Source organism: Primulina tabacum, chromosome 6 (genome assembly GCF_025594145.1).
Source record: "Primulina tabacum isolate GXHZ01 chromosome 6, ASM2559414v2, whole genome shotgun sequence".
Lineage (NCBI taxonomy): Eukaryota > Viridiplantae > Streptophyta > Magnoliopsida > Lamiales > Gesneriaceae > Primulina > Primulina tabacum.
In genome coordinates this window covers 8,054,323-8,198,501 of record NC_134555.1, presented here as the reverse complement: position 1 = coordinate 8,198,501, position 144,179 = coordinate 8,054,323, and the positions used below count along the sequence as shown (strand labels likewise).

Below are 144,179 nucleotides of genomic sequence, written 5' to 3'. Positions count from 1 at the left end.
GATGTGATCCCACTGAAATGTATGAGCCGGGTAAGGAGCTCCAACTGATCAAATCAACAATTTATAGTGATTGGGAAGTTTGAGTGAGAATAATGGCTTCAACAACACCTGAAAATAAGAAAGTAACCTCGTGAATGGGCGCCGGAGGGGCGTCCGGCGTTCCCACTCCGATTCTTAAGTCAGCAGGTTTTTCAGGTGAACACAAGCAATATTTGAGAGAAAATATGTGTAATGCTTGAGAATTAAAAGATTTCCCCCTCTCTGTAAATGACATTAATACCTGCTATTTATAGAAGAAAAGGTAGTAGGTACCTCGATTCCAGTGCCACCTACTAAGTATGGCAAGTCTGTTGCCCATACTCTATCTTCTGATGGCTTCTAGGACACTCCAAGCCCAAGTTGTTCTGACAGATTAGACGACCTGTATCAATCATACTCGAGTGTGGTTCAATTCTCGAGGTAACCCGGGTAGTAGAGTTCCCGGCTCATTGATAGAGAGCCCGGGCTATGATGACTGCCCGGGGAGAGGAGAAGTGCCTGAGATGAGGCTATTGGCCCGGGTCCTCGGGAAAATGACTAGCATATTGGTTCTGTTTTGGGCTATCCAAATAACAAACCGGGTTGATGAGGACCCGGATCCTTATGGGGGTATCACCACCCATCCCTAAAATAGTCGGCCTAGAGCTTGACTCGCTGTCCCGATCAGTCGTACTTGTTCTTCTGTTGAAACACAACTCGGAATGTGTAAGAGCATCGGGGGCTTTAAATATCCCATATAAGAAATGGGATACCGGGGTCTGATACAACCCGGGCTTTATATTATTGTGTCGTTTAGTATTCTCGAGAAGTCCAAGAGGTGTCATAATGACGCATGCGTTAGTATTGATACCGCCGAAAATCGTTCGTATTCCGAGGTAATAATGAGCATGTTTCCTCGATATCCGTACATGTCTTTTCACCTGCATGAACAATTTCCTAGACTACTTCTGATCGTCCGATTAGATTCGGATCCACGGTGGAGATTAATTCCTTTCCCTATATATAGTAACCCACCTACCTATTTTTCTTCACTCGAGCAATTTATTATCCGAGAAGTGCAATGGCAGGTTCAAGTAATTCAAAGGCTCCCGATGTGGCAGAATAGTTCATGAATGCAGCTTTCGAGAAGCGAAAAGCTGAACTGGAAGATGAAGTCTTCCAAAAGATCCTTAATTACTGGGAGGAGCTGCAAGGACTGCAGTTCCTTTACGAATGTGGAGAAGCTACCACTCCTCGGCTGGTGGCGAAGCTTGAGAAATATGGGGAACGTTTGCACATTTCTGATACGGTAAATCTTTTTGAGGACGACTATGTCCTCCAGCTAATGCTTTATAAGGAAAGAAGACGCTGCAGAACATTGCCAATTCTGCCAGCTTTATCAAGGCGTTCACTGGCAGCTCTGTGAAGAGCTTGATGATCAAGTGGATGGCCTCTTTAGAGGAAGAGTATTTTAATGTAATCCGAAAAAATTCATTCAAATGAATAAAAAGTTATTTTGGTTTATTTATGTCTTTTTATTTCTTGATAAATGACCCGATGAAATCATTTGAAGATGAATAACCGATGACTAATCAACTGAAATGCCATGATTTAATGTTCCCCGAGCTCAAAATAAAGTAATGGGGACTTAAATCTCCCGGGATTTCGATAAGATGCCAGGGCCTCAAATCTCCCGGGCTATAAAATACGATGCCGGGGCTTCAAATCACACGGGCTATAAAATAAGATGCCGGGACCTAAAATCTCCCGGGCTATGATGTGGTATCATAATTATGCACGAATCAACATTAAATTCCCGTCGAAAAACGTTTCATATTCCGAGGTAGTAATGATCTTGTCTCATCGATATTTGTGCACGTCCTTTCGATTGCCCAGTACAATTCATCCTAAACGTTCGCGTATTTATAGATTAACGGCTACGATTGGCTTCCTTCTCCTAAACAAATGAGAAGGCGTTTCACATGATTTGTGACCTTCCAACTTCCTCCGCATTAAATGCCACTTGTCTATAAATAAGAGGATAGACATGGAATGTGAGTATCAGTTTAATATGTCTTCAAGTGATTCCATTGCTTGCAGCAGTACACACGTCCTAGTAACCAACGAAATGCATCCTCATCTGGAAGAACTAAAGAAGACGATTGAAGAGTACATCTGGGTGAAGGTCATGTCTACCTGGTACAAGATTCAGGATCTCAACAACGCGCACCAACATGGTTTGGCTCTTAATTGTGCTCAAAGAGCAAGGGCGAGGAAATATAAGCGAGAGTTTGAAGTAGATCGAGTTGCAGATCTTGCTACTGATCAAGTTCTGCTGCATGCGATGCTCTGGAAGGAATGACATCAGCTAGACAAGATCTTGACTGCCGAGTCCTTTACCAAACTTCGGATTCATGAATTGACCGATTGGATAGCTAGGTGGAAAAACTCTGTATCTTCGATAATGGATCTCCTAACATGGCATCGAATATTTTCTTAATAAAACTTCAATTATCGTACTTTCTTTCTTTAATCTTCTGCAAAAGAATCAATGCAAATTGGGTAATATATAATCGGCAAGTAAAATTAACATGCCCAGACTTAATGCTTCCCGAGCTTAAAATAAAGTGCCGGGGACTTGTATCTCCCGTGCTCAAAATAAGATATCGGGTTCTCACACCATCCGAGCTCATAGATAAGATGCCGGGCTCTCGCACCACCCAGGCTTATAGATAAGATGCCGGGCTCTCCCACCACCCAGGCTTATAGTACTTTGTCGTTTAGTTTCTTTGGGCAATTAATGTGATGTCAGAATGATGCGCCCCGTAATGACAAGTTGTCAGAATCTGTACGTATTCCGAGTAGATGAATGATCATGACACATTGACTTATGCACCTGTCTTTTCAAATATCCCGCCTAATCATGCCGATCAATTTTCGAGGCTAATTTAGTCCGTCCGATTCGTTTTAGATCAACGGTGAGGAACACTCTTCTCCTCCTATATATAGTAGATAACCGATTTCTGAAAAATCATTTGCAAATTCACAATCTCGGCGAAGCCTTTGTAATTTTTTTTTTTGAAGCTCTTCCGCGCAAGCTCTTCCATCTTCGGTGAATCTCTGCCGTTGCCACCACCCATCTTTTATCTGAAAATCGTACGTTCTCTCTCTTAACTATGTCTAATTCTACTTCTTCTACCTCTGGAGCTAATGCGCGAGGATCTCCTAGCGATGAGTCCGCCGCACTGTGCTCTGACTCCCCTCCGTCTCCCCCCCATCGTTCTATTACCCAAACCTTAAAATCCCTCCCAACCAAACCCTCTTCTTCAAAACCCTCATCTTCGGGCACTTCCCGAGCTCCTGGAAAGGACAAAGATAAGGGAAAAGCTCGGGACTCTGACCATCCTTCCACTGAGGTCCCGGGGGCTCCTTGGTTTTCCTCAATGAGCAGCACTTTGCGCTCGGGGGCGGACGAGGAACTCCGATCTTTGGGGTCTATTCCTTCTTCTTTCTCCATTTTAATACCCGGTCCTTCTGATAGGGCTAATAACCCTCCTACCAGGTATACTACCTTCTTTCGGGACCAAGTCCGGAATGGTCTCCGATTTCCCGCCCACCCTTTTTATATTGAGTCGCCAAGTTCTTCGGCGTCCCAGTTAATCAATTCCATCCTAATTCCTTCAGGATTATGGCCTCGGCCTATGTCTTTTTCAAGATGAATAATTATCTCATCACTCCCCTTATTCTCCACTATTTCTTTTCTTGCCGGCTTGGGGACAATGCATTTTCCCTGACTGCCCGACTAAATGCCCGATTCCTTGATGACATCCCTTCCTCTCAAAAGAGATGGAAAGGAAAATTTTTCTATATTCAACTCCCGGGTCCTCTTCCCTGCCCGACCGGGTTTCTACCTTCCCTTCCCCAACAACCTACCCTTCCCCAGTCCTACAAACTCAAGGAGCCTTTCCTTTTCAGTAAAAACTTGGTGGAGGGGCAGAAGTACTCCTCTTCTGTTCTTATTTCAGATGAGAACCTAATTACCTACGGGTTGAGTGCACGTGCTGAGGACCCTTTGGACAGGGTGATTGACGAGGTTGCAGTCTTGTTTAGAAAGTTTTATATTTACTATTCGTGCTGAAATTTCTTCTTACTCTTGTGCAGATAACTCAAAAATGCAGGAAGCCTTCGCCAAAAAATGGGCGACTGAAAAGGCGGTCAAAGAGAAGAAAATGGCAGCTCGGAAAGCTGCCCTTGAGAAGAAACTAGCCAAGGAGGCGGTAGCCCGGCGTGCTGAGTTAGACCGGGTTGAGACCCAACAAGAGGAGGTGGCCCAGGAAGCACCCCAAGAGGACCTTGAGGACCACGTCCCTCTGACCCAAAGGAAGCGAAAGGCTATCACAAGCCCGGAGCAAACTTTGGCCGAGGACAGCTGGGAGGTGGGTCAAAACTCCTCTCCTATGACCCGGTCAACCACCCCTCCCCTCCAACGATCTTACCAACAACCTCCTCTCCTCGGGTTGGAGCAACAAACCACTCAACAACCTCCTCTCCTCGAGCATCCTCCCCGAATAAATATTCTTGAGGAGGGGCCTTCACCACGGGGGATGAAGATTTTCAAACAGTTTCTCACGCCTGACGAGGAGGCTCGTTTGAAGAATGTTAGTGCTTCAGCCAAAATTTTTGAGGGCTCGAACAAGCTCTTGTCGGTAAGTTTTTGTTAGTCCCCATATCCTTTTCTTGCTCCGATCACTGTTGATTCTTATCGACCTTGCTTTTGGATAGGCCGCTCACTTGCTGATTTCGGCTTTTGAGGAGGTTGGAAAGGCTGCTACTATCTCTGGCAAGCGAGCCCGATCTTTCCAAGATGCCCAGGAGAGGCTGCAAGAGGAGCTAGCCCGGGCTCGAGCCACCCATGAGGAAGAATTGGCTAGGCTACGCTCAGCTCTGGACAAGGCTCAAGAGGACATTACTGAAGGCCTTGTCCGAGAGGAGCGTCTGCAGGGCTCTCTATCTGTCTCGGAGTCGAGTCTCTGTGCCGTTTCCGAACAGGCAGAGTTGCAGTTGCATCGGGCTGAGAGAGCTGAGAGTGCCCTGGCCCGGGCTGAATACAATAAAGACAAGTGGCAGGCTTCCTTCCTCCAATCTCCTGAGTTCAAGAAAGCCGTGGTGGACAAGGCCTACCCTCTTTTTCAGACCAGTTTTGAAAAATGCCGGGAACAATTTGAGGAAGCCGGACTCTTGGCCCAAGATAAGAAAAATTTTTCTCGTTTTGGTCTGGCCATTGCATCCCTTCCCCAGGATGGTGAGGAGGAAAAGAAGGCGGCCCAAGAAGAGCAGCCCGGGCCTGAACACGTAGACATAGACTAGTATTTGTATTTTCTTATCTTTTCCTGTCTTGTAACTTTTCGGCCCTCGGGCTCTTATTAATGCAAATTTCATTTTCCCTTTATCTTCTCTGCAGTCATATCTTGATAAGTCTTTCAATAACTAGGGTGATATAACTGCTTGCATGAAAATAACCAGAAATTTTTCTAAGTGTTGCGAATTAACCGGAAACTTCAAATAAGTACCCAGGATCTTGATCCTCGTAATGCATAGAATGCCTCATACTCCGCAAGTGACTCAGATATAAGCAACCTAAAACCCGAATATAAAACTTGGCGCGTATACCAACTAGAAAATTTGGTCAAGAGAGCATATTTCGGGGTGTAGACTGGTCGAGGTGCGGTGTCCCGAGTCAGGGTGTAGTGCCCTGGGCTTTTAAGAACCAAGGTACGGAGCCTTGGGCTGGGGAACATGTCCCAGGACTTGGGAATGGTCGAGGTGTGGTACCCCGAGCCAGGGTGTAGTGCCCTGGGCTTTTTTAGAACCAAGGTACGGAGCCTTGGGCCGGGGAACATGTCCCGGGACTTGGGAATGGTCGAGGTGTGGTGCCCCGAGCCAGGGTGTAGTGCCCTGGGCTTTTTTAGAACCAAGGTACGGAGCCTTGGGCCAAGGAACATGTGCCGGGACTTGGGAATGGTCAAGGTGTGGTGCCCCAAGCCAGGTTGTAGTGCCCTGGGCTTTTTTAGAACCAAGGTACGGAGCCTTGGGCTGGGGAACATGTCCCGGGACTTGGAAATGGTCGAGGTGTGGTGCCCCGAGCCAGGGTGTAGTGCCCTGGGCTTTTTTAGAACCAAGGTACGGAGCCTTGGGTCGGGGAACATGTCCTGGGACTTGGGAATGGTCGAGGTGTGGTGCCTCGAGCCAGGGTGTAGTGCCCTAGGCGAACCAAGATACGGAGCCTTGGGCTGGGGAACATGTCCGGGGACTTGGGAATGGTCGAGGTGTGGTGCCCCGAGCCAGGGTGTAGTGCCCTGGGCTTTTAAGAACCAAGGTACGGAGCCTTGGGCTGGGGAACATGTCCCAGGACTTGGGAATGGAAGAAGTGTGGTACCCCGAGCCAGGGTGTAGTGCCCTGGGCTTTTTTAGAACCAAGGTACGGAGCCTTGGGCCGGGGAACATGTCCCGGGACTTGGGAATGGTCGAGGTGTGGTGCCCCGAGCCATGGTGTAGTGCCCTGGGCTTTTTTAGAACCAAGGTACGGAGCCTTGGGCCAAGGAACATGTGCCGGGACTTGGGAATGGTCAAGGTGTGGTGCCCCAAGCCAGGTTGTAGTGCCCTGGGCTTTTTTAGAACCAAGGTACGGAGCCTTGGGCTGGGGAACATGTCCCGGGACTTGGAAATGGTCGAGGTGTGGTGCCCCGAGCCAGGGTGTAGTGCCCTGGGCTTTTTTAGAACCAAGGTACGGAGCCTTGGGTCGGGGAACATGTCCTGGGACTTGGGAATGGTCGAGGTGTGGTGCCTCGAGCCAGGGTGTAGTGCCCTAGGCTTTTTTAGAACCAAGGTACGGAGCCTTGGGCTGGGGAACATGTCCGGGGACTTGGGAATGGTCGAGGTGTGGTGCCCCGAGCCAGGGTGTAGTGCCCTGGGCTTTTTTAGAACCAAGGTATAGAGCCTTGGGCTGGGGAACATGTCCCGGGACTTGGGAATGGTCGAGGTGTGGTGCCCCGAGCCAGGGTGTAGTGCCCTGGGCTTTTTTAGAACCAAGGTACGGAGCCTTGGGCCGGGGAACATGTCCCGGGACTTGGGAATGGTCGAGGTGTGGTGCCCCGAGCCAGGGTGTAGTGCCCTGGGCTTTTTTAGAACCAAGGTACGGAGCCTTGGGCCGGGAAACATGTCCCGAGACTTGATAACAGAAGTATTTAGAGCTCTGGGAAAATATTCCTTTCATTTATTTCATCCATCAAATAATTACATCCGTCATGTATAGTACTGGTTTAAATTAAATACATTCCAAGGTCTTTTGAGAGAGCGCCCCTGCGCATCTTCTAGATAAAAAGATCCCGAGCTGACTCTCCGAGTGATTTTATAAGGTCCTTCCCACTGAGCTTCCAGCTTCCCAACTTCCCCAGCAGGGTTGACTTTTTTCATGACTAGATCCCCGACTTGGAAGTCTCGGATGCGGACCTTTTTGTTATATGATTTCATAACCCGGCTCCTGTATGCCTTCATTCGAATGAATGCCCGGTCTCTTTTTTCTTCTATTAAATCCAATTCCATGGCCCTGCTCTGGTCATTGCCATCCGGGTAAGATTCTACCCGGGAAGAAGTCTGCCCGATTTCTACTGGAAGGACCGCTTCGGAACCATATACCAAGTTGAAAGGAGTTTCTTGAGTAGGTGCCCGAGGAGTAGTTCTGTAAGCCCAGAGAACACTGGGTAATTCTTCCACCCAGTCCTTTCCTTTGCCCTGAAGCCGGGTTTTCAATGCTTGTACAATGAATCTGTTGACTACCTCTGTTTGGCCATTTGCTCGAGGATAGGCAACAGAGGTGAAAGACTGAGTGATCTTCATCTCTTGGCACCATGATGTGATTTCTCTGCCCTGAAATTGTCTCCCATTATCTGAGATTAGTCTCCTGGGCACTCCAAATCGGCACACGATGCTTTTCCACAAAAACTTCAGTACTTCCTGCTCAGTAATTTTTGCCAAAGGCTCAGCTTCTACCCATTTGGAGAAGTAGTCAACAGCTACTAACAAGAATTTTTTCCGAGCCCGGGCAATGGAGAAAGGGCCTACAATATCCATGCCCCATTGAACAAAGGGGCAAGATGCCCAGATAGGCTTCATGAGGGTAGCCGGGCTGTGCTTAAAATTTGAATGATGTTGACAGCCTTCACAAGCTCGGACCACCCTAGCAGCATCTTGACTTAAAGTTGGCCACCAGAAACCAGCAAGCATTTTTTTTCGGGCCAAAGACATTCCCCCAAGGTGCTCGGCACAACAACCTTCATGAATTTCTCGGAGTACATAATCCACCTCTTTCTCAGATAAGCATTTCAAAAGAGGTCCCTGGAATGATCTCCTGTACAAAATATTATTTAAGAGAACAAACTTGGGAGCTTGTCTCTTAGTTTTCTGAGCTCGGGCCCTGTCTTCGGGCAACTCATTGTTTACCATAAACTTGATCAGAGGTGTCATCCAGGAGTCCTCTGGCTCTGGTAACATTTCTTCCTCAGTAGAAAGGATCAAACGGGAAACACGCAAGACCTCCCGGGTATTTACCTCTGACAAAGAAGCAGCCATTTTTGCCAGAGTATCTGCCTCACTATTCTCTTCCCGGGGTATTTGTTCAATACCCCAATCCGCAAAAACTTCTGCTCGGACTTTAATGAGCTGTAAATATTTTAGCATCATGTCATTCTTAGCCTCATACACGCCCTTTATTTGTTGAGTGATGAGTTGCGAATCGGAATATAGAATAATCCGGGAAGCCCCGACTTCCCGGGCAGCTTGAATACCAGCCAGGACAGCCTCATACTCAGCCTCATTGTTGGTTATCCGGGAGTCAATTCTAAGTGCCAGTTTAATCTTTTCTCCCGGGGGAGATATTATCACAACCCCTACTCCACATCCGGCAAGGCTAGACGCCCCATCCACAAATACTCTCCATACTTCCTCTTCATTGGGTTGGACCATCTCGGATAAAAAATCTGACAGAGCTTGTGCTTTGATGGCTACCCGAGGTTTGTATTCATTGTCATACTCCCCCAACTCTACTGTCCACTTGACCATATGCCCGGACACCTCAGAGTGAGTCATGATCCTGCTAAGAGGGCTATTGGTAAGAACAACTTTTTGATGTGACAGGAAGTAAGGCCTTAGCTTCCGGGCAGTTATGACCAAGGCAAGAGCAATCTTCTCTACTTCACTGTACCAGAGCTCGGGTCCTCTTAGAGCATGACTGATATAATAAACAGGCTTTTGATCGGAGCTCTCTTCTTTTATTAAAACCGAGCTGACAGAATACTCCGAGGTAGATAAATAGACATATAATTTATCTCCGGGCTCCGGCTTCACCAATACAGGGAGTTCTGCCAGATGAATTTTCAAGTCCTGGAAGGCCTGTTCACATTTATCATCCCATCCAAATTGCTGGGCCTTCCTCAAGACTTTAAAGAAAGGATAACTTCTATGCGCTGACCGGGAAATAAATCGGGACAGGGAAGCAATCCTCCCGATCAACTTCTGTACTTCCTTGACGGATCAGAGAGATGACATGCACAACACAGACTTGACTTTCTCCTGATTCACCTCGATCCCTTGATCGGTCACTATGAATCCCAAGAATTTGCCACTCTTTACGCCAAAAATACACTTGGCAGGGTTAAGCTTGATCCCGTATTGCATGAGAGTGGCAAAAGTTTCTTCAAGATCACCAATAAAGCTTGCAACCTCCCGGGTTTTGCCCAGAATATCATCCACATAGACTTCCACATTTCGCCCCAACTGCTTCTCGAAGACTCTGTTCATCAAACGCTGGTAAGTAGCCCCTGCATTCTTCAACCCGAAAGGCATTACAATATAACAAAATGTGCTTCCCAAGGTGATGAAGCTGGCTTTATCTTGATCACTCCTGGCCAGGGGGATTTGATGATACCCCTGGTACGCGTCCATGAAGCTTAGCAATTCGAATCCCGATGTGGAATCCACCAACTGATCAATGCGGGGCAGGGGATAATGATCCTTGGGACAAGCTTTATTAAGATCACGGAAATCTACACACATGCGCCACTTTCCGGTAGACTTGGGCACCAAGACCACATTCGAGAGCCATGAATGGAATTGAATCTCTCGAATATGGCCAGCTTTCAGGAGCTCTTTTACTTGCTCATCAATAACTTTGTCCTTTTCAGGACCAAAGTGTCTCTTTTTTTGCTTCACTGGGTGAGATCCCGGGAGGATGTTCAATTAGTGCTCCGTTACCAGGGGAGAAATCCCTGTCAACTCCTGTTGGGACCAGGCAAACACATGAATATTAGCTTTTAAACAGTTAATCAGACTAACCCGGGTGGATATGCTGAGATCCCGAGCAACCCGGATTTGTTGGCCTGGTCCGATTTCTACCACTTCCTGCTCCTCTTCTGCTACAAAGTGCACCTCTCCTCTTTCCATTACTCTCCCTTCTACTCCATCCACCTTTGCCTTTTTCCCTTCCCTCCTGGTCTTGCTCTGATCAGCCCGGACTGCCTCCACATAGCATTTTCGGGAGGATGGCTGATCTTCTCGGACTTCTCCCACCCGGGCTCCCACTGGAAACTTTATCTTTTGGTGGTATGTGGATGCTACGGCTCTCAGCTCGTTCATAGTCGGCCTCCCCAGAATGATATTATATGATGATGGGGAGTCCACCACGGTAAATGAAGTCATCACCGTCTTTTTAAGATCCTGAGAACCCAGGGTTAATGGCAAAACAATCTCCCCTTCCGGGTAAACCACATGGCCAGCAAAACCAAATAGGGCAGTTTCCACAGCCTCCGAGTGATAGCCCTGCAAATCCATCTGCATAAAGGCATCTTTAAAAATTACATTAACAGAGCTGCCCGAGTCCACGAAGAATCGTAGAATATCATAATTTGCCACTCGGGCTTGGATCACCAGGGCATCGTTGTGGGGCAGATTCACCCCCTCCAAATCTTCCGGGCCAAAACTGATGACCGCCTCACTCCTTCTCGCTTTCTCCAGCTCCAAACACTCCCTCCTACTTCTCGACTTACTTGCTCGGTTGGAGTCTCCATCAGTAGAGCCTCTTAATATCATTTTAATCAATCCCGTAGCAGGGGGCGAATTCCTTTTCCTCTCGGGTTCAGGCTCCCTTCTTCTACTGTGCTCAATCCTCGGGATTTTCCTCATACTTTCTCCTCGGGCGCTGAATCCTGGTTGCCGAGACGTCCAGGGTGGCACTCTCGGCCTCTGGCTATTGTTGCTGGGTCCCGGGATGGAAGGTGAGACATAATTCCCCTTCAGTGTTTTGCAATCTTCAGTGTTATGGTGGCACACTTTGTGAAGAGAGCAAAATCCTTTCGGCTCTAGCCGGGATAACTGATGATCCGGGGCCAAATCTCTGCTGCATTCCTGCACTTCCCTTTCCCGGGCAATTTTCAGAGGCACGTGATGAGAAAAGTGCCCTGTATTGCCCCAATTCTATCCCCTCTCATCGGGCTTAGACACCCGGTCTCCTCTCTCCTTTCTCACAGCTGCCCTCTTCTGTTTTTGGGCCTCCTCCATATTGATGTACTTTTCTGCTCGTGACAACAGATCCTCGAAATCCCTAGGCACCTTCTTGTTCAGTGACTTGAAGAATTCACCCTCTCTCAAACCCTGGGTGAATGCAGTAGTCTTTGTTTCAGTGGCACAAGTGGGGACGTCCAAGGCCACTCTGTTGAACCTTCTGATATAGGCCCTTAAACTCTCTTCTGGGCTCTGTTTAACTTCAAAAAGACTAAAAACAGTCTTTTTGTACTTTTTACTGTTGCTAAAATGGTGTAAAAACACTTTCTGGAAGTCTTCAAAAGAGCTGATGCTTTGGGAAGTCAAGCCCTCGAACCACCTCTGAGCGGAATCCACCAGTGTTGTAAGGAACACCTTACACTTGATTCGATCAGTGTAACAGTGCAACATGGCCATATTTTCAAACCTAGCCAGGGGCTCCTCCGGGTCTGCGTTGCCATCATAGTCTTTCACCTTTGCAGACTTGAAATTTCCGGGAAGTGGTTCCCAGACAATGTTCTCAGCAAACGGGCATCCCCTAATGACAGCCCGGGAAGTACCGTGATTCTCCAACTGTCTTTCCAACAACTTCATCTTCTGTCTCAACTCCAACAACTCCTCTGCCACGGTAGAAGATTTGGACCCGGCGCTGGATTCCTCGTCTTCTCCTGCCCCCTCATCCTCCCTCCTCTCCTGCTCCTGCTCCTGCTCATGTCCCTGTCTATCCCCGGGTGGTGTAACAGGATGAGAGACATCTTTCCTGGCCATAGCTTGTTTTATGGCATCGGATACAATCTTTTGTAATGCCTCCGGGGTTAATGTAATGAGATTTGGTCCGGTATTATTAACCTGACCACCCTGTCTTGAAGTCTGCCCTCTGTCATCCTGGACGCGAGAATTATCTTGGTTGGTTCTTCTCGTACGGGCCATATCAACGTCTTGAACTCAAGTTTCTCACAGACGGCGCCAATGATGTGATCCCACTGAAATGGATGAGCCGGGTAAGGAGCTCCAACGGATCAAATCAACAATTTATAGTGATTGGGAAGTTTGAGTGAGAATAATGGCTTCAACAACACCTGCAAATAAGAAAGTAACCTCGTGAATGGGCGCCGGAGGGGCGTCCGGCGTACCCACTCCGATTCTTAAGTCAGCAGGTTTTTCAGGTGAATACAAGCAATATTTGAGAGAAAATATGTGTAATGCTTGAGAATTAAAAGATTTCCCCCTCTCTGTAAATGACATTAATACCTGCTATTTATAGAAGAAAAGGTAGTAGGTACCTCGATTCCAGTGCCACCTACTAAGTATGGCAAGTCTGTTGCCCATACTCTATCTTCTGATGGCTTCTAGGAAACTCCAAGCCCAAGTTGTTCTGACAGATTAGACGGCCTGTATCAATCATACTCGAGTGTGGTTCAATTCTCGAGGTAACCCGGGTAGTAGAGTTCCCGGCTCATTGGTAGAGAGCCCGGGCTATGATGACTGCCTGGGGAGAGGAGAAGTGCCTGAGATGAGGCTATTTGCCCGGGTCCTCGGGAAAATGACTAGCATATTGGTTCTGTTTTGGGCTATCCAAATAACAAACCGGTTTGATGAGGACCCAGATCCTTATGGGGGTATCACACATCATTCAGAATTGTTTATTAGAAATGAGTTCATTGAAATACTCGAGATATTTGGAAAAGTTGCCCAGGCAATTTATTCAGAAAGAGTTGAGTTTCTTTTAATACAGGAAACAGATATTCAAATACAAGACAAACTGATTTTACAAAGGAATCAAAGTGTTTGATTGGAATCAAGGAAACTATCTTTTCAGGAAGATAGAATTACATGTTACAGGTGGGGAAAAGCGTCTGTCCAAGAAACCCAACATGAGCCAAAAAGCTTTTCTACCATAGGAAAGCTTAGATGTCCAGAAGGGTGGAAGGAAGTAGAAACAGTATTTGATATTACGAAACAAATGAATCAATTTTCTTTTAATACCATATACTATTTGGAACAATCTATAATAGGAATTTACCAAGGAATGATCAATATCGGAGAATTGGAAGTTCATATAAAAGGAATTTCAGGGAAAGAACCATATCGACTGGTTCTTGGACTAGAGTTTCTCGAGAAACACAAATCTTTGAAACGTCTAGAGTATGAAATGAAGTTTATAGCAGATGATAGGATGTGGAAAATCCAATGACCACAAGCCCATTCTCGATATAATTCCAGTAGGAATGTTATATGAACAATATAAGGCAACATATTTTGCTGCGTATATTGATTCAGGTGCTGAAATCTGTACAGCAAAACGAGGAGTTTTTTCGAATAATTTGGAAGAAAAATTACCAAAGATTGCTGGAAAATATTTTTTCAGAAGAATCTTAATCTTATGCAAATGGATTAAGATTACGGAAATCGTAATTGGAGGTGCTGGACAAACACATTGGTACAAGGTAAAAACATCACAAATTTATTTTCATGATACATGAGCTGACATTTTGCTAGGAAACAATTTCTACAAATGTTTAAGTCCTATACGCAAGAAAATGAGACTACAAGATTAGTGTTCACAACACCTTGTGATCACAAAATTATAGTCCAGAGACTAAGAGAGGCATTTTATCGAAAATTGTCAATTCAGTTTCGCAGCAAGCGTGTGATGAAGTAAAACTTCTGAACCTTAAAATAAAGGATTATAGATGGTTTGGACAAACAATGCTTCAACTAAGAGCAGATAAAGAGCTCCAACTAGAAGAAATAGAATGTCATAAGATAGCTATACATAAGAATGAGGTAGAGTTTGAATCTAAGGTATCATTGAAAGATGTCAAGAAAAGGATTAAAGAAAATTACAATGAAGATCCCTTAGTATGGTGGGACAAAAATCAACTCAAAGCTTGCCTTAAAATCAAGGAAAGAAAATAATATGAATTTGTCTGTTGCAAGCCTATCCCAATGAATATAATTGTTAAAAGAGATATGCAGATTATAATCAAAGAACATTTAGACCTTGGTTTGATCAAAGCAGGAATTTCACCATACAGCAGCCCATTTTTCCTGGTAAGAAATTATGGTAAAATAAAAAAGAACAAACCCATATTAGTTATTAATTATCAATAAATTAATAACATTCTGGAGTTTGATGGGTATTTTATACCTAGAATAGAACATCCAATTAGTTGCATACGCAACACAAATATATTCTCAAAATTCAATTGTAAGTCTGGGTTTTACCAGATTCGAATGCAGGAAGAAAGCAAGAAATTCACAGCTTTCTCTACACCACAAGGACACTATATTTGGGAAGTATTACCAATGAGATTGGCTAATTCACCCCAGATATTTCAAAGAAAAACGGATAATCTATTTAAAGATTATTTTAAGTTTATGTTTGTCTATATTAACGATGTGTTAATTGCATCTAAGGTCTGCCAAAATGGATCCAGGAAGCTGTTCATGAAACTTGGGCAAATAACGATTATTTGTCCAGATGAGACATTCTGGAACTATATTTTTTTAGTACAATACCAGAACCAGCAGGAAAAGGCTCTCACAAAGCCTTTTATTTTATCAATTTAAGGAGGTCAGATACGAATGTTCAGAAATTTATCAAAGATCCTCTGTCAGAAGAAACACCCCTTGTTGCTTCAATTACTGAAGACGATATTTCTACCAGAAGAGCATAAGGTTTATGGGTCTGTCTAACTGAGATGGACAAAGTCAAGTTTTCGTTTAAATTTTATCATAATTCGGTAAACGGATCATTCATGTTAAATACTATGACAGGAAAAACCACAAGTTTTTCAGAAGATCTATTCGGAAAAAAAGAAATTTTCTGTGGAATAGCAAGCCGTCGGTGAGCAAAGAGACTCGTCGGAAATTCTGCAATATGGCTCATGTGAGAAGATGGTCAGTGTCCAGAGTGCTCGAATCAAAAGAAGCCAGAATTTGCAAAGGTTTCAGACCTCGGTCAGACAATAAGCATCTTGCTGAGACAGGACCAAGTGGTGAAGGGCCACAATCACGTTTTTCTCGGGGAAATCAAAAGTTTAAGATTCCTCGACAAAAATAAGTGGACATGTGAACCTAATCACCTTTCCTCGGGAATAAAAAAAGTAAAAGATTCCCGACAAGAGATAGTGGGCATGCAAATTACCCACTAAATGAACAGGAAAACTGGGACTCAAATTCACCTATAAATAACAGACAAATGAGAACAAGTAAAATACACCAGTTGGAACCTAAAGAAAAATGTATTTCAATTATCATAAGGTTGGAAGAATAAACATCAAGGCAACAAGAAGAGAGCTGAAAAATTTCAAAGAATTCCACAAAAGGTTGAAGGAATCAGGAACTGAAATATCAACTGATATAATACAAACGCATATCTACTGGATATGCCAGAAGATAAAATCACAAGAAAGAGTCATTTCTAGATTAATAATCTAGAAAAAAGATAAATCAAGAAAGTGGATGGACCATTCAACCACTCAACTAGATAGTGTCAACCACAGCTGGAAGGCATAAAATTATAGCAAGAGTTTGAAGTTCGAGATAAAAATCTGCCAGAGACTTCTATATTTAAATAGGTAGAAGGAAGATGAATACATCACTCAACCTCTTCGTTTTCCTTCAAAATATTTTTAATATTTTATATTTTCAGTTTATGTGTGCTGTAAGTTCGGCTACTATAAGTAGCTAAACAAGTTTCTCATCCTCTGCAGAAGGTTAATATGTAATAATAGTTTGTATGTTTGAATAAAAGAAATAAAGCTTTTGCCCCTCTCATGTATTAGTTTCAAATTAAACTATTTTACTATACACCCTGAGGTATGAAACGAAACATGGTTGTTCTAGGTACTGTTGAAGAAATCTACGTCAGGAACCATCTGTTGCGACTGTGTGGTTAGACTGTGAGAAGCAGTCTGTAAAATCCGATGGATATAACGGCATTCAGGTCAAAGAGGTAAATAGTTCAATTTATTATATGGAAGCATGATACGCCTTTTATATATATAAAAAATAATCGATCATTTAAGAATGATATATAGGCTGGAAACCTTACGTAGCTGCATGTCTTGAGGCTATATGCCGTCAAGAACATACTCGATAGGTATAACAATACCACGTACCAAAATCAAAAGAAAAATGATGTTTTTGAAAATTTTAGAAAATTGGGGAGTTAAAACAAAAAAATAAATGGATGTGAAGTAAGGAGAAAATTGAGAATGAAAATGGAGAGTGAATACAAGTTTGTCCGTTTTTTAACGTCATTTTACTATATAGATATCTTTTATTCAAATCATAGTATAACATATTAAATCTATATATTTTATAAAATATAATGCTTATTTATTGTGTTTATTTTTATGATTATCGTGAAGTGATATTCATTTAATAGATTTGATGATATCAAAATTATATATTTATTATGTAAGTATCAAATTAGCGATGGACACACATGTGAATACGATTCAGGGATATTTTAGGACCAATCGCTTATCACTTTACCAAGAGTTATAGCCAGTGATCAAAGTACAACTGAAATCTTTTAAACCGCATAGCAGCAGCCCAAGCGTCATGGTTCGACCGCTTTACTAGCAGAGACAATTATTGCACGTCAACGATCTTTCTCCCAATAATGGCACACCTTGCAGTCAATGTGAATCGAACACATGACATTAGCTCTGATATAAATTGTAAGACCGATCATTTGTTGCTTTACCAAAAGCTATACCTAATGATAATGATGCAACTCAAATATTTTAAAACACATAATAATCATGATTCGATCGCTCTATCCAAAAAGTACAATATATTAAACTTCAAGAGTTTCACGCTGAAAATTCGAATGTCTTGAAGGGAAGGGTATATACTAAAAATCAAAATTAACTGAAGAATGTTAAAATTGGCATTATATATCAAAATTAAATCTAAAATAGGAACTTGAGGGGAAAAAACAATAAGAAAAATGATAAAATGGGAGTGAGACAAATGGTGGGACCCACCGAATATAGGTGTAATAATACACTCTAATGGTACGTTCAGATAAGGTCGCCACCTGCCTCCGCTCGAGTGTAACTCTTCTCTCTACGTGTTTTACTTTAATCATTTAAATGCAAAGCAAATTTAATAAAATAAATATTATTACATAATTCTATTTCTTACTATCTACACTAAATCGGGAAAAAAAATATTAAAAAGTAAATTATTTTTAAATAATTATTAATTTTTTATTCTTATATTTTAGGTAAAGAAAAATAAGTTTCACTATTTACACCAAAATAAAGAGTGGAGTCTGAATTTTAAAAAATAAAAATTATTATGCTTTAATGTCTTTTACCAAAATCAAATTAATTATTCAAGCACAAGTTTGAATAAATTTTGATTAGGCTTGATTTTAATTATATAAAATATTTGGGGTTTAATGTACTTCTTACAAGTAATTTATCGTCTATATTGTATTATTTAAATTAGATTGAGAAAATACTAATGACGATGGATATCCTATAAGTAGCTATCAAATGCTTGTAATAAGCAACTTTGTTACATATTTTATGAAAAAATCTATCAATTTAATTACAATTAATATTGAAGTAAGAGATAATAAATAATTTATGCAATAATCCATTTGTGGTTTGTCAGATCAAAATGCACAATTTGAAATTTGTTTTTGGCCAAAAACTTGTGTGAGAAGGTCTCACGGGTCGTATTTTGTGAGACATATATCTTATTTGAGTCATCTATGAAATAATATTAATTTTTATGCTAAGAGTATTACTTTTTATTGTGAATATTGGTAGGATTGATCCGTCTCACAGATAAAAATTCGTGAAACCGTCTCACAAAAAATCTACTTTTTGTTTTTTAACATTTAAAAAAGACAAAAAGAAATAGTTTTCATAATAAATTTTAAAACATACGGAATATCTTCATTATTATATTATAAAATTTAACTATATTATATAAATTATTTTCTTCTGACTTGACTACATCAATGTGAATTTCATATATAACCCTAAAAATAAATATTTCTAACTAATAATTTATGAACAAAAATGTCAAAAAAAAATATTTGTTAAAAATTTTACTCCACTAACATATGTAACTTTTATTGACATCAAAATTTCTCAACTTCTATTCCGTACAATATCTATTTATTTTCATTCTTAATTTTTTTCGAATTGATTAATGCTATGCTATAAACTATAATATTTTTCATTTGTCTATTTTTTTTTCTGTCTAAAAACGACATTAATTTATGTATTATATACCACACACGCCCGCCCTCGTGTGTGCTTGGTTACAAATATTTATAAACTCCGGTTCATTAACCACAGTTCCCCTATCTCTAACCGCGGTTAGATTTCATATCTACCCCCTAACCGCTCTATAAATACACATCTCTATCCCATGTGCCATACCAGTCATCAGCTGAGCGACACGAACCAGAGTAAGAAATCAAAGAAAAGCATACATAGAAACTGAATCATTCAACGGTCTCGATGGTAGTTACCGTAGCGGCGGTGAACACCCACTCCGATCAGGCTCAGAAGCTGAGATGCGGCCTCAACTCCCTCAACCACGCCAAAAACCGCTTCCTTTGCGGCGGATCGGAAGCGGAAGCGGCCGACATCCGGCCGTTGGAGGAGATGGCGAAATCTGAGTTAGGAGGGTTACTATACGGCGAGGAAGAGAAGAGGAGGCAGAAGGATGAGTCTTTTCGAGAAGTCATGTACCTGAACTGCTGGGTTCAGAGCTGAGTGGATGCATACGATAGTCCCCCGGAAGGGTGTAATTAAGGCGGGTTGCAGGAGAATGGTCGTCCGGCGAACTGCCACCGGAGAAATAAGGCACGAGCTGATTTGCAAATATCAAGAGTTGGAGGACTTGAATGTTAATTTCGTAGAATTGAACAATTTACGCTGACACTTACCCTTAACCTCAAAGGGACTGGGGTTTGATGGCCTTGGCTATTATTTTATTTAATTTTAAATTTGTGGTGGTGCCATTGTTGTGTTCGTTCATCTATTTTATTTTCCGAGGGATTTTTATTTTAATCGAAATTAGCTATCCAAATCCAGAAGGAAGAAGAATTCTTATTAATATTAAGAGAAGGTTTGTTGTGAAATGATTTTATAAATTTTTATATAAGTCAATTTTATTTATTTTTATTATAAAAAATATTATTTTTAATGAATAATATAAATAAAATATCGTAGAAATTTTTTGCTTAATATTAATGAAATTAAATAAAAGGTCACTCGGTATATTTTTTTTCCTAGTCAGTACGTTTTACGATTTTAAATAATAGTGTACACGTTTACGTAAAACGAATGGTGTGTTGTGAAATATCCATAATTTATGACAAATCATTAAAGAAATATATTACGTAGATTTTTTATAAAATCGTTTTTACAAGCGATGTGATTTTAGTTTAGTTTAATTTAATTTAAATAATATTTTTTATATAAAAATATTATTTTTATGGTAAATATAAGTTAGGTTTAAATATTTAATAATAATTTTATGATGAATCTTAACCCCGATTTATATTATAATTTTTTTTAATGATATATCATATGGGTGGCTATCGATACACACTTTTTTTTTTTATAATCAATTTTCATTGTTTAATTACTTCAAATAATTTTTTAAGACAGGAAAGCAGAGCCGCTAAAAATATCAGACAAGTGAATAATACCAAAAAATTTAAAAAAAAAAAAACAAAAATTGTAATACGTGCCTTTATGAAAGAGGCAGGACAATTATGATAATTTGGATGAGGTCAAGGAGATGGAAGGTGGTTGAATAATACAAAAGAGATGGGCCCAGCCCGAGCAACAACGTTTATCTTCCATCCCGCGAGTATGCTCGATTGATATTTATCGTCGTTCTTGGTTATGAAAAGTTATATATATATTTTTTCTTTTTTAAAAAAATGATTTGACTATGTGTTCCATGTTTATGCTTACTACTCGATATTATCTATTTAACACAAAATTAATATAAAATCATCTTACGAGTCAATTTTTGTGAGATGAATATCGATATAATTCTGCTCATAAAAACATAATGTTTTTTGATAATCGATATGTCTCACGACAAACATACTCAATATAATTAGTTAGTTTTCTAACCGCTATTTTCTTGATGCAGCTCTGTAGATACATAATTCAAAGAACAAGCCAATTAATTGAAGCCCAGAGAGCTGCTAACCCAAGAAAATTGGGTTTTTTTTAAAAAATATTATAAATTAAAAAAATTATTATAAAAATGTTGCAAAATGAAAGGATTTACAAAACTAATACAATCCGCATTCCACTGCCACGGATTGGATTCACGGATTCTGAATCCGTGGCAGGAGGTCATGGATTCTGAATCCGTGACCCCTACCCGTGAACTCTTCCCCTTTATTTATTTGTTGCACCCTCCCATTCCATTCGGTATTCCTTCGGCAATTTATTTGCACCTTCCCTGATCATTCCATTCGGTATTTTCATTCGGCGATTTATTGGTAGTCCTCAACATTTCAATTTGTTGGATCATCGGTGACATATTCTTCCATCTTCGGTATTTTTATTTTGCGCAACGTCAATATTTTCATTTGTAGGGAATATTTCTCGTCGGTTTGTTAGGCTCATATTTTTTTGTTATCGAGACTTGTCAAGTATTATTTTATTTTATTATTGTTGAATTAATATTGTTTTATGTTGTATTTTTTGTAAGAATGTTTAACATGACATGTTATTATATTGTTCGTTGATTAATCATTTATTTCATACGAGCAAATATTAAGAGGTAACGTTGTTATTTTTGTTCATTATATTTATTATTGAACTGTTTTAAACTCGTGAATCTTATATTAAACTTAAAAAAAAATACAAGTGAAAATTAAATATGATATGTTCGGCAATGTAAGTTCTTTTTAATATCATAACTGCCAATAAAATTTGTAAGTATTTTTTTTTACATATTTTTATATAAAATATAAAAAGGAAAAATTATCTCTCCATAATTTTCGTACAATTTCAGCATGATACATATTAGAAAATTTAGTATTAATTCCATGGTTTGACTAAGAGTTCGTTTGGTTGGAGAAGCCAACAGACTATAAATATTTTTTTTAAAAAAAAGAATGTGCTTTTGCTCAAGTGAATTTTTAATACATGCAATTCAAATTAAAACATTACTGTATAAGCCATACAGTCATGGATGTTTCGAGTACTAATGGAGTGAAGCATACACATTGTGTACGAGTAATATAATATATGAATAATATAAATTTTCCTATGTCCAATATATTTTACTTTTTAAAATATTTAATTTACTTATTTATGTAAAATATTTTTGTGTTATTAATGTTTTTCTGCGATGATGTGAGGGCTTTTTTTAAAAAAATATTATAAATTAATAAAATCATTATAAAAATATTGCAAATTAAAAACGTTTATAAAACTAGTATATTCCGTCATTCACTGCATCGGAAATCACGTTTTATCTTGTAAAATTTTCATTTGTTTATGTTTATTATGTTTATTTTTTTTAAATTTATTGATACTCTTAATTGTTAAAATTGTTAATATAAAAAATTGATATATTTGAAAATTTTAATAACACATGTTTAAAAACTTAAATTTTTAATATAACTCGTAACAAATTTTTTATTATTATGAAAACAAACTTTGGTATTAATAAATATAAATTTTAATAAAAATAATTTGATGATATAAATTTTAATAATAATAATAAAAAATTTGTAAGTGATTCTTGAAATTTTATTATGATTGTATACATTATGTCATAGTTTTAATATATGTGTGAGAAACTCATAATTAAATTTTGTTATGATTGTATAGATTATGTCATAGTTTTTGGTTGCAGACATGGATATTGTCAGAGCCTTACTTTACGTAGGTGGCTATGTCATTATTGAAGATGGTAGGGTTGGATATAGTATCTCCGCGACCATGCCCATTTAAATCTCTCGCTCTACTATATTTTCCCAACTGGTGAATTATGTGCGTCGCAAGCTGGAGATCGACCCATCAAAATTCTGCATCAAATTGTCAACGAAATATTGTTATAGCTCGTTGTCTCGTTACATTGAAGAGCATGTCTATATCACAGATGATGATAGTCTACAATTTATGTTTGAGTTGCCGACACTGGATTGCATGTACTTGTATGTTGATTCATCGCCACTGTTACAGAACGTAAGTGATTACGATTTTGATGCAGTCATGCCGGTAATAACGCAAGGTTTGGGAACAGTAGGTTTAAATGAAGCGGGACCTTCTATGTATCACATCGATGAACAGTCAGTTCAGATCTACTCTGGGATCGACACTGGTCCTTCGGATCATCATATCACGACTCACACTGAAGAACACTATGCATGGGGGATGAATAGAACACGAGAATTGGATTTTACCTCAGGGGATTGGGATCATCATATCACGGTTCCATCAGGAGTTGATGTTGCATGGGGTTCTAGTAGAACATGCCAATTGGATTTAAATTCATGGGCTCCTGAAGAAAATACCACAAATTTCAGACATTTTGATAGTTCTGCTGAGGCTGCAAATATTCCCGCCCCAATTACAGAACACATGGATGAGCAAGATGATTTATTTGGGGACAGTTCGCATCATGTCATGAATAGCGATTATGATTTTTATGCTACATCAAGTGACGGAGAAGATGATCATCATATTGACAATGCAAATGAAGGGACATCGGCGCGTGTGTTAATGTCTGGAGCAACAATGACAGAGAACATTCCTATTGCACCAGAGCAACATTTACGTGAAATTCCTCAATTTTTCAATGAAGTCTACGACGACCAAATTCCAGATTTATTTGGTATTCCTTCTTCTTCACGAACAAACTTTTACAATCCTGAAAGGCCAGAGCTCGGTGTAAAGATGGTTTTTAAGAGCAAAAGTGATTTAATAGCTTCAGTGAAGGATTTTTCTGTTCGGGTTTTGAGACATGAATATATCGTTGTCCAAAGTTCTCCGACGATTTGGAAGGTCAAATGCAAGAACTAGTCCGAAGGTGGCAACTGTGGGTGGGGACTTCGAGCATCGTTCAAAAAAAGTTTAGGCTACTTCAGGATCACAAAATGTGGTGATGATCACACATGCATGCCTACCCAAGTCGGTATAGATCACCACAACCTTGACGTAAACATGATAGCCAGTACTCTTTTGGGAATCGTGCGTTGTGATCCTGCATACGAGATCAAATATGTGCGAGAAAGTATTAAAGGAAAATATGGGTATGATATATCGTATGCTAAGGCATGACAGAGTTCGAAATGCGTGGTGGAGGTAATCTATGGCACATGGGAAAGCTCTGTAACTTTGGTTCCTAAATACATGAGAGCTTTGTCGAAGTACAATCCAGGAACTATTGTAGAATGGAAGCATCTTCGACCGTATGACCATCCACATAAAATTTTGAACTTTGTGTTTTGGGCCTTCAAACCATGTGTAGATGGTTTTCGACATTGTCGCAACATAATCAGCGTAGACGGTACCCATATGTACACCAAATATAAGCACAAACTACTCATAGCAGTAACTTTGGATGCCAATAACCAGGTTTTGCGGCTAGCATTTGCGCTTGTTGACGAAGAGAATTATGAGTCTTGGCATTGGTTCCTCTTTAATGTTGCACGACATGTTACCAGAGGGTGTAATGGTGTGTGCCTTATATCTGATAGACATGCGGGTATAACAAGTGCAGTGCAAGATCTCCCTGACTTCAAGCCTCCTCGTGGTGTTCATCGTTTTTGTTTGAGGCATGTTTGCTAATTTCAACAGTAAGTTCAAAAATATTCGCTTGAAAGACTTATGTTGGGAATCAGGGATACAACACCAAGTGGCAAAATTTAATGCGACAATGGAGGCAATTAGAACAAATGATGCAGCAGCTTTCATCTATTTGTCAAACATTCCAAAAGAAAAATGGTCATTGGCTCATGATGGGGGATGGAGACGAGGGATAATGACGACGAACATGTCTGAGTGTATTAATGGTGTATTGAAAGGGGTTCGATGTCTTCCAATAACTGCAATAGTGGAGCTAACATTACAGCGATGCGTGCACTATTTCATTCAACGACGAGCGCGAAGTGATAAGATGCTGGAAAAAAATCAACCATGGACCGACTATGCGTACTCTAAATTTGAAATGTGGTCAAAAAAGTCAATTGAACATCGAGTTGTAAGATTTGACCAAAGGGATAAAATAGCATCCGTTGCGATAAGAGGAAGATCAGGTCGTCAACATCACGTACAAGCTGTCAACATTTCTACGCGTGATTGCACAAGTGGTAAATTCACAATATTTGGAATTCCTTGTTCACATGTTATATGTGCTGCAAAATGGTTTGGTTTGAATCCCACACAGCTTGTACAACCATGGTTTACACTGAGCGAATACGTGAACACATACGATGGAAGATTCTACCTTATTCATGATGAACAATATTGGGATGAACTTACATTCCAATTACAACACAATAGTGTTCGTCGACAAAGGAAGCAGGCTGGTAGAGATCGCAGGACACGCATAAGAAACGAGATGGATCAGCCATCATCGAGGGAGAGACAACGTGGGAGGTAAAAGATCTACAATAACGTATTGTACCTTATTTTTATATTTGTGTATTAAAATTTTATATTTATTAATAATTCATGTTAATTTCAGGTAGATGCAGGTGAGAAGATTGAGTTATGGTGCCTAATACTTATGTTTGTGACGCAGCTTTTACAAAACATAATTGTATTGTTATGACAATTTAGTGTTGTATTGTTATAAAGTTGTTTTAATATCAAGAATTCTGCCAATCTCAGGGGACTCCATATCATAAACTGTCCATAGAAACTGAAGTAAATAAAATGAAAAAAAAATTATCAAGTTGATAATATATAATTCAGACTGAATTTTTAAAAAATTTCAAACTCTAAACAACTAATTTATATATCTACCTGCCCTTCAACCATCCTGTCAAGCATATCTCTCATTATACGGACCTAATGATGGGCCGTGTGTGTCCAAGAGAATCTGCGTCTCCACCTGCAATTTATAACAGTACACAATACAGTCATTAAAACTAAATAACAAAATTAAAATAATAAAGGTTAATTATTTTTTATTAGTACCGTGCGCCGTATGGTGGGAATGGTAGACCCTGAAGAACATCTGCAGCCTGCTTTTCTGAAATAGATACTTGTTGCGCTCTATCAAGGCAAAGAAGAATAATTCTAGATCATACCCAAATCTGCAATAACATACAACAGAAATAGTCAAATCATAAGAAAAATTCAGTACAATAAATATAATGACCGTAGAAGTGTAAAAATACCTGCAATATCTGAACAGGGCCGCACAAATCGATCTTTAATCTCATTGATATGTTGCACAACTCTCTATAAAGATATGCCAACACAGCAGAATCCCAGCTAAACGTATTCACCATTTCTATGTCCTCAAGAAACTGCAAATACATAAGTTTCACAGCAGCACCTTCCGAGTCCGGAAACATACTGTGAGAACCGATTTTTTTGGATCTTAGATTATGGTATGAAGTGGGAAAATATATTGGAAATCCTTGTATTTGAAATGTTATTATTGAAGGCCTTAATTATCAAGTCAATAAAATTTGTGCCAAGACATGCAAATTTCGAAATTTGGGGAAGGAAATTTTGCAAGATTTGAATATCATACAATTAAAAGAATTAAGGCATGAATATTGCTAGTTATTTTCGAAATCCTCCTAAAATATATGCCTAGATATTGTGATGCATGGATGCATGGAAACTTGCAAGGAAAAGTGGAGGCAAATCATCAAACTTGTGCACAAAATCCTTGACTTAGCTAGCATATTTTCGAAAATAATCAAGGGCAAGGGATTAAGGAATGTATCTCACAAATTGGTAGCAAAATAAACTCATCATGGAATATATTTTTTTGGCAAAAATCGTGTGGATCTTGAGTGCAATATGTGGGATTTTGATGCCATGTTTAGCTCCATTCCCCCTCACCTATAAATACCACACCATCCCTAGTCATTCCCCCACACCAAATTTCGAAAATCCTTGCTGAAACTCTCGAAAACCCAGCAGCCATCCTAGCCGAAACTCTGCCCGAAAATCGTCCCAAAGTCGTCCAAGAATTCAAGCCGAAGTGCTGCCCGATCGAAGAACAAGAAGTGATCCAAGTCTAGCATCGTGCACTCCACGTTTTTAGTGATAAAAAATATGGTCAGTGGGCTGTTTTAAATGGTAAAATTTCGATTTTTGCATGTGTTCGTTTTTTTAAAAAATTCGGTTGAACACCGTCTCCCGTCTATACATTTTTATGAAATTTTGGTACGTTATGTGTTGACACTGTGAGGATTCCCTGAAAATGGGTGGAATTCCAACATATGGCCCTTCACGGTGGGATAGAACCGTTTTATGGCCTCGTCCCCTTAGAGGATTAAAACATAGGGACTGACGTCAATAAACCGTTGAAGGTGAAAAATCGCAGTGTTGTTACGATATGAGTACGATGTTACGATTATGAAAAATCATGATGTATTTATATGTTATTTTCGAAAATGTTGTAAAATTTTTATGTTGTGTTCGATATCCCCCGCTTGCTGAATATTTCCCAAAATACTCACCCCCCTTACAACCTGTCCCAGAGAAATCCGAGGAGGAAATCGAGGAGGAGGAATCGGACCAGTTTTGGGGTTGGTGAATGCGAGACTTCAAGATTTTAGATTAAGCGTTACTTTTAATTTAGTTTTAGGTTTCCGCAATCAAACTCTGTCGTTTTTTTGAGATTTCGTTATTGCAAAGACAATGATTATTTCTTTGAGATTATGATTTATAAACTGGTTTCGATTTACACTATACTACAAAGGCTTGTTGTTTCGATTGTGTGATTGTTAAACAACATCGGTGTCAATCCCGAATCTCGGGGCGTGACATTTAAGTGGTATAAGAGCCGTCAGGTTCATAATCCGGTTGGAAAAAATGAGAAAAATTTGTACAAAAAAAAAAATTTCGGTGGGATTTTTGAGTAAGGCCGATGCTATCCCCTCCGAAACGGCCCAACGAGCGATTTTCACCACTTTGTTGTGAGGTAGGGTTCGAAATCGCGAAATTCCTTCGTTTAGGCCTCCAAAACATCGTTTTTGCCGTTTTAAGAAATATTCGTAGACCCTACAACTTCTCATAGGAAATTCCAAATTCGATTCCGTCGATTGTTCTGGAATCCTCTCGACATATGCTTCGAACCTATATGTCTAATTCCAAACTTTTCATTTTTGAAAAAAAATATTTACGTAATTTTCGAAAATTTCATATATATTGCATACTGTCCATTGTTCTATATTGTCTCTTTCTGATTCTGAGCATTTCCATTTTTGATTTCAGAAAATGGCTCCATCTACTCCCACGCGACCCCATACCCGTGCCCAAGCTGCCATTCGTTTGAAGGAGCTTGCCCTTCACTGTCAGTCTCATTAGATTCAGCGACTTATAGCCAGACTGAGTGAGAGGAAGAGGGAGGTCGAGACTTTAGCAGCCGAGAAAGAAGAGATTTGTGCCCGCCTTAACCAGTCTATCTATTAGGGTGAGCTAGTTAGAGGTGATAACATGGACCTAAGAGATGTCATAGAACAGTGCAAGTCTCAACATGGAAAGTTACGAGAAGATACGGAGCGTTATCGCAAGGAGCTGGAGGAAGAGAAACAACAGAACGCCAAAGGTAAGAGGAGACTGGAGAATTCAGGTGAGGCCATGAACAGCCTTGCGTATGTGAACCAACGTATGACTCAGAAAGTAGAAGCACTGAAGGACCAAATCAAGAAGAATAAACAGTACCATCTGCAGTATCAGCAGCATTGGAATGACGAGATGGACGTGGCTGATGCGGAGATACAGGGACTTAAGGCACAGGTGGCGTAGCTCATGGAAGAGAACGCCCAGCTCACCCATATGGTGAAGATACTGCAAGAGGAAGAGCCAGAGGAGGAACCGGAAGAGGAGAAGCCGATAGAGATAGATGAACCTATAGCAGCAGTTGGGGATGGAGAGATAGAGGACTATGCTATATTAGGAGTTTATTTTTACCATTATCATTATATTACTTCAGTCAGTACGATTTGTTTCATTCAGTACTATCTGTTTTCATTTGGTTGTTCCTTTATATTCAAAAATTAATAAAGTTATGTTTATTTATTAATGTCAGTTGTTCCAGCATAACTTATTCATTCAAACATATTGTCATGAACAACCAATTCTTAGAAACGTTTAAAATTAAGGGAATGGTCGGTAGACCACTGAGGCAAAACCGCAACCCCTGTTACGCTAACAACAACAATACCAACGAAGGAGATAACGGACCTCCACCTGGGTTCAGCCTTAACCAAGTAGACCTGATGGCTATAGCTATAGCCACGATCGTGGTGACGACACTGCAATGGTTAGTAAACCCAGACGCCAATCAACCACCACCACCTCCACCACAGCACGGAATTAAGTTCCACTACGAATCACTCCGCAAGAATAGGTGCCCAACCTTCAGTGGAGCTGCCGACTCTGAAGTTAGCTAGAGCTGGCTGAAAAGCGTGGAGACTCAGCTACGACTGTTGGAAGTCCCGGAGGCACTGAAAGCGGACGTGATAGTGCCTTTCTTGGAGGATAAAGCATGCAAGTGGAGGGAAGGAATCTCTCCAGCCATGACAGCTGCAGGACCAATCACGTGGCAGCGTTTCAGAGAGGCTTTTCTGAAACAATATTATCCGGCCGAGGTCAGACTGCAAAAACTGAGTGAGTTTGAAAACTTCATTCAAGCTCCGAATATATCAGTTGTGGAATACACCTCCCAGTTCAATGCCCTTGGATCTTATGCTCCGACAATCATGGCGGATAAAACTTTGAAATTGCATCGCTTCAAGAAGGGATTGAACAGCAGAATCCAGTCGTCTTTGGCAGTCTATCAGCCGACGAATTTTTCAGACCTGATGGGCGCAGCTATCCGAGGTGAAACTGATATCCAGCACCGGGAGAAGGAATTTAAGAACAAAAGGCCTATGAGTAGTCAATCCACACATAACGGTCAGACTTTCAAGAGGCCTAACTAGTCTAGTGGACCATCAAAAGGGCCTTCGCCTGCCACAAACTACCAAGCTATTAAGCCTTGCCCAGCGTGCCACTTACGACACCTGGGAGAGTGTCGTAGAGCGAGCGGTGTCTGCTTTGGATGCGGGAAACCAGGACACCGTATGGCAGAATGTCCAGATGCCACCAACAGAACAACTAGACCGTGTAAAGGAGACGGGTCAAACTCAGGAGTGAATACCAATAAGCCACGGGAGAACAAACCGAATGCCAGGGTGTTTGCCATAACGCAAGAGGAGGCAGACGACACGAACGATGTCGTGTCAGATACCATATTTATTCAGCAAGTGTCTGCTTATGTGTTATTTGACTGTGGTGCTACACATTCTTTTATGTCTAAGAGATTTGCTAAAAAGTTAGGATGTAAGCCCCAAAAACTAAATGAGCCCTTTCGAATAGCCACACCTACAAGTTGGGCCATTGAAACTCACGAAATTTACAGAGATTGTAAGATTAGTATCAGTACTCAGACTTTTAGCGCCGACTTGATACAGTTGATCATGGTCGATTTCGACATCATCTTAGGGATGGATTGGTTAGCCAAGAACAATGCAATAGTAGATTGTAAAGGGAAGAAAGTCAAACTCATCACTCCGAATCAGGAGGAAGTCGTGTACCAAGGTAGATCCAAGGAACGGAAATCACTGCTTTCCGCATCTCAAGCTTGGAGAGCCATGAAATCCGGAGAAGACATCTACCTAGCAATGGTTAGTGAAATAAAAGAAGAAGTCGAGCTGAAACTAGAGGACATCCCGATAGTGAGAGAGTTCCCAGATGTTTTTCCAGAAGAACTCTCGGGGACGATCCCGAAACCACGAAGTGGAGTTCGAGATCAATCTGGTTCCAGCTGCTGCATCAATCTCTAAAGCACCTTACAGAATGGCACCAGCCGAACTCAAGGGGCTAAAAGAACAACTCCAAGAATTGCTAGATAAGAGGCAAATTCGACCGAGTGTGTCCCCATGGGGAGCTCTAGTACTCTTGCAATAGTAGATTGTAAAGGGAAGAAAGTCAAACTCATCACTCCGAATCAGGAGGAAGTCGTGTACCAAGGTAGATCCAAGGAACGGAAATCACTGCTTTCCGCATCTCAAGCTTGGAGAGCCATGAAATCCGGAGAAGACATCTACCTAGCAATGGTTAGTGAAATAAAAGAAGAAGTCGAGCTGAAACTAGAGGACATCCCGATAGTGAGAGAGTTCCCAGATGTTTTTCCAGAAGAACTCTCGGGGACGATCCCGAAACCACGAAGTGGAGTTCGAGATCAATCTGGTTCCAGCTGCTGCATCAATCTCTAAAGCACCTTACAGAATGGCACCAGCCGAACTCAAGGGGCTAAAAGAACAACTCCAAGAATTGCTAGATAAGAGGCAAATTCGACCGAGTGTGTCCCCATGGGGAGCTCTAGTACTCTTCGTTAAGAAGAAAGACGGAAGTATGAGATTGTGCATCGATTATAGAGAACTGAACAAGATCACAATCAAGAACAAATACCCTCTGTGATACCCTTGTCCCACATCTTAAAAATGAAAGATTTAAAATGAGTTTATAATGGCTTACAATAGACTTTTATAGCAACTTGGGTTAATCATTTTCGTAAAGCGATGACGAATACGAAGTAGTTGCTATAGGGGCCCATTGTGCAGTCACGCAGCCGCGGGCCCGGGCTCGGGGCATGACAAAAATGGTATCAGAGCCGGTCACCGGCATGGAACACCGAGAAATAAGTGCTATACGGAGCAAAGTGCTACGTGCATGAGAGCCACCTCTTGAACCTATGGGGCAAAGTGCTACATGAGGGGAGCCACCTCTTGGACCTGTAGGAGCCATCTCTAGATTCTCGGCGCTGGTGGATCGAGGGGTCAGGCTGCGACGAGGACGTCGCGTTCTGAAGGAGGGGTGATTGTGATACCCTTTTTCCACATCTTAAAAATGAAAGATTTAAAATAAGTTTATAATGGCTTACAATGGACTTCTATAGCAACTTGAGTTAATCATTTTCGTAAAGCGAGGACGAATACGAAGTAGTTGCTATAGGGGCCCATTGTGCAGTCACGCAGCCGCGGGTCTGGGCTCGGGACGTAACACATACATCCATCAATGATCATTAATGCAACACAACGGGAATATTGTGCTACGTCCTCTTCAGTGCTTTGATCGTTAATCATATTATGTAAGCAATGGTCTAGCAAAGCGGTCAGATAAAGATGTGAACCTTTAATCTGAGAAGATGTAGGCGTAAAACCCAACCAAGTAGCGCAGTGCTGTTGTAAAGTATGTTTGTTGTACGCGGTATATACACCATTGATTGGCATGCCATCAATATTCAACCCCCAAATAAGGGCAACGTTCTGTAGGGTGATTGTTGCCTCGCCCACTGTAAGGTGAAATGTGTGTGTCTCACGTCGCCATCTCTCAACAATGGCTGTAAGCAAAAGATTATCATAATTTTTAATAGGACCATACTGAATGACACCATAGAAGCCTATGCGTGTAAGACATAGGCGGACACGGAGGTGAACCCCACATTAAGCAATCTCTAAAGACATTTGTCAGATCGGCGTGGCGGAATTAGTGCATCCATGTTCTCAGCGTTGATATTATTTGATATGTGTCTACCCCGCAAATACAATACATTATCCGTATTTTCAGCCATCTTGCAAACAAAAAATCATTAGTTAACAAATATTATATTTTTTATCAACAAATTTAACTACCTATTTTAAATTACACGAAATTTATTTGAAATTTCAGGCTCGAAAAAATAAAACGTATTTATTGATGACAAATTGATAATAAAACTAATTACTGTAGATTAAATAATTTCTTTTAAAAATCAATAATACTTCATAATACGAAACATTTAATTATAATAAATACATTAGTATCTATTTATACTTATAATAAATACATTATTAATAAGAAAAAGGACAATTCTATCCTAATCCAGGAGATTTAATACATGTTATTAAATAATATATACGTGTCAATTTTTTTATTTTAATATTAATTTTAGTTTGGTTATTAGCTAATTCATGTCACTAATAATTATTTTTGCCACTAGATCATTTTTCTTAAAATATATAACTCATTAACATAAATCAAAAAATATATAAAAAAACAAATTGAGAATAAGTTTTAAAATTTCACGTAATTTTAACATCCGTAATTTATAATACAATTAATATTATAATTATACATATAATATGCATATTATAATTATACATATAATATACATAAAATTTCACGTAAATATAAAATCCGTAATTTATATACATATTCTAATTCCAATAATAAAAATTAATATTATAATTATTGTAATAAAATTAAGTAAAAATTTATTAGTTAATTCTAAAATCACGTAAATATTCTAAAATCATGTAATTATTCTAAAATCACGTAAATAATAGTTATTATTATTATTTAAAACTACTAGGATACGTTCATAAAGTGCTCGGAGATGCAAAAATTCTAAATTACAGTATTATAATTCAAATAATACAATTAATATTATAACTATTGTTATTACTTAAAACTTGTATAATGAACAAACAATAATAAATATAATAAACATAAAAAAATAATTACCTCTTAATATTCTGAAAAAAGACTTACGCTAATAAATAAATGGAAAATTCTGAAGACCGGTGCTGAAAAGAGTGCTCGATGCTCGGTGATCGAAAGAAATTTGCTCCTAACGCTTTGCTCGGCTTTGGTGACAATGAAGAACAAACACCACATTTAAATAAGCGGAAAGAAGTCACGGGTGAGCAGGTCACGGATATTGAATCCGTGACCTACTGCCACGGATTCAGAATCCGTGACAGGTGGTCACAGATTCAATGAATCTGTGACCTGCTTATTTTATTTTTTTTTAATTTTTTTTAAAAAATAAATATGAATCCACGACAGTCTTCAGCGGAATGTACTAGTTTTATAAAAATTTTAAATTTGTAACATTTTTATAAAATTTTTATTAAATTATAATATTTTAAAAAAAAACCCAAGAAAATTGTGAGCTAAGAGCAATTATTATTTATTAGATCTTTATATCACAGAAGTAAGAGAAGTATGAAAATATAATAGAGATAAGCTTAAAATTAGTCACATGTCAAAACAAAATAGATTTTGCCTTTTCTATCAAACAGTTTGAATTGTGATAATGCCTTTGATTTTGTACATATTGATATTTGGGATCTTTTTACTCCCATTACTGTCGAGTGGTATTTTCTGAAGGCAAAAACTTGTATGAGACGGTCTCACGATCAGTATTTTGTGAGACAGATCTTTTATTTGAGTCATCTATGAAAAGAGTATTATTTTTTATGCTAAGAGTATTAATTTTTATTGTGAATATCAATAGGGTTGACTCATCTCAAAGAGAAAGATTCGTGAGATCGTCTCACAAAAGACCCACTCTTTTCTGAAAAGCAAATCAGATGTCACAACTATTTTTCCTGATTTCTACCGAATGATCCTCACTCAGTTTGAAACCAAAATAAAATCTGTTCGAGCCGACAATGCCTGGGAATTAAATTTTTTTAGATTATTTTTTTTAAAAAAATATTATTTCCCACCGATCTTGTGTGGAACGGCCTGAACAAAATTCTGTCATTGAGAGAGAACACAACATATCTAGAATGATACACGAGCAGTGCTTTTTCAATCACATCCTCCCTTAGTCTATTGGAGTGATCACATCCTCGCATCATTTTATCTCATTAATAGAACACCTTCTCCTCCTTTCATCATAAGATTCCATCTTACACTCATATTAAGGCGGTGAGTACAACTTTTGCAATTAAATTATCCTAGGGTTTGGTATATATTCACCACTCCGGAGAGGGAAAAAAAGGGATTTATTGTTCTTTGTTAATAATTGATTTTGTTCTTACAGTGTAATCGTAGTAATAATTTAATATAATAAAGAACAAATGAAATCATGTCTCTAGATTCATTTTCTATCGAATTTTTTCATGTGAGTGCTTGAATTTGTTTTTTAATTCGGTAATCATTGAGATCCTTATTGAATTTTTTAAATAAAGTTTAACTACTTAATTAGGTACTTAATATAAATTTAATTATACACACTCTCTGAGAATGATATCCTTGCTTATTCATGTACTAAAACTTGATATCATATACTTGCAAGAATCAGAAGTTCCAACAAGTTTTTGGTGCCGTTGTCGGGAAGTGGATTTATTTGATTTATATTAATATTGTTATCAATTAGTCATAACTTCAATTTAGAATTATTTTAATGTATTAGTTTCAAAATTTCCATTGTGAGTTATGGTTTTATATGTTCTACAGTTTATTTGCAAAATCCAAATCCTCGATTCACTAGGTTTTGGTCCAGAGATTGAAAAGACCGTGAAAGCCTTGAGAAAATCTCGAAGAGAGGAAGTCAAGGCAATGACTGAAAATATAGAGAATAATGCGGATCCACAGTGTGCTATAGTACTTATCAGAGATCATTTTAGACCAATGAATCAGCACAAACTAATTTTGTATAGCTTGTGGAACAATGTCAACAATTTTGAGCTTAAGCCTGCACTGATCAACATGGTTCACCAGAACCAATTAGTGAGAGCAACAACAACAGATCCACATCTTTATTTAAGAACATTCTTGGAGATCACATAAACGGTAAAGGTTAATAATGTTTATGATGATATTATAAGATTGCAGTTGTCTCCATTCTCCCTAAGGGAACAAGGAAGAGTTTGGCTCCAATTATTGCCCTTGGAAAGGATAACTACATGGCAGGATCTGACAACATAATTCCTTGCAAAATATCCATCTGCAAAGTCTGCCTAGCTGAAAATCGAGATAAGAACCTTCAAGCATAATGAATTTGAACAGCTTTACGAAGCTTGGGAATGTTACAAAGAACATGTTAGAAGATGATCGAATCATGGTTTCGAAGATTAGGTGTAGATCGAGTTATTCTATAATGATTTAAATGGGCAAACTAGAACAACCATTGACGCAGCCGCGGGTGGCACAATTTTTGTTAAGTCTCATGACCAAGCCTATGAATTGCTTGAGAAGATGACCATCAACAGCTATCAGTGGCACTCCGAATGATCTGGAGAAAAGAGATATAATGGAGTCTATGTGGTGGATCCTATTACATCGCTCTTCGCCCAAATGTTTGCACTAACCACACAGATTGCAGCCATGAACAAAGGAGGCCAGTCTATTTCTGAAGTAGATACGATTGCCCTTGAAGAAGAGCCCAGTATGGAAGAAGCAAAATACATCAACAATAATAACCGTGGCTATGGAGGCTACCAAGGTAACCCTGTTTCTAATCAATATCATCCTACTTTGCGTAACCATGAAAATTTCTCTTATTCGAACGAAAAGAATGTGTTGAATCCTCTTTCAGGGTTTAATAATCAAAAGAGTGAGAGTGAGGGTGAGGGTGAGAAGTAGCGTGAGCGTGAGCCATATTTTGAAGACTTGATGGGTACATTTGTAGCATAATCAAGTAAAAGGATGGGAAAGACTGAATCTCGTATTGAAAACAATGAGACGTATGTGGGTAACATTGGTGCTACGGTGAAGTCCCCAGAAACGCAGATAGGTCAGCTTGCTAATGATTTTAAGGACCAAAATAAAGTTCAATTTCCTAGTAATACTGAGATGAATCCCAATGATCAATGCAAGACTATTATACCGAGAAGTGGCAAGGAAGTTGGAGTCAAAGAGGTGATGACTGAAGAAGGTGGTGAAGTGAAGGGGATGAAGTACTGGATGACCAGTTTGCAAAGTTACCTGAAATCTTCAATAAAATTCACATCTACATCCCATTTGCTGAAGATTTGGAGCAAATGCCTAAATATGCAAAATTCATGAAGGACGTGATGTCAAAGAAGAGAAGACTGCACGAGTATGAAACATTGAAACTGACAGAAGAGTGTAGTGCCATCTTCTAAAAGAAGCTGGCACAAAATTGAAAGATCCAAGGAGCTTTACTATTTTTTTTGTTATTTGTGGTTCTCAGGTAAATAGAGCTTTATGTGATTTAGGAGCAAGTATAAATTTAATGTCTCTTTATAGGACTTTGGAGCTTGGAGAAGTCAAGCCTACCACCATCACTCTACAACTAGTAGATAGGTCTCTGACGTATCCACGAGGAATGGTGGTGGATGTGTTAGTGAAGGTGGACAAATTTATCTCCATCCCTTATTTTGTTTATATTATATTAGACATGGAGGAAGATCGAGACACACCCTTGATATTTGGGAGACCATTTCTAGCCACTAGAAAAGCTTTGATTGTCATGCACAAAGGGGAGCTTACACTGGGAGTTGGTGGCAAATAAATGTTGTTCAACATCTACAACACCATCAGAGGAATTAACGATGTAACTACTTAAAATAGTATATTGATTCTTGTACCTCTCATGCTGGTGTAAGAAACTTGATAGAAGATTCTTTAAAATGATGCCGGGTTAGTTCAACAATATGTGTGGATGATGAAAATTGGGATCTCAGATATCAACTCCTAGCTCTTTATAATCTACCAAAAGAAAAAGGAGTCTCGAATAAATATATTTGTTAGAAGTTGAATCCAAAGAAGTACCACAATTTCTCCTGAATTAAGATAACTGCCAAGCCATTGATGGTATGCATTCTTAGATGAAAAATTGACACGTATGTTAATTATTTCCTCTGCTCTTACTCTGGATGGAAAAGATAACTTATTGCGAGTATTGAGAGAATTTAAATCTGAATTGGGATGGTCGATTGCTAACATTAAGGAGATAGTCCCACTATCTGAATGCATAAGATTTTGATGTAGGACTCTTATACTCCATACATTGATCATCAAAAGAGGTTGAACCCAGCCATGAAAGAGGTGGTGAGAGCTGATGTATTGAAACTACTAAATACTATTGTTATTTACGCTATAACAGTTAGTACTTGGGTCTCATCAGTCCAAGTAGTGACGAAAGAGGGGTATGACTTTTGTAAGAAATGAAAAGAGTTAACCTCTACTCATACTATGACTGACTGCCGTGTATGCATCAACTATAGGTAGATGAATGATGCTACACGAAAAGACCACTTTCCATTGCCATTTATTGATCAAATGCTTGATAGATTAGGTAATTATCATCATTATTGCTTTCTAAATAATTATTCAGGATGTAATCAAATTGTAAAAAGCGTCATAGGATCAAGAGAAGACCACCTTCACTTGTACATATGATACATTCGCTTTTAGGAGAATGCCGTTTGGACTGTGCAATGCACCTGCTATGTTTCAAAGGTGTATGACGGCTATATTTTCAGACATGGTGGAAGAGATCATGGAGGTTTTCATTGATGACTTTTCATTATTTGGCTCTTCCTTTTACAATTGTTTGCATAATCTTTCTCGTGTTTTGCAGAGATGTCAAAAAAATAACTTGGTTCTTAATTGGAAAAAATGTCATTTTTTGATCCAAGAGGAGATTGTCCTTGGTCATAAAATATCGTCATGGGGACTGAAAGTTGACTGGGCCAAAATAGTGATCGAAAAACTCCCATCATCCAAGAACATCAAGGGAATAAGGAATTTCCTGGGGCATGTCGTGTTCCATCGTAGACATATTAAAGAGTTTTCAAAAAATACTAGACCCTCATGAAATTTGTTAGAAAAGACTCCACATTCATTTTTTATGATGATTTTTTGCAGGTGTTTAACATGATCAAAGAAGCACATATTTCTGCACCTACACTGATCAAAGAAACATTTTCTCCAATAGTGAAGTTGGTTAATGTCCAGAACTTGTTGGCTGTAGCAACTGTTCATGGTTGGGTTTAAATACAGTTGGATGTGAACACTGCATTCTACATGTGACATGTTTGAAGAGGTCTATATGTCTCTCCCTCCGGGTTACGAGAAAAAAAGGTGCTACTTTACCCGTTAATGATGTGTGTAAGCTACATAAATCACTCTATGGGTTGAAACAAACATCATGCCAATGGCATACAAAGTTCTCTTCCACCCTGTTACGCATTGGTATTGTACAATCGAATGCAAACAACTCCTTATTCATTAGCAATCGTGGTGATGTGTTTATTGCAATGTTGGTGTATATGGACGATGTAGACATTGCACAAATAACAAAGACGAGGTTGTGGATTTAAAGATCTCCCTTGACACTCAATTTACTCTCAAGGATCTTGGTGATTTGAAATATTTCTTTGGGATTGAAGTAGCAAAGTCCTGATATGGTATTTATATTTGTGAAATACATTATGCTCTTCAGATTCTTACTGAAACAAGCTTACTTGGTTGTAAATACTGAACGACACCCATGGATGTTAACTTGAAATTAAGATAGGATAGTGGGGAATCCCTTCAACCCTTCTCCGCACCATAAATTGATGGGAAAGCTTCTTTATCTCACGGTAACAAAACCGGACATATTCAGTTAATAAATTGAGTCAATGTGTTTATGCCCCGCGAAACACTCATCTACAAGCTGTCTATTCAGTTATTTGATACATTAAAGGGATGGTTCGACAAGTCTTGTTTTACAGTTCTTGGAAGTTAAAAAAGCAAAATACAGTGTCCAAGTCATCAGCAAAGTATTATTCTTGTTATCTTCCTTATTCAAGGGCCTGAGTATGAGTCTTGTTGTTCGAGTGCCGTTGTTCCACGACAACCAATATGCTATACACATCTCCTCTAATCCAGTTTTCCATGAAAGAAACAAGCAAGTTGAGATTAATTGTCATGTTGTGAGGGAGAGAATCCATACTGGTTTGATCAAAGTTCTTCATGTTGCTTCACATATGCAACTTGTTGATATATTAACCAAGTCACTCCTTCCGGGACTCTTTTTTTATTTGTTGGTCAAGATGGAGAATGAATATTGGGAATGCAAAATATTCATTCTCCATCTTGAGGGGCATATTAGAAGTGTCAACATGTAAAGCACACTTATGTTTAAGTCGCAATTTCCATTCCTCTGTCTCACTTGTATATCAAGTTCATTTTCTGTGTCATTTCATCTTTGATCTACATGTAAATTCTGGTTGATGAATCAATAGACCTTTCTTTGTTCAGTAAGTTTCTCTTCCTAACAATGCTTTTTTCAACCACATGGATTGAGTTATTTGACATTGCACGTGACATTTTTTTGCACGATCAAACGTTTTCAAGCAAAAATATAAATATTTGATAGTTTGAATGATTAATTTCATGTTTTGTGAATTTTCTGACAACATCGAAGAGAGAAATATTTGTGCAACATATTAGTCTGTGTATACTTATGGATAAAATTATGAATTTAGAAAGTAATTTAGCGATGTGAAATGATGATGTTGAGGGTGTGAATATCTTAATGAAGATGTATCAGATGGGGAGGAATAAATTTTTTTTGACAGTGAATCTGATATGGAAGAAGATGATAAGATGTTTGATTTATTTGTAGATCATGAAGAGGAATTTGTTGCTGTAGACAAAAGAAGAGGTGTTACAATGAATTAATTAATTGGTGAGGATTTATATGTTAGTTTTCAAGCTGGAGATGGTGATTTTGATTGTGCAGGTAGTAAAGATGAATTTGTTAGTAATAATGGATCTGATGATTAAAATACATTGAAATATCCAATGCATAATCCAAGGACTGATTGTAAAAATCCAGAATTATTCACTCGTGTATGTATCAAAGATACAGAATGATAATTCATGGCATTACAATATCGGAATTTTGTCATTGGTATCACAATATAAATACACCGAATTGAAGAACTAAAATCAAACAATTATCATCTGAATATATTTTAGCCCGCCTTTCACCTTGGAAATCATGCCACTTCGCAATTTTTTTGGTATTAAGTTTTTGTTTTATTCGAGCAATATGTACATATATACAATTGGCAAAATCTTGTGTGAGACGGCCTCACAGGTCGTATTTTGTGAGACGGATCTCTTATTTGGGTGATCCATGAAAAAGTACTACTTTTTATGCTAAGAGTGTTACTTTTTATTGTGAATATCGGTGGGATTGACCCGTCTCACAAGTAAAGATTCGCGAGACCGTCTCACAAAAGACCTACTCATACCATATTTGAAGTATAGATTTTTTTTGAGCTAAAGTTGGTTTATTAATTGGTATACTAAACAATAGGCGATCACGCTAAAGATCTTTTGACCAAGTGGTAACGGTGAACCCCCAAAACCCATGAGATTTTGGGCACAAATATCTCACTTGTGAGGGTAAACTAGGTCTCCCACCTTCATCGTATCGAAAAATTAGTAGGCGATCACATGTACTGGGAAAGTTTTGTAGTTATAGTCACATATGGAAACAAGATAGACAATCCATCCACTACAAGCATCGTGATATATAACTCTTTTTGTATATTGATCTTATTTGTATCATGTTTTATTTGTAGGAATCGAAAGTAAATCGATTACTCTGATAGCCTTGAAACAAAATATTTTTAAAATTATGCTAATCATGATTGGATCCTAGTTTGATGAAACATTTCACTATAAAATCTAGCTAATTTCTGTCATGCAAAAATCTTCTGGCAATAATTATATATATGTTTTTAGTTTTTCAATTCTAGATTATTGCAAGAAGTATATCTATATTCTATATAAATATATGAATGTGAATTGTGAATTTACATAAATATCATTACCTTCATTTAATAATAATCATTAATACATGTTTTTTTTTCATATATTCTTTTAATAATAATCATTAATACATTTTTATTTTTTTCCATATATTCTTTTAATAATAATCATTAATACATTTTTATTTTTAAATTTAAAATTTACCTTTTCCATATATTCTTTTAATAATATTCTATATCTATATCTCTATTATCCTTACCTTCATTTAATAATAATGATTAATACATGTTTTCTTTTTCATATATTCTTTTAATAATAATCATTAATACATTTTATTTTTAAATTTAAAATTTACATAAATTAATACATGTTTTCTTTTTCATATATTCTTTTAATAATAATCTATATCTATATAAATATATGAATGTGAATTGTGAATCTAAATATATCTACAATTCACATTCGAGATCAAATTCACAGAAAATCACTATCATAATGTTATAAATTGTTAGTATTACGAACATTAAGGTAATAATGAGAAGACGAATAGAGATGAGTGTGATTAAATAAAATTAAATTATTAATAAATATTAAGGTCATATAACACATTTTTTTTCCCATTTAGAATGTAGATATATTTAGATTACTTATGTATCAACAAAAATACGTGATTGATAGAAAATATTTGTATGTAAGTGATTTCATTGCAAACATTTAAGTTATTTAATCAATTTTCAATATATGATGCTAAATACATATTACTAAATAATATATTATCTATTAATCTATTAAATATATGACTTTCATTTGTGAGCTTACTATTATATTATTTTTTTTGTTTTACAATTTGTCATGTTAATGGTGTTATTTAAGTCATTTTTTATCTTAGTTTAATAAGATCATTAATAGTGTATTTAACTCAATCAAACTAATTATTATTTTAATTTACTTTTAAATTTAATTTTAATTACTTAAATTTATACATTGCCGTCAAATAATAATAGGAAGACAAAGAGTGATGAGTCGGATTGAATAAAAATAAATTATTAATAAATATTTAGTCAATTTTTTTATTAATGATGCTAAATAAATATTACTAAATAATATGCTCCATTTGACCATTTTGTATTCTTGCAATGAGAGGATTTGTTTACCCTAGCGTTAACATGTATGATTGTTATACGTCATTTGTATTGATCATGTAATTGTGTTTGGATTGTTTATGTGATTTGTTTGTTTGCACAAAGAAAAGAGAGAACAAAATCAAATATCCAACAAAAATGGTTATTTTTCAATTTTTTATTATTGAGATATTTTGTTAATTTTTAAATACATAATGCATGTTTTCTGTTTGCTTAGATTACTTGGTTTGAAGTGACTTAGAAAATATTAAAAAAATTGAAATATTTCTTCGTTTTTACCTTATATATCAGAATATCAAAAGATAATATTTTTTATTTATTGGGGCAATTGCAATTAGAGGAGTTTTTTTACCCTAGCGTTAACATGTTTGATTGTTATATGTCATTTGTATTGATCATGTAATTGTGTTTGGATTGTTTATGTGATTTGTTTGTTTGCACAAATAAAAGAGAAAACAAAATCAAATATCCAACAAAAATGGTTATTTTTCAATTTTTTATTGTTGAGATATTTTGTTAATTTTTAAACACATAATACATGTTTTTTGTTTGCTTAGATTACCTGGTTTGAAGTGACTTAGAAAATATTAAAAAAATTGAAATATTTCTTGTTTTTACCTTATGTCTCAAAATATCAAGAGATAATATTTTTTATTTATTGGGGCAAATGTATTTCTAAACTTCTGTCTATAAATCAATATTTAAAATTTTTACGACATTATTATATTCTCTAATCAATTTGTTTTACTTAGATTGATAGAAGGCATTTTAGTTTGAGTTTTTATGTATTTGCTTATATTATTTTTGTAATATTATTTATTATGAAAATAATAGGTGAACTACAAAATTTGGTAGGTCTAAGAGTCCTCTGATGAATGACAAATATGGATAAATTATTAAAATATATAATATCCAGTAGATTTTTGGCATGCGATTTTGTTCTAATTCAATGATTATGCATGATTCTAAATTTTTATTATATCACAAGTTAACACATGTCTAATATTTTTCTATGGTTTAAGAAAAATTGTGTGACTTCCTCTAATATTATCTCGATATATTTCGATGTGACAACAAGATTGTTTTTGCCTCTTTTTTTAATCAAAGTGTCTAACCAGCTAATTCATAACATATATGATGGTAGCATAGAAAACCCCTCGTCAAATAAATTCACTTAGCCAAATATTGAAATTCAAATAAAATTCTACAATATTTCATCAAATTAATTTTGACTATCATAAAATGCTCATGAAATCTAAATGGTTATATTATTAGATGAGAATCATGAGATATTGAATGAGACAAATACTTTGACATATATTTGAATGATATCTCATATGCATATCTTAATTACATTATTCGTATCTCTTCTCAAGATTTTTAAAATACAATAATTAATTTTATATATCGTTCTACAAGATATAAAATATTATAAAACAAAATATAAACTCGATAGAAGAAAATTTGTTTAGTTTCAATGAATAATATAATATTATGTTCTAAACGCAACAAATGAGATTGAAACTATATCATCCTCATGACATGATGCACGCAATCATTATTTCAAAGCTTCCAAAAAATGACGATCAAGATGACTTTCTTCAATTGCGTCAAATTAAATGAGGACACAATTCTAAGATATAGTCATTTGAATAGATTTCAAGTATTTTTCTCACAGTGATTGAGAAATAGTTGTTAAAAATTTATTAACTTTATAGCTATATGTTGATAATATTGATACTAAATATATAAAAATGATATCACAAATATCACAATATTTGAAGAAGGTGCAACATCATTCATTGGTTATGTTGTTGAAGAATATATATGTTATACATATTTTTAGTCACAAGTGAAAACTTATCACGAGAAAAAACATTTTTTCTTAAGAGTTATAGTTGATGATTGTCAAAAGCGGAAAAATCATTTAACAATAAAAAAATAGTCGGGAAAATAAGATTATCAGATAAAAACAATGTAGAAAACAGAAAAAATGGCGTGATAAAGAAGCAAACTACGAGCATGTCAGATCCCCGATAAAGATTGTAAATAACATAATAGATGTTAAAGACGATCAGATACTTGCTGAACATACCAAAATAGTTATATGCATATTATATAACAAACTACGACAAAGAGTTGTTGAGTTGTCAAAATCAACCAAGAAGCATATTGAAAAGTGTGTCAAGTGGATAAGATAATTTATCTGATTCATATACCGTCTATGGTCATGATTTTTTATTTTTTATTGCTTAGTTTGTTTCAGTTTATAAATGTTATTAACCATGTTTTAATTCATTTAAATATTATCAAAATTTCGTACATATATTTTCAACCGTTTAGATTTTGCACGTACATTTTTCTAGTATATATATAAATATAAATATATATATTATAAAATATAAATAACAATAAATGTGTATCATAATCCATTGATTGATCTAGCATTGTAGTTATGGATCTTCCAAGACAACAGAGAATCGACTGCCTTATTCTTGGCTCAGATGGGAGAATAAGAGAGATCTGGAATTTGTATACCATACATATTATGTATTATTCTGTGTGCTTCGGGGGTCATAATCTTATTAGTCTTCGACCCATCATATAAGGCTTAATTGGACTAGTTTCTACCCATAAGGTGAATCATATCAATTTATTTAATAATTTTGAAACTCATAATTAATTATATCACCTTATTGTGTCATTTATTAGATAGTTTGTTCATATACAATTAATTAAATTATATGAATCCACAAAATAGTTCCAACAAGTTGTTCTTTTCAAATGAAAAAATTATTGCTTCGTGTGGGGAAGTCAAAATATGGTCAAAATTCGAAATCCCCAAAATTCTAATTATATTTTTGTTCAAATCCTAGCTCTAGTTTTGAAATTAATCGCTCATAAGGAACGAACTACGGAAATTGTTTGTGCTCACTGGACCACCACGTCAGAACAATCACTATGAGCCATTGTACGCCGAGAACCATCGAGATTCCATCGGTAAATTGCGATTTGTTTTTTATCCGTGACATACTCGTCCATTTAGTATTGATATATCTATTTGCGCAATTTAATTATTTAAAAATTAATTTTAATAGCTAGAAGGAAAATTGGAATTTTCCCAAATATACCAATTGGCATGCAAAGACAGTTGCCTAAGGAGCCGGTTGTTAACTGATACATCATCTGGAAACCGGCAATAAGGTTGATGTGAACGTTGTAGGTGTTCTAAAAGATTTATTTAGGAACTAGTTTTTTCCTTCTATTTTTTAGTATTTGAATTTGAAAAATACTATTGTTGCATCGTTATTTTAGATGGAATTGGATTTTAGTTTCATGTTTTGACAAAATTTATTTTTTCCCTTTATGCATATGGCAATGAAACTTTTCATTTTTTCCCGAAATTCAAATTTGATTGGTATTGGGTCCTTTATTGATAAACTTTATAAATTAAACATCAATATATTAAAAGACATCAAAATATGCATGCATGTTTATATCCACATATTTGAGAGAGAACACTGTTGATCTACATATATCATATATTCAATGGGAGTGTCATACATATACGAGTTATATATGTTTGGATATTGTGTACATCATTTGAATGTTGAGCAGATATTTAAGAAACCTAATATTAGATTATTAATGGACTCCAAATAAAGTTGCGGAGTTTTATCATCGGAAATGATCATTGGTCTAAGAAACCATTGATGATTAATTGTGATGATAAAGCCGTTATATCAGTTATATTATATTTAAAAAACAACTAAAGCTTGTCAAAGTCAAAATATATTGACACATAGTTTCTAATTAGAAGGAAATAATTCAGAGGGGTTGTGTGTCAACTAAGCATGTTTACGGATATGCATGTCCAGTGAGAGCTTGTATTCAGCTTGAGCATTGACTTACTTGAAATGATTTAAGTTTATGTACATACTAAGGTTTATTTGTATTACTTTGAAATAAAGTTATGACTTTCGTTGTGGTTTAAAATCTGATTGAAAGTTTATTATTGAACTCTTCTAAGTCATTAGGAGGATCAGTTGTAAATACAAGTTATATTCTTGGATCACATTTATGTATTTCCATGCTACACATTCATACTTGAACTATGTTATTGATTATACTGATATTGTTATCACTGATGGGTCTAGTGATTTAAAATATAGCGATTACCACTTTGGTTCAATATTGGTATAATCACTACAAGAAATTTCAGAATCAACAACACACATACGACAACGGTCTTTTAACAACGGTTTTAGTTAAAACCGTTGTCGTAGATCATTTTTTAAACAAAAGACAACGGTTTTTATAAAACCGTTGACCGTTGTCTTTTAGGGGTTAAAGACAACGGTTTTTAGGGTCAATGACAACGGTTCTATAAAACCGTTGTCTTTGAACGTTTATGACAACGATTTCATGAACCATTGTCTATTAACGTGTTTTTTTGACAATCGACAACGGTTTTTCTAAAACCGTTGTCGATTAGCATGAGTTTAGAATAAAACACAACGCTACAACCGTCGCTATTTTTAGCGACAGTTATCGCTAAATCGTCGCTAATTTCAAATTAGCGACAGTTTCATTTCAACCGTCGCTAACGTTAGCAACAGAATCAAGTAAAACCATCGCTAATTTGAAATTAGCTACGGTTTAGTTATAATCGTCGCTAATATCAAAAGTTCGATCTCGCCTAAAATTCCATCCATTTTCTTCCACCACTCTCTATAAATACCTGCAAATTCGCTCCATTTTCTTCCACTTCACTTCACAACACTTAAAGTTTTTCTCACTTACACGATTTTACAACTTCACAACACTTAAAATTTTTATCTTTTACACGATTTTAGCACTTCACATCTCTTACACGATTTTACCATTTCAAAACAATTAAAATTTTTATCTCTTACACGATTTTATCACTTCACGACACTTAAATTTTTTTATCTTTTACACGGTTGTACCAATTCACAACACAGATTTATTAAATTAATAAATTTTTTTATTTTACCTAAAATATTAGCGATGGACTTAGCGACGGTTTTCGCTAAGTAGCGACGGTTTTGCACATGAATGTCGTCGCTACATTGAGCGACGATTATTAATAAACCTTCGCTACGTTTAGCGACAGTGTAATAAACAGTCGCTAATTAGCGACGGTTTATATATGCATTCCGTCGCAAATATCATTGAAAACCGTCGCAAATATCATTGAATAACACATTATATATATAGTACATATATTTTAGATCTCTATCATTCTCCCATCTTATGCAAGAATAAGGTGGTCGGTTCTCTGTTTCCTTGGAAGCCTTGGAAGATCCGTAAAAATGCTAGATCAATCAATAGATTCTGATACACATTTACTGTTATTTATATTTTTTGATAATTTGACATGAATTTTTGGCATGTTGTGATCTATGGATTCAATCACACGATTCATAGATTTATTCAAACTCCAACATAACTATCTTTACTTAATTATCCTTCACAAAGTTTTCCCACGAACACAACATGCATTGTGAGCAACATTACCAATACTTTTGTCTTCTTCAACCGTTCTAGTGTTGTTATAATTAGTAAAAATTAATATACGATGAGAATTAAAGTTTAACAATGTGAAAGCTGGCCTTAATCCGGCGAAGATAATGTAAGATATAATTTGATAATTCCAATGTAATTTGTACTATAAATTAACTGGATTCAATTCAACTTAATTCAGACCCTACAATACAATCTTAAACAGTCTAAAATATTTAGTATACAAAAAGAAAAAAAGAATTGCATGCGATGGCCAAGTCAAGTTCAATTAAGTGGATTCTCGTGTTGAGTCTTGTTCTTGTTATTCTATCAATGGTGGAGTCTGCACAATTTGGTAGTAAGTATTCTTTTAATAATTTCTTATTAAAAAATACAGATCTTAAATATTCATAAATCCTATTTATTTTCATCACAATTCGAGCCATTTTGTTTTCCGATATATTATTCAATAATCCTGTCATTTGGTTAATTATGTTATAAAAAATTTGCAATATAAATTATTGATAATATGTTGCATATTCATATTATCTAATTTGATTTCAATGTCAATAGGAATTATTAAATTTCTTTTATGTGAGTTTTATTTTATTTGGTCAGTATTACTTTCATCTCATTAATTTTTTAATTGAATTGTAATATTCAATTCGGTATTGACATATTGATATTATATTTTTTTAATGGTTTTTCATTTGTTTTTTTTAAAAAAAATAAATTGAATCCATGAGTGATCGGTCGATGAAACGAAAATGTGCAATCAACTAATGTCTTATTTTTCGCATCAAACAGTGCCTAATATGCTCATTTATAAGTCGACATATCACACATATTTGAACACTCATTTAAATATATATTTAAGCATCGATATTTTAAAATTTTCTATATCGATTAATTTGTTCTCTCTTTTCTTGTTTTGGAATGCAGTTGGCTTTGGAAACACAGTCCCAGCTCTGAGCTGCATATCGGTCCATGGAGCAGCGAGTGGTGACACTTGCGATAGCGTGGCTAAAGGGTTCGGTTTGTCGTCGCAAGACTTCGGAAACTTTAATCCCAATCTCAACTGCGACGCAATATTCGTCGGCCAGTGGCTCTGCATCGAGGCTTCTGCCTAAATATTCATAGTCGAAATCTTTTCCCGATCCACACTACGCATCGATTCGTATGCTATATTAATATATATTATACTTATATATAATAAAGGACATGGTTAAATCCAATAAATGAATAAATATTCTAAGTATTGTATTTGAGACAATTTCTAATGATATAATTGTAACGAGTTTTTTATTTTTTTTTTCATATATAATTTAAATAAAATATTTGTCTCGGGATTTTTAGTGATTTATTATAACTTCATATAACCCCAATTGAGTTTAATAATTGGAAAAAAAATCTCACCCTAATTGGCAATATCCACGAGTATATTACAATTTCTTGTGAAAATTTTGGTGAAAAGAAAAATATTTATATATTCAAAAGGCCTTAGTAAATTTTTTTTTTTGTAACAAAATATGATATATTGCTATGTAAAATATTTATAATATTATTAATTTGTTTCGATTTTGTTGTCCCATTCCATACCTTCTCACTGAACCAAGTATAAGAAATATATTTAAGCAATACTGTTGAAGGGTTTGTTAAATAAATTAATCTATTGATTGAGGAAATCTTAAAAATAATGGAAAAGTATAATTTTATTCGATCGAAAAATTGTCTTCAGATCAAAAGTATGCTCGTTTTTATAGAACGATCTCATAATAAAAATCGGGAAATATTTTCAAAAACTATAATTATCATAATTCAAAATGTTGTCTTAAGTAATAAGAAAATCAAATCATAATCGAATTTCGGATTTATTGACAAAATAAAGACTTCCAAAAATTGTAAAAGCGAAATTGAAAGTTTACATGTAGGGATGACAGTTTTCTCTGAAATCCGAGGGTGTGTTGGAAGTTTTTTTACTCGATTAAATAAATGTAGGGATGATAATTTTCTAGTGCATTCATACAATTGTGCGACTCTTGAGCTTCGAACAAAGTGTAATTTTATTTCTTTATTTAAAAAAATGTAACTTTGTTTCAATAATCACTAAATAGTAGTATTAAGTTTGGCGTTTGCTTTATTTTTTTTTTTTTTAAAAAAAGGTTTGGTGTTTGTGTTATTTTTTTGGTTCAATTGTGAAAGTTTACTTGGTTTCAAAACAATTTTATTTTTCATTGGGAAATAGTAAGATAATCAAGGAATAGAATGGTTAAAAAATTTAATGGAGAAAATATTTTCAAATAACTTTGTTCCTTTGTTTTCCCCCAAAAAAATGGGATTATATACATATTGAAGCAAATTTAAGCTTCAAATAGTTTATATATAAACGGTATCTATATAGACACGTTAAAATATAAAATTAAAATTAAATTATCTATATGTATAGTTTTGTTATGATATTTATCAACCTTGCTCACATCTATGTCTACTATTAAGGTGACAGTCACCTATTGAATATACAATTTTGATATACTTAATCATATTTAATGTGTGAGTGATACCTTATTGGTTGATACGTAGATGAGCACAAAGGTCGACATAATAACAAAATTATATATATATATATATATATATAAAATTTTGTAATAAACAATTCAATTATCTTATTTCCATTCTCTATATTCTCTTTATCTAGATTTCTATTAAATTTATAATAAGTTATCAGCATGAGTATTCTTTAAGGTAAATTCATAAATAATTATATTCTTTGTATGCTCTCGAAGAACCCCAATATTTAGATTTATATTGATGCTCTTGAAATGACACAAAATTTAATTTTATGTTAATACTTCTAGTTTTATATTAATGCTCTTGAAGTAGCACAATATTGATATTTAATATTGATGCTGTCACGCCCCGAAACTCGGGAATGACACCGGCGTTGTTTAACAATCACACAATCGCAACAACAAGCCTCTTGTAGCACAGTATAAACCGAACCAGTTTATATATCATAATCTCAAATTAAATAACCACTGTCTTTACAATTCCCAAAATAAATAAGACGACAGAGTTTTAATGCGGAAACATAAATCTAATTAATAACAACGTAAACATAATCGATTTCCTTGAGCATTCACCATCCCCAAAACTGCTCGGATTCTTCCTCCTCAATCTGTTCTTCGGGCTTATCTGGGGAGGGTTGTAAGGGGGTGAGTATTTGGGAATACTCAGCAAGTGGGGGAAAATCGAGCACAATAAAGACAACATGCATAAATTTCGAATCATAAATCATGAGTTCATACGTACTTCATAACACATGCATAAACTTTGACCCAGCACTGCGACTCATCTACTTTCTACGGTTTACTGACGTCAGTCCCTAATTTTTACTCCTCTAAGGGGGCGAGGCCGTATAGCGGTTATGTCCCCCACCGCGTAAGGGTACGTCGTGGTTGGGATTTCCTCCCGTATACAGTCGACTCCTCACAGTGCTTTTGAAATCGTATGACAATTACACGAAAAGAGTAGAAAGGAGATTGTACTCGACTATTTATTTTTCTTGTAAGAATCGAAAACATGCATACCCGAATCTGAAATTTTAAAGTTTAAAAATAAGCCCACTTACCGTATATAATGATGCTAAAACGTGGTGCACAACTTCGGGGATTGGGTCGCTCCTCGTTCTTCGGTCGGACGGCGCTTCGGCTTCGATTTTTAGGCTAATGTTGGGACGATATTCGGGCAGAGTTTCGGCTAGGGGATGCTGAAATTTTCGAGATTCCAGCAAGGGGAATTTTCGATTTTTAGGGTGTGAATAATGGTAGAGGTGATGGGGTATTTATAGGTGAGGGAGAGGGGGTTAATTAAGGCACAAAATCATGCTCAAGATTGACATAAATCTCACATTATTTGACTCAAATTTCCTTGCCATTGTTGCTGATTTATCTTCCAATTTCGTGAGATTTAAATCCTAGTTTCCCCACCTTAATATTTTCTAATTTGAGGAGATTTTCGAGAATAGACAATATTTATGCCTTAGTCTCCTAGGTCTAGTATATTTCCTTCCCATCTTTGTAATATAATCCCCTAAATTTCGAAAATTATATGCAAGGTGTAGATATCATTGACTTGCTATAAAATATTCAATCTATAAAACTTCCCAATACAAAGATTTACAATATACTTTTCCATCTAAATCCAAGAAGTCAATATTCTACTTTCCTTGAAATTAATGATTTATAATGCTTAAGAAAAAAAAAAATCCGATTTTCACATCCTTCCTTTCTTATGAGAAGTTTCGTCCTCGAAACTTGAGTTGACTTGGTCTCCAAACAGGTAGGGATATTCCTTTCGCATCTTCTATTCCATTTCCCAAGTTGCTTCTCGCTCTGTGTGGTTGGACCACTGTACCTTGACGTAGGGGATGATGCGTCGTCTGAGGAATTGTTCCTTGGTGTCCACGATTCTAATGGGGACTTCTTCGTATTTCAGTCCTTCTCCCAAGTTCCCTTCGATCAAGAGCGGTTCTACTTCTAATACGTGACTTGGGTCTGGGATGTGCCTTCTTAGTTGGGACACATGGAACACGTTGTGTATCCTTGACATGCTTGGTGGGAGCGCCAGTCTGCATGCTAATGTGCCCACTCTCTCCAAGATTTCAAAGGGTCCAACATATCGAGGGTTTAGTTTCCCGGCCTTACTGAATCGGACAACTCCTCTCATAGGCGAGACTTTCACATAAGCTTTCTCGCCCACGTTGAACTCTACCGGCCTTCTTCTAAGATCTGCCCAACTTTTCTGTTGATCTTGAGCTGCCTTGAGTTTCTCTCGGACAATTTTAACTTTGTCCACAGTCATCTGCACTAGCTCGGGTCCCACTAAGGCTTTCTCTCCGACTTCGTCCCAATAAAGTGGTGATCGACATTTTCTTCCATAAAGGGCTTCGTATGGAGCCATTCCGATGCTACTGTGATAGCTGTTGTTATAAGCAAACTCAATTAAGGGTAGATGAGTGCTCCAGTTACCACTGAATTCAAGGGCGCACGCTCGCAGCTTATCTTCTAAGGTCTGTATGGTTCTCTCCGTTTGCCCATCAGTTTGGGGATGATAAGCAGTACTGAGGGTCACTTTCGTTCCCATGGCCTCTTGAAAGCTCTTCCAAAAGCGCGAGACGAACCTCGGGTCTCTACCAGATAGGATGCTCACTGGAACTCCACGCAACCTCACAATGTTGTCCATGTACAGTGAAGCCAATTTGTCGAGATTGTAATTCATGCGGACGGGTAGGAAGTGTGCAGTTTTTGTGAGTCTATCCACGATCACCCATATACCGTCATGGCTTTGCCTAGACTTTGGCAATCCTACCACAAAATCCATGGAAATATGCTCCCACTTCCATTCGGGAATTTCCAAAGGTTGCAGTAATCCTCCAGGTCGCTGGTGTTCTGCTTTGACCTGCTGGCATACCTGACATCTGGAGACGAATTCCGCTACGTCCCTCTTCATGCCATTCCACCAGAAACTATTCTTGAGGTCCCTGTACATTTTCGTACTGCCTGGATGGACTGCGAATTTTGACTTGTGCGCCTCTGCCATTATCTCTTGGCGAAGGTTGTTGCTGTCGGGCACACACAACCTTCCTTTCATTCACAAAATTCCCTTGTCATCAACCTGATGATCCTGAGTCTTCCCTTCTCTGACCTGCTCCTTAAGTTTAGTCAGTACCGGGTCTCGATCCTGGTTTAACTTGACGGTCTCCTGCAGATATGGCTGGGCCGAGAGGGACGCTAGAGTTACCTTGCCACGGCCCTTCCGACTTAGCACATCAGCCACCTTGTTTGCTTTACCCGGATGGTAACTTATGGTCAAGTCATAATCTTTCAGAAGTTCGATCCATCGCCTTTGCCTCATATTAAGTTCCTTTTGGGTGAACAAGTACTTGAGGCTCTGATGATCTGTGAAGATTTCACATTTAGCACCATAGAGGTAGTGCCTCCAAATCTTTAAGGCGAAGGCAACCGCTGCTAGTTCCAGATCATGCGTAGGGTAGTTCTGTTCATGCGGTTTCAACTGCCTTGATGCGTAGGCGATCACTCTTCCCTCTTGCATCAGTACGCATCCTAGACCGTCCTTAGAGGCGTCACTGTAAATAGTGAAATCTTTATTTTCTGCGGGCAGGATCAATACTGGCGTGGATGCGAGTTTCTCTTTCGGTGACTGGAAACTCTTCTCACAATCGTCATTCCAGATGAATTTAGAATTCTTCTGTGTGAGTCTCGTCAGTGGCACGGCTATCGAGGAGAACCCTTCGACGAACTTCCGGCAGTAACCTGCCAATCCAAGAAAGCTTCTGATATCGGTGGCGTTCTTCGGTCTCGGCCACTCAGTAATCGCCTCTACCTTCCTTGGGTCCACTGACACTCCTTCTCTCGAAATCACGTGTCCCAGAAATGACACACTCCTTAGCCAGAATTCACACTTGCTGAACTTAGCATATAGCTTATTCTCTCTTAAGGTCTGCAGAGCAAGGTGAAGGTGCTCTTCATGCCTCGTCTCGTCAGGAGAATAGACGAGGATATCGTCGATGAATACCACTATGAACTGATCCAAGAATGGCTTGAATACTCTGTTCATCAGGTCCATGAATGCTGCCGGTGCATTGGTCAGACCAAAAGGCATCACTATGAATTCGTAATGCCCATACCTGGTTCGAAAGGCTGTCTTGGGGATATCTTCAGCCCTGACCTTCAACTGGTGATAACCTGTCCTCAGATCCAGTTTAGAAAAGATGCCGGCTCCTTTAAGCTGATCGAACAGATCGTCTATCCGAGGTAGAGGGTACCTGTTCTTGATTGTGATCTTGTTCAATTCTCTGTAGTCGATGCATAATCTCATACTACCGTCTTTTTTCTTTACGAAGAGTACTGGAGCTCCCCACGGGGACACACTCTGTTGAATCTGCCTTTTATCTATCAATTCTTGGAGTTGTTCTTTTAATTCCTTGAGTTCGGCTGGTGCCATTCTGTAGGGTGCTTTAGAGATTGGTGCAGCACCGGGAACCAAGTTGATTTCGAACTCAATCTCACGGTCCAGGACCGTCCCTGAGAACACTTCAAGAAAAACATCTGGGAACTCTCTCACTATCGGGATGTCTTCCAGTTTCATTTCGACTTCTTCTTTTCCTTCCCTGACCATCGCTAGGTAGATGTCCTCCCCGGATTTCATGGCTTTCCAGGTTTGAGATGCGGAAAGTAGCAACTTCCGTTCCCTGGATTTACCATGAAACACGACTTCCTTCTGCTCTGCGGTTAGGAGTTTAACTCTCTTCCCTTTACAATCTACTATTGCACTGTTTCTTGCTAACCAATCCATTCCTAAGATTACGTCGAAATTGACCATGATCAACTGTATCAAATCGGCGCTAAAAGTCTGATCACTAATACTGAATTTACAATATCTGTAAATCTCGTTCGTTTCAACGGCTCTATTAGTAGGTGTCGCTATTCGGAAAGGTGCAGTTAGTTTATCAGGCTTACTTCCTAACTTCTTAGCAAACCTCTTAAACATAAAGGAATGTGTAGCACCATAGTCAAATAATGCGTAGGCAGGTACTGATTTAATTAGAATGGTACCTGACACGACTTCAGTTGCGTCGTCAGCCTCTTCCTGAGTCATGGCAAAGATCCTAGCATTGGGTTTGTCCTCCTTTGGTTTACTAGGGCCTGCTCCCGTATTTGGCCCAGTTCCTCTGTTTGGCCCTGCTGGTCGGTTGGCAGCGGTAGGACATTCTGCAATTCGGTGCCCCGCTTTCCCACATCCAAAGCATACACCGCTGGCCCTTCAGCATTTCCCGGAGTGCTTGAAGCCACATGTTGAGCATGGCTTGATTCCTTGATTGTTATTGGCGGGGAATTTCCCTGAGGGAGGTCCACCCGACTGATTGGGCCTCTTGAACATTGGTCTGCCCTGAGAAGGCGGGTTGACAGGGGGTCGCTTGTTCCTGTTTTCCCCTTCTCTTCGACGAATATCAGCTTCGGCTCGGATAGCCGCACCCATCAAATCTGAAAAGTTGGCAGGTTGGTAGACCGCTAGAGCTGATTGGATCCTGCTGTTCAACCCCTTCTTAAAGCGGTGCAATTTCAGAATTTCATCCGCCATAATCGCTGGAGCATATGATCCAAGGGCATTGAACTGAGAGGTATATTCCACTACTGACATATCTGGGGCCTGGCTGAGATTTTCAAACTCACTTAGCTTCTGCAGTCTGACTTCCGCCGGGTAGTACTGTTTCAGAAAGGTTTCTCGGAAGATTCGCCATGTGATTGGTCCCGCAGCGGTCATGGCTGGCGAGACTGCTTCCCACCATTTAGCTGCCTTGTCTTCCAGGAAGGGCACTATCACGTCCACTTTTAGTGCATCCGGGACTTCCAACAGTCTCAGCTGAGTTTCCACGCTTTTGAGCCAGCTCTGGCTAATTTCGGGGTCGGCAGCGCCACTGAAAGTTGGGCACCTGTTCTTGCGCAGTGATTCATAATGAAACTTGACCCCATGCTGTGGTGGAGGTGGGGGCTGCTGATTAGCATTGGGGTTCACTAACCCCTGAAGTGTCGTCGCCACGATCGTGGCTATAGCCATTAGGTCCGCTTGATTGAGATTGAACTGAGGTGGAGGCCCGTTGCCTTCCTCATTAGTGTTGTTGTTAGCATAACGGGGGTTGCGGTTTTGTCTTGGTGGTCTACCGGCCATTTCCTACAAGTTAAACGCTTATAAGAATTTGTTGTATATATAACAAGATTAAATAGATAAGTTATGCTGGAACAACTGAAGTTAATAAGTAAGCATAACTTGAATATACATGAACAACTGAGATTAATAAATAATCATAATTTTATTAATTTTTTGAATGTAAAGAAACAACCAAATGAACAAAGCGTGCTGAATGGAAATAAATCATACTGACTGAAATAAAATAGCAACAATGGAAAGATAAACTCCTAGTAATAGGGAAAGGTAACTAAGAACTCTAATCATCTATTTCTCCATCTCCTATGGCAGCTATAGGCTCGTCGATCTCTATCTGCTCCTCTTCTTCCGGCTCCTCCTCTTGCAGTAGCTCCACCATGTGGGTGAGCTGGGCATTCTCTGCATTAAGCTGGGCATTCTCTGCATTAAGCTGGGCCACCTGTGTCTTCCACCCCTGAACATCTGCCTCTGCCTCGTCCAACAGATCTATGGTACTCTGGTGGCGTAGTTCGTACCCCTTCTTATTCTCCTTGATCTTGTTCTTCAGCGCTTCACCCTGTTGAGTCAGCTGGTGGTTCACTTTGGTAATGCAGCTTATAGCCTCACTTAGATTTTCGAGTCTCTTTTTGCTCCTGTCATTCAGCTGTTTTTCTTCCTCCAATTCTTTGAGATAGCGCTCCACATCCTCTCGCAACTTTCCATTTTGATATTTGCACTGTTCTATGACATCTCTGAGGTCCATGTTATCACTCCTAACTAGCTCACCTTGATAGATAGACCGATTAAGGCGGACCTGAATCTCTTCTTTCTCAGCGGTTAAGGTTTCGACCTCACTCCTCCTCTCACTCAATTGGGCTCTAAGTCGTCGAATCTGACGGGACTGATAGTGAAGGGCAAGCTCTTTCAGACGAAGGGCAGCTTGGGCACGGGTGTGGGGCCGCATAGGGGTAGATGGAGCCATTTCCTGAAATCAAAAAAATGGAAATGCTCATAATCCGAAATAGACAGTATATAAGAAGTGGGAATATGCAATATATATGAAATTTTCGAAATTTAAATAAATATATTTTTTTCAAAAAATGGAAAGTTTGGAATTTGACATATGGGTTCGAAGAATATATGTTGAGAGGATTCCGGGACAATTGACGGAATCGAATTCGGAATTTCCTACGAGAAGTTATAGGGTCTACGAATATTTCCTAAAACGGCAAAAACGACGTTTCGGAGGCCTAAACGAAGGATTTTCGCGATTTCAGCCTGGTGCTCACGACTTTAGGGTGGTGAGCCTTGCTCGTTGGGCCGTTTCGGAGATGGTAGCATCGGCCTCGAGTTAAAATTCCACCGAAAATTTTTAGGGTTTTTTTTTTTTTTGAAAATCGATTTTTTTTCCACTCGGATTACGAACCTGACGGCTCTGATACCACTTAAATGTCACGCCCCGAAACTCGGGAATGACACCAACGTTGTTTAACAATCACACAATCGCAACAACAAGCCTCTTGTAGCACAGTATAAACCGAACCAGTTTATATATCATAATCTCAAATTAAATAACCATTGTCTTTACAATTCCCAAAATAAATAAGACGACAGAGTTTTAATGCGGAAACGTAAATCTAATTAATAATAACGTAAACATAATCGATTTCCTTGAGCATTCACCATCCCCAAAACTGCTCGGATTCTTCCTCCTCAATCTGTTCTTCGGGCTTATCTGGGGAGGGTTGTAAGGGGGTGAGTATTTGGGAATACTCAGCAAGTGGGGGAAAATCGAGCACAATAAAGACAACATGCATAAATTTCGAATCATAAATCATGAGTTCATACGTACTTCATAACACATGCATAAACTTTGACCCAGCACTGCGACTCATCTACTTTCTATGGTTTACTGACGTCAGTCCCTAATTTTTACTCCTCTAAGGGGGCGAGGCCGTCTAGCGGTTATGTCCCTCACCGCGTAAGGGTACGTCGTGGTTGGGATTCCCTCCCCTATACAGTCGAATCCTCACAGTGCTTTTGAAATCGTATGACAATTACACGAAAAGAGTAGAAAGGAGATTGTACTCGACTATTTATTTTTCTTGTAAAAATCGAAAACATGCATACCCGAATCCGAAATTTTAAAGTTTAAAAATAAGCCCACTTACCGTATATTATGATGCTAAAACGTGGTGCACAACTTCGGGGATTGGGTCGCTCCTCGTTCTTCGGTCGGACGGCGCTTCGGTTTCGATTTTTAGGCTAATGTTGGGACGATATTCGGGCAGAGTTTCGGCTAGAGGATGCTGAAATTTTCGAGATTCCAGCAAGGGGAATTTTTGATTTTTAGGGTGTGAATAATGGTAGATGTGATGGGGTATTTATAGGTGAGGGAGAGGGGGTTAATTAAGGCACAAAATCATGCTCAAGATTGGCATAAATCTCACATTATTTGACTCAAATTTCCTTGCCATTGTTGCTGATTTATCTTTCAATTTCGTGAGATTTAAATCCTAGTTTCCCCACCTTAATATTTTCTAATTTGAGGAGATTTTCGAGAATAGACAATATTTATGCCTTAGTCTCCTAGGTCTAGTATATTTCCTTCCCATCTTTGTAATATAATCCCCTAAATTTCGAAAATTATATGCAAGGTGTAGATATCATTGACTTGCTATAAAATATTCAATTTATAAAACTTCCCAATACAAAGATTTACAATATACTTTTCTATCTAATCCCAAGAAGTCAATATTCTACTTTCCTTGAAATTAATGATTTATAATGCTTAAGAAAAAAAAAATCCGGTTTTCACAGATGCTATCAAAGTAGCACAAATTCTAGGTTTATATTGATGTTTTCAAGAAGCACAACTTTTAATTTTATGTCGATTTTTTGAAATAGTAAACACGATTTTATGTTGACAATCTTGACATATTTACTAATAAAATATAAAGATATAAGATTTTTCAATATTCTTGAAGAATATTGGTTTTCGTAGGTTAATTAGTCAAATTTTTTGAAGAATTTTGATATAAGATTTGTCAACAATATTATGTAAGATCTAAAGTTTTTCAATATTTGAGAAGAATATTGACTGAGTGCATATTATAAATAAATTTGTTTTTATACACATGTATAGCTGTGTATCATTTTCATAATTAGTGTTGAATATACTTATTTGTTTTATACCTCATCCTTAAGAGATTGTTGATATTTTTAAAAAAAATACTGATCCAAAATCTAATATTTATCAATATTCTTGAGGAATATTTAAATAAGATTCGACAATATTTCTGAAAAATATTGATCTAAGATTAATGATTTGTCAATATTCTCGGCGATATTGATTTAGATCTAATAGTAGTCAATAATTATGAAGAATATTGATATGATATATAAGATTTATCGATATTTTCAAAAAATATTGATCAATCATTTAAAATTTGTCCATATTCTAATGAGTATTCATAATACACCTGAAATAATTATCAATATTTTTGAAGATTATTGATTTGAGATCAAACTTTTGTCAATATTATTGAAGAATATTGATCCATAATATACGATATAAGATTCAAACTCTTGTAAGAGAAAGGGTCATGGATGATCTGGGAAATTAAATGGATAGCCCAAATCAGAATCAATATGAATAGTGCTTTCTTAAGCAGCCGGGCAGGGAGATGCCCGGGATATTTTCTCCCCGGCAATCAGGAGCCCGAGCTCTCATGCAAGCTCCCGAAAACTTTCTACTCGGGCTACCTCGAGAAGCGTACCACACTCGAGTGTATAAATAAGCGCTATCTTGTACTTGACAATTATTACCGTCAGAACTACATGGGTTTGACGTGTCAGAAAAGTCATCATAAGCAGGGTATGGATAGCCGTCTTATCATACTTAGCAGGTGGACACTGAACTAGGTAATCATGAGATTTTCTCGTATAAATAGCATGTATACTTTTCATTTATAGATTCTGGAATTTTGAACTCTCAAGCAGTCACATATATCACCACATATACAACCATTCTACTCGTCTTCACCTGCTGACTTAAGTCGGAGTGGCTACACCGGACACTCCATCGGCGTCCATTCACGAGTTCATTTCATTGTTTGCAGGTTACAGTTGAGGCCATATTACAGAGAAATAACTTCATCACAAGTTGTATTTCCTTGCTCACTTTCCTAAACACAACACTTATATCATCATCCGGTGAATTGCCCCGACCCACCTCAACCGATTCACCCGGATAAACATCTTGACGCCGTCTGTGGGAAATTGAGCTCAAGACATTGATATGATTCCTACCAGAAGAACCAACCAAGATACTTCCTGGGCTCCAGGAGATGATGCACTTGTCTCTGGACAAGGTGGTCTTCCACCCACAGGACCTCCAACTGTCATTACTTAATCCCCGGAGGAGTTGGCTCGGATTATATCCAAGGTGGTGGAGAAAGCTGTAGCCCAGAGAGAACCCTCTCATCATGCTAGATAGCCGGTAGGAGAACAGGAGAGAGAGGAGGAGGTAGAGGAGGAGGAAGCAAGGATGGAAGAAAGAGAATCTAGCGCCGGGTCCAAGTCCCCGACTATGGCGGATGAGTTGCAAGAATTAAGGCAGAAGATGAAAGTGTTGGAGGGACAGATGGAGGGTCGAAGTCATTCCCGGGCAATCGCTAAAGGATGTCCATTTGCTGAAGCTATTGTCCGGGAACCTCTTCCCGCGAACTTTAAATATGCCAAAGTAAAGGATTATGATGGCAATGCAGACTCCGAGGAACATTTGGCCAGATTCGAGAATATGGGGATGTTTCACTGTTATGCTGACCGAATCAAGTGCAAGGTATTTTTGACCACTCTGGTTGACTCGGTTCAGAGGTGGTTTGAGGGACTGGCCCCTCAGAGTATCCATTCTTTTGAGGATTTTCAGAAGGTGTTTCTACACCATTTTAGTAGCAGCAAGAAGTATAAAAAGACTGCATTTAGTCTTTTTGAAGTTAAACAAAGCCCGGAAGAAAGTATGAGGGCTTATATTCGAAGATTTAATAGAGTTTCTTTGGATGTCTCTTCTCGCGCCCCCGAGACCAAGACAAATGCATTCACCCAGGGGCTGAGGCAGGGTGAATTTTTTCGATCACTGACAAAAAATACGCCCGGGGATTTTGAAGATCTGCTAGCTCGAGCAAAAAATTATATTAATAAGGAGGAGGCGCAAAAACAGAAGAGAGAGACGGTGAGGAGAGAAAGGGGAGATCGGGTATCTAAGCCCGAGGAGAGAGGGCAGAGAAGAGGTAACCCGGGGCATTTTTCTCATCACGTGCCCCTGAAGATTACCCGGGACATGGAGGTCCAAGAATGTAGTAGAGATTTGCTTCCATATCAACAATTTACCAGGCCTGAGAAGAATGGATTTTGTACCCTTCACAATGTTTGTTACCACAATAAAGAGGACCGCAAAACCCTAAAGAGAGATTACGTCTCACCAGCTGTTCAGGGACATAATCAACCAAGCAAGAAACCGAGATTGCCACCTTGGGCAGCTCGGTCCCAGTGCCAGGGAAGATTCGAGAAATACCCCAAGGGGGAGAAGAGAGCCGGGGCCCGAGAGGAAGAAGTATTCACCCCCTGTCTTGGGGGTAATTAAAATGATATCTGGAGGTTCCACTGACGGTGATTCTAATCGGGCTTGTAAGTCGAGGAGCAGAAGAGATTGCATGGAGGTGGAAGGGGTGAGGAGGAGCGCAGAAGTTATCAGTTTTGGCCCGGAAGACCTTAAGGGTGTTAAACTTCCTAACAATGATTCCCTGATAATTCAAGTCAGGGTAGCATATTATGATATTATGAGGGTTTTCGTGGATTCGAGCAGCTCTATCAATGTTATTTTCAAGGAGGTCCTCATACAAATGGATTTGCAGGGATATCAATTGGAGACAGTGGAGATAACACTCTTTGGCTTTGCTGGCCATGCTGTCTATCCAGAGGAGGAGATTGTCCTGCACTTAACCTTGGGCACCAGGGAGTTGAAGAAGATTGTTATGACCACTTTCACTATGGTGGATGCCTCGTCATCATATAATATCATCTTGGGGTTGCCGACCATGAACGAGCTAAGGATTGTAGCGTCCACCTACCACCAAAGGGTTAAGTTCCCGGTGGGGAGCCAAGTGGGTGAAATCCGGGGATATCAACCTTCTTCCCTAAAGTGTTATGTAGAAGCGGTCTGGGTGGACCGAAAGAGAGCGAGGAAGGAGGGGAAGAGACCAAGTTGTTGTGAAGATGTGGAGAGGGTAGTTTGAAGGGAGATGTTCAATTTGTGACAGAAGAAGAGCAGGATGTGGTGGTGATCGGGCCAGGCAAGGAGATTGAGGTGGCTTGAGACCTTGACTCATACAACCGGGTCAGTTTAATTAACTGTTTGAAAACTAATTTTAATGTTTTTGTCTGGTCCCAACAGTAATTAATCAGGATTTCTCCCCGGGTTGCTGAGCATCATTTGAACATCCTCCCGGGATCTCAACCTGTGAAGCATAAGAAGAGACACTTTGGTCCCAAGAAGGACAAAGTAATAGATGCACATGTTAGAGATTTGCTACAGGCTGGCCACGTTCGGGAAATACAATTCCCTACCTGGCTCTTGAATGTGGTGCTGGTGCCAAACTCTTCCGGGAAGTGGAGGATGTGTGTTGATTTCAAGGATCTCAACAAAGCTTGCCCCAAAGACCATTATCCTCTGCCCAGAATTGATCAGTTGGTAGATTCCACCTCTGGGTATGAACTGCTTAGTTTCATGGATGCTTACGGGGGTATCATCAAATTCCTCTGGCAAAGAATGATCAAGACAAGGACATCTTCATCACCGCGGGAGGCACATTCTGCAATGACCATCATGTATTTCGGGTTGAAGAATGCTGGGGCCACATATCAGCGTCTCATGAACAAGGTATTTGAGAAGCAGTTGGGAAGAAATGTAGAGGTTTATGTGGATGACATCTTGGGCAAGTCCAGAGAGGTTTCTGATTTCATCTCTGACTTAGAAGAAACTTTTGCCACTCTCATGCATTTTGGGATCAAGCTCAACCCGACCAAATGTATCTTTGGCGTAAAGAGTGGTAAATTTTTGGGTTTTATGGTCACTGACTAGGGGATCGAGGTGAATCAAGAGAAAGTCAAGTCAGTGTTAAACATGTCGTCCCCTCGATCTGTCAGGGAAGTGCAGAAGTTGACCGGGAGAATTGCTTCTCTTTCCCGGTTCATATCCCAGTCAGCACATCGGACCTATCCATTTTTTTAGGTTTTTCGAAGGCACGGGAGTTTCGGTGGGATGAGAAATGTGAACAGACCTTCCAAGACCTTAAAAGTCATCTGGCAGAGCTTCCTATCTTAATGAAACCAGTGCCTGGGGAGAAATTATTTATCCATCTGTCCACCACTGAGTATGCTGTTAGTTCAGTACTGTTAAAGGAAGAAGGCTCTGATCAAAAGCCTGTCTATTATGTCAGCCATGATCTAAGAGGCCCCGAGCTCCGTTACAGTGAAGTAGAGAAGATAGCTCCGGCTTTGGTTATGACTGCCGGGAAACTGCGACCTTATTTTCTGTCGCATCAAATCATTGTGCTTTCTAATAGTCATCTCTGAAGGATTATGGAGGGTATTCATGGATGGGGCGTTTAGCATTTCAGGATGTGGGATAGCTCTCCCAGGAGAGAAGATTAAACTGGCACTAAGAATTGACTCTCGAGTGAATAATAATGAGGCATAGTGTGAGGTTGTTCTCGCCGGTATCTGAGCTGCCCGGGAAATTAGAGCTTCTCGAATAATTTTGTATTCTGATTCACAACTGATCACGCAGCAGATAAATGGAATTTATGAAGCTAGGGATGATATGATACTTAAATATCTCAAGCTTATTCAAGCTCAGACAGAAGTTTTTGTGGATTGGAGTATTGAGCAGATACCCCGAGACGAGAATGAGGAAGAAGACACTTTGGCGAAGATGGCCGCCTCTTTATCAGAAGTCAGTACCCGAGAAGTATTGCATTTTTCCCGTCTAATCCTCTCCATGGAAGAAGAGACATTGCCAGCACCAGAGGATTCTTGGATGACACCCCTGATCAAATTCATTGTAAGCAATGAATTACCTGAAGACAAAGCTCGAGCTTAGAAGATCAAGAGACAAGCTCCCAGGTTTGTTCTCTTAAATAATATCTTGTATAGAATATCATTTCAGGGACCTCTGTTAAAGTTATTATCTATGGGAGATGTGAATTATGTCCTCCGGGAGATTCATAAAGGGTGTTGCGGAGAGCGTCTCTGAGGAATAGCATTAGCCCAGAAAGTAATGCTTGCCGGACATTAGCCAAGACTCTGCCCAAGTGGTCCAGGCTTGTGAGGGTTGTCGACATCACTCTAATTTTCAGCACAGCCCGGCCACTCTCATGAAGCTTATATGAGCATCTTACCCCTTTGATCAGTGGGGAATGGACATTGTTGGTCCTTTTCCAGTTGCCCAGGCTCAGAAGAAATTTCTGTTGGTGGTTGTTGATTATTTTTCTAAGTGGATAGAGGCCGACCCCTTGGCAAGGATTACTGAGCAGGAAGTTTTGAAGTTCTTGGGGAAGAATATTATAGGCCGATTCGGAGTCCCCACGAGACTAATCTCAGATAATGGGAGACATTTTCAGGGAAAAGAGATCACAGCCTGGTGCCAGGAAATGAAAGTCACTCAGTATTTCACTTCAGTTGCCTATCCTCAAGCAAATGACCAAACAGAAGTGGTGAACATAATTATTGTGCAAGCCTTGAAAACTAGAATACAGGGCAAAGGAAAAAGATTGGGTGGAGGAATTGCCTAGTGTTCTCTGCGCATACAGAACTACTCCTTGAGCACCTACTCAATAGACTCCTTTTAATCTGGTATATGGTATTGAAGCAGTTCTTCCGGTTGAAATCGGGCAATCTTCTGTCCGGGTATAATCTTTCCCGGATGACAATGATCAAAACCGAGCAATGGAATTAGATCTAGTAGAAGAGAAGAAAGAGCAGGCTCTTATTCAAATGGAAGCTTACCAAGGCCGGGTTATGAAATCATACAACAAGAGAGTCCAAATCCGAGACTTTCAAATAAGAGATCTGGTGATGAAAAAAGTTAATCCAGCCGGAGATGTTGGAAAATTGGAAGCTCGGTGGGAATGGCCTTTTAAAATAACTCGAAAAGTTAGCTCGAGAGCTTTTTATCTAGGGGTTGCTCAAGGACGCTCTCTCAAGCGACCATGGAATGTATTTCATTTAAAGAATTATTTTGCTTGAAAATGTAATTATTGATTGAAGATATAATGAAAGTTATTTTCTTCTCAAAAAGTGTACGAATATTATATCTAAACCTAGAAGGTACAAAGCCCCGGTTAATTTGTAAGTTTCGGGACATGATCCCCGGCCAAAGGCTCCGTACCTTAGTTATTAATAAGCCCAGGGCTCTCTACCCTAGCTAGGGGCACCACACCTTGACCATTACCAAGTCCCGAGACATTATCCCCGGCCCAAGACTATGTACCTTGGTTATTAATAAGCCCGGGGATCTCCACCCTGGCTCGAGGCACCACACCTCGACAATTCCTAAGTCTCGGGACATGATCTCCAGCCCAAGGCTCCATACCTTGTTATTAATAAGCCCAGGGTTCTCCATCCTTTCTCGGGGCACCACACCTCGACCATTCCCAAGTCCCGGGAAATGATCCCGGTCCAAGGCTCTTTATCTTGGTTATTAATAATCTCAGGGCTCTGCACCCTGGCTAGGAGCACCACACCTCGACCATTCCCAAGTCCCGGGACATGATCCTTGGCCTAAGGCTCCGTACCTTGATTATTAATAAGCCCAGGGCTCTCCACCCTGGCTCGGGGTACCACACTTCGACCATCCCAAGTTCCGGGATATGATCCCCGGCCCAATGCTATGTATCTTGGTTATTAATAAGCCCAGGGCTCCGTACCGTGGCTCAAAACACCACACCTTGACCATTCCAAGGCCCAGGACATGATCCCCGGCCCAGGGTTTCGCACCCTGACTTAGGGGTTCTACACCTTGATTATTTACTAAGTACAAGGATTTTTATTCAGTTCACGATTCAACATCCTGGTTACTTGTCGAAGTTCCCGTCTAATTTACAACACTTAGAAATTTTTGTGATTTATTGTTCACAAATAGTGATTAAGATTATTTCTAAGACCAGGTATATGTGAAGCATTAATGAATAAATGGAAACATTGTATATTAAAAAGAAAAATAATGGTTCATTAATAAAGTGTCCGAAGGCAGTGATTACAAGGAAAAAATTACAAGCTTATTCTAAATATATTTGTTCAGACCCTGGCTGCTCTTCTTCTTCAGGGTCCTCCTTCTCCTCTTCTCCATCTTTGGGGAGGGAGTGTATGGCTCGTCCGAAGTCGGGAAAGTTTTCCCTAGCCTTAGGCAAGAGCCCAGCCTCTTCAAATTGTTCCCGATCGATCTTGAAAAAAGGATAGGCCTGATCTTCTACGGCCGCCTTGAATTCTGGAGAGAGGAGGAAGGAGGCCTGCAGCTGCTCCTTATTCTGTTCAGCATCAGCCAGGGCCCTCTCCGCAGCATCCGCCCGGTACATCTGTCTTTCCATGTCCTCAAACAAGGATTTACTCTTGGTTTCAAGGACAGAAAAGTGCCATTGCAAAGTCTCCTCCCAAATGAGGCTTTCGTTAATATCGTCCTGAGCCTTCTCCAACTGTTGATTGGCTTTGTCCAAAGCAGAGCGCAAGTCGGCTACTTCATCTTTGTGAATGGCTCAAGCCCGGGACAATTCCTCCTTTAGTTGCTCCTGAGTGTCCAGGAATTTCCGGGCTCGATTATTAGAAATGGTGGCTGCGGTGGCTACCTCTTCGAAGGCCGAGATCAGTAGTTGGACACCCTGTTCAAAAGGAGTTAGTAAAAAAAAAGAAAATAAAAGAGTCAAGTCAAAAGAACTTACTGAGAGAATCATGTTGGAACCTTCGATGAGCTTGGGGGTGGCCCGGGAGCTCCTCATATGCGCCTCCTCATCAGGAATAAAGAGTTGCTTGAAAAGCTTGAGCCCAGTCGGAGTGGCTCCCTTCAAGAAAATGTTAGTCCGGGTGGGTTGTTCAGAAAGGATGGGCTCTTGGGTAGGCTGTTTGAGGGGAGGAGGGGTCGATTGATTTGCTTGGGAGGAGCCCTGAGCTCCCTCCTGGTTACTCTCAACCAGAATCAGCTCAGGGCTTGTGACAGCCTTTCGCTTCCTCTGGAGGAGAGGAACGTGGTCTTCAAATTCTTGGGAGTTTGTTTGGGACGCCTCTCGTTCTTGTTGAGTGTCCACCCGAGCTGACTCCTTCAGCCATGCCGCCGACTCCTCCTCCTGCTTCTTCTTCTTCTCACCAGCCGCTCTCCGGGCTGCAAGCTTTGCCTCTTTGGCTGCCTTCTCAGCTACCTATTTCTTGGCAAAGACCTCTTGCATCGTGAAATTATCTGCACAAGGAAAAAGAGGGTTAGCGTGATTCTAAAATAGAGAACAAGAGGACTAAACAGCAGAGTTTGAAGAATAAAGTGCATCCGAGCCAGCAACTTTTTCAATGACCCGGTCTAGTGGATCTTTTACCTGGGAACTCAACCCCTGCGTTACCAAGTTCTTCTCATAGATGAGGGTAGAAGAGAAGAATTTCTGACTCTCCATCAAGTCTTGGCTTCTGATGTAGGGTTCCTCAAATTTATAAGCTCGGGGAAGGGCAGTTTGTGGGGAGAGAGAAGGGAGAAAATCGGTTAGGCAAACAAGAGGGGTAGGGAGGTGAATGAAAAAGAATCGTATTTTCCATCCCTTCTGGGAAGAAGGGATGTTATCAAGGAACGGAAGTTAAGCCGGGCAGACAAAGGGAAGGCGTTGTCTCCCAGCTGACAAACAAAAAATTAATGTAGAATGAGGGGGTTGATAAAGATATTGTTCATTTTGAAAATAACGTAGGCCGAAGCCATAATGCGGAAGAAACTAGGGTGGAGTTGGTTAATAGGTACCCCAAAAAACTTGGCAACCTCGATGTAGAAGGGGGGATGGGGAACTGGAGACCATTTCTGACTTGGTCCCATAAGAAAGTGGTAAAGCCGGGAGGGGGATGTGTACCCTATCAGAAGGGCCGAGAATCAAAATTGGAAAAGTTGAGGGGATGGAGTCGAGAATCCTAAGCTCCTCATCTGCTCCTGAGCGCATAGTGCTGCTCATTGAAGCGAACCAGGGAACTCCTGGAGTCTCAGATTGGGGTGGGGAGGAAGCTCGGGCTTTGCCCCTTATCCTTGCTCTTTTTCAAAGCTCGGGAGGGGCCTGCAGAGGAGGGTTTTGACTATTGGGTTTTGGGCTTTTTTGAGGAGAGGGTGAAGGAGCGTTGCGGGGGAGGAGAAGGGGTGGAATCGGAGCGCATCGCGGTGGACTCGTAGTTAGGCGAGCCTCGCGCATTTGCTCCTGAGGTGGAAGAGGTAGAGTTTGACATTTTTTAAGAAAATAAAGAAGGGACTTACTTGAATAGATCGGAGATGAAGGTGACAGTGGTTGAAGATCGCCAGAGCTAGGAAGGCACTGTGCTACCGAAGTGGGAGAGGATTTGAGAGAATTTGAATTTTGAAAAGTGATAAATGAAGATGGTGTGTTATTATATATAGGTGGAGGGAATTGATCTTAACCGTTGATCTAATGTTGAATCGGATGGTTAGAAGGCATCTTGGAAATTGTGCAGGCATATGAAAGAATGTGCATGGATATCGAAGCGTCAGACTTATCATATTCTCGGAATACAGAACGTTTCGGACCGTTGGAATTATAGGGCATACGTAATCATGACGTCAGCCCAACTGCCCGAGAATACTAAACGACAAGAATATTCAAAGTCCGAGAGACGTGAGGCCCCGACACTTTATTCAAAGTCCGGGTGACACGAGGCCCCGATATCTTATTTAAAGCCCGGGAGACTGAAGCTCCTGGCACCTCATCCCATCTTCGGGATATTTGAAGCCCCGATGCTTTCATAATCTGGAGCTAATTATCTTTCTATTGAAATCCAAGCATGACTAATCAGTACAGCGAGTAAGACTCTAGCCCGACTATTTAAGGGATGAGTGGTGATACCCCTGTAAGAGCACATGTCATGGATGATATGAGAAATTAAATGGGTAGCCCAAATCATATTCAATATAAATAGTGCTTTTTTCAGCAGCCGGGCAGGGAGATGCCCGAGATATTTTCTCCCCGGGCAATCAGGAGCCCGGGCTCTCATGCAAGCTCCCGGGAACTTTCTACCTAGGCTATCTCGAGAAACGCACCACACTCGAGTGTATCAATATGGGCTATCTTGTGCTTGACAATCATTACTGTCAGAACTACATGGGTTTGGCGTGTCAGAAAAGTCATCAGAAGCAGGGTATGGGCAACCGTCTTATCATAATTAGCAGGTGGGCACTGAAAACTAGGTAATCATGTGATTTCCTCCTATAAATAGCAGGTATACTTCTCATTTACATATTCTGAAATTTTGAACTCTCAAGCACTCACGTATATCACCACATATACAGTCATTCTACTCTTCTTCACCTGCTGATTTAAGCATCGGAGTGGCTATGCCGGACTCTCATCCGACGCCCATTTACAAGTTCATTTCATTGTGTGCAGATTACAGTTCAGACCATATTACAGAGAAATAACTTCATCACAAATTGTATTTATTTGCTCACTTTCCTAAACACAACACTTATATCATCATACGGTGAATTGCCCCGACCCAGCTCAACCGATTCACCAGGATAAACATCAAAGATAGATAGAGATACATATATCTATATATATATTTATATTTATATATATAAATTATATATATTAATTATATCTTATTTTTGTCAATTATCCTGGAGAGTATTGATTTAATTAAAAATACATTTGTCGATGGATGACAATTATTTAAAACATCCCGTGCTCCTTGGAAATTTTAATGGAAGAAATCTGGCAATGTCTTGTTTTTATTCCTTCAGCGTTTCATTTGATAATGTAATAGGTTTATTCATTGTTCTTGAATTCACTTCTTCTCCCTCGTGCATTTTCCATCTTTGCTTCTATTCGCATAGATCGCCTGAGAAAAAGATGAGTGCGTCGAGATTTGCAAAGAACGTTGTTTTTATTTTCAATTTCGATTATTTCAAAAGCATGCTTAAATATTTATATTGAATTATTATTTTTTTACAAGAGAAATAATGTGCAATTAATGTGAAAAGTTGCAAGCGAATGTAATGTTAGAGTAGATGCCCTGCAAGCCAACGATTGGTTAGGGAATTTATTGACTCAAGTGAAATAAACAATCTTTATTTTAATATAATTTAAATTTTAATGATTTCGTTATACTTTATCTGTATACCCATGCAAACAGCATAGATAAAGTCCTTGATTATGTTTTAATACAAATGAATCGTAATTCGATGTTGAAACTCATTTGTAAACACTGCATATTCTAAATTCGTTCCTAGTCGATTCAGCCGCCTAAAACATGGATAAAGGTCGCTTGAGCTCGAGACTAGCATCTGTGATGTTGTGTACTGCGTTTCTTGGTAAGGGCATAGAGATGTCCAAACATACAGATGGGTAGTCATATGATGATTATACCGAACAACCCTCCCTCGGACTTTCCAAGTGGTTATCATTCATCGAGGATAAGTCTGTGGTTATGATTGTACACCATTAGTCCTTACGACCCGGGACAACACTGAGGCTCTATATGCTAGGGTTGTGCTTTGACTCGTTTACCGGCTCCAGGAGAGTCATCAGGTGGCGAGGTTGGGTATAGTTGCGGCACATATAGGAGCCAGTGCATTGTAGTCGGGGATTCACCGCTCACCTACGGGTGTGGATATCCTATGTGATCTGATGAAATAAAATAGTGCATGGAATCTCTGGCCAGAGTGCGAGATGTACGTTGGAGAAGGAGTTCTTCAAATAGTACACGCGATGCCACTATTATAGTTGTCACATAGTTATCGAATTATTATGCAACCCTCGATGAACCAATGGTTGCAGATTCGATCGGGATATATGAGATGAAGGGACCGTACTGTACGTTAATCATAATCGACTGGTTCTTGCAGGCACTATCAGGGATACCTAGGGGATCATGGGGCGATGCTACTAGACGCTCTTACCATGATCCGATGGGTGGAATCAGAAATGAGTTCTGACATTCTTAATCAAGGTGTTGATCAAAAGAATGAGGCTAACTAGGGTAAGCCCGAATAAGAATAAATATTATTCTGAATCACAAAGAGTTGTGAACCCACGGCTAGCTGTATCCCTGAACCATTGAGGGTCACACAAGTACTGGATTGTTTGTTCCCGTTGAGAGAATAAATTCAACGAGTTGAATTTATATTATGATATAGTAAATTCAAGGAGTTGAATTTATGATAATTAAATTTTGAGAAAATAAATTCAAGGAGTTGAATTTATGAGATAGTAAATTCAAGAAGTTGAATTTATGAAATTTGGAGAGAATAAATTCAAAGAGTTGAATTTATAAAATTTGAGAATTTAATTTATTAAACTCAAATGTTGGGTTTATTAGATATTAATTTTTGAGAAGTATATTTATGGGCTTATAGGAGTACAAGTCCAATATACTTAATAATTAAAGTTTAATGGACTTGGATTAAATTAATTAAACTAGTTAGCTAGACTAGCCTAATTAATTGATCAAGCCCATTAATGTTAATTATATGTATTAAAAGTAAAATCGAGATTGGCAAAAGTTGGCATGCAATTTTAGAATCTTTAATTACCTTAATTAATGAGATTAATTAAGTAAATATAAGATTAGAAAATATAATAAGATTTAGAATCTTATTTTTACGTGCATATGCATCCGAAAAGCTTGAGAAAAAGTTTTAAGAAAAAGGCATAATATTCGAGAATCCCGATTAGCATAAAATAAGAATATTTCATTTACTTAATTAATTGGATTAAGTAAGTTAAATGAAAGATTTGTATTAAAATAAGGATTTCTTATCCTTATCAAAAAGCATGCTTTCGGTGGTTTTGTTTATGATGGTTGCAACAAGAATTGAAGCTCTCAAAAATATTCTCTCACAAATTCTCTCAATAAGGTTCGGCCACTCAAAAGGGTTTTAGGGTGGTGCCGGGTCTTAGGGTGTTTCGTCTCTGCGCAAAACATCTTCTAATTTTCTAGTGCAAATTAGAAGAGGAACAAATAATCTGGCCGTGGACCTGATTCGGAGATCGAATAAGGAGGCTCGAAGAAAGTTCGTAGGGATTTACAACAAGAGCTACGTCCGCTGATACCGGAGTAGTTGGAGCCAAGTGATTTAATCACCAAAGGTATAATATTCTAACGCCCTATGAATGTTTATGATAAAATCATACGAGCGCCCAAACAATATCTTGAATGTCAAGATCTAAAATTTTTAAATCTTCCGCTGCGTTTGGGCGTGTATAAAACCGTGATCCAACATGTAATACGACCAACAATATATAAAATGACAACAAAATCTCTGTTCATGAAAATTACCAAGATTTGCACACAGATTAAGGTTCCATTCTTTCAATATGAAATAATATATCAATTCACTCACAGTGAAGTAAGATATAAGGGATGGGATATTATGTGAGTGGTGGTGCATGGAGTTCATGTTGGACTAATCTGTGGTCCGCAACTAGTATTGGTGTATCAGTATGAGATGAGGCTCATGTTGGGTCAGTCTACGACCCATGGTCGTTACAAAAAAATGGGCTACTAACTCAATTGGTATCAACACTCTAGGAATTTAGGTACTTAAGCCTAGAAGTCCTGAATTGGAGCGCTAGAAAGGCGAAATAAACCACTTTCTAAGAGTGTGATATTATGTGAGTGAAGCCGCATGGACATGGACTACCGCTCATGCTGAACCAACCTATGGACCAGGACAAATATTGATACATAGGTATGCCGAGGCTCATGGGTTATCCTACGGTCAATGGTCGTTACATCAGTCTTCCATTCTACTCTCCCGCAAGCAATCAATCGATTTTGATTTTCCAGCAACCATTCTCGCTCACTTTTCGATCTCTTCTTCTTCGGTGCCAAGCTGTTCGACGTGTATTCTTTTTCTTTTTTCTTTTTTTTTTTTAATTTTTTATTTTTGGTTTTGCTATGCTCATAGTTCTGTTCTTGTCTGAATAATTTTGAAATGTTTGCTTCAGATTTCTACAATCTCGCCCAGGCGCCCCTCAATCTAGTTAGATATAAGGTAACGAACCTTTTAATTACGTACAAATTTATATTTTTATATGTTTCTTTTAGTGTTGGTTGGATGCATTAAGTAAAGTTGCCTACAATAGGGATTGCATTCTATATTCTTGTAGCAACATATTATTTAGCTGGTAGGGGAGAAATGCGATCAATTCCATTGTGCATATGTGAGAGGTTGCCTGAAAAATGAGCAGTTAAAGTCGACTGTCAATAGCTGGTAGGGGAGAAACGCGATCAATTCCATCAAGCTTCATCGGTGATTCAGCTTCATATTATGAATTTTTTAAAGGTGCATTGTATGCTATCCATGCCTGACATGTTTTGAAATTGAACAAACATAGTAGTTATTAGCTTTTCTCATTATTATTTGTTTATTTGTCAATAGATGGAACTTGAAGAAGGATCCATAAATCCTCAAGAAAGTAATAATGTGCCGGAAAATGATAAAGATGGTGATGATAAAGAGTTAATATTTCCGACAATAATTGTAAGAGGAAGAACACTTCAGAGGTTTGGAACCACTATAAGAGAGTCAAGATTCGAAATACTCAATTCACAGAGTATAACTATTGCAAGACCCGTCTTAAAGCTCGAGCAAGTCATGGTACTTCACATTTGAAAAAACATCATTAAAATGCTTCTAAAAATCGTCCATGAAAAATGGATATTCGCTAAAGTTTTATGATGTGAAGCAAGAAGAAAACTAATGGAAGTTTGGCTTGACTACCCATATTTTCAGCCATGAGGATTCTAAGCTTGTTTTGGTATAGTTGGCCACGAGGGGTTTCAAGATTTTGTTGCTAGCCTCCAACCTTGTTTTAAGATGATATCAAGAAATATCTTCAAAGAAGATATTTTAAAGATTTATAATGAAGAGAAGACCAAGTGCTAAAAATTATTGGACAAGCTTAATTGACGAATTGCGGTCACAACTAACATGTGGATACCAAGCAATACTAAAAATAGTTTCATGACAGTTACTTCAAATTTTGTTTTTTTGTTTTTTTCTTCGTGATTGACATTTTGTTGATGATTCACGTGTCAAAATTTTTCTAAAAAATCATCTTTCTACGTATATATAAACATGATTAATAATATACGAAAATAGATCGAGCATTACCTCCGACCATTGAAAATTTTTAATTTCTCTGCTTTCCTCCGATTGATGTCATCTAAGTACTCAACACACTCTGTAGATGATGTATATTTTTCTTATGACATGTGTGCTTAGGGACCTCAATCACTGCTATTTATAGGCATCTCATATCATCGATGAGTTATTGCGGGAGCTTGAGAGTCAAAAGAAGAGGCGCATCCGTGCTTCAATTTTTCTAAAGTTGAGGCGGCGTACGCATCTTTTGTCAAAAGTTGTAGGCAATGGCCGTCGCCATTTCCTGCTCGTTTTTTCTTCCTTTGATATGTGTCATTTTTTTTATATTCTCCCACTTGACACATATATCCATTTACCATAGGAGAAAACAAAATACATGAATCATGGCGATATGTCATCTTAAAATGAATATTATCTTCCATGTATTACAATGCATTATATATCTCAATCTGTATAACTTAATGAATAAACCTTATGTTTATTAGAGGTCCAACTTTATTGATATTTTTCGAATCAACGAATTTGTGCACAACAACTATGAGAAAATATCACATCACAGTTTCATTAATTTGTTCTTACAACAAAATCACATAAAGAAATCAAGTCTCATTCTTTCTGTATGATCCTTAAATTTCAATAGTGACATGCTAAAGGATATGCAATCATTAATTCAATGCTAATGTGCTCGATAAGTAACTTCTTATCTTTAACATGTTTACATATGGCTAAATACTTAATATCGATGTGCTTGCTTCGACTACCACTTTTGTTATTTTTGGCCATAAAAACAGCAGCTGAATTGTCACAATATATTCTTAATGGCCTAGATATAGAATATTTTTAGCCATAAAAACAGCAACTGAATTGTCTCAATATATTCTTAATGGCCTAGATATAGAATCCATGATTCTAACCCTCGAAATAAAACTCTTCAACCATACACCATGAGAGGTTACCTCAAAACAAGATACGAACTCAGCTTCCATAGTGGAAGTAGCAGTCAATGTCTGCTTTGCACTCCTCCAAGATACAGCTCCACAAGCTAGCATGAAAATATATCCTGAAGTGGATTTTCGTGAATCAATGCAGCCAGCGTAGTCTGAATCAGAGTAGCCAATTGCTTTCAATTCTCAGTTCGTCTGAACATAAGCATATAATCTTTTGTCCCTTGAAGGTACCTCACTACTTTCTTTGCAGCTTTCCAATGGTCTAAACCTGGATTACTCTGATATCTTCCCAACATCCCAACAATAAATGCAATGTTAGGTCTAGTGCAAACCTGAGCATACATTAAGCTTCCGACATCAGAAGCATAAGGAATATTTTCATTTGTTCCCGCTCTAGATCATTCTTTGGGAATTGACTCAAATTGAATTTATCACATTTCACAATGGGAGCTATACTCGATGCACAATTTTTCATCCGATATCTCTCTAAAACTTTGTTGATATAAGTTTCTTGAGACAGACCTAGAATACCTTGAATTATGTCTCTATGTATCTTAATGTCAATGACATAAGATGCATCACCCATATCCTTCATATCAAAATGTTTAGAGATGAATTGTTTCACCTCATATAACAGATCCTTATCATTGGTTGCAAGTAAGATATCATCCACATATGGAATAAGGAAACAAATCTTGCTTTCACTGATCTTCTGGTATATACATTGATCCATGGGGTTCTCAACGAATCCGAATGAAGAGATAACATCGTGAAATTTTAAATACCATTGACATGAAGCTTGTTTCAATACATATATATATTTCTTAAGCTTACAAACCAATTGCTCACCATTACTAGAGAATAATCCTTCAGGTTGTTTCATATAAACCTCTTCCTCTAGTTCTCCATTGAGAAAATCTATTTTCACATCTATTTGTTGCAAATATAAATCAAAATGTGCAAACGTTGCTAGAATGATACGAAGAGAATCTTTTTTAGATACAGGAGAAAAAGTCTCCTTATAATCGATTCCTTCATGCTGAGTGAATTCTTTAGCAACGAGTCTTGCTTTATAGCTTTCAAGGTTTCCTAATGAGTCTTTCTTTGTTTTGAAGACCCATTTACATCCAATGGCTTTTACACCATCAGGCAACTGAACAAGATCTCAGACTCCATTAACTGCCATAAAATTCATCTCTTCTTTCATAGCATTAAACCATATTTTTGACTCATTACAACTCATGGCTTGTGAAAACGTTTCAGGATCATTTTTGGCTCCGATGTCAAAGTCCGATTCTTGTAAATACACAAAATAATCACTAGATATTGCTGATCTTCTTATTCTAGTGGATCTCCTAAAGTTGTTTGGTTGATCAATAATTTCTTGTTGTTCTTCATTAACGACTTGATCTACTGAATTTTCATCAGCGATTTGTGGAACTTCAGTAACTGGTTGTCTAACACTCATTTGGTCTTGAGGGGTGTGAATAACGATCAATCTGTCATTTGAATAAGAGGGTTATGCATTAATTTGATCATTCTCAAAAACTATGTCATGATCACTCTCACTAATCAAGTCATTTTCAAGAAATTTTGCATTTTTTGATTCCACAATTCTAGTGTTGTGAGATGGACAATAGAATCTGTACACTTGGGATTTTTCTGCCCAATGAAATATCCGCTTATAATTCTTGGGTCCAGTTTCTTTTCATGTGGGTTGTAAACTCTTATTTCAGAAGGACTACCCCAAATGGGTATATGTTGCAAACTCGGTTTCCAACCTTTTAATAACTCAAATGGCGTCTTTGGGACAGCCTCAGTTGGAACTCGGTTTAATATATACACAGCTATCTTAAGAGCTTCAGTCCACAAGGAGTTAGGAAGTTTGGAGCTACTTAACATGCTCCGCACCATGTCCAATAATGTTTGATTTCTACTTTCAGCTACGCCATTTTGGTCCGGAGAACCAAGCATAGTATATTGGGCAACAATCTCATGTTCTAGGAGAAACTTCGCAAACGGACCAAGTGCATGTCCATTCTCAGTGTATCTACCATAATATTTTTCACCTCTATCAGTTCTCACAATCTTAATATGTTTTCCACATTGCTTCCCCACTTCAGCCTTAAAAACCTTAAAAGCTTCAAGTGCTTCGTTTTTGTTATGAAGCATGTAGATATACATGTATCGTGAGTAATCATCGATGAAAGAGATGAAGTATTTCTGACTTTGCATGTCCATATCTGGACAACAAATATCTGAATATATGATTTCTAATATTTATGTACTTCTCTTGGCACCCTTTTTAGACTTATTGGTCTGATTTCCCTTAATACAATCCACACAAGTCTCAAAATCAATAAAATCGAAAGTACTGAGTACTCCATCATTTACTAATCTTTTAATTCTCTCTATGGAGATGTGTCCCAATCTTCGACGTCATAGTATAGAGGAATCTTCATTTATAACATATCTTTTAATACTTCCTTGAACATGAATAGTGGTGTTATTATTTTGTAAAGAAATATAGAACAGACTATTAACCATTGTACCATTTCCAATAAGATTTGATTTATAAAACAAATTTATTGATTTATCAAAAAATTGAAAGAAATAACCAAGAGGTACAAGTTTTGAAACTGAAATTAAATTCATAGAAAAAATAGGAACATAAAAGGTCTTTTTCAATTTTAAAATATAACCATTATTCAACACTAGGCAGCAAGTCACAATAGCTCCCACATGCGAAGACATCTTGTTTCCTAAATAGACGCTCCACTCATTTTCTATTGGTTTCTTTAGGTTTTGCATACCCTCCAAGGTATTTGTAACATGGATTGTAGAACCAGAATCAATCCACCATGTGTTATAGATCATATCAACCATATTAGATTCATAACAGACAAATGAAATAGGAATATCTTTCTTTTCAAGCCAATCCTTAAATTTAATTCAATCCTTCTTCATGTGTCCCGTCTTTTTACAGAAGAAACACTTGGATTATTTCTTGATGTCAGGTTGGGATGAAATTATTCCTTTGCTTTTTCCCTTGACTTTGGCTTGCTTCTTATACTTTCCTTGTGTAGTCATAAATACATTATCACTTGTTTCCATCAACAACCTTCCTTCCTCTTGAACACACATGGTCATTAATTCATTGATTGACCATTTATCCTTATGTGTGTTGTAGGAAATTTTGAAGGGTCCATATTATTATGGAAGAGTACATAAAATATAGTGCACAAGAAAAGCTTCTGACATTTCCACTTCAACTGTCTTTAGTCGAGCCGCTATCTCCCGCATTTTCATTACGTGCTCTCGCACACCTTTCACACTGGTGAGCCTTAATGAAGATAATTTCATAATTAGGGTGCTTGCAAATGCCTTATCTGAAGACTGAAAGTGTTCATCAATAGCCTTCAGTAATTCTTTGACATTATTATGCTGGTCGACAGAACCATGCATACCAGCAGAGATTTTGGTCTTTATCAACATTATGCAGAGTCGATTAGATCGCTCTCATTTTTCATAAAGATCAACATCATCCGGAATGCTGTTTTCAGTAATAGCAGATGATTTGTCTTTCCCTATAGCATAATCAATATTCATCCACCCTAATTGAAGAAAAATTCTTTCTTTCCATATTTTTTAGTTATCGTCCTTTAGTTCGGAAATGTCACATTTCATATCCGAAAAACTTGTAGGTTGCATAACTTATCATATGCTTAAAATTTTGAGACAATATCTGTTTTAAAAATGTAATTAATGTTTTTTTTATAAAAAAACAATCTATTGACATAAAATTTGCATGTGGACTAAAATTTTTATTCAATAAGATTTTTCTGTAACTTTATGATAAAACTATCGAAATGTATTTTTCTTAACTCCTGTGGGTAAATTAAGAAAAATATAATTTGATATTTTAACATAATTAGTTATATAAATAAAATAAAAATCCATGTGGGGTAAAATTTATTATGTTTATATAATTATTACAGTTGATGTCCATTATGTGATCCAAATCTACTTAATACATAATTTTCATAATTAAGGATGTTGTGGTATTAAGGATCTTGTGGTAATTCCTCAATTATTTAAAATTATACGGTTCATCGGACAAAGTTTTGGTTTTACTTTAATATTTTATATAATAATTATTTAGTAACATAATCAACGTTTTCCAAGAGTCCTCCCAGGAAAGATAGGTAGTGCTAAGGCCCTTTAAATACCTAACTCCTAGTCAGAGCAACATTCCTCAGGTAGAGTGTCAAGTCAAGTCAGTTTAAACTGATCTATGAAGAACTCCCTCAGGTCATGTTTTCTTACGTCACCTTATTATTATTCAACTTAATTATCCACATTTATGTGAATCTTTATAAGTCAAAAATTTTCATTAAATAATTTTATATTCACATTTTAATTAATATGAACAAATTGATTCCCCATCAGTTTTTCTCTTCAATCAGAATAGTGATAAAAGTGATGATCACATTTACATGAAAATGTGAGCTCCTCATCAGTTTTTATCTTTTATTGAAGGACTTGATAAAAGTGATGATTATTTGTTCATTTGTGAACATCTGAAATATTTTATTTTAGAATATTATATTCACATCTTACTTGATATGTTTATTTCAAATTATAAACAACTTAATATAATTTAATATGAACATAACTTGAATATTGATGTACCAATTATTTTTTTAAATATTATTTGCATTTTAAATGTCAACAATAAATGCAAACATAATATTAAATTTGTATGTACACATCAAATAAATACCCATAATATTTGACATAATATATCCCATGCAAAATTAATTTCTAAACATATATTAAAAATTGCTTTGAACGTGGAACTATTAAAATCTATTTTCAAACTATTTATTTATTAATAATAATAATAATAATAATAATAATAATAAATAATAAAATTAAATAATTGATCGAATGATTGAAGACAATATCTTCAATTGTGGGTCTATATTTTATTATTATTATTATTATTATTGTTATTGTTATTGTTATTGTTATTTTAAAAATAATAATAATAAATAATTGAAGTTTTCAACCGCAATGTTTGAAAGTGTCTTTAATATTGTGGATCTTTAATTTTCATTAATTTCAATACATACATGTTGATGATTGCATTGAAATTATTGAATGCAAAACATTTTGTTTCTTCTTCTGCAATTTTTCTTTCCGAAATATTTACTTTTTAAGATTTTTTCTCATTTCATATGAAAAATTCAAGAATCAATTATCATCTTCAAGGAAGAATTTCAAAGTTCAACCGAGAGCGAAATTCTCAGGTAAGTTATTTTATCCGATCTTTTCATGTTTCTTATGAAAATTTCCAGAAACAAATTTTTCCAAAACTTTCTGATATCGGATAAATGAAAACAATTTTTCAAGGCAGAGATATCATGGCTCTGATACCAAATATCGGAATTTTTCTAAAAAATCATATTTCTACGTATATATAAACATGCATATAATATGCGAAAATAGATCGAGCATTACTTCCGGCCATCGAAAATTTTTAATTTCTCTGCTTTCCTACGATTTATGCTTCACTCAACACATTCTGTACATGTTGTATATTTTTTGTGGGGACCCGGAAGCTAATCATCTTCTTAATCGTCATTGGGATAAATGGACCAATTAATTAATCTGGGTCTAAATTTTTTTTTTAAATTGCGGAACGTAATATAATTCAATCTAATATACGTATCAGTATAAAAGTACAAGTCTTGTACAACAAACATCAAACTCAAACTAAGGTTCAACAACTAAATGTCAAGTGCTGAATCCTATCTACAGCAACGTCAAAGTCCGTAGTCTCCACTCTAATCACGATCTCTCATCATCTCCTCGACCCTGATCCTGTCTCACCTGTTGCCATGCACACATACAAACACGACAACAGCCGGATAACTCCGGTGAGAATAAAATCCCAGTATAAGCAACGTATACATGCGATGCATAAAATCATATACAAAAGCATAAATCATGTATTAAGAACATGAATCATAATTTATGACACATTAGTGAATATAGATAAAACTCTCTAACTCGTCATCTCCGACTCGACTCATCTCTAATCTAGGGATCCCGGTTCCTGTACATTAATAAAATATATCGAATCTCAGCGATAGGAGTCGATCCGCCCCTAAGCAATATCGATATAAGTCAATAATCCAGTGTCTTGGCATATCCGCCACAGACTTGGCATATCCGCCAAAACTATCCTATGACAATGTGCAATGGGCCAATGACCACTCTATCACTGTCTGGCCCTTCTGTCAATGACTCTCGCTCAATAGCTATCGGCTATTCTCTACTTTCTATAAATCAATAGATTAATCATATCAATGTCAAACAATTGCAATAAAATAAATTATGTGGTTTTAGGGAAACTAGAGTCCAATCTGACTCAAGTTAATCTCCCGATTCAACATTGATTTATACCTTTCGTTCGTAGTCTCGGTCTGAAGAATTGGAAATTCTGAATTCAAGACTGTCTCTGTCAATCTGAAATGACAGATCGAGAATAGTAATATCAACATTCCATTCTCAATTCAATACTAAATCCGATCAATCTAATTCAAAATTAACAGCATAACGGCACAATCCCGATATCCCCGTCAATACAATATCATATATATCAATTACAAATCATAACCCATATCCGCTACAATCTGTAATCAATCAATAATCCAAATCTGTTCAATTTCAATCGATAAAATCAGAAAGTCATAACAATTCCAAAATCAACTTGTTCTTCGATCTGACTTCGATTCTACGATGTCTAGTATTCCCAGAACACATAATAATGATCAAATAATAATTTCTCCAATATCATAATTTCAAATCATGAAGGAACATAATAAAACTTACATCTCTTTGAAGTTCTTGACGAGAGGATCACAGAACTGTGTTCGGATCGAAGTTCTGATAACCGGATCTTGTAGAATCGAATTCTAGGCTTTGGAAGGAATCTTGGAGAAATTCTATGGAGATCTCGGTTCTTCCCGTAAATGGTGAAGGAAATGAAACTTTATTTATATCAAATGCATGACAAGTGTCCCACTCAAGTCATAATAGCATTTTAGCCCCTAAAATCTTCACTATTTGCAATTTGGTCCTCACAACTCTTTTTAATTCAATTTCAATCCTATGGAATTGTAAAACCATGGAATATGACTCAACAATCCAAAATTCATAAATTAAATAATCTCGGATTAAAATGATATAATCTCGGGCCTTACAATTCTCCCCCTCTGAGACATGATTTCGTCCTCGAAATCGTAGGCAGTCAAATCATATCAGATAAGAAGATATAACAGAAGATAAAATAAAAGACTCACATCAGTGAAATAACTCTGGGAATTCCTGTCTCATATTTGATTCAGTCTCCCAAGTAGCTTCCTCAATGCCATGACGAGTCTACTGGACTTTCACAAGAGGAATAATCTTCGTTCTGAGTTTGTTTTCTGTACGATCAATAATCTGGATTGGTTTCTCGATGTAACTCAGAGATTCATCAAGTTCTGCCTCGTCTGGCTGAATAATGTGAGAATCATCAGGGAGATACTTCCGCAGCATAGATACATGAAAGACATCATGTATTCCAGATAGAGAAGGCGGTAATGCGAGTCGATAGGCACGATCTTCTATCTTCTCGAGAATCTCGTACGGCCCAATATATCATGGAGACAGCTTCCCTTTCTTGCCAAATCTGACAACTCCTCTGAAAGATGAAATCTTTAAAAATACTCGATCTCTTGCCTCAAATACCAACGGTCTACGTCGAACATTGGCATATTTGGCTTGTCTATCTTGAGCTGTCTTCATCTTTTTCTGAATCAGCTTCACTTTCTCAGTCATATCTCTGATCATATCAGGCCCAATCTCAGGTACCTCAGAGATATCATCCCAATAAAGAGGGGATCGACACTTCTTTCCGTACAAAGCTTCAAAAGGTGCCATCTCAATACTCATATGATAGCTGTTGTTGTACGAAAACTCACAAAGTGGCAATGCATCTTGCCAACTAGTGCTAAAATCAAGCACTACAGCTCTTAGCATATCTTCCAATGTCTGGATAGTCCGCTCTGACTGTTCGTCGGTCTGTGGATGATACGCGGTACTCAGATGTAGCTTCGTACCTAGAGCCTGCTGCAAACTCTGCCAAAAGTGAGAAGTAAACCGAGGATCACGGTCTGATACAATCGACTTCGGCACTCCGTGCAATCTGACCACTTCTCTGACAGATTTCTGCCATTTGGTCATATCTGTACGTCATCTGATATGGAATGAAGCATGTCGATTTGGTCAATCTGTCAATCACGACCCAAATCGCATCACAACCTCTGAAGGAACGTGGTAACCGCGTCACGAAGTCCATGAAATGTGATCCCATTTCCATTCAGGAATCGATAAACTGTGCAGTAGACCTCCTGGTTTCTTTCTTTCCGCTTTCACCTGTTGGCAATTCAGACACTTGGAAACAAATTCTGCAACATCAGTCTTCATCTGTTTCCACCAAAACTGTCCTTTCAAATCATTGTACATCTTTCTGCCACCAGGATGAATGCTAAAACGACTGCTGTTCGCTTCTGCCAGTATCCGCTGTCTCAATTCTGAAACATTCGGCACAACAATACGATTGTTCATATACAGTACATCATCACGTACCTGATACTCTGATCGATGTCCTAATCTGACCATCTCAATTGAGTTTCGTACATTCTGATCAACTTTCTGAGCCGCTTTAATTTTCAAAATCAACTCTGGTTGGATTTGAATAGCATACAATCTCAGAGGCTGACAATCTGTTTCAAATGCTAATCCAGATAAACAGCAATCTTCTATCAAATTTTAAACACCTATTGTCGATAAGGACAAAGAACATACCTTACGATTCAGTGCATCAGCTGCTGCATTGGACTTTCTCGGATAGTACTTGATTTCACAATCGAAATCTTTCAGCAAATCAAGCCATCTTCTTTGCCTCATATTCAAATCGGACTGTGAAAACAGATACTTCAAGCTCTTATGATCAGAATAAATTTCAAATGTCTCATCGTAAAGGTAGTGTCGCCATATCTTCAAAGCAAATACAATGGCAGCCAATTCAAGATCATGAATTGGGTAACGAGTCTCATGTGGCTTCAGCTGTCTCGAGGCATAAGCAATAACGTACCCTCGCTGCATCAGAATACAACCCAATCCTCGGTGAGATCCATCACAATATACAACAAAATCACCAGTACCTGACGGAATAGTCAACACCGGAGCACTGGTCAATCTCTTCTTTAACTCAACAAAACTGGACTCACAGTCTTCAGACCATACAAACGGAGCATTCTTCTGAGTCAACTGAGTAATAGGCTTGGCAATACTCGAGAAATCTTTAATAAATCGACGATAATATCCTGCCAAACCCGTAAAGCTGCGTATCTCTGGTACAGATGTCGGTCTCGGCCAACTGATCACAGCCTCAACCTTACTAGGATCAACTGAAATTCCATCACTAGATATGATGTGACCTAGAAATACAACCTGTCTCAGCCAAAACTCACATTTCGACAGTTTGACATACAATTTCTCAGTTCTCAAAATTTTCAACACAGTTCTATAATCACAAAATCATCAAGATATTTCTGAAACACACGGTTCATTAATCCCATAAACACAGCTGGAGCATTTGTTAAACCGAAAGGCATGACAATAAACTCATAATGTCCATACCTGGTTCTAAACGCTGTCTTCGAGATATCAGAATCTCTGACTCTCAGCTGATGATATCCAGATCTCAGATCGATCTTGGAATATACAGAAGAACCCTGCAACTTATCAAAAAAATCATTAATGCGAGGCAAGAGATATTTATTCTTTACCGTTGCTTTGTTCAGTTGCCCGTAATCGATACAGAGTCTCATAGAACCGTCTTTCTTTCGAACAAACAATACTGGAGCACCCCAAGGAGACACACTCGGTCTGATATACCCCTTGGCCAATAAATCCTCCAACTGTTCTTTTAACTCTTTCAACTCAATCGGTGCCATTCGGTGTGGAGCCCTCGAAATCGGAACTGTACCTGGCATCAACTCAATACTGAAGTCTATCTCTCGAATCGGCGGCAAACCAGGAATCTCATCTGGGAAGACATCAGCAAACTCGCATACCACTGGCAAATCAGCCGATGATGGGCTCGATTTCAGTAAATCAACTGAATAGACAAGGAATCCCTCCGCTCCTTTCTGCAATAATCGAGTCATAGACATAGCAGATATCAAAGGAATCCTAGATCTAGAACCCTTACCATAAAATTTCCACTCCTCAGCCATCTCAGGTCTGAATCTAAGCATCTTATGGTAACAATCAACGGTAGCTCTGTACTTTGTCAACATATCGATACCGATAGTACAATCAAAATCAGACATACCAAGTACAATGCAATCTAACTCAATCTCATGCTCATCATACCGCAGTATACAAGATCTAACAAATGTCACTGATATCAAACATGTCCCTAAAGGAGAAGAGACAGATACTACAGCAGCTAGGGACTCAACAGGCAATGCATTGCATCAATGCAAATCTCTAAGATATAAATGTATGTGATGCACCAGTATCAATCAATACATAAGCAGGATAACCAGAAATAAAACAGTTACCTGCAACAACATCATCAGGTGCGTCCTGATCCTGCTCCTCTGTCAAGGCAAATACTCTGGTCTGCTGTCTAGGAGGCTGGCTAACAGTCTGGCTTCCTCCTGGCCTCTGCTGTGACTGGGTCGATGGTGCTGGCTGAAAAGAGTGAACAGCTGATGGTCGTCTCCTTGTCTGAGCCACTGATCCCGATGACTCTGCTCCCTGGAATCCCTGGGAACCTCTCTGGGGACAAACTCTGGCAAAATGTCCCTGCTGTCTGCATATACGGCAACTGCCAAACACTCCTCGGCACTGCTCTGTGGAATGTCTCCCTCCACAAGTGCTGCAATAAGCTCCTGTATAACTCTGGCCCTGACCGGTCTGTCTCGAGCCACTAGAACTGGATGAACTGCTTCCAAATCTCTTGAACTGTTTCCCTCTAGCTTTCAACTGATCTTTTTTTCCACTGCCATTGCCACTCTCAAATCTGGGAGGAGGTTGTGGAAACTGAGCTGAGGATGGTTGCTGTGGTCTCGGTGCTGGTGCGACATACGAAGCTCCTTTCTGTCTAATCAGACCAGCTTCGGTTCCCTTTGCTCTATTCAAGGCATCAGCAAAGTTGTTCGGTCGTCCAGTGTTCACCAATGTAAAAATGTCAGGATTCAGACCATTGATAAACTGATGAGCAACAGCTTCTTCATTCTCAGTCACGTGAAGAGCAAATCGCAAATGTAGAGAACTTGGCCACATACTCCTCAATGTTCAGCAGATCCTGTCTCAGATTTGTAAATTATGTCCCCTTGTCTTTCCTGTACGATACTGAGAAGAATCTTTGATAAAACTCAGTTTTGAAGACATTCCAGGTAATAGCCGTACCTCGATGCTCCAAAGCCCTCCTTGTCGTAATCCACCAGTTCTTTGCAACGTCATACAACTGGTGCCCAATCAGTTTCACTCTCCGCTCATCTGTATAATCCAATGAGTCAAACAGCATCTCAATGTCATCTAGCCAACTCTCGCAATCAACTGAAGTCTCAGTATCCTTCAGAGTCGGTGGATGGAACGACTGAAATCTCTTCAGCAATGTTTCCATTGGTGTTGCTGTCACATCCATTGGAGGATTCGAAGTACTGCCCTGTTCTGGGATTCGTCGGGGAGGCATATCTGATTATCAAAAGGGTTAGCAACCAAATACGACAAACCTGTTTCAGTCCTCCTCTGATCATCTTACTGCTGATCAAGAATTGGTTCTGATTCATTCTCAATTAATACACATTACCAATCAAATCTGCTAATTCAGGTAAACATATATTAAAGCAGTAATACATGCTAGCAATCACAAGTAGGAAAGAAAACTCAATCTACCCCGCTCACTAGCTTCTATCTCAATCTAGAGGATCTATCGCTCTGATACCACCTGTTGTGGGGACCCGGACGCTAATCATCTTCTTAATCGTCATTGGGATAAATGGACCAATTAATTAATCTGGGTTTAAATTTTTTTTTTAAATTGCGGAACGTAATATAATTCAATCTAATATACATATCAGTATAAAAGTACAAGTCTTGTACAACAAACATCAAACTCAAACTAAGGTTCAACAACTAAATGTCAAGTGCTGAATCCTATCTACAGCAACGTCAAAGTCCGTAGTCTCCACTCTAATCACGATCTCTCATCATCTCCTCGACCCTGATCCTGTCCCACCTATTGCCATGCACACATACAAACACGACAACAGCCGGATAACTCCGGTGAGAATAGAATCCCAGTATAAGCAACGTATACATGCGATGCATAAAATCATATACAAAAGCATAAATCATGTATTAAGAACATGAATCATAATTTATGACACATTAGTGAATATAGATAAAACTCTCTAACTCGTCATCTCCGACTCGACTCATCTCTAATCTAGGGATCCCGGTTCCTGTACATTAACACATATATCGAATCTCAGCGATAGGAGTCGATCCGCCCCTAAGCAATATCGATATAAGTCAATAATCCAGTGTCTTGGCATATCCGCCACAGACTTGGCATATCCGCCAAAGCTATCCTATGACAATGTGCAATGGGCCAATGACCACTCTATCACTGTCTGGCCCTTCTGTCAATGACTCTCGCTCAATAGCTATCGGCTATTATCTACTTTCTATAAATCAATAGATTAATCAAATCAATGTCAAACAATTGCAATAAAATAAAGTATGTGGTTTTAGGGAAACTAGAGTCCAATCTGACTCAAGTTAATCTCCCGATTCAACATTGATTTATACCTTTCGTTCGTAGTCTCGGTCTGAAGAATTGGAAATTCTGAATTCAAGGCTGTCTCTGTCAATCCGAAATGACATATCGAGAATAGTAATATCAACATTCCATTCTCAATTCAATACTAAATCCGATCAATCTAATTCAAAATTAACAGCATAACGGCACAATCCCGATATCCCCGTCAATACAATATCATATATATCAATTACAAATCATAACCCATATCCGCTACAATCTGTAATCAATCAATAATCCAAATCTGTTCAATTTCAATCGATAAAATCAGAAAGTCATAACAATTCCAAAATCAACTTGTTCTTCGATCTGACTTCGATTCTACGATGTCTAGTATTCCCAGAACACATAATAATGATCAAATAATAATTTCTCCAATATCATAATTTCAAATCATGAAGGAACATAATAAAACTTACATCTCTTTGAAGTTCTTGACGAGAGGATCACAGAACTGTGTTCGGATCGAAGTTCTGATAACCGGATCTTGTAGAATCGAATTCTAGGCTTTGGAAGGAAATCTTGGAGAAATTCTATGGAGCTCTCGGTTCTTCCCGTAAATGGTGAAGGAAATGAAACTTTATTTATATCAAATGCATGACAAGTGTCCCACTCAAGTCATAATAGCATTTAGCCCCTAAAATCTTCACTATTTGCAATTTGGTCCTCACAACTCTTTTTAATTCAATTTCAATCCTATGGAATTGTAAAACCATGGAATATGACTCAACATTCCAAAATTCATAAATTAAATAATCTCGGATTAAAATGATATAATCTCGAGCCTTACATTTTTCTTATGAGATGTGTGCTTAGGGACTTCAATCGCTGCTATTTATAGACATCTTATACCATCGATGAATTATTGCGGGAGCCCGAGGGTCAAAAGAAGACACTACAAAAATAAATGCTTATGGTGACATTCATAAATGTCATCATATTCAATATTTAGTGACATTTAAGTTTTAGTGACACCTCCAACAAATGTCATCTATTCCAATGTCGTCTTAAACTTACTGACATTTTTTAATGTCATTATAAGATGTTAATGACAACTTCATACGTGTTACTAATTATTCATATAATGACAATTTTAAATGTCAGAAAAACTCATCTTTAAATACATTTATAGATGCCTTGTTATTACAGTAATAATGACAAATTTATATGTCAGTTAAAATCATTTATAATGACAATTAAAAGTGTCGTGTATGTTATTTATAGTGACAATAACAAATGTGAGAATATTTGGGTTGAATAAATATAGGAGGAGAGAAAATTAGATAAAATAAATGTGAGAATAAAAAAACATATTAGATTAGTTATCCTGGCATTTTTAATTGATGTCATTTTTTATATGGAGGGAGACAATTATTTTCCCTCCTCCAATATTTATCTAACCCAAATATTCTCACACTTATTTATAGTGAAAATTTTTAGTTTTTTAACGATTTTTTACGATGTGGGAAAAGTAATTGTTTCCCTCCATATAAAAGATGACATCAATTAAAAATATCATGATAACTAATCTAATATGTTTTTTTTATTTTACACATTATTAATTTTTTACAAGTGTCATTATTAAGTATTTGTAACAACATTTAATTAAAAATGTCTACAAAAAAGTGTCACAATAGCCATTTATTGTTGTAGTGAGAGGCGCATCCGTGCCTCAATTTTTCTAAAGTTGAGGGGACGTACGCATCTTTTGTCAAAAATTGTAGGCAATGATTGTCGCTATTTTCTATATGTTTTTTCTTCCTTTGATATGTGTCATTTTTTTCTTACGTCATGAACACTAGAAAGTGGACATTTTGTTGATGATTCATGGACACTACAAAGTGTTATCTTGATGCGTGTTCAATTTTATTTATAAGTAGCTGTATCTTGTCTTGATGTGCGTTCAATTTTATTTCTAAGTAGCTATATCTTGAATGAAAAAAATTATATTTATGATATTTTATTTGTATGCAGATTTATGTATATTCCGGCACCACACACTGCTGAGATTCTAGCTGATAAGCTTGTTGAGTGTTTTTTGGATTGAAATATTCATAGTAAAGTGTCATAGTTGATAATTGACAAGATCCCAAGAAAAGATTTGTCACTACATGGAAAGGTACGTCATACATGTTGTGCTCATATCTTGAATTTGACTGTGAAAAATGATTTGGAAATAATAGGTGATTCAATTCAGAAGATATGCGATACTATTATGTATTGGACTACTTCACCTTCTAGAGTAAAAAAATTTGAGGTAGTTGTGCATCAACTAATAATTGATTCTACCAAGAAATTATGTTTTGATTGCAAAACTCGTCGGAATTCTACTTTTTTTGTGTCGAACTTCACAAGTACATTTTTTTATCATTTTTTCTTCAATTAAAAACTCCTCCAATTTGGAAATGCAGCAACGTCTAGAGAACTGCAGCCTCCCCATTCCGATGAACAAACATAAAACCCTAGCACTTTTATAGAGATAAAATAAGGACTTTAACGACAAACATCTCAGTCAATTTCATGAGAACGTTTGATTTGATAGGAAAATCATAGGCATGCTCCCTCGTTTACAAATTCTGAAACTACTTATGTGAATTATTTCCACTCATTACCATGTTATAAAGGTTTTGTTGGTTGCTCTCTTTGTTCAACAAGTTTAACTAAAACTACCACGCTCAGGTGTAAGGGGCAAATGAAAGTAAAATACAAATTCATCATGAAATTGAATTATTTAAGAACTGCCTAGAAAATAAAATTTCACTACAAAGAACTCATCATTTTAGATAAAACAGCATTTTTAATGAATAAGAGTATTCTATCGAGAGTATTATTATAATGGAATACAACTATTTATGGTCAAACTCTTTAGATTCAGTCATGTTCTTGCCAGAATAAAAGCTAAAAAAGGGGAAGAAAAAAAAAACACCACTACAGAATCACAAAAGTGGAACTTCAAAGCAAAATAAACAAAGCCAGAATTTCTGCTAAATTTGTCTAACAAGAGAGTTATACGGTAAGACAATCTAGAATGTCAAGTCAATTCACACCGTATACCTGAACCATGCAAATAAGTTTGAGGATAACAAAAATCTAGATGAGTTTTCTAACTCCTGGAGAGACAATGTTTGTTAAGTATTATAGTCATTTCTATTCATTATCTTCTGCAGAAGCAGAGTAGAACTGCCATTCATGGCATTTTAAAGGTGCAAGGCATGGTGGGTACTCTAGCAATATTGTTTGGACTTTGGGGACACTTAACAACTAATGATTCTAATATTATGAGCCACATTTCCAATAATTGCTGAGATACGCTAGTTTTAAAGGTACACAACAAAAATATCCGGTTATTTATTGAAAACATATTTCTAAAAATGAATTATTTGTTCTTTTCAAAGTTAGATATCGGTACGAGCAACCAAAATATCGTGCATCTAAGGCTGGATCTAATGGCACTATAAGAGTCTTCTATTTTAAATTAAACGTAGCTTACTGACAGAAAAGATAAAAGACTACCTCGAGAAAACGATTCCAGAGCTGACAGTTTTTCAGATCAAGATCAGTCACATCTTTTGCATACCTAACACAAGAACCATTTCAGAACCATCTAGAAAAACAAAAACAAATCAAGAAAATTCCTCAAGAGACAAACCTCAGAGCTGTTTGAATTAACGAGGAGTCATCAAACGTTGGATCAACACCATCAATTGCGTCCCATGGGCCCCCAATTGCCATTAAAGTATTATTACGTTTAAGGACAGAAAATCTAAGCATATTGCAAAAATGTGGTACACGGTCATCATAGTTTCTTTCAGATGACAGCTCTGCCAGAGCATTTTGGCTCAGTCCACTCATCAGAAGAATCTGATACCAGAGAAAAAGCAAGAGAAGAATTGGGTTTTACCAAGAAAATATAGGTTTGCATATCATTATCACATTCCCTTAATGGCCGCTCTCGCAGTGATAATTGTTGTAATCATAATCCAATAATAACATTAAAAATATACAAAAAGGTTAGTGCATAGCACATAAACTTAAGATCAACCCCTTATTTTTGGGAGGATTATTGTGCAAACAAAGTAACAATTCAACATAATGTCCTCCAATTTACTGAACACTAGAATTAACAGGAAAACAAGAGATTAATAGATGAACCATCAAAAGTTGTTGCAGGTCCTCTTTTAACTTAATTGGACTCTGTGATTCATACCGAGAACTTTTAAGCGTTAAAGCAAGCTCAAGAAACTAAAAGTACCCTGGAAACATGTTACCAAAAATTTCAGTACTGACCGTTTTTAACATGTAATTGAAGTTGTATGATGTAAACCTCAACTAAATCTTGAAGGGAAATGTAATGACAAACCATATGTTGTTGGAGAAATAAGTGAATGGCTTGTGAGCCACATTTGTTAGGTCTTAAATAGCATCAGTTTGAGCAGGATGAGTGAAACTAAACTATGACGATAGGTGTCCTTACAAATGGCATCTGAGAAAATCTAGTGGCAGTATCATCACTTGGGTGTTATTGGAGAAGTGGACTGGATTTCAGCCCTAGAGTTTTACTGGAGTGGATTACAGTAAGTTGTAATGGATGCAAGCATTTTTGTTATGTTTCTTCTGGTGCAAAGTTGAGGCACCAAAGCAGCAACAGCCCATGTCCCTGTATGGTCTCTAATCCACATTTTTAATTCATAGGTACATTATAAAAAGAAGCACATTATAAAAAGAAGGTTAATAAAATAGAATACAGATGACTCAGAATCCAAGAAGCAATGGCCTCGGTCGCCTGGAAAATGAAGATAACAGGATTGATGCACAACTGATAAATAATGAAGCTAAATTTGAATAATATCATGTTATTATATAAAAGGAATGTATGATCCTTCATTATAATAATGGCATTGCAAGTATATGAGGATAAGCATGTAAATGAAGACAAAAAGCCTAAGATTGTTTAAAATCTATAAACCAAAATGTAAATTTGTCTGTAAATTTTATAATAAAACAATGTATATGAAGACCTAATATAATGAGTTAGTGACTCTGTTGAGAAGTATGTGAAAGATTAAATCATATGTGAAAGATTAAATCAGAATTGAAGCAAATACTCAATAGATTAAAAACATTACAATTCACATTTTTTCATAGAACATTACCAGCTTTGACGTATTGGCACAATTTCAGAAGAGGATATTATGTTGAGAAAAAATAAAAGCATTAGAAAGAAAACTGATGCGTGAATAAATTTTGCTTGAAACAAATTAAATCAAAAACTGAAAAGGTAATGGGGTGCTCCCAATTTGTGATGTTCGAGTAAAATGAGTGACAGTAGCGTTTTTTTGTACATAGGTTTCTGGTGAGTATTCGATGATCAAGGCTGGAGGGGTTCTTGAAATGATTGATGAGGAGAAAGTGATGATGGATGGAAGCTCTGTTATGTCTAGTCGGGCTGGAGCAGATACCATTCTCACCTATTTTGCTCTCGGAACAACTAAGTGCCTGTGCACGGAGAAGAGGTGACGTCGTCTCGATACAGGATGTGCGGTCATCTAACAAAAACAGTGGAATGCAATGCTTAAATTATTCTAACGCGGACGTGGTCGATCAAGCTGTACTGAATTTAGCAGTATGCTTTTTTATTGGAATTCTAATGGTTGTTTTGGCAAATTAACTTTCATCAAACGGTTCACTAAGAAATCGTATTGGTCTATGAATTATATCACTGCAAAACAAATACTTGGTAAAGAGTAGAAAAATAAAGATTGATCGACTTAGAAATGAATCAGGTATCTGATCACGGAACTTCATTCAAATAAAAATAAAGTACACAGTTCATCCTGTTATGATATTTTGCCTGAGCAGAAATGTTCATAATGTCAGTAAGAAATTTGCCAGTTAAATTTGCCTAGGCAAAAACGATAACAATGACACTTAATTCATTACGTAGTGCATTCTTCAAAACTGACACGTACGTATATTTTGCTTGAAACAAATTTATGTCTAGCAACCAAAAACACAATTTGTTTCAGTAACATACAAAATCTAGTAGCCATAACAACCAATTTCGTTTAATTCGAACGTGCCGTTTCAAGCCGACATTAAACGCAATTTGATATAATGAGAAGCCGAAATTTAGGGGTGTCATTCGGGTCGGGTTTCGGGTCAATCCACGAAATTTTTAATTTTTTTTTTCAACCCGAACCCGAAAACCTCCAACCCGAACACGAACCCGTCTAACCCGAATTTTATTTATTTTTTCAAAAAAATTAATGAAAAAAACTCGAAAAAATTAAAAATAATAATAATATTTTAATTTAAACACATAATAACAAAATTTTCGATTTAAATTTGAAAGTTTAACCGTAGAAAATTAAATTATATTTACTAAATCAAATAAACAATTGTTAAAAAAATAAAAAATATACAAAATAAATATTAAATGATGAAAATTTATCATATAAATATACAATAAATTTTGTTCAAACATACAATATATAAAAATATATGTAATATTTTCAAAAAAAAAGTTTTCGGGTCAACCCGCGACCCAACCCAAAACCCGTCTAACCTGGCACTAACCCGAACCAACCAAACCGAATCCGACCCGAACCCAAAAAACACCAACCTGAACCTGATTTTTTTCGTGTTGGGTCGTGTCGGAATGACGGATCGTGTTGCATATTGACCATGGTTCGCCGGAACGGATGCAACCTTGACGAGGTTCCGGGGTGTGTAGGTTGATGGCTTGTATCGGCGTTTCATATACCGAAAACGGGGATTTAACGGCGGAACGGAACGGGACACGCGGCACGGCATGGAACGGAACGGAACAGAAGGGATTTGTAGGTTGATGGCTTGAATATAAATGTTTGTTTTCATCAACTTATATTTCATTTCTCATTGTTATTTTATTATCATATTATATGAGTAATTTAATAAGCTTAATATTAATTTCACTAGGAACATTGGAAAGCAAAGCACATCGATTGATGTGAGATGGTGAATCTTGAGTCTTCTTCCCGCTGCATCCATCAATGAAAGACTAATAAAGAAGAGATCGCAAGTCAACTATTTTTATTGAGAAATTTTCATTACAAAGTGTTAAAAAAACTAAGTTAATTATAAAATATTTCTATTTTAATTGATGTTAAATAATTTGTAACATTATTTTATATAAGATTTGATGCTTATTATTAGTCCATCACTCTAAATTGATTCAAATTTGTGCGAACTTATATATATCCAATCGAAAATATTTTAAAGTTTTAATTAATTAAATACAAATAATTTTTAATAGTATATTTAATTTTTGATATGGTTAGAAATATTTTAAATATAATGACGATATAAATTGTGTTCAATAAATTGTTAATAAAATTTTAAAAATATTTTAATTTCTTATTTACATCAAATAATCTATTTAAATGATATTTATTTTAATTTTCATATTTCTAAATATTTTTCAAAATTTTTAATTTTTATATATTTATAATATTTTTTTAAAATAACCGAACCATGATATTGACACCCCTACCGAAATTCAGCCAAAAGATAGGTTACCTCAATCAAATTCAACATTGAAATTTCAGTATTGAAATGCGGAACTCGAAACGAATAACAATCAGATCGGTTGAGAGTTGAGAGGAAGATATTTGCGAATTTACCACAAAACACTTATGATTTATTGGCCGGGAAAGTGAATTTGAATTGGCAGACAGGACACCAATGGATGTGGTTTTCGGTTTCTCGAGGCTTCGACCGAGTATATGTTGGGGGAGATGGTGCAGAGGGAAGCGAAATCTATGAAGGTAAAGCAACAATATACGAGAGAATTGTACTTCGACCTCACCTTTTCTTCGATGTTCATGAACTAATCTTGAAAAATTCTGTGCCGCCCCCTTTTCTTCTATTCAATTCTACACACAGGGTTTCGTACACGCTTAGATTAGAGACAATGGAGAGGGAGGGAAAAAAAAGAAAGAAATAGGCCCATAAATTTCGGTGGGTTTGGTTATAAGGGCAAAAGAGACAAGAAATTTGGTGTCCTCGAAGAAGCGGTTTTTAAAGCCTTCTCAGCTTTAATAAAAAAAATATATATATATATTTAAAATAGTAGATATATATATATATATATATATATAAAAGGTAGATGGTTGATTTGATTGATAAATCATTGTAATCTTCTTTTCATATAACAATCTCTCTGCCCTATAAATATGGGTATTTAGTTGAAGTAATTGGCAATTCAAATTATTTCATTTCTATTCTCTTTATATAGCTTTCTAATAAAATTATAACACTTAGATGATTTGAACATTCAAAACTAACACCGAGTCGAACCACCAACACCGCGATCCACAAAATTAAATTATTTGATGTCCAAAAATCATAAATTTTTAGTTATTTATTAAATTTTAAAAAACTTTATAGGATATATAGTCTCATAATTCGTGACGGAAAAATAGAGTCTCAACTTAGATAGAAAACTCATATGCTCTTGGTCTTTGTTTATTTCTGTTAAACCGAAATAATTAATTAAATTAAATATATTTAAAAATCAGAAACTTTGTTTTAAGAAAAACTATCGTTTTAATCGATTCAAATAAATCGAACTTTAATTTCTATTTACAGATCAAATAACATTTTTATGATTAATGCAGATTCACTTAATAAATATTTTTTCCCTTTAAGAAATAATATTTTTGTAATCAAATTAAAATATTAAAACTTGAAGCAAAATGAAGATTCAAATAGCTTGCAAATGGTGTGCATATATACATTAGGAAATATTTTTAAAATTCAAAATGATTTGAAAATTCAAGATTAACTCCGGGTCGAACCAAAGACGAATCCGGACTGCCCAATTATTGAAATTTAATTCGGATCATTGCTTTTATTAATTTTGCAATTAAATTTTACCAAAATATATTGGCCTTTATATAAAATCGGAGCGTTCGCTATAACCGTTTACTGTTCAACGGTCGCGATGGAGCGGAGGTGTCCAATAACGTATATTTCCTCTCCAACGGTCGAAATCTCGAAAAACATAAAAACTCCATAAGATAGATCACAACCCCATTATCATCTCTCTTTCCCAACTCTGATTCAGCGAACTCGAAAAAAATTCAAGAAATCTCCAATTTTTTTTCTCGAATTTCTCTATTATTGTCGGAGCCCATCAGAGAAAAATCAGTTGTAATCAATTTCCAGAAGGCATGAGTTATACTACTGAGGTACAGATTTGGAACAACGCTGCGTTTAACAATGGATATTCTGAAGATTTGACGTCGGATAGACCCTCGTGGGGTTCATTGAAGTCGATTTTTGAGAATCCAAAAGCTTCTTTTGATTCGGTTTCTGGTAAGGAAAATCAAGGTTCGTTTCTGGAGAATCAGATCCCCTCCGTATCATCTTCCCTGGTGTCGTCAACTACTACGCCCTTTAAGCCAATTAACACAGACGGGGCTTTGGAGAAATCAAGAATTAAAGGAGTTGTGAGGAAGGATGGTGTAGAAACCAAGGTGCCGAAACGTGACAACGGAAAGGAGATTCGGGATGATAAGAAGATTGATGAGGAAATTAAAGAGGTTGAGAATGAAATCAGTAGGTTGAGTTCAAAATTGGAAGCGTTGAGATTGGAAAAAATGGAGATGAGCCTGCGGGTTTCGGAGAAGAGAGGTAGAGTGGTGCCCGCAAAGTTTATGGATCTGAAACAAAGCGTTTTTGCTAAGAATGCAGAAGAGGATAAAAAGGTTGATGAAATCTCATCAACAATTGGAAAATCAAGGAGAGGGGTTAGTTTGGGCCCATCAGAAATCGTGTCCGGAGTTCGAAGAGGGATCAGCATGGGGCCATCCGAGATTTTTGGATTAATGAAACCGAAGCAATTAGGCAAGCAAGAGATGATCACCCCTTCTCAGAGTAGAAGAAAATCTTGTTTTTTCAAGCTCCAAGAAATAGATGAAGAAAAGGTGGTCGAAAAGGAAAGTGTTAAAGGTTCAAGTGTAAGTCCCAAATCGAAAAAAGTTGCTTTCAAGAATCAAGTTCTGCCTAGGCAGGCCGTAACCACAATTGCATCCAGAAAGGGTATCAAGAAAGAAGATGGGATTATCAGCTCAATTCAGCCGAAGAAACTTTTCAAAGAGGCCGAAATTTTGGTAAATAAGAAGCCACTCAAGCCAGGAAGAGTTGTGGCTAGCCGCTACAATCAAAATAACAGCCAAGCTTCTATCATGAGAAAGAGGTCTTTCCCAGAGATTGACAAGGATGATACCAAACGATGTGAAAAGAAACGTTCGACATCAGCTGGGAAATCTCGCGTGGAAACAGATGAAACCAAGAATTTAGGGAGCGAATCCCTGGTTAAGAAGCAGTGGGAAATTCCTAGTGAGATTGTAGTTCACAGAAACCTTGAAGATAATGAAAAGTCTCCCCACTCCATGGTGGTGGTTCCAAATTTGCTTCCAAGAATCAGGATCGCTCGTTGCATGAATGAGAGCCTTCGGGATTCTGGACCTGCTAAACGGGTGGCTGAATTGACTGGGAAGAACTCGTATTTCTGTAATACTGATGGGGAGATGGAGCCATCAGTCTGTCAAACCCTCAATTACGCAGAAGATGATCAAATGAGTTAAAAAAAAATGGTGTAAAGTTTCGAAATAGTTTGTGTTTGCAAGTACTTTGAACTCAAATTCAGATTATGATTCGTGTGATATAACATACTGCAAGTGGGATAATTTCTTTTTGATGAATTGTATTATATCTCAGAGACTTGGGCAAGCATTCTTGTGCTTTCCACATAAATAAATCGATGCTGAATGTCTTTGATGTCTCGGAAGATGCAAGCAAACACGAGCCAACGAGAGGGAGGATGGGATTAGGCCTAGAGGAACAGAACACATGAATGACGCATCAATCACAATTTTCAGACAAAATGGAAAACGATGCTTTAATCCTCTTTTATAAATACAATAAACAACAATTTTCTTTCTTGTACACAAGTAAGTAACCTTTTCGTATCATCCGTTTGCTATAGTTGGGTCAGTTACCCCCCACCTAAGCAACCTTCTTCATATCGAACAAATGACATTTTAACATTCTGGTCCGCCTGTGCTTCAGTCTTCAAATAAAACTTTTAATTATATGATGATTTTCATTAACTAATGAATTTCTCAATAAGATGATTACAATTTAACCCGTCCATTGTAACAAATCGTCTACGTATCTTACCTAAATTAAAATATCTCGTCCACAAACACATACATAGCATAGTTTGAAAGTTGGAAAAGAAAACAACTGAAGGCAAAAAATTAAAACACGTTACCCCGGCGATGAAGTACCCAACACACATATATATTTCAATTAATTAAAATATTTAAATAATTTAAAAAATATATATTTTACACAGCATATTTTTTCTATAAATTTTTACATTTTAATTATTCGTATAAAAAATTAAAGTTTTTTTTTAAAAAAAAATATTTGAACACATCTTTACAACATCAATGTCACTTTCACAAATCTCATTTTGTAAAACCATAAAATGAAATCATCAACACATTTCGTCTCAACCAACTTACTCTCACCTTTGAACATGTTCTTGTAACCAAGTCCACCGATTTAATTTTTAAAACACACTTTCACAAAAAACACTACAAAGACGAGATCTCAACAAATGTACTCATATTTACTTGTAAAAACTTCAATTAGGCAGAGCCAGCTACAACTTCGATCAAATGAAATCTTGTCACAATAAAAGAATTTAGTGATGTTAGTTTGACTCCAATCCCATGAGAAATTTCAAGAGATGAAGCTGATGATTACACAACAATATTCGAGTTTTTCAGACCCTATACCCAATTCTTTTATTTATCAGGGTAAGAGTATAGTTAAACTCAATCACACAATGATATCTACAAAAAGTTCAAATCATACATACGAACGAAATGAAAACTTTAAAAATTTTGCCTCAGTAAATGAATATTTGATCATTTGTAATGCAGATTCACCAAGTGGGTTCTCCTGTAAAACAGGTACTTGGCTTCACTGCAACTCATTTACTATCCAACAAACATCATAGGCAGAGATAGGAATCAAAATAAAAACTCGATCTTGAAATATTTTATGGAACATATCACATAAAAGATTTGATCTTTCACCCAATATCATAGTGTATTCCCAGAAGAAACTAGAAATCGGCTTTCCACATAATTCTGTATACCTGCAACGAATCTACAACTCTTGATATCAATAAACCTTTTGGATCTTATTAACAAAACAAGTACAACTTCAGCAACAATCAATAATTTGCATATATCCTAATACTATGATTGAATTATGCATTTGCTATAAAAAAAAGAGGTGTTACAAATTTTAAAAAAGATACAGAGTCAGACATTCCAAGAAATTTCATTAAATGATGCAGCAACCCCAAGTAGGTTCTCCTTGAAAGCCAAGGACATGGGACCAGAAACACCTCAATTATTTGGATAAATCATCATGGAATACAAAACAAATGGCAAAACAGAAACTCATAGTATAAATTCAAGAAGAAGCAACAAAAACACATTAAAACAAGAAAACAAAACTGAGTTCAGCCTTAAAAATAATTGTAGTGGAAGATTTCAGAGGCTCAGATATATTAAACAGCTCTATCAATCACGTGTATTCAGAAGCAGAACTGGCATAATTAAGCTGTAGAACAATCATCACGGCCCACGAAATCCACAGAAAACAAAAACGTAACTTGTAATTAAATGAAAACAAAACTAAAATGGCTCATATTAAGAAATTCAACCATTTATCTCTTGTTTATACTTCAAAGATGATTAATCTCAGAAGCGCGGATAAATATTTAATCACTGCCAACTCATATATGGTAAAAAAATTGAAATTTCAATCGAATAAAAGAGAATATAGCGGACATTTTTAGAGGTAAAACAATACAGAAAAACGTAAAACCCCCACGTGAAGACCGCTTAAAATTTGAGCCTCCATGACTACACCTTTTTCCATGAGTTGTCAGAAAAAAAGCTAAAGGTGTGGTGAGGCAAACTGAATTGTTCAAAAACTAACGATTTTCAATAGGGTGAAAGAAATGTAGCCGCCGATTTGACACAGATTGGCCTTGAAAAAAGAAAGGTACAGAGGCAAATCTGCAACACTTGGCGGCGCCAATTTGGCACGAGTATTGGGGCCATTTCTTCAGCTTCGAATTTTTCCGAGGAGCCCGGGAGACAACGTGCGGATCATGTAAAATTACACAAAGTGAATTCAATCACACGAGAAACGCACAAGAATTAATTTTTTCAGCGTTGATGCGACGCGAATTGCTATGAAGATGAAGAAACGAGGGGAATTTGGGGTTGTATATATATATAACGATTAGAAACCCTAAAGGCGAAAAACCCTCAGTTGAGGGGAAGCGGCTGCCGTATCCCATTTGAAATTTATGGTCCAATTGACCTTAAGTGGGACGAAGCCCGTTGGACTAAATAATGGCAGCCCTTAACACGAGCTAGTCGGCCCAAAGTTCCCAATCATTGTCTCTCTCAAACAGTTAAACTTGTAAAAATTTTAATTCGATGTATTTAGAATATTTAATTGATTTAATTAATAATGAGATGCACATACATTATCTAATACAGATACAATTATATGTGTCTATTTTTATATAAAACAGACATATATTTTCGTAATGTATCTTTTTTTTCATGTTAGCGACCGACGCACGAATGTATGTAAAATATAGCACATGAATATTATAAAAAAATTTAATTATGTAAACTTTTTGGAATATATATTAAGGTAATGTGTAAATAAAAAATCTAATCTATATAATATGTGCAGAGGTGAAAAAATTAACATGTTTACAAATTGGTAACTTTTGTAAAAATATAAATAATTTCATTTTGAATGTAAATTAAAAAAATAATGAGGCTACCAAATAGTACATCATCTGGTCCACATGGATACATTATTCAGTTCACATGAAAGCATATAAGATCATATAATCTCAGTCCACTTTAGATATCAATTAATTAATTGTTATTCTAAACCAACAGATCAAACACATTTATAGATTTAGCAATATGACCAAGGTTGCATTTTGATCGATGAATTTCAAACGTATTTTGTTGTTTAGAGAATTCAGACCGCATACTTCAAATTCACACATTCCATGTTAATTAGGTGGATTTCAAGTTCACCAAATAATGATTCATTTGAAAAACTTTTTATACTTTGTATAATTAATGTGCAAATAATTAAGATATAGATTTAATATTTGATCTATTTTTTCATTGTTAACAATAAAATTATAATCGAAATCCATATCTTCTGGTGCAATCCAAAATTGTTCCCAACTGAACGACACCTTCTGCAGTTTGGGAAGATATTTCCTTGACCATCCAAAATAATTATTAACTTTAACTACAATAAATAAAGAATCAAACACCTTTTACAGCAAAGAGTCAGTTCAATCGAGTTCATTATATGTACCTAAAAATCAACAGACATAAGTAACTTTATGTTACATTGAAAATATCTTAGTTTAGGTGACGACAAATAGCATCGAGTTGTTTTAGGATTGAATTGCTATTTCTTTGTGTTAACGTGTTTCTAGTCTGATGACATGAAGTCAAGCTGGATTTTCCAATATTCAATATTCTAGTTGGTCTGCATATTTCTCCAACTAGTTATTATTAAGTCAGGATGCACATCTTTATGTAAGATCAAGTTGCTTTCAAGATTCATGCCAAAATTCTTAAAGAGTTCAAGCTGCGAATTGGCTTCTAGATGGCATACTTGCGCATCAAGTCAATCTGAATACCATCTAGACATTTCATAATATATTTTGATCAATCAATTCACAAAGAGTAATGTCTCCGGTTGATAAAGAATGTCTCCTAAAAATACAAATACATGCATATGATTTTGTCTCTCATTAATCAAATTTTCAGGAGTCGTTAATTGTCATATTTGGGTACATGTCAAGGTGAATTTATTGTGGCGTATTATGAAGAGAAATGAGACAAAGGACAACTTGTTTTTATGTCGGATATTAGTGCAAGTGATAGTTGATAAAGATCTTACTATTGAAGAAATTCAACTATATAAAGGCATTAATCAAGACCAAAGAAACTATTGAAAAATTCATAATGAGCCTTGATCAAAATCTTGAAAACTCTTATTCTTTCAAATATAAAGTTGTTCACCTTAGCGCACACTTATTTCTATATTTGATCTCTTAATATCAATTTGTGTTGCTCAATCAACTCAAGCTATATGTTTAAGAGAGTTGTGCTTTGGTTTATGTCTGAACCTAAGGTTCTATAGACATTTATTGATTGTGAACGTGTTGTAGAGATACTAAAAGTTTCATTATAGGCAGTGGATAAATCCTAACAGAAATGAGTTATTACAAAGTAGTAAAAGCAAAGTCTTTCAGTGGATTCTTTCCTTGAGTGAAAGAAGAGGGATATGTATACGGATATTGGCTACAACCTTTCATATGTCTTATGTTATTTATTTTCAGTTGTTTACTTCTATATGATTTTGTTATCTACCTGGTTATCTTGTTTAAAGTTTGTTTAGGAGAGTATATATTGTGTAATGTCCTGAAAATTTAAAAGCTCACGCGAACCACATGCACGCAAGTTATTAAATCCTCTTGTATTTTAATTAAATATTTTAATTGCATGAATTAATTATATTGTGCATATTTGCATGTTTAAAATATATTTTTCTACATTATTGCATTAAAAATTTATTTTTAAAGGTTATTCGAGTTGCGATCGAGGAACGGATACCATGACTGAAAAATAGAAAATGTTTTTATTAAATAATTTTTTTTAATTATTTAAAATATGGGTGATGTTTTTTCATATTTTTGAAAATAAGGGGTTTTGAGGTGATTTTATACGACGGGACGTAAATTTTATCAGTGTTGGTTTTTCAACAAAATACGAATGTTTTGGCAAACCGGCTAATAAATTCACAAACTTATTTAAGCAAAATTATTTTTAATATTTTAATTAAGCACTAATGGGCCTAATTAACTTTGTTAATGGGCCAAGACTTTGATTAGTGATTTAATTAGTTATATAATATACTAACCTACCCCCATAACCCTTACAAACCCACGCCTCCACCCTAGCAACACAATTTAGAATTTCTTTTCATTCCAAAAACCCACGGCACCCACAAGCACATCAAGGAGAGTTTTGTTTTGTCATGTAAATTCAAGCCATGATCGTTCGTCGTCGTTCTTCGATTTTTCAACGTAAAATTGTGCGTTTAAAATGCAAAGACACGCCATATTCTTATTTTACTCATTATCACACCATATTATGTATTTATGTATGAAATTGCATGAAAACAAGTTGCACCTTGCTATATTTTCGTAGACGCATCATATGTGATTTTTAAAGCATGTGTTTTGGTTCAAAAAATATGTTTTTGTGTGTTAGAAGGGGCTGCCATGATTAGGACATGATCTAGGATGGTTTTACACGAAAATGTGCTTGTGTTCGAAGGGCTCGGGTTGTGGGGGATTTGCTACTGGGCTTGGCTTTGGTTGGGACCATGGATTGGCTAGATTCACGTGAGGGGTCAAGGGAAGAGTCCTAGCCACGCTATGACTCGAGCCAAGGGGTTGCGGAGGAGTCCTAGCAAGTTAGGACTCCACCCGCGCACACCAGCACAAGCTGCACCATTGTGTGCAGCAGCGTGCAGATGATTAAGGAGCTTGGCCAAAGGGCTTTGGCTGGGATAGGTCGAGTTATTAGGGTCCTAAGATGGTGCATGAGGGGCTGGTTCAAGGGTTGGCTCGTTGGGTAAGCAGCTGGACAAGAAAACGTGGAGTCCTATCAAGTTAGGAAGTCTCGGCCATATGTGTTGCTGGTTTGTGGGTTCGGTTTTGGAATTTAGGGTCAGGTCCTATGGGTTCTAAGGGTCCAGGAGGGTGCCTAGAGGGGCTGGTCAGGGATGGGCTCGGTGGTGGCTCGGCTGGGAGTGTTCTAGTTGGGTTAGGAGTCCTAGATATGCTAGGATACTTATAACCTACACACATGCATGCAATTGGGTTAAGGGGCAGAAGTGTTTTGGTCGGGCCAGGGCTGGTTTTACTGGCTGGGCTTGGTCAGGATGGTTCCTAAATGGGTTGTCTAGGGTTTGGCTCAAGGTGGCTCGGGCGTGGCTCGAGTAAGTTTGGAGGTGGCTCGGTGTGTTTGAATATGTGTCAAAAACGAAAAGTTAAGAACTAAAATTGAAACCATGGGTCCACGGGTGTGGCTCATGATTTGAAAGGGTATAATAAATAATAAAAATATTATATTTAAAATTTGGGATCAAAATAATGAGGTTTGGATTTATCCAGGATGTAATCGTCGCACGAAACATTAATTAAAGAATTAATTGAAAAACCTAGTTTTAAGCTTAATAAAATTATGGAAATTTATATTTAAGCTCAAATAATTATTACAAGTCTAAGTTTTTAATTTGGGAATTTTATATTAAGGTTTAGTTTAATTTGAGATTAAAACGCATTAATACGTTACATTTAAAGATTAATTTAAAAGTCCTCGATTTATGCTAAACAAAAATACGAGAAAATTCATGTAAGCTTAAATAACTATTTGGGACATGTTAGAGTTAATGAAATTAAGAAAATTTCAAAAACGTGAAATTTTATGTCTAGTGGTAAAACAGTAATTTTATACCCGAAAATTAGTAAATGTCATGACAATGCTCTGAATGCTGTTTTATATGCTAATATGATTATTTTCAATGATTATGGATGTTTATGAATTTTTATATGTTAAAATATGTAATTTAATTGTTTATGGATTTAATATGTTAAAAATGTTTATTTTAAAAATGTTTATGGATCGTTGTATGTTCAAACGTATTTTAAAATGTTTATGGGTCTTTATATGTTAACATGTCAATTTTAAATGTTTATAGCTTTTTATGATGTTAATATGTTTATTTTTAATGTTTATGGATTTTTAATATGTTAAAATGTTATTTTAAATATTTATGATTTAATATGTCAAAACGTTTATTTTAAATGTTTATGATTTAAATGTTTATGATGTTAAAATGTTTTTTCTAAATGTTTAAGGATTTTTATATGTTAAAACGTTTATTTTAAATGTTTATGAATTTTTATTATTTAATATTAACATTTAAAAGATATGTTGTATGCTTGGTTTAAAAGAAAAACGATATTATATGCATGTTTTTATTAAGTGATGAGAATACGAAATGTTGAAGGACGTGAAGAGATTGTGACTAATATGATAATATGTTGGAGATATCGTGAGGGTTATGGTCCCAGTGGGAGCCCAATGATCATGTTTCCATGGATACGAATACGAATACGTTAATATGTTAATACGTTGGCCAAGGCCCAGTTGACCGGTGAGAGTGTTGCTGGTGTTTCCGCCGCACAGTACTGTGGTTTTCTCTAGATAGATCCATCGCCCAATACGAATACGAGTCACAATCACGATATGAATTCAACAAACACGAATACGAATATGAATATGATGTTATGAATATGTTGATATGAATATGTTTATGTTTATATGAAAATGTTTATGTTCAAAGTTGATGCATCATTATGAAAATGTTTTCATTTAAAGTTTATGCATCATGAAAATGTTTACGAAAATGTTATGTTTAAAGTTTATGCATCTTCATGAAGATATTTTAAGTACAAGTACTTTTATGGTGCATGTGTTCTGTATATGTAGTACTCGTTATCAAGATTATGGTGTGTTGAGTCTTTAGACTCACTAGGTGTGATTGATGCAGGTGATTATGATAATGGAAGTCTTGATGGTTGACCTTTGCTGGACTGAAGGTGCACATAACCCGAGGACTGACACTAGTTTTCCGCACTAGTTATGATTTATAATTTTAAGTGATGTTAAAGATATTTTTACGACGATTTATTTATGAGTGGTTTTTAAGAGGTTATAGTATGTGCTATACTTTTCAATAATGTTTTAAGTTGGTAAAACGTTTGACGATTTTATGCTTTAAACTATTCTCCTTTGGATTTTTAAATATTAGTGGTTGTTATATTTTAAAAATGGTGTCAAGGTATTTTAAAGTATATATATGTATATTTGGAATTATGGAGATTAAGGAGAAAAAAAATAAATTTCTAGCACGTTTTAAGAAAACGAGTAAAAGACGTTTTATATTGATTCAGTAGTCCAGCTGGAACCTTCCTACTTTGAAAACTCTTTTTCAATGGTCAAACTATGTCTACCTGATCAAGATAAAGACATTAATAATTTAATAACCATTTTTTAGCCCAAGTTTAAAATGAAAATTCTAAAAGATTTTATTTTACCCCTTATTTTACCCTCATTTAAATTCTTTTATGATCATAACAAGTAGTATTAGAGATAGTTTTCTCTACCTCTTATAAACATATACTCAATGACATCCTTTAACAGAAATCTAATTTTTTTCAAAGAAGATTATGATTGCAAATTTGTATGTAGACACATCTGACTGCCTAGGGTGTCAAAATCATACTCGACTTGCCAACCCAATACGGTTCAACCCGAAAAATCAGACTTGGGTTTCGGTTTGGGGTTTTCAGTTTTCCTACATTTTTATATATTGTATATTTTAAAAAAATAATATTTATTTTATATTTATATCATAATTTTTCATAATTTAATATTTATTTTGTAAATTTTTATTTTTAAAACAATTGTTTATTTGATTTAGTAAATATACATTAATTTTTTTACAATTAGACTTTCAAATTTAAATCATATATAAGGGATATTTTTTATTATATGTTTCAATTAAAATATTTTTTGAATTTAATTTATTTTAAAAAAATTTTAAAAAAATCAAAATCGGGTTGATCGGGTTGAGTCGGGTTAGTCGGGTTCGGGTTCAAGTTGTGAGTTTTCGGGTTGATTCGGGTTGAACACTTTTTAAGTAGTATTGTGCGTCAACCCGACCTCTTCCATCTGAATTGACACTCCCTGACTGTTCAAGATAATAACATGTGGTATGTCATCACTGACGGTCCAATTAAGATTATGAAGGCCAATATTGATATAGTTGTGTCTGAGGGTGCAACTCAAATAGGGGAAAGACACTGGTCCGAGTGGACCACCAAAGATAAAAAGAAATTCGATCTTGACAATATGACCAAGAATATTCTTTACAAAAATCTTGATAAAAATATTTTTTATTAAGATTAAGATGTGTTCCAAAACTAAAGAAATATAAGAAAATTGACTTAATTATGTGAGAGAAACTGTTGCTATGCATAAATTTGATCAAACTAAAATGTAACCTGAGAAAATATTAAATGAATTTGATGAAAGGTTTATCAGATATTGTTATTGAACTTGTTGCTCTTGGAAAATAATATTTTAATTATGAACTTACTTGAAAGGTTATTAGAGAATTACTACCCAGGGAATGGGATGTCATTACAGTAGGCATGAGAGAGTACAGTAGGCATGAGGTAGTCAAAGGACCTCAACAAACTTGAGCTGCATTATTTTTTTTTGATATCTTAAAACCTACGAGTTCGAAATGGGCATAAGAACATAAGAATATCCTTCTACCTCTCAGCCAACTAAAGCTTTGGTTTGAACTACCTCCACAACAAGTGCTAATGAAGAGTCATCTAACTGGAAATCTGTTGAACATATAAGCAATGAGGTTATGTCTCTTTGTGTTAAAATAATTAACAAATTTACGTGAAAGAAGCAACCTAAGTTCAATTCATATTTTAAAAAAGATCAAGCTTATGAGAATCAAACTTGTTTTAACTGTGGAAATAATGATCATGTTATTGCATAATGTAACATGCCTAAGAAATATGAAAAGAAGTCTTCTGAGAATATGAGGTACGGAGATAACAAGAGATTTTTCAAGAAAAATTAGGACCAAAAAGTTCTTGTTGGTCAGGAAAGCAAAAGCAAGTAAGCAGATTCAGATCCATCCGTCTCGGAGACCTCATCCAATTAGAGTGAAGAAGAGCAAGACGAGCGTTTGATGGCTGATGTTGAGCTGGAAATTGCAGAACTTGAGTTGGATACTGCCGATGACATGGTATTTGATTTTAGTTCTATTGAATTCACACGAGATGATATTATCACTACACTACATGGTATGATAGATGAGTTCAAAAGACTTTTACAGTCATTTGAAGAAGTAAAGACAGAAAAGAAAAGACTAACAAATAAGTCTAGTGACTCTAGATGCATGGAGCGAAAGAAATTGGACAATATTAGGGTAAAACTCAATCTAATGGGTACCGAGAATGATGATTTGGGTATATTGTTCCAAGCAAATATCAATGAGATAAACGATTGACACATCTAGTAAATTTTTCGAACAAGTCTTTTGTTTCTTTGTTAAAATGCATGAGAAGCAAAAACCAGCTGGTGACAGAACTGGCTTGAAGTTTAGCAAAAATGAATTCAATTTCACTGAGGCAAATACTCAATTGTGTCTGGACAAAGTCAAGTCTAAATCGATATACTTTGTTCGGTTCAGCACAATATATGAACATGATAAATCAAAAGTCCAAACTAGCCAGACTGTATTTTTTTTAGAATAAAGCTAAGCATAGAGGACTTAACTATGTTGAATCTAAGAGTTCTAAGTCTAGCAGCACACAGCTCAAGCATAGACAAATCACAACCGCCTGAAATAAAGATAAAGGTCGCTCGAACTTGAGACTAACATCTGTGATGTTGTGTACCATGTTTCATTGATAGGAACATAGAGATGTTCAAACATACATATGGATACTCATATGACAAGTTCACTGAAAAACCCTCCCTCAGAATTTTCAAGTGGCTATCATTTATCGAGGAGTTCGTGGTTATGGTTGTACATTATTAGTCCTTACGACCCGAAACAACAGTGAGGCTCTACGTATTAGTGCTACACTTTGACTCGTTTAACGGCTCCATGAGGGTTATCAGGTGGTGAGATTGTATGTAGTGGCGACATACATAGGAGTCAATGCATTGTACTCAAGGATTCACTTCTTACCTATAGGTGTAGATATCTTATGTGATCTAATGAGTTAATATTGCATGAAACTCTGGCTAGATCATCTTCTGACGTTCTTATATCAAGGAATTGATACATAGAACGAGGCTAAATAGGTTAAGCCCGGATAGAAGATAGATGGTATCCTGGATCACAACGAGTTTTTAACACACAACTAGTTATATCACCGAACAATTGAGGGTTACAAAAGTATTTGTTTATTTTTTTCTGTGGAGATAATCAAATTGAAGGAGTTGAATTTGACAACTTGAGTTTGATATGATTAAACTTTATTAGCTAAGAAATTAGTCACATTTCATTATTGGAAGTTTGAGAATTAAAATGCTAAAAACAATACAACTAGCTAACTTTATAGGGAAGTTTTCCAAAATCGGCAGTTGTCTGAAAGTTTTCAGTGGGTCAAAAATCAAGCCATATATCATAATAACGAGGTATTTATAGTCGCTACATAGATGATATCAGATTTTTATCCGGGATCCCGAAATTAATCAATAGTTGGTTTTAATACATGTGGAGAGTTTTGATTGACTTTGATTGTATAAGTATGAGCTTTTAGAAACTTGGAGTGCACAAGTCTTAGCTCAATTAAATTAGTTGGTGACCTACAAAAGGTTGGTCACATATCTATAAATAGGCTATACGAGCCTATTGTTAGATACAACTTTGCATTATCAAATTTTTTAAACCTCTCTCTCACACACACCAAGTTGACACCTACTTTCTCTCACTTAAAGTTTCGGGCGTCGTTCTTATTCTTCACCTTAATATCAAAATTCTTCTAGTTTTCTACTGCAAATTCGAAGAGGATCAAAATCACCTTTCATGGACTTTATAGAGGAGAACTTGAAGAAGGATTCAAGGGATATTCACGAGAAGTACAGCGAGGATAGCTATATTTGTAGAGAGATTTACAACATGAGCTATCTTCGTTATTCTGGCAATAGTTGGATCCATTCTGAAATGTTCACGTTTGTAGGTAAATCTTTTAATAAATACCCTATTCTTGAATTAAACCATACGCGTGCCCGAGCTTATTATTGTATGAAGAAAATAAAATTTAAAACTTTGGATGTGTCTTGGGCATTAGAAAATAATACATTAACAGTGGTATAAAAACATAGGTTTCTTTAAATTATATGGTTTGTGTGTTTATTGTTTAGTCATGATGAATTTATTATTTCCAGTCGCATAAGAAAATTTCAAAAATTGCAGGAAAAATATTTTATTTTTCAGAAAAGAAAAAATTATTTTATGTGTGTTTCTGGAAACTATTCGGGCGGCGCACATGGGAAGTAAACTTCCCGACGGACAGCACTGGCCGCAAGTTTCAAATAAAAAAAGGTTTAGGAAGTGCTTTTTGCGCAGCCTTGCTCGATAGGGACTGCCCAAATTGTCCAGGATCACACGTGACAGGGATAGGATTGCCCAAAGTTGTTCGGGTATCCCACGAACCCAAAATAGTTTTCAGTCCGGGGAAATTTTATAATTTTAAATAATTTTTGGGTTTAATTGAAATTTTTTGAAAACCTAACTAAAGGAATCTGCTCTACAAGACCGGCATAGGGATTACGTGCTATGGATTACAAACTAGATGGAATAAACTTGGATTCCCTCTCCGTCCTTTCATCTTCGGTATCTCTCTTATGATACTTTATCGCTTTAGATATTAATTGAATAAAATAAGATAAGACTGGTATGAAGACTTCCAGGGCTTGTCTTTCAGACTTGACAACTTGATCGGACTATCGTAACAATTGATGGATATGGACCTATTGTAACAAAGAGCTACACACCTAACAAGCACTGCAACAAATTTTTTATTTTAAAAAACTATTGTAATTTATATTTTAACAACGGTTTTTGTCCGTTATTTATTAGCGGTTTTTTCGAAGCTACGACAACGATATATGAGAAACTGTTGTAGTTTTGCGTGTTTTTTCGTAGTTACAACAACGGGTTTTCAGAAACCATTGTCTTATTGTTTTAAAAATAACGGTTTTATAAACCATTGTATATTAGCGTGTTTTTTTGGACAAACAACAACGGTTTTAGCTAACCGTTATTGATTAGCGTGTTTTTTTGGAAAACAACAATGGTGTTAGCAAACCGTTGTTGATTAGTGGAAAACAATAATGGTTTTAGCTAACCGTTGTTGATTAGTGTATTTTGTTTGGAGAAACGACAACGTTTTTAGCGAACCATTGTTAATTAGCATGTTTTTTTTTTGGAAAAAGACAACGGTGTTATATAACCGTTGTTGATTAGCGATTTAAAATTTTGTTAAAATATATATTATTAAATACATATTTAGTTAGAACCGTCAATTTAGATTGTGCTCGTGGAGTAAGCCACTCCGCCACATAATTTAAGTGAGTTGGGTTAAAAATTTTTCAACCCAAAAAAAGGCGGGCATAGGCTGGTCAACCGCGCGGGATTAGGCGGGCCAACCCAAGCGGTCCATGGACATGGAAAAAATAATATTTTTTGTATTTTTTTATATATGATAATATAAGTATTTTTTAATGAAATTTTTGAATATTTTTGTATTATTTACTTTGTATAAAATATACAAGTATGAAATCAATAATAAAAAATTTTATTGATTTTTTTCTTCCATAAATGTTTATTTATGTAATGAAAATTTAGATATATTATGTAACGTCCGAAAAACCAACCTACGTAAACCGCATACATGCAAAATTATTTTAATTGCTTAATTGTTTTATTAAATTGATTTTAAATGCTAGAATGACATTTATTATATGATTAAATGTATGATTATATGATTAAATGATAATATGACATGATTACACGAAATTAAGGATTTTACCCGATTATTCAATAATAAGTAGGGGAAAGGAGACAGGGGACGACCAAGACAAGAATATGTATTTTTATTGAAATAATGGCAAGGCTTCCTAATATGATTTAAAAATGATTTAATTTTCCTAAAAATATTGGAGTTCGAATTATTTTAGAAGTCGAGCAAGATTTTTTTCTCGGGAAGCCGGTTTTGGGCAAACAAGGAGTTTTAAAAAATCAAAAATATTATTTTATGGAAACTTATTTTATAAACTTTTATGTTTTAATTAATTAATTGTTATTGGGCCCAATTTAATGATTTAAAGAAGGCCCAATTACCCTTAATCTTGCAAGCCCAAAACCAAAACCCATTAGCATGTTAATTAATTATAAATAAGCTACCTAGGCTTTCAAAACACCACAATTAAACCTACTTTCAGCTGAAAAACTCACTCACACACACTAGGATTTTCGAGATTTTGGAGGAAAGAAAAGCTTGTGTTCTTCGTGATCCGGTCATCCAACGTCGCACCCTTGCCAACGATTGAATAATCGAGCGTTATAAACGCAAAGGCACGTTTCCTAAAACCTTTTTAAAACATCATAAAAATCATAATATGTGTGTTTAATTGTTTATGCATGAAAAATATGATTGTTGGATTAATTTTACGGCAGATCGTATATTTTCAAAAACGCGACGATTTTACGTTATTATGAAAAAACGTTTTTGAATCCGACAGACATGCTGCCAAAAATGATAAAATATGAATGATTTATAGCCAAAACATGATAAATTAATCAAGAAAACAAGTTAGAACGGAAGGGGAAGAATTACAGGAGAGGGCCGAGAGTTTTAAAAGGCTTGTGCACTTGTTGGGGGTTCAAGGGACTCGTTTCTTATGCATGGGGCTTAGGGGTTCGACCAGGTCTCAAGGAGGGATCGTGCTGGACGTGGGTCAGAGTTAGGAAGGGTCCTAGAATGGCTAGAACCCCTGGCGCGCAGCTTTGGAGGAGTCCCATGGAGCAGAGACTCCTCGCGCGAGCAGGTAAGGGTGACAGCAGCCAAGGGGGGCTGGCTGCTGGGGCTTGGGCGAGTTAGGTAGGTCCTATAGGGTCTAAGGAAGTTGGGTAAGGGCTGTGAGGGGCTGGTGCAGCTGGGTCGCTGCTGGCTCGAGGAAAAATATGAAATCGTGAGAGAGCCTTAGCGCGCAGGGTGGTTGTGCTTGGTTCAGAGCTTCGTGCTTGGGGTTCCAGGGCTTGGGCTGGTCTGGGTAGGGGCTGGGCGTGGTCCAGGGTTGGTTAGGGTCAGGTGGGTTTGGTGGTGGCTCGGCTGGAAGAGTCCTAGTGGGCTAGGACTCAATAGGCGTGAGTTCCCTTCCTTGTGCAGGTTTGTGCTAGTGTCCAGGTGAGTTTGAGCGAGCTAGGGTCTGGTTCTAGTGGTTGGGCTTGGTCAGGAGGGTTCCTAGATGGTTTGGCTCGGGTTTGGCTCACGATGGCTCGGGCATGGCTCAAGTAAATACGGAGATGGCTCGGTGTGTACCTATATGTGTCAATTTCAAAAATTAAAAGGCTAAAATTGGAACCATGGGTCCACGGGTGTGGCTCATGATTTTTAAGGGTAGAATAAATAATAAAAATGTTATGTTTAAAATTTGGGATCAAAATATTAAGTTTTGGAATTATCCGGGATTTAATCGTCGCACGAAACGTTAATTAAAGAATTAATTGAAAAGCCTAGTTTTAACTTCATAAAATTATGGAAAATTATATTTAAACTTAAATAATTATTTAGAATAATCCCATGTCATTAAAAGTGAGAAAAAAATAAATTCGAGAATTTTTTACGTCCAGGGGCAAAACGGTAATTTTACACTTAGAAAATACGTAAACGCTTGGTAACGTCCCGAAGGATCATAATGCTTGTAAAATGATATTCTATGTTTTAAAATGATGATTTTGATGATAATATGTATTTTTATGATTTATGGTAAAGCTGTGCAATTTATACTGTTTAAAATGTTATTTTTCGAAAGTTATGTTATTTTATGATTTTAAAGAAAAGAGAAAATATTTTGAGGGAAGTGAATTGACTGTGACATATGATATATGATTTGTGGGGGATCCGTTTATGTTGAGGACAGTGAACTTACAATTTTGTGAGGATGACGTGAGAGCCAAGGCTCCAGAGGATCCTGTTTACAGGCCAAGGCCCCAGGGGGACCCCGTGTATGGGAAAAAGTCCCAGAGGACCCCGACGATCGTATTTACACGGTGGAGCCTAGTGCACACCCCCATAGGCCATGTGGAGCTGAAGACTAATCAATCGACTGGAGGATAAAAGCTAGTCACTTTCAAGTATCAAACTTCACCCAAAATAATATATGATTAAAAGCTTTATGATTAAAATAATTTTGTGATATATGATTTATGATGATGATTAAAGCTCATTTTTAAATGATTTTTAAAATGATTTATTTATGCTTAAAGTTATTTTTAAATGGTTTATTTATGTCCTAAGGCTATTTTAAATAAAATATGATTTTTAATTGCATGTGGATATATATGTATTATTTGCTATCAATGTTTAGAACGTGCTGAGTCTTTAGACTCACTAGATTTATATGATGCAGGATTTGATGATTTATGGGAGGTGCTGAAGATTGAGTGGATCGAGTGCAGCAGTACACACCCGAGAGCCTTTATGTTTCTGCACTAGCTTGTTAGATAAATTATTTAAAGATTATGTTAATGATTATTATTATAGATATTTTTATGCTTTATTTATTGTTAGTTGATCTTTTTAAAGGTCAATTTAGGAAGTTTTGGTTAGCTGATGATTTATGATTTATTTTATGCACTTGATATTTAAATTGTTACTTTATTATGATTGTTAGAAATGTTAAGTTATTTTATTCATTTAGTATTTTAGAGTTTATAATTTATGAATAGAAAAAAAAATCGAGGTCGTTTCATATTATATTGGTTTATTATTTTATTTTTTGTTTTATTTTTTTAGTCTGATCTGTGGGTTGTCTCGTCTGACCCACAATTCACCTTGGGATGGGTTGGGTTGAAGATTTCCATCCGGTCGGGATTGTGGGCCGGCCCACCCTACCCCGCTAAATGACTGGTTTTCTGTGGGCTGACCCACCTCGTCTTGGATTGGCCCGTCTGATAGCTCTATATATAATTGTGATTAATTATCTGTTAATTTTGTGATTTTAAAATTATTATTGATATGTTAAATTAAAATAATTATTTATATCTAAAAAATTTAAAAATATATTAAAATGTGTATTTTATAATATCAAATATTAAAATGGTATCAAATACATTTGAAATTTAAATAGTATTATGTTTTTAAATTATCAAGATCGGATTAAAAGAGAGACTTAATTAAACTCAATTATTGGTGTGAATACAAACCTACAGCTGATGTGTTCAACGAAGAAAAAGAAAAACCTAATTGCTTCATTCCCTCGTCGTTCATCTTCCTCACCATCTCTTCGTCGCGTCTCTTGTAATCATAGCTCCGACCATCGCCTCTACTAGACGAAGACGTCACCAATCAGAAGCAACTTTAACAGAAGGAAAACAAGCCCGGATCTTGCAAGCGCGAGCCCTCTTCGCGCGATTGTTCCAGTGTTGCAATTCCAACATATTTTAGGTGAGTTTTTTCTTCAATTCTTGGGTGTTTTGTGTTTAGTTGAGGTTGTGCTTCGATTTTTTGGGTTTTTTGTATTAAACCTCTGTATATTTCACGAGATCGCAGCTAACTATATTGCAGAAGCTCATATCCTTTTTCCATGTCTCTGAACCTTCACTATTAGTAACATATATCATTACTGTGTTGGTTCAGATTGTGAAGAAATAGAGACCAAAATTCCAGAAATTGGGGGCTGGCTCTGTGAAGGGTTTGTATGGTTCCAGAAGAGGAGGAACCGTTGGAAGACTAAGCAATTGGAAAAGGACTATGATGTCTTGAAGAGCCAATTCGAAGCACTGGAATAGGATAACAATACTTTCTAGTTTCAAAACAAGAAACTTCAATCACATGCCAATTCATTTAATCATTTACTTTTCTTTTCTTCTTTAAATGTTCTTTAACTTGTCAATGTTGAATTTGGTAAATAACCCGTAATGTAATCAGTCATAGGATCTTTAATTGTTGATCAAGCTGATTAAACCAAGTTGGTAATTTGACTAGTTTTTATTATTTGATTGCAGTTATTTTGACCAGTATTTACTGCGACAGACCAATTTCAAAGGTGGCAAGCTATTAGGAGCAAGCTTCTTTTATGCGGATTTGAGCGGTAATTCCTTTGTTATGGTTGTTTTTCAAGTGTAGTTGTGTTGTTTTTCAAGTGTGGTTGTGTCACGTGATGGGTCTGATATGAATATTTCATGCTTTATGTGCACAAAATTGAAGGTGACAGTGGGATAGGAAATTTGCTTACTTTCTAGTTTACAGTCGGTAAAAAAGCTGCGGCGGCGGTTTCTTGCAGGTATGTTTCTGCATATTTACGAATAAAATTATTGTCATTGTTGATAAAGCCATCGCCACAAAATACAGCAAATGAAGCTACGTAAAACAACCATTGTTGATAGATTCATCACAACATTTATGTCTAATTTTGTTGTTTACAACTATTTTGAACACCAACCTAACAATATTTTTACAACTATTTTGAAGGATTTGACTCATTGTCGGTTGGTTAGCTGTACGTATAATGGACAAATATTGGATGTCAAAAAATAGGTTATCACATGAATATGAGGTTGGGGTGGAGTATTTCTTGCAGTTTGCATCGCGAAACGCTAACAATCTGAATGCAATGCCTTGCCCATGTGCAAAATGTGGTAATCTAAAGACGAAAGATATTGACACTATAAGGGCTCATTTGTGTTTTAATGGTATAGATTTAACATATCACACATGGATTTGGCATGGCGAAAGATCTAAGTTCGGGAACTCAATGAATGATAGTGATCGAGTAGGGCAAGATGAACGCAAATATTTTACCGAGGAACCTATAAGTATGGTACATGGTGCATATGATAGTTATGCTGAGAATCCAAACCAATTCCATAAGCTACTTGAAGATGCCGAGAAACCTTTTATATCCTGGATGTGTTAAATTTACAAAGTTATCTGCACTTGAAAAATTATATAACTTGAAGGCAAAATATAGTTGGAGTGATAAAAGTTTCACTGATTTACTTAGTTTGTTTGGGCAAATGCTTATAGATGACAATGAATTGCCTTTATCTTTGTATGATGCTAAGAAAAGCTTATGTGCTTTAGGGATGGATTATGTGAAAATTCATGCTTGTCCTAATGATTGTATCTTATACCGGAAGGAGTATGAGGATTTTACCAGTTGCCATATTTGCGGGATGTCAAGGTGGAAATTGGGTAAAAATTCTACGATAAATGGAGGAGTTCCTGCAAAGGTCCTTAAGTACTTCCCACCTATTCCCAAATTTCAAAGATGGTTTCAGAAGAAGGTGATATCTAAGGAATTAACTTGGCATGCTGATAAAAGAATTCGTGATGGATACTTGCGTCATCCGGATGATGCACCCTCTTGGAAAGTAGTGGATCACAACTTGCCAAATTTTGCTTCCAAGCCAAGAAATCTAAGATTGGCCATATCAGCAGACGACATCAATCCGCATAGTTTGATGAGTTCTGCATATGGTTGTTGGCCAATTGTGATGATCACTTACAACCTTCCTCCAAGTTTGTGTATGAAGAGAAAATTTATGATGCTCACTTTGTTGATTTCTGGTCCCAAACAACCGGGAAATGATATTGATGTCTACTTAGCACCTCTAATTGATGACTTAAAATTTTTATGGGATATAGGTGTTGATACATATGTTGCATGTCGAAAAGAAATTTTCTCGCTTAGAGCTGTGTTACTATGGACGATCAATGATTTTCCTGCATATGGGAACATGTCAGGTTGTATTGTGAAAGGATATTGTAACGTCCGAAAAACCAGCCTACGTAAACCACACGCATGCAAAATTATTTTAATTGCTTAATTGTTTTATTTAATTTCTTTTAAATGCTAGCATGATATTTATTATATTATTAAATGTACGATTGCATAATTAAATGATAAAAAGACACGATTTCATGAAATTAAGGATTTTACCCGAATATTCGATAATAGGCAGGGAAAAAGAGACCGGGGACGACCAAGACAAGAATATGTATTTTTATTTAAATAATAACAAGGCTTCCTAATATGATTAAAAATGATTTAATTTTCTTAAAAATGCTGGATTTCAAATTATTTTACGAGTCGAGCTCGATTTTTCCCGAGAAGCCGGTTTTGGGTAAACAAGGAGTTTTAAAAGATCAAAAATATTATTTTTGGGAAACAGATTTTATAAACTTTTATTATTTAATTAATTAAGTGTTATGTGCCCAATTTAATTAATTTAAGTAGGCCCAATTAGCCTTAAGCATGCAAGCCCAAAACCAAAGCACATTTAGCTTGTTAATTTATTTATAAATAAGTTACTTAGGTCTTCTAAACCTCATAAATCATCACCCATCAGCCAAAATACACCTCAAGCACACACATCAGATTTTCGAAATTTAGGAAGAAATAAAAGCTTGTGTTCTTCGTCGTCCAACGTCGCACCCTCGCCGAAGATCGTATATTCGAGCGTTATAAACGCAAAGGCACGTTTCCTAAACTCTTTTAACATCATACAAATCATATTATGCATGATTTAATTGTTGATACAAGAATAAAATAGGTATTCAATAATTTTTACGGAGTCCAATGATACGCTGCCAAGTTAGGATGTTATATGATTGGAACATTATCAAAACATGATAAATATTGAAGGAAATAAGGTTGGAAACCTTGGGCAATAATCCAGAAAGAAGGGCCGAGAGTTTTAAAAACAAAAAAAAAGTGTGTGTATGCTTGTTGGGGTTCAAGGGTTCGGTGTTTTTGGCATGGGGTCACGGAGCTGGCCAAGGCTGGTTGGGGGCTTGGCCAGGGTCAGGTTCGAAGGCTAGGTAGGGTCCTAGGGTGGCTAGGGGTCAAGGTAGTGGCTAGGGAAATGTCCTAGTGAACTAGGACTCTCCCCCATGCACGGTTCTGTGCGCAGCAGGGAAGTGGGCTTGCAGTTGGCCTGGGCGTGAGCCAGGCTGGTCCATCGGAGTCAAGGGAGGTTGGCCAAGGGTTGGGTCATGGGTTGGTACAGGGTGGCTTGAGGTGGCTCGAGCCAAACGCAGGAAAACATGGAGAACACCTTCAAGGATGCGCAGGCTGCTGCTTGGTTTCAGGTGGCTCGTGCGCGCGGTCAGGGGCTGGGCATGGTCCAAGTATGATTAGGGTCATGGTGGTTTGGTGTGGCTCGGTTGGAAGAGCCCTAGGCTAGCTAGGAGTCCTAGTGCAACTAGAACACTTCACACACACTCATGTAGAAATTGTAGCTCGGTTCCAAGAGGGTTTGAGCGACTTGGGGGCTGGTTCTTTGGGCTGGTCTTGGTTAGGAGGGTGCCTAGGTGGGTTGGCTAGAGTTTGGCTTGAGGTGGCTCAGGCGTGGCTCGAGTAAATAAGGAGTTGGCTTGGTGTGTCCTTGCAAGGGTCAAATTCAAAAATTTAAGAATAAAAATTGAATCCATGTGTCCACAGGTGTGGCTCATGACTTGGAAGGGTAGAGTAAATAATAAAAATATTATGTTTAAAATTTGGGATCAAAATAATGGGTTTTGGATTTATCCGGAATTTTATCGCCGCACAAAACATTAATTAAAGAACTAATTGAAAACCCTAGTTTAAGCTTTATAAATTTATGAAAAATTGTATTTAAGCTTAAATAATTATTTAAGGTAAGCCCATGTCATTAAAAGTGAGAAGAAAGATAAATTCGAGAATTTGTACGTCCACGGGCAAAACGATCTTTTCACACTTAGGAAAATACGTAAGCTCTTGACAGCATCTCGAAGGATCATAATGCTTGTAAAATGATATTTTATGATTTATTATAATGATTTTGATGATAATATGTTATTTTACGATTTATGGTTAAGCTGTGTAATTTATACTGTTTAAAAAGCTATTTTTGGAAAGCTGTCTTATTTTATGATTTTTAAAGAAAAGAAAAAATTTTTGAGGGATGTGAACGACTGTTACGAAATATATGATATATGATATATGATTTTGTGGGGATGACGTGAGGGCCAAGGCCCCAGAGGGAGCCCATATACGGACCAAGGCCCCAGAGGGACCCCGTTTACAGGCTACGGCACCAAAGGGACCCCGTGTATGGGAAAAGTCCCCAGAGGACCCCGACGATCGTATTTCCACGGTGGAGCCTAGTTCATACCCTCATGGGCAATGTGGAGCTAAGACTGCAGTAGACCAAATGATAAAAGCTAGTCACTTTCAAGCATCAAACTTCACCCAAAATGATATATGATTGAAAGCTTATGATTAAAATGATTTTTATGATATATGATTCATGATGATTATTAAACCTATTTTTAAATGATTTATTTATGCTCAAAGCTTATTTTAAATGATTTTTAAAGGATTTATTTATGTTTAAAGTTATTTTAAAATGATTTTACGATTTAATTATGCTAAAATAATTTTAAATGATTTATTTATGTTCAAAAAATATTTTAAATAAAAATATGATTTTAATATATGTGAATGTATATGTATTATTTGCTATCCATGTTTAGAACGTGCTGAGTCTTTAGACTCACTAGGTTTGTATGATGCAGGATTTGATGATTTTATGGGAGACGGTGATGATTGAGTGGATCGAGTGCAGCAGTACAGACCCGAGGGCCTTTATGTTTCCGCACTAGCTTATTAGATTTAGCAATTAAAGATTATGTTAATGATTTTTATTAGAGATATTTTATGCTTTATTTTTATTTTTATTTGATCTTTTTAAATGTCGATTTAAGAATTTTGGTTAGTCGATGATTTAGGATTTTATTTTATGCACTTGAGATTTCATAAGTTAATTTATTATTAATGGTTGGAAATTTTAAGTTTATTTATTTGGTATTTCTAATTTATGGTTTATATTTTAGTATAAAAAAAATAGAGGTCGTTTCAGATATCATGCATGTCCAATATGTAGTGAAGAAACATATTCGACGAGGTTGAAGCATAGTAGAAAAATTGTGTACACAGGCAATAGAAAGTTTCTTCCTACAATTCATCTGTATCGAAGGCAAAAGAAAGCATTTAACGGGAACCTAGAGTTTAAACTCACACCAAAACCATTAACTGGGCATGAAGTTTTAGAAAGAGTTGAAAGAATTAATTATCGTCTGGGAAAAATGAGTGGGAAGCTTTAGTTGAAGGTAAGTGATGAAAAATCATGTTGGAAAAAGAAATCTATATTCTTTGAACTTGAGTATTGGAAACATCTACATGTTCGACATGTTCTTGATATGATGCATATTGAAAAAAATGTTTGTGAAAGTTTCATCGGTACGTTACTTGACAGTCAAGGAAAAACAAAGGATGGAGTTGCAGCAAGACTAGGCCTCATGGAGATGAATTTGAGGACTGATTTGATACCAAAGATGGGGGGAGAAAAGAATGTATTTTCCAGCAGCCTGTTATACACTAAGCAAGTCTGAGAAAATAAAATTTTGCAATTCTCTATTTGAAATAAAGGTCCCTACGGGTTACTCATCTTATATTAAAAACCTCGTGTTGATGAAGGACTTGAAACTTGTTGGCCTTAAGTCACATGACTATCACACTTTGATGCAACAATTGCATCCAGTGGCCATACGTGGTGTCCTGCCTAAACATGTTAGAGATACCATCACTCGGTTGCGTGGGTTCTTCAATGTGTTATACAATAAAGTGATAAATGTCTCAAAGTTGGACGAGATGCAAAGAGAGATTGTGATGATATTGTGTTACTAGAGAAATATTTTCCCCCATATTTTGTTGATATAATGATTCATTTGACTGTTCATCTTGTGCGCGAGATAAAGTTGTGTGGACCGGTTTGGTTTAGGAATATGTATCCATTTGAAAGATTCATGCAGATATTGAAAGGCTTTGTGCAAAATCGCAATCGGCCTGAAGGGCGAACGTTATATTGCTGAAGAGGCTGTGGAATTTTGCTCGGACTACATGTCTAGTGTAGATACAATTGGTATCCCATCAATGCATCAGAGAGTACAACTCACTATGCCTATGTCTGGTTCAGTAATGCACTACACTAGTGATGATGATTTGAATCAAGCACATCATTATCTATTGGAAAATGATGTTGACGTTGATCCTTATATCGAGTAATTTCTTTGACTTAGTAATACTTTCTTGCTATTCTTTTTTACATTCAATCGATTAACTTATCCTTAATCATTTCATCAGGGAACACACGACATTTTTGGATGCAAAATTTTCTCATAAGGCTCAATCCAAAAGGTGGTTACAAGATGAGCATAACCGAAATGTAAGCTGTCTAAATATCAGTATTATTATTATTTTTTTAAAACTCAGGGATAAATTTTAGAACTTTGTGAAATGTAGGTTGCAAGTGCAGTTGGCAATTCCACTTGTGAAATTTCAGAAAGATTGAAGTGGGTAGCGTGCGGATCTAGCAAACAAGTGTTAAAGTACTCTAGTTATTTGATTGATGGGGTCACTTATCATACAAAAGAGCGAGAAGATATACGAGTTGTGCAAAATTCCGGAGTAAGCTTAGTCGCAACGACAATGCAAGTTGCTAGTGCAAAGGATAAAAATTCATTTGTGTCAGACATGATTTTTTATGGAGTTATTCAAGAAATATGGGAACTTGATTACCAAATGTTTCAAATTCCAATGTTTAAATGTAATTGGGTTGAGAATATTAACGGTATTAAAGTTGATAATCTTGGTTTCACGTTTGTAAACCTGAAGAGAATTGGATTCAAGTCTGATTCTTTTATCTTGGGAAGTCAAGCAAAGCAAGTTTTTAACATTGAAGATCCTCAAGATCCTGCATGGCATGCTCTACTTGCAAGTCCCACCAAAGAGTACATTGAATACATGAATGATGATGAATTGGAAAATGTTGTAACCCACTATCAATGTTTTGCACGAGGGTTTATATCAATGGATGTTGATGGAATAAATGAAAATGAACCGCCATGCATTCGTGAAGATTGTGATGGGTATTGGTTTGACAATAATTAAGTGCAATCCTAAATGACTTGAACCAGCATAATAGGTTACATTCCCTTACTGTTCTGCATATTACAGTTTCATATAGAAAGAAAAATAAAGAAATGAATACTAATTTTTTTATGACATGCGTTGCATAGTGCATTTTTGTGATTGCCTAACATATTGTAAATGCTTGCAGGATGTCAAAGAATGAGAAGCCTAAACAGAATACTGCATATTCTGCCACTGACAATAGTTGTGGAGGCAAAACAGTTTTGGAATCTACAGAGACCAAAACAACGAGATCATCTAGAGGTCGTACACGTTTGGATAGGCTTGTTAGGCAAAGTGTTCATGGAATTATAAAGGATGTAAGGTTCAATATTGGAGTTCTTGTTCGAGAAAAGTTATATTGGAGTTCTTGTTCGAGAAAAGGTAAATATAAGTTATCAGATTTGGAAGAAGGTTCCAAATGACGTCAAAGAATGAATATGGGAATCGGTTAATGTAAATTATAATGTTTTGACTATTTTAATTAGTTTTCGTATGGTTATGATATGTTTAATGTTATGGGTTAATATGACTTCTACAACTGACATACAATATTGATCAAAGCAGGAAGAAGGGATGTCTGAACTCTTCAAATAACAAGTGGCGACAATATAATTTCTCACTCGTAAGTTCATTATTAGCAAGCGCGATAAAACTGAGGATTTGAAAGAACCACCTACTGGGTTTGGTATTACAAGAGATGATTGGAGTTCATTTGTAATCAGTCGCTTGTCAGATGACTTCATGGTAAGATTCTTAATTTGTTATTTTCAAATAAGTATACCATAACAAATTATTTCTATTGAAATTTGATATATGTGGGCAATGTTCAATTAACTAGAAAGTAAGTGAACAAAAGAAGAGAAGAAAGCAAAACATATGCCCCCATCGTATGTCTCACAAAGGATATGCACATTTCGCCGATGAAATAGTAAGTACGATTTTAATAAATCTGCCTAAATATAAATATCATACATATTGTTTGTAGGCAGATGAGCAGTGACGTGTATGCGAAAATTGATGCAATGAAAAAACTATAATGTTGTTACTTAATGGTGAATCCCTACCTCAGCTGTTTATCACTATTGTTCGATATGTTCTGCCTTCTGATGACCACACTGTTCAGAAACTCTTAGTGTTTTACTTGGAAATTATTGAGAAAGTTTGCAGAACAAATAAGGCAGAGAAAGGGAGTTAATTCGAAAAGTTTACTAAATCCATGCTATGTGATTTATAAATTTGTTGATATCATACATATTGTTTGTAGGCAAATGGGTTATGTGACGATGATGAGATAAATCGAGCAATTATGTGGAAGAAAGGACGGGTCAATAAGAAGGATCAATATGAAGGCGAAGAGTTGAAATCGGCAATAGAAAAGATTGTAAGCAAACAATACATGAAAATGAATAATTTTTATTCAATATAACTGTTTTTAGTAATTATCTTGTTCTTTTGTGCATGACATGATGATTATGTGCAACAAAAACTCGAGGGTACATTGCAATTTGAAGACGGAAAAAATGATATCCTTACGAAAGCACTGGATTCACATGAACATGTTGGTCGTGTGAGAGATGTTGGAGGCCATATCACTCCAAGCATCTACTTCAATATTTGTAGAATATGGAAGAGTCCTCTTGTTGATGACCATATAATCCTTAATCGAAAAAAGGAGTTGATGGAGGCGAAGATATTAATCTCAGAACAAGATGCACGCATCGCAGAATAAAATGCACGCATATCAGATCAAGATGCGCGCATACAGAGACTTGAAGAAATGTTCAAAAAGGGTGTAAGCAACTTTGAGATTGAAGAAAAAGGTAGTTGCTCAGTAAAGTTGCATCTCACGAGTGACGATAAGAGTGTCTCGAACTATGCAACTTCGAATGATGATGACATGAAAGCTTTGAGCAATGCTGATTTTTTGCAGGTAAATATTTAATTGTGGTTATATTACTTTACAGTATTTTATTAGGATTGAATCTGGCTAAATTCTGGTTGTATTAGCTTTGAGCAATGAAAAAGGTAGTTGATTATTGCAATTGTCGATAACTATGATTTGTATCAATTTATAACTTGATTATTTGTCTTCTAGGGTAAGCCGATTGCGTTGGCATTGGAATCTAGGACCAATATTGTTGCCTACGGTACAATTGTCCATGTCAATGCGGATGATAAATTACTTCATGGTGTTCCATTACCCATGAGTTGCATGCACGTATCCATTGATAATGATGTGGACAAATTACCACATTTGTCATTTCCAATTCCAAATGAATGTGATACTGTTGGTGATGCTATAGTAACACATGTAGCTTGGCCAGCACACTTGGTAGTAATGCAAGATGAGGTAAATGTCATATTATATTTAAATTTAAATTATCATAAATAATTTAATATTGCAGCTAACATGTGTACATTTGCAATGTTTAGAAGCTTCAAAGGAAGAAAATGTCGATCACGGAAATAACCTTGGTTTGTCTTCAAGTGTGCCAAGATCTTTACATCTATTGTAGTATTGTTATTGTAAATGTGCTCTAGACGATGAACAAAATCTATCACTGCTTTTTTTATCACGATTTATTTGACGAGGATTATGAACTACTTGTGCATCTTGAAGACATCATTCTTTCTATAATTTGGATCCAATATCTGCCAATTGTATAGTTGTGTGCATGTGGTAGGTCTTCTTCTGTAACATCCGAAAAATCAACCTACGTAAACGGCATGCATGCAAAATTATTTTAATTGCTTAATTGTTTTATTTAATTGCTTTTAAATGCTAGCATGATATTTATATATGATTAAATGATAATATGACATGATTACATGAAATTAAGGATTTTACCCGAATATTCGATAATAGGCAGGAGAAAGAAGACCGAGGACGACCAAGACAAGAATATGTATTTTTCATTAAATAATGGCAAGGCTTCCTAATATGATTAAAAATGATTTAATTGTCCTAAAAATGCTGGAGTTCGAATTATTTTGCGATTCGAGCTCGATTTTTCTCGAGAATCCGGTTTTGAGCAAACAAGAAGTTTTAAATGATCAAAAATATTATTTTTGGTAAACTAATTTTATAAACTTTTATATTTTAATTAAATAAGTGTTGTTGGGCTCAATTTAATTATTTAAAATAGGCTCAATTACCCTTATACTTGCAAGCCCAAAATCAAAACCCATTAGCTTGTTAATTAAATTATAAATATGCTACCTAGGTCTTTTAAACCTCAAAAATTACCTCCCTCAGCCGAAAACACCTTACACACACACCACTAATTTTTGAAAATAAGGGAGGAAGGAAGAGGCTTGTGTTCTTCGTCGTCCGGTCGTCCAACGTCGCACCCTCGCCAACGACCGTCTATTCGAGAGTTATAAACGCAAAGACACGTTACTAAACTCTTTTAAAATAACGTACAAATCATAATATGTGTGTGTTCATTGATTATGCGTGAAAAATAGTGGTGCTTGATTATTTTACAGTATGTTACGTATTTTCAAATTTTAATGATTTTACACTCGTTTTGAAAAACGTTTTGAATCCAACGGACATGTTGCCAAAACATGATAAAATATGAATAAATTGTGATCAAAACATGACAAAATTTAAAGGTAAATAGGCTGGAATCATCGCATATCATGGGTTGGGAGTCCTAGGGGCTTTCTAGAACAATTCTCATGCATGTCATTAAGGGGAAGGCTCGATATTTTTCATGGGGTGTTGGGGCTCAGTCAGGGCTGGCAGGGGCTTGGATAGGGTCGTGTTGAGGGGCTAGGAAGAGTCCTAGGGCGGCTGGGCACTGCTGTAAGTCAAGAGGAAGGGAACGCGCGAGACCCGCTTATGGAAGAAAGAGGCGTGCGGCTGGTTCAAGCGTCTAAGCTGGTGCGTGGATCCAGGCATGGTTCAGGAAGGTCTATAGGGTGGTCTAGGGATGGCTAGGGTGTGTAGGACTTGGTGGTGTCTTGGGAAAAGTGTCCCATGCAAGAAGAAGATTCCTACGTGCAGAAGGAGATACGCGCGACTTGTTCTGATTCAGGGGGTTCGCTGCTTGGGTCCCAGGGGCTGGGCTGGGCTTGCTTGGTCTGGGCGTGGTCCATGTATGGTTAGGCTCAGGTGGGCTCAGTGGTGGCTCGGCTAGAAGAGTCCTAGAGTCACTAGGAGTTTATATGCGTGAGTTTCATCCATGCGCCGATTCTATAGCTTGGTTCCAGGAGAGTTTGAGCGAGCTAGGATCTGGTTCTTTGGGCTGGGCTTGGTTAGGAGGGTGCCTAGGTGGGTTGGCTAGGGTTTGGCTTGAGTTGGCTCGGGCGTGGCTCGAATAAATTGGGAGATGGCTCGGGTTTTTCGGTTAAGGGTCATATTTCGAATTTGATAAGAAAAAATTGGAACCATGGGTCCACGGGTGGCTCAAAAGGGTAGAATATGTAATAAAAATGTTATGTTTAATTTGGGATCAAATTAATGAGTTTTAGGTTTATCTGGAATTTAATCATAATTGAAAATTCAAGATTTAAGCTTAATAAAATTATGAAAAATTATATTTAACCTTAAATAATTATTTGAAATAAGACCATGTCATTAAAAGTGAGAAAAAGATAAAATCGAGAATTTTTACGTCTAGAGGCAAAACGGTAATTTTACACTTGGGAAAATACGTAAAAGCTTAGCAGCGTCCTGAAGGATCATAATGCTTGTTAAATGATATTTTATGATTTAAAATGATGATTTTTATGATAATATATTATTTTATTATTTATGGTAAAGATGGGCAATTTCTACTATTTAAAATGCTATTTTTGGAAAGCTGTGTTATTTTATGATTTTAAAGAAAATGAAAAATATTTTGAGGGTGGTGAATTGACTGTGACATATGATATATGATTTTTGGGGGATCCGTTTATGTTGAGGACAGTGAACTTACAATTTTGTGAGGATGACGTGAGGGCCAAGGCCTAGAGGGACCATGTTTACGGGCCAAGGCCCCAGAGGGACCCCGTGTAAGGGAAAAGGCCCCAAAGGACCCCGACGATCGTATTTTCACGGTGGAGCCAAGTGCACAACCCCATGGGTCATGTGGAGCTGAAAACTGATCAGTCGATCGAATGATAAAAGCTAGTCACTTTCAAGGATCAAAATTCACCCGAAATGATATATGATTGAAAGCTTTATGATTAATATGATTTTATGATATATGATTTATGATGATGATTAAAGCTAATTTTTTAAATGATTTACTTATGCTTAAAGCTACTTTAAATAGTTTAATTACGTCGAAAAGCTATTTTAAATAAAAGTATGATTTTTAAATACTTGTGATTGTATATGTATTATTTGTTATCCATGTTTAGAACGTGCTGAGTCATTAGACTCACTAGGTTCGTATGATGCAGGATTTGATGATTTATGGGAGGCGCTGACGATTGCGTGGATCGAGTGCAGCAGTACACACCTGAGGGCATTTATGTTTCCGCACTAGCTAGATAGATAAATGTTTTAAAGATTTATGTTAATGATTTTTATTAGAGATATTTTATGCTTTGCTTATTTGTTAGTTGATCTTTTTAAAGGTCAATTTAGGAGTTTTGTTAGTTGATGATTTATGATTTATTTTATGCACTTGAGGTTTCATATGCTAAATTATTATGATTGTTGATTACGTTAAGTTATTTTATTTAGATAGTATTTTTGAGTTTATGATTTACGGTTAGAAAAAAAAGGTCGAGGTCGTTTCATCTTCTTTTGTTTGTTTACCACTTAATCTGTATAAACTTAATTAATTTAGCATATTAACATTATTCTGTTTTAAATTGTAGGCATCTTTATAAAAAGATGAAAAAAGATAACAAGACCGACAAATTTAGATTTGTGAATCCGCACACGATCCAATACATGCCATATGCGACCAAACTTGACAAAACGGTAAAATCCAACACTTGAATGAAAGAGCAAGTGTTTTGGCCGAAAGACTGAGTAGTGCATCAAGAAATCAACTAGTTTTGGTGCCACATAATGTTGCGTGAGTCAAAATTACAATATCAAATTTAATTTATTTTCTCGACAGTTTATTGAATTGTATGCACTAATTATGTGTTTTGTGCGTAGTTACCATTGGATTCTCACTGTCATCAATCCTTACAAGGAGATGGTTTATTTGTTGGATTCACTTAGTCATCGAAACCGTTGCGATGACTGGAAATATGTGGTGGATATGTAAGTTAATATTTTGTTTTTATGTTAAATTTAATTTAGTGAATAAAACATTCATATGTTGACTGTTACTGATGTATGAAGGAGTGTAAGATTGTTTAATTCAAACAAGGAAAGAAAAGGGAAAAAACAAGCTATATGAGAAGTAGTAAAGGTATGCATGTATACTTGTCATTAATTAACGTTTATTTCAATTTGTGTATCAATCATTAACAATTTTTTTAACATAGGGTCCTCGACAACTAGATGCGAAACAATGTGGTTTTTATGTTATGAGATTTATGAGAGAAATGATTGAAAAAAATGCTACCAGTGAGAAGGACTAACTATCTTCAATTGTAATATTCGACATATTCTCAATATTCACAAATAATTGTGTGTTTCTCATTTTCAATGTCTTTATTAATTGTTTTTTACTAATATTATCACTGTGTTTGTTAACAGTTCATGAAAACAGAGTGCTCTAAGGAAGAAATTGATGAAGTGCGATCCGAGTGGGCGGAATGCATACAAGATTATATTTACGAATAGATATGCAAAGTATTGATGAAGTGATTTGTGTTACAAATCAATCATTTTTCTATTTTCTTCAGTAAATGATGCCCTTGAGCACATATTCTGGTCATGATAGTAAATAGTCTTAATCATATGAACATTCTGCTCATGATCTTGAACTGTATATTTGGTGACAATTCCAGATAGGTTGACGAAACAGAGCTTGTGAATATTAGTTTCTCATTAGTTCTAGCTTCCTAGAACATAAATGTTACTGTACATCAAAAACATTAGTTTTGTACAACTATTTTGTTTCTTCATACATGCTGTATATCAGAAAAATGGGAATATATTTTTTTGAACAACCATTCAAAAAGCAACAACATCATCACAAAGTAAGTGTACTCTTAATCATGTCAATATTCTTTGTCTTTTTATGTAGTCTAGTGTTGCGATTGTCTTTGTTGATTATTTGAGCAACGCAATTGGATACTGTCAAAGCTAAGATGCAAAATCTTGGTTCAATTTGATATCATTAACTAATTTGATATGTTGTATACAATGTCAAAATTCACTTAGCTTTCAAATTCCAATGTGTGGGATATATTTATTATGGGAAAACAATGTATTATCGTCTCTATGCACCATTTGTGTTAGCTGTGTTTCCAGTGCATGTCTTTGCTTGCAATCTCATCTCTTATATGGGGTTTTAATGGGCTTTCTATGTGTGGATTATATGTCAGGGATGAAATGGCATGGGAAGGTTTTGATGTAGAAATGTTGATAAGGTTTGAGGAGATCGAGGCCGATGATGACAAAAGATTGCAGTATATCTGTATTTTCTGTTTGGAAAATTTTGATATTGTGGGACTCTAGTACTCTACTGCCACGTTGCCACATTGATGACGAACATCTATCAAGGTCAATTGCAGTACTAAATTCAAATTTGTAAAATTTTTGTTAATCGTTGGCCTATTTTGGATGATGGATTTTGAACATAACATAGCCACGGATTGAACATGGTAAATATTTTATTTTTGATTGTTATTTTTGGTTTAATTATTATTATATATATTGTAAATAAAAAAACATTTTAATACAATAATTTTTAACTAATGAAAAAAATTATTAAAGACAACAGTTTTGAATTTTAGTGAAGAAAATTTAAAGATAACGGTTTTAAATTGTTGTAGATTCAACAAAAAACACTACGGTTTTTAGGCGTTGCAAAACTGTTGTCGACTGTGTTAAAAAAAAACAGTCCCAAACATGGCAAAACTGTTGTCGTTGATAAATAATGACAACATGTTAAAACCTGAAGGATCGTGTGCTAGCACCTTCGAAGATGCTTCAAACACAATATTCTCCAATGAGCTGCAATAGCTCGTGTTTTAAGAATGTTAACACCGATGAATTAAATCGAGTTTGGTTTTAAAGATCAAGCGGAAGAAACTCGAAGTAATCCTTCGTGAATAAAGCTATTATATTTGAAAACGTTTTAACTTATGTATCCTGAATAACTGAAATAAGGGAGATCAGTTTTCGCATACATCAGTTCAGTTAATGCCTCCAAACAGTTGAAAGTGCATGAGAAAAACTACCCGACTCATGATCTTGAGTTAGTTGTCGTTGTCTTTGCGTTAAAGATATAGAGACATTATTTGTACGGTGAGAAATGTCAGATATTCACTGATCACAAGAGTCTCAAGTATTTCTCCACGCAGAAAGAGCTGAATATAAGACAAAGACGGTGGTTGAGTTATTGAAAGACTACGATTATGGAATTAGCTACCATCCAGGGAAAGATAATGTTGTGGCAGATGCCTTGAGCAGAAAATTTGCAGTCGTAGCACAGCTGCCAGTGCAGAGATCTCTTCAATCAGAGATTCAGAGGTTTGGTTTAGAGGTTTATCCTAAGGACGGGGCTCCTAAGTTGTCTAATCTGGCAGTCCAGTCTTCTTTGCTAAACCGAATCATTAGAGGTCAGCCTTTGGATGAGCAGTTACAGAAATAAGGACTGAAGGATGAGGCCAAAGGCAGTGTACTCTACACGGTGTCTGAGGGTATTGTGAAATACAGAAGAAGGATGTGGGTGCCTAGTGTTGATTCTATCAGAGAGGATATATTGTCAGAGGCACATACATCTCCGTATTTCATCCATCCAGGAGGTACCAAGATGTACAAGGATTTGCAGGTTTTGTATTAGTGGCCAGGTATGAAGCTGGACATCCGTCGATTTGAATCTAAATGTCTCACTTGTCAGCAAGTGAAGGCAGAGCATCAGAGACCAGCATGAATGCTACATTCCCATATATTGTTCACTTTTATTAGCCCAAATAGGTCAATATGCAGTAAATCCACGCATAGTCTTCACTGATCTTTATCTTCCATTTATAGGCACGAAGTTAGATCGTACATTGAGACTCAATTATTGTATCCGTTGCATTTTGAATTCGTTCCTTGGACTTTGTATCTCGACTTTTGACTGCCCTTCTGGAATGTTTCTCTTTAATACTCTGATGCAATGTCCATTATTGTCCTTTTTGACTGGACAATTGCTTTGTACATTTGTGCATAGCTGGAATCCACTAGAATGAGCTTGTCTTGATCTGCAGCTGAAAGATTCTAACTAATGCTCCGAACTAGTCAGCTAAACTGATCTTCAGTTGGGCTGGTGAAATTAGTTGACTCGTCAGTTGAACTGATTTCACTCTCGTTCAGTTGAATTGGTTAACTGGGCTCTTCATCAGTTGAACGCTCCTTCGGCTGGCCAGGCTTCTGAGTTTCTCCTATTGAACCACCTATCAACTGGACAATCAACTGAACTTCTCGTTTGACGTATCAGTTTGACTGATTTAGTTTGTCCGATCAGTTGGATCTTCAGTTTGCGATAAAACAGCTCGAAACTGATCCTAGCTTGTGCACACTAAGGTGAATCATTAGTAACACAAAATAACAACTTTTGTTAACATCAAAATCAAGATTGCGAACTTGAAAAGTTCCAACAATCTCCCCCATTTTGATGATAACAAAACTTGAGTAGTTAAGAACAATATATTCAGTTCAAGGGTTAGTTCATTCAAACATCGTTAAAATCTACCCCTCAAGAACTAAATTAAAGACGGTTTGAAAAACAATTTAAACTTTCGGTTTGAAGGTGAAAGAAAACTCCCTATCAAAAATTGAATTAAAAGCTTCTTTGAAAAAACAAAGTTATATATGCTCAGTTGGAAAGTTTTAATCATTCAACTAGTGTAGGCAAGAAATCTGAATCTATCAATTAAGTCAAACCGAAACTCAACTTGATAAACATGATATTTACTTAATCAAATAAACTTCCTTGTATTTTACATTTCAATACATCATCAGTTGAAAAAAAAATTACTACTACAATAGCATTTAAATAACATAGATTATCAGTCAGTTTTTGTATGACAAAACTAGATATGTCAGCAACTGGTTGCCTTCACCATTTGAACAATTGCATGGTCGTGAGTTCAATTTGCTAGAGAAACGAGTTAAACTGCCTTGAACTTGATCTCTTTACAAGCTAACTGGTCGAGCAGACTCAAAGTAGCTCAACTGATGCTGAACCGCATTGATCTGATATATCAATGATGTGACGGTAAATTGCTGATGATTAAGTTCCACTTTAATCATCCAACATCCCAGCATGGCTAAGCTTCGTTTGTGTGTCAGCTGAACTGGTTGGCTTGCAACTGAAATCTTGTTCACTGAACAATTTAGATGTGCATCTTGACAGATGAAGCTCAGGACCCTGCAGGCTGATTAAAACCTTGAAGCTAGGAGTCTAGAGAAGTGGCGACAATAATAGTTGCAGAGCCAATCCTCTCTACTCTACGATACGAGCGATATATAAATATTTTCAAACAGTTTTGAAAATAATATAAAGTACTTTTAAACAGCATTTAAAACTACTTTAAAGTAAGATAATTTAAACACAGTTTTCTTCAAATGTTCTTCTTAGAACAGCTAGCTCTGATACCAATCGAAGGATTGTGTGCTAACACCTTCGAATATGCTTCAAACACAATATTCTCCAATGAGCTTCAATAGTTCATATTCTAAGAATGTTAACACCGATGAATTAAATCGAGTTTGGTTTTAAAGACCAAGCGGAAGAAACTCGAAGTAATCCTTCGTGAAGAAAGCTGTTATATTTGAAAATGTTTTAACTTATGTAACCTGAATAATTGAAATAAGGGAGATCATTTTTTGCATACATCAGTTCAGTTATGGTGAGAGCTGAACAGACGGATACTCTTGCTGATCAAAATTGTTTTAAAAACATCAATTAATCAGTTAAATACACAAGATATGTTTATGGATGTTCGGAGACTTCAACTGCTTCTATGTCACCCTTTCTACCACATCGGGTAGGATCCACTAGAAGACTTTGATTTATACCACTACTTGTACAAATCCACCCAGCTTAGAACTTACACACTGCCTAACTGAACTCCTAGTCTAGACTGAAGGCAACACCTTCCAGCCAACACTTTTTTTACGTCTATGTGAGAAAGACTACATACACAAGTTTAACGTCTTTGTGCAAGATTGTATTTGAGTGGTGGTGTGTGTTTGTGTATGAGAACTGAACAAATGTATTCTCACACACTAAGGGAAATAAGCTTCTAAACTAAGCTGATATAATTTTGGTATCCCTCTGGGCTGATTTCTTCGTGAAAGCTGATGATTAAATAAGCGTGCCCTTTATTTTACCACACTCTCTTCGGTATTTTTTATTGATGCGCATAGTTTTCACTGATCTTTATCTTCCATTTATAGGCGCGAAGTTAGATCGTACAATGAGACTCAATTATTGTATCTGTTGCATTTTGAATTCGTTCCTTGGACTTTGTGTCTCGACTTTTGACTGCCCCTTCTGGAACATTTGTCTTTATTGCTCTGATGCAACGTCCATTATTGTCCTTTGACTGGACAATTGCTTTGTAACTTTGTGCATAGCTGGAATCCACTAGAATGAGCTTGTCTTGATCTGCACCTGAAAGATTCTAACTGATGCTCCGAACTAGTCAGCGAACTGATCTTCAGTTGGGCTGATGAAATTAGTTGAATCGTCAGTTGAACTGATTTCACTCTCTTTCAGTTGAATTGGTCAGCTGAGCTCTTCAACAGTTGAACGCTCCTTCGGCTGGCCAGGCTTATGGGGTTCTCCTGCTGAACCACCTATCAACTGGACAATCAGCTGAACTGCTCGTTTGACGTATCAGTTCGACTGATTTATTTGTGCGATCAGTTGGGTCTTCATTTTGCGATGAAAACAGCTCGAAACTGATCCTAACTTCAGTACACTAAGGTGAATCATTATTAACACAAAATAACAAGTTTTTTTAACATCAAAATCAAGATTGCAAACTTGAAAAGTTCCAACAAAACCGTTGTAAAACTGTTGTCAATAGTGCTAAAAGACAACAGTCTTTAAACGTTGCGAAACTGTTGTCGTTGGTATTAAATGACAACGGTTTAAAACCGTTGCGAAACTGTTGTTGTTGGTATTAAAGTAAAACGGTTTAAAACCGTTGCGAAACTGTTGTTGTTGGTATTAAAAGACAACGGTTTAAAACCGTCGTTGAACGCACTTTCAACAACACTGTCAGTTATAAAGGTTTTCTGGTAATTATCCGTTGTCATTTTGCGTTTTTGTTGTAGTGAATGTATTCACCTATAGTAAAATCAGCTGGATTTAATACACAATACACATCACACTCCAAAAATTAAATACAAAAATTATGGGGATCTCATTCCTTAGTCGGGATCAAGGCCTCCTTGTGAGCCCCATGGAATTTATCACCAACTTTTGAAACAACCATGGATTTTATCACCAACTTTATGAATTAGCATATACTAATTCTCCTGGCATAGATCTGTTTATTAATATATCGGTAAGGGTTTTGTTATCTATTAAAATATTATATAAATAATCCGAGATTTTTTAAAGCCTCTCCGAAGAATTGAATTTAAGATCTCATCTTTGAAAGCTAAATTTCAATATTTGTTTGGTGAGAATGCCATGAGATCCTCAATAAATAATGAGCTTGTGCAAGCTATAAATTGTTTTTATCGATAAATCATTTCGTGCTTCTCGAGATTGAGAATTAAAAAAGTATCGATTTATTAATATCATAACTTAAACTTTCCTTCCGGGCTACACGAGTGGCTCCCTGTCCTAGAAGAACTATGACCAAACTCAAGCTTCAGAGTCTAAAGAGAAATTACTTTACCCCGAGAAAAGGGGGTTTAACAAATGGTGGGCCACAAAAGTTTATTCGTCCATCTCGAGTTTCTTGACAAGCTACAAGATGGATAAAGTGGGAACTCTAGTCTTCATATTTAAGACAATGAATTATGTATGGTTTTCCAAAGACATATAATAGCTTAAGGTTATATCGTGAATTAGCGATTCTCTACTTACATCAACCTGTGAAGCTATCATTAAAGCTAACTATACATTACATACAGAAACCAACGTCCATCGATGTTGTAATATGGTGGGCCCAATGAGTTTTTGAAAACATGTAAAATATTGGAAGTTTATGTAATATTGCATTTACATCCGTGCATTTACTTAAGTTTTGCACTTAGATGTGTTTGGATCATACGGATCAAGTAACACTCGGTGATCGATCATTATTGTTTAGTATTTATGATATATGCAATATACAGTAGATAATGAATATGTATGTAATTATTATAGTTATTATTAGAGAGACCCGTATGGCAGAAAGATGTGACATCTAATCAAATAATTTATATGAATTTGGTGGAACCATTACTCCTGCTCATATTATTTGGGAACTCATTGTTAATGTCCACTACGATTTGGCATTGATGGGTCGACTTTACACGCAATGATAAACGACATTATATTATTGGGTTCTTATCGAACGTGAGACAAATTGCATGGGGGTTGCATGGGATGCAATTGTGATCTATCTTTTGAGAATTATAATTGGTTGATACTATTCGAGATCATAATTAGCTAATTGGGCTTCATGTACTCACTAAATAAATGTGACTTCTCGTTTTCACCAAATGGTGGTGAAAATGTCAAAATAGTGGGAGAAAGATTCATAAATTTAAAGTAAATGTATTATCTATTACTGAAATATTTTAACATGTTCAGTCATGTTGAATTGGCAAAGTTTGCGAGATGGGGAGACTATGATATGCAACCTAAGTGTTATATAATGGCTTCTATGTAAAATGAACTGCAAAGACGGTTTGAGGAAATAGTGAATGATGCTGACATTCATATGCACATGCAAGAGTTGTATGATGCTCAAACTCGTACAGTAAGGCACACTACTATCAATGATTAGGTTTATTGAGAAGTTGGTGGGTCTGAAATTAGTGATTCCAAACGAGTTCCATGATGATATTGTATTGTAAGGTTCAAAATTAAAACGACGTAATCCAACTGCATCCAAATCTAGGAAAAACGAATAATAGCAAATTAAATTGTTTTAATTGCTTAAATTAATTATGTGTGATATGTTTATATGATGTTTTAGTATTTTTCTACTTAAATGCATTAAAATGTATTTTTAAGGGTTATTCGAGTTGCAATCGAGGAACGGAGACCGATGGCTGAAAAATGGAAAATATTTTTATTAAATAATTATTTTTAATTATTTAAAATAAGGGTGATGCTTTTTCTTATTTTTGAAAATAAGGAGTTTTGAGGTGATTTTATACGCCGTGACGTAATTTTTATCGGTGTTGGATTTTCAACAAAAATACGAACGTTTTGACAACCCGGCCAATAATTTCACAAACTTTCCTAAATGAAATTATTTTTAAAAGCACTAATGGGTTTATTGGGTCTAATTAACCTTGATAATGGGCCTAAGCTATCAATTATTGTTTTGATTAATTATTTAAACCTAAACCTACCCTTATTTTACATAAACCACACGCTTCACCCTAAAATCTTTACACCGAGACTCCTAGCATCTAAAACCACATGGCACACACAAAAGTTGAAGAAGAAAGCATCGAATTTTCTTAGGGTTTTCAAGCCAAGGCCTTCTCGTCGTCGTTCTTCGATTCGTCAATGTGTATTCGTGCGTTAATTACACAAAGACACGTCATACTCTTTCCTTTACTCATCACCACACCATAATATGAATTTGTATATGAATTGTATGAAAAACAAGTTGCACATTTAATTATTTTTGTTTGTGCATCAAACATGAATTTTAAAGCATGTTGTTTTGATCCAAAATCATGAGTGTACATGAAGGGGCTACCATGTATAGGATTAAAAAGGGCATGTTTTACACGATTTTAAGGAGTCCTAAGTCACACAAACACACTGCACACAAGGAACAAACAAGCTGGAACCAACCTCACGGTTTTGTTGATCAAAGGCTCGGGTTCAAGGGTTTTGTTGATTCCTGTTTTATATGTTAAAATTATTATTTAAATGTTTATGGATTTTTATGTTTTATTATGGACACTAAAAGATATGTTGCATGCTTGGTTTAAAAGAAAAAACGATTATTAATATGCATGATGGTAGTGGAGGTCTTGATGGTTGATCTAACTGGACTGAAGGTGCACATAACCCGAGGACCAGCGCTTATCTTTCCGCACTTATGTTTAAGTTTATGATTAAAGATTTTTACGACTTTTATTTATGCTTTTGAGAGGTTTTTGAGAGGTTGATATTATTGGCTTTATTTTCAAATATTGCTTTTAGGTTTGGTAAACGTTGGACGATTTTATGCTTTAAACTATTTCTTTTGGTTTTCAAATATAATTGGTTGTTTAATTTTAAAAAATGGTGTCAAAAATATTTTAAGTATATTATTATGTAGTTCGGCCGATTCATGGGAAAAAATTAGTACTTTTTAAGTAAAACGAGTAGTGGACGTTTCATTTGGTATCAGAGCAATGTTCCTGTAAAAAGTTGTGCCACCATCAGTGCCGGGAAGTTCAGTCGTCAAGTCTCAATCTGTAAGTTTACATGCTTTATATGATTTATATGATGATACCTACCATGATTACATGAACTATATGTTTACGTGACATGTTTAATAGCTTTTGAGGATATAAGCTTTATATGCGTAAATTGCTAAATGGATTAGGATATGTTTACATGATTAGAAAACTTAGATTTAAATGCATGTTGGTTAAGTTTAGAATTTGGAAAACGTTCAGATATAATGCCTCCTAGACGTGCACCTAGTACTGATAGGCAGGCAGAGACTGCTGAGGATCGTCATGTTAATGCACCCCCACCTTCTAATTGGGATGTTGCTATACGTGCTTTGGAGGGTATGGCTCGTTTCTTTGACCAGTTTCAGCAGACTCCTAGGCCACAACACGATGTTTATGATCAGTTCCGGAGGCTAGCGCCGAAGGAATTTTCTGGCACCACCGATCCCTTTGCTGTTGAGGCTTGGATTCGTGCACTCGAGGTGCACTTTCGTTATTTAAACATGGGAGATGCTGGTCGTGTAAGGTATACCACTTATATGTTTAGGGATGATGCTTCTTTATGGTGGGAAGGATCCGCGAATGGTATTAACATCTTTACTCTTACATGGGCTCAATTCAAGGAGATATTCTATGAGAAATATTTTACTGCTGATGTTAGAGGGCGACTGAAGAGGGAAGATTCCCCGTCAGGGAGAAACTTCTGTGGCTGAGATTGTGAGGAAATTTGATAGGGGTTGTCACTTTGTACCCCTTATTTCGAGGGACGCTGCTGAGAAGATGAGACACTTTCGAGATGAGCTACGACCTACTATTCGTCGGGACGTGATGATGATGCGTCCTTTGGATTATGCTACTGTGAATGCCTATGCGTTTCAGGCTGAGCAAGCATTGAAAGACATTGATTTTGAAGCGCAGCGCAAGAGACAGCAACACCAACAACACAATTAGCCAAACAAGAAGCCATATATGGGTCCTCCCAGACCTTAAGGGCCGCAAAAGCCCCAAGGTCAAGTCAAGAAGCAAGGACCACCAAAGCCACCACTTCCTGGAGCACCAAAGCCTGCTGATAGGCAACCATGCAAGGAGTGCAATCGCTGACAATATGGCGAATGAATGTGGGGATCTTTTAGATGCTTCATATGCAAGGACGAAGGGCACAAAGCTGCTGATTGTCCAAAGAAGAATGCACCTAGAGCTTATGTCATGCATGCGGAGGAAGCCGAAGAGGAGCCAGACACCACTCTTATCACGGGTAACCTAGTCATTTAACATTTTTATATTGCTTTTTATTGCATGAAATGTTGAATTGGTTATTAGAATTGAATTGTGATCAAGATTAACCTAGTTGGAATTAAGATATGCTTTCAGAAACCATAGAAATTATTGATTTTTGAGCCTTAATTTATGTAAAGGATGAAATTATTCCAAATAAAAGTTTTATGGCCAAAAATTAAGGAAAAATCATAACCAAGGGCTTGTTAGGGGTTTCGAATTTTTAGGGGTGTCTATTGTGCAATTTTCGAAAGATTAAGGACTTAATTGCAATTAACGAAAAGTCTAAGGACCGAAAAGCAATCCAAAAATTTAAGGACAAAAAGTGTAATTTTCAAAATTTAAGGGACCAAACGTAAATTCCGAAAATATTAAGGGTCAAAATTGCAATTATTCAAAAATTTTGAGGGACTGAAAGGCAAATTTCGAAAAATTGAAGGGCTAAATTGCAATTTTTCAAGAAATGCTTAAGTTAACGCGTAATCTTCACATAAATTTGGGAAATAATGACAAAAATTCCTTAAACTTCAACACGAAAAGATTTAAAATATGTTTTCACCGCAAGGAGGATTATCATTCAAGGTATAGCGACCTATGCACTGCTAGATTCGGGAGCTACACATTCTTTCATATCTAAAACATTCATCAAGCGACTGGATATTATTCCTGAGAATATGGGATTGGTTTTCAAAGTTTCTATTCTTTCCTATGATCAAATGCTCACGTCTAAAATTGTGAAGAATCTTGAGCTTCATTTATATAGAGATGTGGTTCGGGCAGATCTTATTGTACTTCCTATGCTTGAATTTGACATCATACTCGGTATGGATTGGTTAACAGCGAATGGAGCTTCAATATATTTTCGTCAGCGATCAGTGTCTATTCGACCGCCCAGTGGTAAATCTTTTGTCTTTGAGGCGGTGAAGAACAAGCACATGCCGCACTTTATCTCTTGTCTGTGTGGGAGGAAGCTTATGAAACGAGGATGCCAAGCTTTTCTAGCATGTTTCACTACAGCACATGCTCCTATAAGTCAGAAGTTGGAGGATGTCGATATTGTCAGAGACTTTCCTAGTGTCTTTTTCGAGGACGTTTCTGGCATTACACCTGATCGTGAAGCGGAATTTTGTATTGAGTTGATGCCGGGTACAGTACCTATATCTAAAGTACCTTATCGTCTAGCACCCGCTAAAATGAAAGAATTGAAATATCAAATCCAAGAATTGCTAGACAAGATTTTTATTCGCCCTAGTTATTCTCCATGGGGCGCACCGATATTATTTTTGAAGAAGAAATATGGTAGTATGCGACTCTGTATTGATTATGGAGAGCTGAATAGAGTCACTATGAAGAATAAATATCCTCTACCAAGAATCGAAGATTTATTTGATCAGTTGCAAGGAGCATCGATATTTTCGAAGGTTGATCTTCATTCTAGATACCATCAGTTGAAAGTGAGAGAGTCCGATGTTCACAAGACAGCGTTTCGGACGAGATATGGGCAATACGAGTTTATGGTCATGCCATTTGGGTTGACCAATGCGCCAGCGATTTTCATGTATCTCATGAATCGCGTATTTCAGTCGTATCTGGATCAATTCGTCATAGTCTTCATTGATGATATTTTGATCTATTCCAAGAGTAAAGATGAGCATAGTCGTCATTTGAGGACATCACTGCAACTACTGCAAGATAGGAAGTTGTTTGCAAAATTCAGAAAGTGCGAGTTTTGGCTTGATAGAGTGGCTTTCTTAGACCATATCATTTCTAGTGATGGAGTTGAAGTTGATCCAAGCAAAGTAGAGGCAGTGAGAGAGTGGCCAGTACCGAAGAGCGTAATTCGTAGTTTCTTGGGACTAGCTGGCTACTATCAGAAGTTCATTCAAGGATTCTCATCTATAGCGGTAACCATGACAGCCTTGACAAAGAAGAATGCAAAGTTTGTATGGGGATCCGAGTGTCAAGATAGTTTTGATAAGTTGAAGCAAGCCTTGATTTAACGCCAGTGTTATCTATGCCATCGGA

At 36.7% G+C, this 144,179-nt stretch overlaps 3 protein-coding genes, 3 long non-coding RNA genes and 6 other non-coding genes across 15 annotated transcripts; 4 read left to right on the top strand and 8 right to left on the bottom strand.

Annotated features, from left to right (window-relative positions):
* Positions 1–25,464: 25,464 nt before the first annotated feature.
* On the bottom strand, positions 25,465–26,100 carry LOC142548057 (uncharacterized). Of its 2 annotated transcripts, XR_012820856.1 has the most exons (4): positions 25,982–26,100; positions 25,779–25,897; positions 25,605–25,692; positions 25,465–25,500 (listed from the first exon to the last, which is right to left on the bottom strand). It is a non-coding gene; the product is annotated as an uncharacterized LOC142548057 (long non-coding RNA). The 2 variants fall into 2 exon arrangements; XR_012820855.1 differs by having other exon boundaries at positions 25,469–25,500; positions 25,605–25,897.
* Positions 26,101–52,414: 26,314 nt separating this feature from the next.
* Positions 52,415–55,729, bottom strand: LOC142549998 (uncharacterized). The gene is made up of 4 exons (XM_075659242.1): positions 54,980–55,729; positions 54,181–54,571; positions 53,080–53,415; positions 52,415–52,950 (listed from the first exon to the last, which is right to left on the bottom strand). Exons 1-4 carry the CDS (start codon positions 55,727–55,729, stop codon positions 52,415–52,417), a joined length of 2,013 nt encoding a protein of 670 aa, XP_075515357.1.
* Positions 55,730–65,253: 9,524 nt separating this feature from the next.
* On the top strand, positions 65,254–65,628 carry LOC142549997 (uncharacterized). The gene has a single exon (XM_075659241.1). It carries the CDS (start codon positions 65,254–65,256, stop codon positions 65,626–65,628), a length of 375 nt encoding a protein of 124 aa, XP_075515356.1.
* Positions 65,629–98,302: 32,674 nt separating this feature from the next.
* On the top strand, positions 98,303–99,721 carry LOC142549996 (uncharacterized). Its single transcript, XM_075659240.1, has one exon. It carries the CDS (start codon positions 98,303–98,305, stop codon positions 99,719–99,721), a length of 1,419 nt encoding a protein of 472 aa, XP_075515355.1.
* Positions 99,722–100,844: 1,123 nt separating this feature from the next.
* On the bottom strand, positions 100,845–100,954 carry LOC142550402 (small nucleolar RNA snoR97). Its single transcript, XR_012821361.1, has one exon. It is a non-coding gene; the product is annotated as a small nucleolar RNA snoR97 (small nucleolar RNA).
* A 98-nt stretch (positions 100,955–101,052) lies between these two features.
* On the bottom strand, positions 101,053–101,168 carry LOC142550395 (small nucleolar RNA Z278). Its single transcript, XR_012821354.1, has one exon. It is a non-coding gene; the product is annotated as a small nucleolar RNA Z278 (small nucleolar RNA).
* A 315-nt stretch (positions 101,169–101,483) lies between these two features.
* LOC142550394 (small nucleolar RNA Z278) lies at positions 101,484–101,591 on the bottom strand. Its single transcript, XR_012821353.1, has one exon. It is a non-coding gene; the product is annotated as a small nucleolar RNA Z278 (small nucleolar RNA).
* A 120-nt stretch (positions 101,592–101,711) lies between these two features.
* LOC142550393 (small nucleolar RNA Z223) lies at positions 101,712–101,806 on the bottom strand. Its single transcript, XR_012821352.1, has one exon. It is a non-coding gene; the product is annotated as a small nucleolar RNA Z223 (small nucleolar RNA).
* Positions 101,807–101,860: 54 nt separating this feature from the next.
* On the bottom strand, positions 101,861–101,953 carry LOC142550403 (small nucleolar RNA U36a). Its single transcript, XR_012821362.1, has one exon. It is a non-coding gene; the product is annotated as a small nucleolar RNA U36a (small nucleolar RNA).
* Positions 101,954–102,181: 228 nt separating this feature from the next.
* LOC142550404 (small nucleolar RNA snoR134) lies at positions 102,182–102,333 on the bottom strand. Its single transcript, XR_012821363.1, has one exon. It is a non-coding gene; the product is annotated as a small nucleolar RNA snoR134 (small nucleolar RNA).
* A 15,297-nt stretch (positions 102,334–117,630) lies between these two features.
* LOC142548056 (uncharacterized) lies at positions 117,631–127,568 on the top strand. 3 transcript variants are annotated; one of them, XR_012820852.1, is made up of 3 exons: positions 117,631–118,276; positions 118,393–118,468; positions 126,450–127,568. It is a non-coding gene; the product is annotated as an uncharacterized LOC142548056 (long non-coding RNA). The 3 variants fall into 3 exon arrangements; XR_012820854.1 differs by lacking the exon at positions 126,450–127,568 and adding an exon at positions 125,331–125,509; XR_012820853.1 differs by lacking the exon at positions 126,450–127,568 and adding an exon at positions 119,269–119,840.
* Positions 127,569–131,087: 3,519 nt separating this feature from the next.
* Positions 131,088–131,933, top strand: LOC142548055 (uncharacterized). Its single transcript, XR_012820851.1, has 3 exons — positions 131,088–131,402; positions 131,484–131,553; positions 131,857–131,933. It is a non-coding gene; the product is annotated as an uncharacterized LOC142548055 (long non-coding RNA).
* The last annotated feature ends 12,246 nt before the right edge of the window (positions 131,934–144,179 follow it).

Bases quoted from the DNA above. Each gene is read 5' to 3' on its own strand.
- LOC142549998 (XM_075659242.1), bottom strand. From the start codon at position 55,729: ATGACTCAGGAAGAGGCTGACGACGCAACTGAAGTCGTGTCAGGTACC. The intron at 54,572-54,979 runs GTACTCTTCGTA...CTTGCTCTGCAG, and splicing joins TGTCCCCGTGGGGAGCTCCA to ACCTTAAGAGAGAATAAGCT. The intron at 53,416-54,180 runs GTCTAGGATGCG...ATTTTGTGGTAG, and splicing joins CAGTGACGCCTCTAAGGACG to GATTGCCAAAGTCTAGGCAA.
- LOC142549997 (XM_075659241.1), top strand. From the start codon at position 65,254: ATGGACATTGTTGGTCCTTTTCCAGTTGCCCAGGCTCAGAAGAAATTT.
- LOC142549996 (XM_075659240.1), top strand. From the start codon at position 98,303: ATGAGTTATACTACTGAGGTACAGATTTGGAACAACGCTGCGTTTAAC.